This window comes from Lutjanus erythropterus, chromosome 15 (genome assembly GCF_056507025.1).
Source record: "Lutjanus erythropterus isolate fLutEry1 chromosome 15, fLutEry1.hap2, whole genome shotgun sequence".
In the NCBI taxonomy this organism is placed as follows: domain Eukaryota; kingdom Metazoa; phylum Chordata; class Actinopteri; order Lutjaniformes; family Lutjanidae; genus Lutjanus; species Lutjanus erythropterus.
Window position 1 is genome coordinate 29217324 of NC_139331.1, and position 144179 is coordinate 29361502.

At 38.9% G+C, this 144179-nt stretch overlaps 7 protein-coding genes and 1 long non-coding RNA gene across 9 annotated transcripts in view; 4 read left to right on the forward strand and 4 right to left on the reverse strand.

Moving 5' to 3' along the window:
* Positions 1-4893: 4893 nt before the first annotated feature.
* Positions 4894-47252, reverse strand: rps6kc1 (ribosomal protein S6 kinase B1). Its single transcript, XM_084737739.1, has 17 exons — positions 47081-47252; positions 44830-44865; positions 42962-43082; positions 42472-42587; positions 42295-42388; positions 41468-41521; positions 40872-41294; positions 39283-39407; positions 37838-37936; positions 35302-35349; positions 33321-33453; positions 30396-31138; positions 28542-29439; positions 27335-27424; positions 12825-12907; positions 8228-8323; positions 4894-6247 (listed from the first exon to the last, which is right to left on the reverse strand). The coding sequence occupies exons 1-17, from the start codon at positions 47180-47182 to the stop codon at positions 6146-6148; spliced, it is 3363 nt and encodes a 1120-aa protein (XP_084593865.1). The 5' UTR covers positions 47183-47252; the 3' UTR covers positions 4894-6145.
* Positions 47253-50033: 2781 nt separating this feature from the next.
* On the reverse strand, positions 50034-52012 carry LOC146314598 (uncharacterized). The gene is made up of 2 exons (XM_084737677.1): positions 51597-52012; positions 50034-50595 (listed from the first exon to the last, which is right to left on the reverse strand). Exons 1-2 carry the CDS (start codon positions 51918-51920, stop codon positions 50071-50073), a joined length of 849 nt encoding a protein of 282 aa, XP_084593803.1. The 5' UTR covers positions 51921-52012; the 3' UTR covers positions 50034-50070.
* A 7209-nt stretch (positions 52013-59221) lies between these two features.
* Positions 59222-66190, forward strand: LOC146314599 (uncharacterized). Its single transcript, XR_014771944.1, has 3 exons — positions 59222-59432; positions 65333-65439; positions 65929-66190. It is a non-coding gene; the product is annotated as an uncharacterized LOC146314599 (long non-coding RNA).
* Positions 66191-74603: 8413 nt separating this feature from the next.
* Positions 74604-83542, forward strand: LOC146314600 (visual system homeobox 2-like). Its single transcript, XM_084737942.1, has 5 exons — positions 74604-75262; positions 76015-76105; positions 76901-77024; positions 80117-80297; positions 82160-83542. The coding sequence occupies exons 1-5, from the start codon at positions 74812-74814 to the stop codon at positions 82480-82482; spliced, it is 1170 nt and encodes a 389-aa protein (XP_084594068.1). The 5' UTR covers positions 74604-74811; the 3' UTR covers positions 82483-83542.
* A 1579-nt stretch (positions 83543-85121) lies between these two features.
* LOC146314601 (acetyl-coenzyme A synthetase 2-like, mitochondrial) lies at positions 85122-101727 on the forward strand. Its single transcript, XM_084737086.1, has 14 exons — positions 85122-85520; positions 86651-86747; positions 86856-87055; positions 88178-88353; positions 89432-89584; positions 90286-90433; positions 91854-91991; positions 92840-92932; positions 99157-99269; positions 99754-99880; positions 99977-100104; positions 101154-101217; positions 101310-101431; positions 101530-101727. The coding sequence occupies exons 1-14, from the start codon at positions 85205-85207 to the stop codon at positions 101725-101727; spliced, it is 2073 nt and encodes a 690-aa protein (XP_084593212.1). The 5' UTR covers positions 85122-85204.
* Positions 101728-103221: 1494 nt separating this feature from the next.
* On the reverse strand, positions 103222-115082 carry abcd4 (ATP-binding cassette, sub-family D (ALD), member 4). Its single transcript, XM_084737892.1, has 19 exons — positions 114745-115082; positions 113155-113273; positions 112714-112841; positions 111170-111309; positions 110940-111056; positions 109386-109511; positions 108976-109026; positions 108618-108712; positions 108410-108531; positions 107915-108006; positions 107697-107786; positions 106266-106471; positions 106005-106096; positions 105808-105844; positions 104970-105019; positions 104805-104857; positions 104614-104690; positions 104267-104382; positions 103222-103534 (listed from the first exon to the last, which is right to left on the reverse strand). The coding sequence occupies exons 1-19, from the start codon at positions 114783-114785 to the stop codon at positions 103439-103441; spliced, it is 1848 nt and encodes a 615-aa protein (XP_084594018.1). The 5' UTR covers positions 114786-115082; the 3' UTR covers positions 103222-103438.
* A 3489-nt stretch (positions 115083-118571) lies between these two features.
* On the reverse strand, positions 118572-126293 carry LOC146314603 (sphingosine-1-phosphate phosphatase 1-like). The gene is made up of 3 exons (XM_084737891.1): positions 125262-126293; positions 120806-120895; positions 118572-119364 (listed from the first exon to the last, which is right to left on the reverse strand). The coding sequence occupies exons 1-3, from the start codon at positions 125934-125936 to the stop codon at positions 118813-118815; spliced, it is 1317 nt and encodes a 438-aa protein (XP_084594017.1). The 5' UTR covers positions 125937-126293; the 3' UTR covers positions 118572-118812.
* Positions 126294-128339: 2046 nt separating this feature from the next.
* Positions 128340-144179, forward strand: part of LOC146314604 (voltage-gated delayed rectifier potassium channel KCNH5-like) — a 24390-nt gene continuing 8550 nt past the window's right edge. The window contains exons 1-9 of one of the 2 annotated variants that reach the window (XM_084737889.1): positions 128340-128662; positions 130535-130658; positions 133068-133174; positions 133317-133445; positions 136185-136303; positions 136470-136862; positions 137001-137087; positions 138148-138577; positions 143845-144044. In XM_084737889.1, coding sequence (XP_084594015.1) covers positions 128590-128662; positions 130535-130658; positions 133068-133174; positions 133317-133445; positions 136185-136303; positions 136470-136862; positions 137001-137087; positions 138148-138577; positions 143845-144044 — 1662 coding nt within the window. In that variant the 5' untranslated portion in view covers positions 128340-128589. The remainder of the gene's footprint in view (positions 128663-130534; positions 130659-133067; positions 133175-133316; positions 133446-136184; positions 136304-136469; positions 136863-137000; positions 137088-138147; positions 138578-143844; positions 144045-144179) is intronic. The other variant, XM_084737890.1, reaches the window with a different exon arrangement.

A 144179-nucleotide genomic window follows, 5' to 3' on the forward strand; every position in this document is an offset into this window, starting at 1 on the left:
ATGTATGTATGTATGTATGGTCATATGTATGTATGTATGTATGTATGTATGTATGTATGGTCATATGTATGTATGTATGCTCATATGTATGTATGCATAGTCATATGTATGTATGTATGCTCATATGTATGTATGCATGGTCATATGTATGTATGTATTCTCATATGTATGTATGTATGTATGTATGTATGTATGGTCATATGTATGTATGTATATATGCTCATATGTATGTATGCTCATATGTATGTATGTATGGTCACATGTATGTATGTATGCATGGTCATATGTATGTATGTATGTATGCATGTATGCTCATATGTATGTATGTATGTATGTATGTATGTATGTATGCATGGTCATATGTATGACCATATGTATGTATGTATGTGTGTATGTATGTATGGTCATATGAATGTATGCATGGTCATATGTATGTATGCTCATATGTATGTATGTATGTATGTATGCTCATATGTATGTATGTATGTATGTATGTATGTATGGTCATATGTATGTATGTATGTATGCATGGTCATATGTATGTATGGTCATATGTATGTATGTATGTATGTATGGTCATATGTATGTATGTTTGTATGCATGGTCATATGTTTGGCCATATGTATGAATGTATGCTCATATGTATGTATGCTCATATGTATGTACATATGTATGTATGTATGTATGTATGCTCATATGTATATATGTATGTATGTATGCATGTATGGTCATATGTATGTATGTATGTATGCTCATATGTATGTATGTATGTATGTATGTGTATGTATGTATGTACGGTCATATGTATGTATGTATGTATGTATGTATGCTCATATGTATGTATGTATGTATTTATGCTCATATGTATGTATGTATGTATGTATGCTCATATGTATGTATGTATGTATGTATGTATGTATGGTCATATGTATGTATGTATGTATGTATGTATGGTCACATGTATGTATGTTTGTATGCATGGTCATATGTTTGGCCATATGTATGAATGTATGCTCATATGTATGTATGCTCATATGTATGTACATATGTATGTATGTATGTATGTATGCTCATATGTATATATGTATGTATGTATGCATGTATGGTCATATGTATGTATGTATGTATGCTCATATGTATGTATGTATGTATGTATGTATGTATGTATGTATGTATGTATGTGTATGTATGTATGTACGGTCATATGTATGTATGTATGTATGTATGTATGTATGTATGTATGTATGGTCATATCCCTCTATGGTACACATTATGATGCCAGTGAGGGAAATGTGTTTTTATGTCTCAAAATAGACTAAATGAACATAATCTGGAGAAATTTTATTTTTATTTTTATTTTTGGAAGTTTTTGGGGTTCGTTGCCTGTAGGCAACATTGTACCATAATGGTGCATAAGTGAAAAAGAACGTTCCTTTTCCAATTTGAACATTGTTTATTTCATAAACATATGCAAAAATATTCAATGACATCAAGAAGTCACAATTCATTTTAAATTTTAAATTAAAAAGAATTTTAAAAAGAATTTAAAAAGTTTCTTGGCTAAATGTTGCCTGTAGGCAACATTGTACTATTTAGGAACAACCCATTGAAATAAATGTGTAAAGTATAAAACTTTAAACTACTTAAATCAACAAAGATAACCATTACCATAACCATTTGAAAAACAAAAACAACAAATTCCAGTGTTTGATCATCACTGCTTCATTTCAGTGCATGTTTTGTGTCAGTCCCCTGTGTCTTTCCTGACATGTGTTGCCATCACTTGTGGTGTTGCTGCTCAGTGCTTATGGAACTCCATGAAGCAGTTTTTTTCAGGAGTGAAGCACAGGCAGGTGACACATTTTGTGCACTGTGATTTCACTATACCCTTACATCCAGGGTATCTGCATCTGCCCTTTTTCTCCACCCAAAAAGGCCAGTGGTCAGTGTTGTGTTTGCTATAGTGATTCCATAATGGTTCACTGTTGCAGGCAACATTGCAACTTTCCATGATGGCACGTTGTTGCCTCAGGGCAACAGCTGCATTTTAACAAGTATCCACTATTAAATTAGTAAATAAGTTGCATGAAACTATCAAAACTTAAAGTTTACTCACCTATTAGTGTGAAGACATTTTTTTCCAGGTGGAAAAGGGACAAAAAATAACTTTTTGAGAGTCTTTTTTTTGCAGCAAGATAGCAGAGCTGTCTCCTTAGAAAAAGCCCGCCAAGAAGGGTTTCAAAATCGCTTCCTGGAGGTCATGTGACAACTTAAAGCATTGTTAATGGTTCCCTATGGTTTTACCTCTTTTTTAAAGTATCGCATCATTTAAAGGGATGCATTGTGGAGATGTGACAGGGCAAAAATGGGTTTGTTGCCTGAGGGCAACATGGTACCATAGAGGGTTAACACTATATATGTGGTTATAGCTAGCAGTCAATTAGCTTAGCATTTAGACTTGAAACATGGGATACAACTAGCCTGACTCTGTCAAAATCTGTCTACCAGCACCTTTAAAACTCTAAAATTGACCTGACAGCTGTCCCAACTAGTGTGGAGTTGTCAGTTTTACACTTAGCTTTTTGTATGGATTAAACAATCCATAAACAAACAGTATCCCCTCTCTAGAGCCGGTGTGTGCATCGTCTGTTCTGGCCTACTGTAGAAACGTTGCGCGGCAGCATGTGGGGTTTTTCCATTATCACTTTTAGCCGCGCCAAGTCAAACTGTGCCGCACCGATTTGCATCTCCATCACCACTTCTGATGTGCCGAGCTGAGCTGAATTCCATCCAGGATGGACTTTCTTCTCTCAGCACATTTGCATCTTCTAACTGAATCTCTGTGGTTTGAAGATTATTTTTCTCCTGTGTTGCTGCTTTTATTTCATGTTCACTTTCAGTCACATAGGAGTCGTATTAAGTTACTGCTGGCACTGCTACATTTCCTGATTTTGTTGCTTCATAATAAAAGCTTTTGAACAGCAAAATAACACTGGAGTTTTACTGTGAAGAATTATAAGAGGTGAAATATATTTCACAGCCGCTCAACTTGAGCTAAACTCGTCTTAGCTCAAGTCTCAGCCAAAAGATACACCTTCAAGCAGGTAGGCCTGTTGTAGTGGCAATGTAAATCCTTGCCGTGTCAGGCTGACGTCCACATGGAAAACGGGTGATGGCGGCCTCCTCAGAAGAAGATCTGCGCCGTCTGTTGACAGAAACAGCTCATTCTAAGGTAAAGAAAACACAACGATTCTTGTTTCCAGGTGATTATACACTAATGAAATCATACTTATGAATGTTATATTCTGTTTCTGCCATTTTCTGCCAATAAAACCCCATAAATCTTGGACACTGGACCTTTAGTAGACATGAGAGCGATGTTGATCATCTAACTCTCAACAACAAAGTCAATTTCCCAAAACTATTCCTCCTCCATTGGCCACCATTTTGACTAAATTTAATTTTGACTAATTAAAATGCACCTCTTCTCTAAACTGACTAGCTGATCACAGATCTGGTGATACCATAACTGCTGCCCATGTGTGTTTGTGTGTGTGTGTGTGTGTGCTGGCTCACATTACTGTCACAGTGACACTCAGCAGGAGTGACGGTGGCTTTCTAAGTGTCTTCAAGTCCTGCTGGTAAGAGGAGCCGTTGCCTCAGAGGAAACACACTCCTCACTCCTTATACATAACCAGAGGATGTATGGAAGAAGAAGAAGAAAAGACTAGAGGTAATGATCCAGGTATGTTTATTGTTATCCAGAGTGCACTGACTGACAGACGAACAGCACAGACGAGAGTGAGCATTCAATAGAAAACAGAAAAAAAAAATCTCACTGTGATGCTTATGTCTTACAGAAGCTTATTGCATTCACTTAAGGAAAAAAAATGTTTTTCTGAATTAATGAGATAATTTTTTTCATGTCAAAAACAAACATAGGCTCGTTTTTTTCTGAATGTACAAGAACATTTTCCATGTATAAAAATTTCAGCTGTTTTTCTGAATTTTATCAGCTAATTTTAATGTAGGAAAAATACTTTTCTGAATTTTTCATGTAAAATAAAAACCAGCCTTAAAAATGCTCCAGCAGGCCCAGAAATGAAAAATCCTCTCATAGATTCAGAAAAACAGAACCTGTTTCCTTCTTTTCTTTACATGAAAAACATCTAATTAAAAAAAAAAAACTGCTGTTTTTTTACATGAAAAATTATCACCTCAGATTCAGAAAAACAGCCATTTTTTTCATAAAAATTTAAAAAAAAAATCTCCTTAATTCAGAAAAACAGAGACAATTCTTACATGAAACATTATGTCATTAACTCAGATTTATGTTTTTTTTTTTTACAAGAAAGAATATGTAATAAATAAAAAAAAAACATAGCCTTTTTTTTTTTTTTTTTACATGAAAACATTTCATAAATGCAGAACAGAGCCAAAACAGATGATTCTTTTTAATGAAAAGTGATATTTAAAAAACTAATAAAGCCACTTTTTTTCTGTGAAAAGTTATCTTATTTATCAAAAAAAAAAAAAAACAGCTGATTTTTTTACATGAAAAATTATCTCATGAATTCAAAAAAACAAAGCATTTTTTTTTCTCAAGTGAATACAATAAACCTCCATAACATCTGACAGAAGGATTAATATGTGAAATATGTAGCTGGTAATTTCGAGTACCTGTCAGTTAATATGCATTAATCCTCAGTGCAGCAGTAGAATACAACAGAGTGCAGCTTCTACAGTGACGTGATTATCTGTGTGCCGTTAGAGAAATGTATTAAGACGTGTTTGATATATGCTCCAATAATTCTCATTCGATTATACAAGAAGTGATAAATGGCATGTCATGTATCCACGGAAATGTTTACCACGTGACTCAGTCATCATTGATTATTATAAAATCAGCATTAACATCTGTGTGGCGCGTTAGCAAAACAAGCGCAATCAAATGAAGAGGATTTGATTGATGAGGCAGTAAGTGATTGACGTGTTGGTCATGATCAAGGCTTCTGAGACCCGTGTGCGCCTCTCACTCAGCACAACATCCTTTAAAAGGCTTATATTTACAGGACACGTTATTTATTGTTCGATAGAGTCTTCATCGTATTAAATATTTTACATAAATCATATTCTTACATGCAGTGTTTTACAGTGCAGAGAGTTTCCTCTGATATTCATAAAAACAATCTGTAAAAGGGCTGGTTTGAAATGTGTGGTTCAAGCCTCATCCTTCTTTATTCTTTCTTTTTTTTTTTTTTCCAGTGAATGAATGAAACACACTCACCGTCCACAAAGCTCTCTGTTAAACTGGCCCTTTTTTCCAGCTATAATCTATTAAATAATTCGATCTTAATATAACTAAATTCTTCACTAAACAACAAAACCTCCTAACCTCAAAATATTTTGTTCGCTCACCTTGCATAGTGTCCATCTCTGTTACTGTACGTGGGCTGGCTGGCAGTAAAAAGGGGTTGGCAAAAAAAAAAAAAAAAGACAATATTGTGGGGAATGAGATATAATATCTGCCCCTGCATGAAATAAAAAGCTCAACCTGTCTCACTCACAGCTAATCTCAATGGGCTCCGTGAGGAATGATATAAGTGTTACAGGTGAGTGTATTGCACATGGGCCTTTAGAAAAGGTGACTTAAGTCTGCGTCAGTGTGAATAGGAAGCATGCAATACTTTATGAATGCAGTGAAAAGACAGAAATGTCACCTCTCGCTCTCGGGCGTGTCATTTTGGCTTACAGCTAGTGTGTGAGGAGTGTAAAAGCAACAATGTCGTAGTGGATCATCACTCAGTACCAGCACTTACTGTATAAATTATTGCACCACACATTGTTGTTAAGTGTTCCCTGCACCAAAAAGGTTACACAGTAAACCCTCTGTGAGATAAAGACATGAGCAATTTACAAGGAAGGTAATACTGCTTCTTGGCAAATTCCATACAAAAAAAAAAAAAAAAAAAAATCATACAAGTACACAGGGACTGAATGGCAAAATGAGAGACGTGTGCAGAAATGCATTATCTGTATTTACTGTATATGTATTTGTGTGTGCGGTCTGAAAGGAGTTCATTCAGGACAGCCAGTCTCCCAGCATGCAGCTCTGGTTTTTCCGCAGTCCCACAATGCGCAGCGTCTATTTGGGCCAGTCCACTCTGGCAAAGAAAGGGTGGGATTTGATGTCATCCACGCCTCCCGCGCCCGCCCCCAGCCTCTCCATCGGGTTGTACTGGAGCAACTGCACAGGAAGACGAGACACATCTTTAATTCAACAAACAACCAGCTGAAATTATAATAATAACCATCATTAATAAATGGTAAACTGATAGTTAATTAAACCTTAGTAAGTGGTTCTTTTACTGTTAGCAAATCTATACATATGTCTACAGTAGAAAGCCTCTAAAATGACAAAAAAAACAACTTTACAGTTAATACGTCACTGAAATGAAGTCATCGTGCAGGAAAAAATACTGCTTTTTAAAAGGGCGATTTCATCCTCGTTCTTTTCTGGGTTTTCCCAAATGGAAACACCCACTCAGCTGGTAGCAAAAAGCAGCGTTTACAGCGCTTACGCCCTCCTCGCCCTCAACCTAGGGGGTTTACATGTAGCAACGTCATCATGCAGAGAGCTGGGTCAGGTCGTGTGGGAAACCGTTTTAGAGGGGAAAACAGCGTTTTGACACTAAAAAGCAAAGACACTTTGACCAAAATTTTAATGTTTGGATTTGAATATGCGAGGAACACTACAGAGAAGCCACAGAATAATATAAATTACTCGATTTGTGGCAGATTTGTGCCACATTAACCAGAAATAAATCCATGCTAACCAAATGAATGTACATCCAAAGATTTCCAGTGTTATTAAGCACATTTCCACTTTATGTAGGATGCATTTTTGAAAAATCTGTTTTTGTATGCCTCCACGATGTCGACAGCAGTGGCCAGAGGTACTGTTGTCTCTACTACTGTACTAGAATTTCTAACTTTGATGAATTACATTGAAATATATTGATATTTGATATCATTTTCAATACCACAGGGAGGAATTTACTGAATATTGAGGGCATAAAATATTGGATTTTTAGTAAAAGATTAAAATAACAAGGCTGTAACACGACAACGGATATTCAACTGGAGCAAATAAGATATGTGACGAGAGGAAGACAACACTGCGACTGAGTGAGAGGAGGCGAGACTACGTGGGCACTTCAGTGTTGAGTGTGTCAACTCTGTTAGACAGAAGAGAGAATATCCATACTGAGTATTTCAAATATTCACTATCGATATTCATCAATATTTCTGTCAACACTAGGATTGTTTTTTTGGGTTATCCTATCGTTGTGAGGGTGATATCTCAAGAACATCTTGAGGATATTTCTTCTAACGTGACACAAATGACAACTCTGCCTCAAAGATGAACCGATTAGATTTTGGTGGTCACGAGAACTTTGGCACGATATTTCAAGAACGCTTGAAGGGAATTTCTTCAAACTTGATACAAACGTCCACATGGATGAACTGGTTACTTTGGCAACCAAAGGTCAAAGTCACTGTGACATAATTTAAGAATTCATACATAATTATGGCAATTTCACACAAATGCCTAACAGCAGCTGAAGAGTAACTACTTAACTTATAACTAGTGACATGAAATTAAATTACTAAATGAGTGTAATCGTGACCCATTAGAGCTACTGACAAAAGTATTAAATTAAATTACAGTTACAAAATATTGATGATTACATGGCAGCTGCATCTGAATATTCTTTTTCTGCACACGACTGAGTGCACTCTTCTAGTTTATTGTGCATCTTTTTCCCCTGGGAAACAGCTGCCAAAATCTGGGTATTTTAAATATCACAAAAACAGATTTTTAATAAGCTCCGTCTAGGTTGGATTATCGCTGTGTTTACCGACCTGTGAGAGACAGTGGTAACTTTAATTTACATAAAAAGGCAACAGATGAATACTTTAATATTATCATGCAGGATGCAAAATCCCCTCACTCACCAATCCTCATTTTTTTTCACAAAAGGAGTGAATTAGTCATTAGGAATTAGTTATGTTCAAGTTTCTTCCTGTGACTTTTGTAAAGAATAGACAACACGGAATTACAAAAAGTCTTTTCAGTGGTGGGGACAATCTGTTCAATTCTGTGTATGAAATAACTGTTAAAATATCAACAGCACAAGTTACCAGCAGCACAGCAGACTCTCACCTGCTCCAGCAGAGATCTGGCCTCCTCTGAAACAGACTCGGGGATGTTGAGAGCGGTGTGGCGACCGATTCCTGCGGGATGGCACCGCAGCAGAGACTGTGCAGAGGGAAGGAGGTGTGGAAAGAAGAGATAACCATCAGTGAAAACAAAGAAAAAAACCTGACAGAGTGAGAGCTAAAGGTACAGATACACTGACACCCGCAGAGCAAAGTTCAATGCGAGAGCGCCAGGATGGGACAAATAGGAGGAGACCAAAGAGCCCGAGCACCTGAAACAACACTGATCACACCAACTACAACAACGTAATGATTCAACTGCTGTTGCTCTTTCTTGGAACTGCTGTGTCATAGAAAGAATGACATGTTTGTACTTTATACATCGTTTATTCCGAGCAGCTTTACTGGAAGGACCGACAGTCAAGCAGCAGTTTACAGTCGGGCTGCAGCTGTTGATTATTATAATAATCAAGTATTCTGATTATTCCATCAATTAATCGAGTGATCAGATGGGAAATACTTTTGCTTTATTAAAGAACAATAGTAAATATACAAAGGAGAAACTAAGTCAAGTTGCCTGAAATGTTAAGTCAATCAAATCATTTCTATTTTTTATACAGTAAACTACTACAATAACACTAGACTGTATTATACAACAACAGTTCTAAAAAAAAGACAAGATATGAAATGTTCAAACTGATTTACTTAATTGTTTTATTTTGTAAATATAAACTCATTTGGAATTTAAAGACTGCAACATGTTTCAAAAAAGCTGGAGCATATTTACCACTGTGATACATCACCTTTTATTTAAATAACACTCAGTAAGTGTCTGACATTAACTGTTGAAGTTTCTTATGTGAAATTCTTTCTCAAACGAGAATAAACGATATAAGACTTCAGGTGGTCAACAGTCCGGAGTCTCTGTTGTTGTTTTGTGCTTCATAATGCACCACACATTTTCATCAGAGGACAGGTCTGGACTGCAGGCAGGTCAGTCTTGTACCTGAACTCTTTTACTGTGAAACCACCCTGTTGGACCACATGCAGAATGTGTCTTGACATTGTCTCGCTGAAATAAGCAGGGACGCCTCTGAAAAACACATAATTTAAATGGCAGCATATGTTGCTCCAAAATCTGTATGTACCTTTCAGCATTAATGTGATAGTTACCCATGATGCCATGGGCACTAACACACCCCCATATCATAACAGATGCTGGTTTTTTAAGTTAGTGCTGATAACAATCTGGGCCCCGTTTCCCAGAGCCTTCGTAGCGCTACGTGCGTCGTAAGTTGTATTTTAAGGTCTCCCTTAAGGTTGTCCCAACTCTGGGAAACAGCTCGTAACCTTAAAGGAGACCTTAAAATACAACTTACGACACACGTAGCGCTATGAAGGCTCTGGGAAACGGGGCCCTGGACGGTCCTTGTCCTCTTTAGCCTGCAGGACACGACATCCATGATTTCCACACTCTCCCACTTTGCATCAGTCCATCTCAGATGAGTTCAGGCCCAGAGAAATCGTTTCTAGATGTTGTTGATGCTTTAACTTTGTATGGTAGAGTCTTAATTTGCATTTGTAGATGCAGCGACAAACTGTGTTTACTGACAACAGTTTTCTGAGGGGTCAAAGGTCACGGGCATTCTTGCACCTTACATGCAGAGATTTCTCTGGATTCTCTGAATCTTTTCATTATATTATGAATTGTAGATGGTGAAATCTCTAAATGCCTGCAGTTCTGTGTTGAGAAATGTTCTTAAACTGCAGGACTATTTGGACCACTCAGTTTTCCATAAAGTGGTGAACTTCACCCCGTTCTTGCTTATAGATGACTGAGCCTTTGGAGGATGCCCCTTTACTTAAAAAAAAACACAAACAGTGGCAGTAAAACTCTATTTCCCACTATGATGGTTGAATTTACTCTGTTGTGTCGAATCGTGGGTGGTGATCTGCACGGATCATTTATGTTGTGTTGCACCACCATCATTTTTAGTAATTTACTTTCTCAAGAAACCGTTTCAGCCTTGGTAGGGCTGGGCAGTCTATCAGTAATATACCGATATTGTAATATGAGACTCGATATTGTCTTACATTTTGGATTTTGACATATTGTAATATGGCATAAGTGCTGCTTTTTCTGGTTTTAACCGCTGCACGTCGGAAGGGTCATTTTTTGAACCTACCAGACTGTTCTAGCTGTTCTATTATTTGTCTTCATCCACTTAGTCATTATGTACACATTACTGATGATTATCAGAAATCTCATTATGTTAATATTTCATGAAAACAACAATAATCATCCCTATTATATTGTTGTAATGTCGATGGTGAGATACTTGAAAACAGGTTTATCAAGATATATATCATTTATCCTAAATATCCTAAAAATAGAGATTTATATAAGCCATATTGGCAAGCCAGCCCTAATAGAATATCTTGTAATTTGTTTTTAGAGCAAAATCTGACCAGGTTCAACTGTCAATTACCAGGAATTGTTGCACTCACAGAAAAATAAAAAAATTAAAATAATCTCAGAAGTGAGAGAAAGGGAGCACAAGACCCGCAAGTGCTTTTCTAACCACAGAACGTGGCCCTATTGTTAAAATAATTGACAATAATGACCGTAATCACTCTTTCCATGCATCTGCCTCCAACAGAACATGTGCAGCAGTGAGAGAAAGTAAACTGTTTGTGTGTTTGTGTTGGGAGACCCTGTGTGTATTTTTTTCCATCAGTTAGGTCGGTTGCCTCTCTCTCTCTCTCTCCCTCTGTCTGTCTCTCCTGATACGTGCTGCAGGAGTTCTGGCTGGGTTCCTAGCCGTAGTCAAGACTGCTCCAGGCAAGATCTTATCCTGCAAGGATCAAGAGACACTATGTGTGCCTGTGTGTGTGTATCCTTGCCAGGTCTGTACCCAGACATAATCATCAAAGGAGACATCTGTGTGACTGACTTTTTTTTTCCAGGTAAGTGGGTGTGTATTGTTCAACATAATAGCACTAACCTCACACCCCGACTCATGTTTGGGCCATTGAAGGGAACCACTGATCGCTGATATGAAAATATGCCCACTGGCAATCAGTTAGAATTTATTCAAATTTAATAGACAATAAACAATTGAAGGGACGCTCTGCACCTGCACTGGGTGTCGTATGCGTGATACTGCAGAGGTGGCCTAAGTACACACATTCTTCACTCGAGAAGTACAGACACTCAAGTAAAGAAGTTGAATCTGTACTTTTACCAGTCTATTTTACACAAGTAAAAGTGTAAAAGTACAGGCTCTGAAATGTACTCAGAGTATAAAAGTAAAAAGTCGACCTCTGAAGAACATTTCTACCAGCTGTGTCCTCACCTCACCTTTACCCCGCAGTCAAGTCTCCTCTGTTTCATCTTTTATGTCCTATTACTTCATTTATGTCTTGTTAAGTCTTTCATGTCGTTTTTCATCGTTTCACTGTTTTTCGTCTTTTCACATATTTTATTTAATTTTCGTCGTTAAATTTCTTTCATCTTGTTGCATCTTTTGCATTGTTTTCATCTTGTTTTTAGATCCTTTTTCCATCTCATGTCTTTTACGTCCCTGACATTTTCGTCTTTTACATTGGTTTTGTCTTCTGTCTTTCATGTCATTTTTTCATCTTGTTACATCTTTTCCACTGTTTTCATCATGTTACATTATTTATGTCTTGTTACATCTTGTATGCCGTTATCTTCTTGTTACGTCTGTTGTGCGTGTTTTCTGTGCGTTTCATCGATTTAGGTTGAAATCATTCTTGATGATGGGAAGGCGACGCGCACTGATAAATAAAAATAATCAATAATTCCCCTAAAATGCATCAAAACTAAAGTAATGTGCCCATTTTAGAAATGCAAGGAGTAGAAAGTACAGACATTTGTGTTAAAATAGTGGGAGTAAAAGTTAAAAAAAAAATACTCTAATTAAGTACAGACACCTGAAAACTGTACTTAAGGACAGTAACTAAGTATTTGTACTTAGTTACTACCTCTGTGCTACTGTGAGCGCATTTGTCCTTCAAGAGAGGAGCAAGTTATAATTAGCATGTGTACATGTGCAGCATATCTGTTGTCTTCCAAACAAAAAGCCTGTCTTAAAAGACTGTCCCTCAGTCTGTCCCTCAGACCAGCCGAGTTCCAGCACCTTGAGAGCTGCCCCCGGTCTTCACCTTCCACGCCGACCTCAGAGCGGCGTGCTCAAAGCCCAGCGCTGCTCCAGGAGCCAGCAAAGAAGCCCGGGGAGAGCTGACCCCCTGGCCCAGCAGATGGAGCTCAGGCTGGGGGAGAAAGTCACACCGACACCCCTGGCACTCCCCGAGAACCAGAGTAAGAGACGGCAGCCAAGACGCACCTCGCACACACACACACACACACACACACACACACACACACACATGCACACACCGCAAACAACAAACTCCACCTACTCAAACACATACAGACACGCACGCACAACCACACACACAACCTGGCATGACCATAAAGAGTGTGAGAGAGTTGAAAGCCAAGACACCTACAGACATCCCACAACACCTTAGCAACAAAGATAACATTTTTTTTTTTTTTGTACTTTTTGACTCACCGTGCCGGTCAGGAGCTCAAACAGGATGGCGCCCAAACTCCACCAATCGCACGCTGCCGTCTCCTCGCTGATACCTCCCACCTCTGAAACAAGGGCAGAACAGAGGGAAGACACTGAATAAATCAATAAATTAACAAGCGGAAAAATAGCTTATGTGTTCAGGAAGAACATAAGGAAGAATAAATAAAATAGAAAAGCAACGTGCATAATTAAAGGAGAAATCTGTAATATATTTACTGTACTAAATGATCATGATATGTAATCACAGATCAAGGAAACATGCTAAACATGACAACAATAGAGTGGAAGCGCTGCTGCGACTTTCTGTTGGACACATACAGGTGCTCTTTGGATAATTCAAGTATTTTTTGCTTATTCTTCAGGTGAAGGGATCATTGCATGGGTGAAATCAAAACTGCAAGTCTCCTTCAAAAACACTCCAAGGCACACAAAGTTCTCTTGTAAGGTTTGTATAAAATTAAAATGCTTTTATTTTACATGGAAAAAAGAGAGAAAAACTGACATTGCTCTTTTTACAATGTAAAATAAAGGTGTTTTAATTTTATGCAAATATTACCTTGGAGTGTTTTCGAAGGAGACTTGCATTTATGATTTGTTTTACTCAGACTGTTTTGCCCATGTAATGAGCCCTTCACCTCAAGACTGAGAAAACATGCCAACTTGAAATACTCGCTTCTCTTACAACAACGCTACAACCGCAGTGTCTTCCTTTGAAACCTCTCAGTTATTATTTGCTAGTTTCAAGATAATCTGAGTTAAAAGTAATGCCAAATGTTCGCTGAATCAGTTAGTGTCTGTTTATGATTCCTAGGAAATCATCAATAACCTTCTGGAAGGCGTAGACGTTCAGAGAACGCTTAGAGGCAGACTGTCCCTGAACTCAGAGCAGCGGGGTTTTGTTTTCAGGATAATATCTTTTGCTTTACGTTGACAGACAACTGACAGTTATAAACAGCTGATTAACCGTCAGTGTAGGACTTGTTGTCGCTTGTTATCGCTTGTTATCGTCAAATTACAATGTTGTGATTGTCTTGCGCTCTAGCAACCTGCTTGAGTTTCCTTGAGTCTGGGGAAGAGGAGGCAGCAGGAAACAACTCGTTTCACCGTATGTTAAATAGGATTTTAACCTATTAAATCTACAGTGAATGGCTCCAACCCGCTACGTGCAGTTGTATATCGCTCCTTTAAACTTAGCAGCTAAAAGGCCGCTAACATGATTACATCATCCCAGGTACCGTACTTTTAAAGGCTCAACATTAAACACGGTTCCAGATTGACATCTTCTTGGATTACTTAATCTTTCATTGAAATGACACAATCGATTCAAAAATGAGCACAAAAACATGGACACAGTCGCACACAGACACACACACACGCGCACACACAAACAAGTGTGTGTCTCATAAAAGGGTGATTTGCATAATAAAAAAGCAGTTAAATTGAGGAAACCGTCTGCTGCAACTTCACACCATCTGCATGACCTGACCTCAAACACACACACGCTCACTCTCACGCAGCACACACACACACACACACCAAGAAATGTAAAGCAGGAACAACTGAGAACAAATAGTAAGACATTTGTGTTCAGTTTTCTTTGCACACACAATTCTTTTCTATTACTTCCCAAAAACAGCCTTCTTTACTAACAGTGGAAAAAAAAACCTGTTATAGATCTCAACATTACGATTTATATTTATGATTTATGTTATTGATGGCAACATAAAGCTACGACAAGGTGTTTTTAACTGGTTATGAAACGTCTCAAGTTATTACTGATGTTTCTATATGACCTACATAAATTAAGAAGACCAGCCACAAGAAGATCTGCAATTTCTGTGATGGTATTCTTAATGTCGGGTCAGATTCGCCGTGAAATCAGATTAAATGAGCCTCTGTTTGCATTTTCCTTGGCAAAGCTACAGTGAGTAGCAGTTAAGAGGATATTTTTATTTAGATAATTTTATTTTTGACGTTATATTTTGTGGTTACGATAATGAAAACTCTACCGCTTTTATCCACAGGGGCCTCCAAAATCAACACAATATGAAAGTTCTTTGTAGTAGCTTGAAAGTATGGCCGCAACTAATGATTATTTTCATTGTCAATTAATCTGATGATTATTTTCCCGATCAGTCGAATTGGTGTTTGGTCTATAACGTGTCAGAAAATGTCAATCAGTGTTTCCAAAGCCAAAGATGACGTCCTCAAATGTCTTGTTTCATCCAGAACCAAAAGATATTCAGTTTACTGTCACAGATGACTTAAGAAACGGGAAAATATTCACATTTAAGAAGTTGAAATCAGACTTTTGACCTTTTTTTTTTTAAATGACAATCAAAATAGCTGGGGATTAAAGTAATAGCTGACAAGTAATTGATAAATCATTGCAGCTCCTCTTAAAAGCAGACATTTAAATTTTCCCTAGCCATCAGAAAATTTACTTTAACTTCCCTGTTTTCTTCATTCGGTGCATTTCAGTTTCTAAACTCTCTTGCTAAAGATCACTAGATCTTTGCTGTTGAGAAACTGTTTTAAAAGTAATGATATTTTACGGTGGAACAACAAGGACATTTTATTCTCGCAGTAATTCAACAGTTGATTAATAATCGATTAATCTACCAATTAGCAGCTCACTTCACTAAATCTAATGAAAATGCAACTAAATGCAGTAACTCACGAAACAATTTAACTTATTTCTACAATAAAGTAATAGGTAAAAACAATTTAATCTTTTCACATCTTTTCATGTGATGTCTTTATTTAGGTACCAAATTATGCTGAGTGTCAGCAAGTATTGGTATATATAAACAGTATCATTATCAATTTTGGTATGGATAAAATCTTAATGATATCATCCCTATATTCCACAGTCTGCGTTTAAGTAAGACAGAAACCAAGAGTGATGCTCGAAAGTCAAAAGTGTATATATGTCTGTGTGTGTGTGTGTGTGTGTGTGTGTGTGTGTGTGTGTGTGTGTGCTAGCACCACTGGGTACCAGATGGCCTCTTGTGCCGCTCAGCTTCCCTCTGCTCTGCTCTCTCCAGAGGGCCGAGACCCAGGGTCACGGCTGTGGCGTGCCCAGAGACCAGCCTCCTCAGCTGGGGGAGCAGAAGAGACAAAGACCCCTCATCTCCTGGAGGCTGCCGGTAACTCCAGGGGCCGGCGCGGCTCTCTTGCAGTTAAGGTTAGAGCGGGCTATGATACGAGCTGCACGTTTCATACACACACACACACACACACACACACACACACACACACACACAAACACAAACACAACACACTCACTGCCAACTGAGCAACCAGTCTTCAGGGCTCCCCAGGACCACTGTTTTGACAGCCAAGGAGAGAAGATCGTCATTGAACGGACTAGTGATACCTGCGTGGTTATGAGCTGTAGGGGAAATACTGGACACACACACACGCGCGCACACAAGCACACGTCTCAGAGCAAGGTCGATGTCATCACAATGGATTAATGTCTAAGGAGCTGCAGGGAGAGTACAGTGGAGCTGGCTACACTTACCGCTCTGTCAGAGCGAGGCAGGGAGAACGGGAGACAGAGAGGAAGAGGATGGGAAGGGAGAATTAACTGCATCCAGAGGCCATGGGTCACTCAAACCCCACTGTTACACTGCGTGATGATGTGGACGTTTAAAGTCTCAGCAGACATCGTAGGGCTGCACAACATATCGACATTATGTCAATACTGTGATACTAGACTCTATCGTCTTAGATTTTGGATATCATTATAATACTGCAAAAGTGTCTTATCCTGATTTTAAAGGCTACATTTCAGTAAAGTGATGTCATTTTCTGAACTTCTATTATTTGCTCTTACCCACTTAATCATTAAGCCCACGAGTGCCGCTGATGATTATTTATCAAAAAATTTAATTGTGTTAACAGTTTTTGAAAGCATCAAGTCATCCCGACACAGGGTTTATGTAGGTCCCCAAAGTGTCATAAACATGATTTTGACAGGCCTTAAAAATTGAATTATGAAGTTATCGTTACTTTCAAAACATTGGATTTAACTACAGTCTTGCTTTTAAAAGGAACATGTTGCAATTGCGCGTGTACAAATGAGTACAGCAGTCTAAATAGTGAGTTGGAGACATATATTGTGTATTAAATAGGCTAAGATACTGTTTAATTTACAGTCTATGGTTGAAGTACATTTCCCTCCACCCCTCCTCTCCAGACTTCGGTGTAGGACACACAACATCGTAAACTACCAGTAGGTTAACATGAGCGCAAGACGAGCACAACATTGCAATTTGACAATAACAAATAACAACAAGTCCTACACTGTAAGTTTGGACATTTTTCCTCGTTGCATCTTTTTCTACTTGTTACCTCATTTACGTTTTTTTAATCTCTTTTTGTCTTGTTATGTCTTGCTGCGTCTTTTTCATCTTGTTATGTCTTTTGCATGGTTTTGTGTTGTTAAGTCTTTTTGTCTTGGTGTATCCATCGGTGCATATCACGTACGACAGACTTAACAAAAAGAAAAAGATCCAAAAACTAATCTTTTCAGTGTGTTATTGTACATTTCGGTTGAAATCAGTTTTGATGCTGGCAAGGCAGCATGCACCGATGCAAAATAAAAACAATCAACGACTCCCTTCAAATGCATTAAAAGGAAAGAAACAATCGTGTTTTGAAAATGAATTGAGTAGAAAGTATAGAAATCTGTGTTAAAATGTAGGGCGTGACAGTCAGAATCTGTAAGAAAATGAAATACTCAAGTAAAACAAAGATTCCTGAAAACACAGTGAAGTGAAGTGACAAAATATTTGCAATTCATTGCTTCCCACGTCTGAAAATGTCTAAATCAAGATGTATATTGTATATCTCAACAGTAAAAATACTAAGATATTATTTATAAACCATACTGCCCAGCCCTTATACATCCGCTAACCGTCTTTCTTGAACAGCACCATAAAAAAACTTTAGAATAAATCATGAAAGTTCTAAGAAAACAAGAGGATACTGAGCAGTTAAGATACAACAATACAGCGTGTTCACCCCGTGGCCTCTTCTTCTTCCCTTTCCCCTCAACAGAGCAGTTCCCCCCTGCTTTGTATCTTAATCACACTCCATCTCCTCTCTCCTGGGGGCCATAAGGAACTTTCTCTCTTCTCCTCTTAGACCGACTTCCCTAAAAACTCAACCGACTGTCATTGTTGAAAGAGGAAGCAAAGTGTGCGCAGGTAGGAAGTTAAGGAGGGATCGGCGTGTGATGTTCCAAGACTGTGAGAGCATGTGTGCGTGTTTGATGATGTTATATCTTCAAAAACAAACCTAAAACAATCCTATGACTCATCTTCACTGTGAGGAAAAATATTCAAATGTTAAAGCAGAAGTGCTTTCAGGGTGCGATTTCTTATGTGAAAAGCCTTTCCAAACAATGAGATGACAGCTCTGCGTCAAAACGGGAAGTAAACTTTATCTTCCATTAGATCATACTGTGGCTGAGCAGGTAAAAGGAAAACAAAACAAAACAGTGAGTCTGATGGCGGAGTCCTCGGTAACTGACTTGTTACCTCAGAGAGGAAGAAGAATGAATTTCCCTTTTCTTAGACGTTGAAGACAATTGTTTTCGACCTTGCTTCCCTCTCAACAGAACAATAAACAATTCATGTTTCTACTCAAATTAGGTTGTGTCACACTTACAGTCAGCACACAAAACTAACTTTTCAACGAATCACTACCATAAAACACCTGCTTTTATAACAGTGTTGGGTTCAACAGTACCAAAACAGCAAAATAAAATGCCTTAACAACATAAAAAGTGCCAAATGTCTTAAATACATTACCTGAAGATTCAGTAAGGTAGTTGCACAGGTCGGATCTGTCCTCTTTGACAGAGGCAGACTGAAAGGATCCCTATTTCTTTAATTTTTTTTCCTACGTAACAATGCAGACAGTTAATCAGTAAAGACATATCTTAACTGTTCACCTGACTAGCCAGAGGACTGGGACTCCCAATAGTTCAAAAGCAATAAGGTTTTCTTATTTTAGGCGTTCCAACTAGGGATCTGGAAAAACTTGATTAGATGCATTACGATGCAGATATGGAAGCGCCCGGACAGCAAACAGCGCACGCACACTAGAGTTATCCTGAAAGCAAGAAATGTACGCCATCTTCTCAAACGGCAGCGGTCACAATCATATTTCAATTTAGTGTCTAAATAACTGTGTTTGTGAGATGAACGTCAAGTGTATTGTATATGCTTTTGACCATTGCAGTTGAGACGTTAACGGAGCAGAGCAGCGATCGCCTGCAACAAACATGAGGGGCTGAGCGACACACGCTGCAGAGACTGAACAACTTCAACTAACTCTGCGGTGAAGAAAATAACTCTCTGCTCAGTCTGTTTCACCTCAGAAACTCTGCATGTTGGATAGCGATGTCTTTCCTCAGAGCTAACGGCGCAGCAGAGAGGCTGCTCTCCACCGCTGAGACATAACATGAACACAGCGGAGCTCTCTGCCTCCCCCACACTGTGTTATTCTCATACAGGCAGAAGACTGTATGATGCTTTCAAGTTGATTAATTCATTAATTAATGCTGTTAACTTTTCAAAATTAAAATAACCGTTTAATTGCCAGTTATGTTTCATATTGTATATTAGTGGAAGTGAAGGAGCAGACTGAGAATATGTCCCCTTTTCTAAATCAGACCCCTAAATGTGACGTGTATCATGATAACTTCTAAACCAGGCTATTCCTTGAGTTACGGTGAGGAGAGCTGAGTGTGAGCAACTGCAGATCGATACCCGCCAACCAGCAACCCGTGGCTTAAAAACTTAAAATTCTGATGCATGAAGATGCAACAATAATCATTTTATCATCACATCATAGCCCTCTGAACTGGAACTGCATCAAAAGGTACCAAGAGATTCCCACTCCCAGTTTAAACTGGCAAAGACCTCAAATTTGTACTGACCGCCAGAGTTATTGTTTCCACCCAAAAAGGGGCGGGGGCATGACGCAGGAGCAGGACGCGGTGCTCCTCGCATTCATCAGTTTTCAAATCAGTTTCTTGTTTATTTCTAAATGTGTGATCAATAAATGCATCACTGCAAAGAGCGCAAATGCAGACCTGTTTCTGATTGGTATATGGTGATGGATCCATACACACTTTGAACATATCTCACAGTAAATAATTTTATTTTAAACACCGTGTGTAAGCACACACGTGATGTGGTGTTGAGCTCATGCCGGTGTCACCTTACTTTTTTTTTATATTTAAAGACCTCACAATTAAAATGACTAGGACAAAGCGACCCTCTCATTACCCCCGACACTTTTGCCCCTGTACCCCGGCTTCCCCTTGACGCTCTGGCCCCACCCCTTAAAAATATCCTGTACAAATGACACAACGGTGAATTTGGAAGTCATGTGATGAAAGGTGCACGGCACATATCCTAAAAAGCGCATACAACTGTCATATTATGGTGCAGTAATGATAATATTATATATTAAAGTCACAGTGATCGTTTGTCCCCGACATTGTACAAACACGTAAGGTGAAGATAGAAATGTTATTATATTAAGTTGAGGAGTAAAAAACAAACAAAAAGGAAAACTCTCCATATGACACACGCATTATACTCATTCTGAATCAAGGTAAAAGTGTCAAGTCTGTTCTTAAGCTCATTATCCTGATCATGGACAAAGATCTGAGGAACAAAATCTTCTAACCCAGTAACAGTATATATTACAATGCAGTAATGTGCTGTAAATTTAATTAAGAAATGGCTTAAAATAAGCATAATGTACCACATTTTATCACATTTGATTATTTTTGTCTTTCATTTGGAACTTCCATACAAACAGAACAGGGATTATAATGATGAATCGATCGCTAAGAATTTGAACGAATGCTAAGAATCAAGTAAAATTTAATCAATCTGCTATCAAATACAGATCTGAAATATGACAGATTTGTTTTAGAAGCACGCTGCAAAAGTTATGATATTCAAGTACATGTATTTAATATGTAGGCTTTTATATACACAACTTTATGTGTTTCTCAGGTTGTGTAATGCTGTCAGAGAATATGCAACGCATTTGGTATCGTTTGCTGTGACCAAAATTTTTACTTTAACAGTTGCTTACTTGTTTAATAATAATAATAATAATAATAATAATAATGTTACCAATGATCAATTAAGGAAAGTGCATACAATTTGCAATCGTAGAACTGAACTTCTCTGGAGATTTGCTACCACACACAAATCTTTCACATTGTAAAGTAAAATTTAAAACTGTTGAATATTTATTTATAATTACAAATTAGATATAATGATAAATACACAGATAACAAACACCATACATGCAAAGCCCTGCCCCCATAACATTATCTGGGGCAAAGTTGGAGAGGATTGGAGGAATGTGGATTGGTAGGACACACACACACACACACACACACACACACACACACACACACACACACACACACAGCTCTCCATTATATTATATTAGTAGGATATATTTTCCATGACACATAAACATAATTATTTAATTTGTGATGTGTTTCTTTACTGTCCCAGAATTGACCCAGACACAGTCTCTTTATTGTCTCTGGGACATCAGGACATCCTTAATTTCCAGCACTGCTCACACTCATTCAACAGCTTGTTTTTTTTCCTTATTGGAGAACAAAACACGAGCGATCGGATGTTTATGAATGATGACGAAATGGTGAGAAAGTAAATAAGCAGAAGTGCAGAATAAATAGATTAATACCCTGCTGCCGCGGTATTTTCCAAGTCCACTCCCGTGTTATTTGGGTGTGAATGTGTGCGTTTTAAAAACATGTTTCCCTCCTTCTTATACACACACACACACACACACACACACAGAGTCACACACACACATACGGTCACAGCAGGCCCCCTGCTAGCTTTCTGGCAAACAGTCATAAATCTGTCATCAGGAATGAAGCCATCGCTAGAGCTGACCCTGTCTGGATAAACAGCAATACATAACAAGGGCAGGAGAGACACACACTCACTAACCTCTGCGTTAGAGTATGTGTGTGTGTGTGTGTGTGTGTGTCTGCATGTGTGTGTTCAAAGCACATACATCTACACATACATGCATATACCACACGTGGGGTTTGCAGTAAATACAAGTAAGTAGAATAACTGACCAACACTGCTTTATAATAAAACAAATGACATCGATAACAATTGAAGGTGGACATAAGAGACTCACTAGAAAAAGAGGAAAAGTTGTCAGTGGTGGAATAAGACAGTCAGTGGATGTTGAAGTGGTGCTATTGCTCAACAGCAGCATAATACACCCCCTGCTGGCTGCTAATATGTACTACATCCATGGATCCACATGAGCTCAACAGTCGTTTAACAAACAAGACCTTTCACACCTGGGCTGAGGTCACGTCAGTTCCTGACTTTTATCTCCAGCATTTAACATTTCTTTTTTTTTTTTTTTTTCTGGCCATCTATTCTCATAAAACATTTTTTATTACTTGTGTGAGGCGAATGTAAACACCACCCAAATCTCATTTATTGAGCACCGCGCCTCAGGGTTCAACGTAAATGTGGTGGGTCAGAAATCTACTTGACACAAGTCATTCTTTACTTGCTTGGTTGTTTTATTCATTAGTGGTTATCAAATAACAGCAGAGACTAAAGTTAGTTGTAATGTTTAATCTGCAACATCTAGAAAAAGTGAAAGAAGAAAATAGTGTTAAACATTTATCCCAGTGGCTCAAAGTCCTTAAATGTCTTGTTAAGATATTTAGTTTAATATAATAATAAACAAAGACAAGCAGAAAATCTCCACGTTTGAGAGGCTGAACACAAAAGTTTCTGCCATTTTTGCATGAAAAAAAAAATCTATTATCAAAATACTGTAATACTAATAATAATAGGTGGCATGTTTTTTATTGTGTCTGGAGCTACTCTAGAGGTCGTGCAAGTTTTGCATTTATTTGACAAGTTTCTGATTTTACTGTTTCCTCTCATCATCCACAGCCACTGTGTCCAACATTAGTTATAATTTAATGTGTTTAAAGTTTGTCTATAAACCAAACTACATCTAAATTTTTACTGTGCTGAAAAGATTAGTTAATCTTTTTTTTTTAATTATCATTTACATTATTTTACAAGCAAAGAAACCAAAAGCTTCTTAGTTTTTCAAGACTGAATGTGTGCTGATCAAAGCTGCAACTAACAATTATTTTCTTTATCAACAAATGTGATTAATCCATTACAAGTGGCAACTTATTTTCTTTAGATCAATTAATCATTGCAGCTGCCAGTCAAAGATAAACTGAGAAAATTCACCAGCCAAAAATATTTTCTACCAGGCATAAAAATCCATCATGTATTTGACTAAAAATAATTTCTTTGTGTTGTTCAGACGCCACTTCTCACAGAAACACCACCCCCTGTGACTTTTCTCTTCCTGTTTACTTGTTGGTGGGAACATGTTGCCACATCTCTAATAACATGAAGGGCAGATGTTTCTTGTGACAAAACAAAAACAAACATTGTGTAGAAAGCATCAAATAGTAGCAAGCTGCTTTGATTTTCTTTGCTGACATCCTGGTAGCCGGTTCTCATTAAGGATATTAATGATTAATCCTTACTTGATTAATCATCATGAAAAATTTAACCAATTAAAATGATAGTCGAGAAAAACATTTAAATGAAGTAAAAATGTGCATTTTGTATCTAACTAATAATTAAGTGATTGTTAGATTTTTCAACTCAATCTCTTAAGGAAAATGCACAAAATTTGCAACCCTAGTTCACATAAAAGTAAGTAAAAGTAATTTAGTAAAAAAAAAAAACCTCTGATTTCAGCATCTTTGATGTGACTGTTTTCTGGTTTCTTTACTCCTCTATGACAGTAAACTGAATATCTTTTGGTTGTGGGCAAACCAAGACATTTGAGGACGTCATCTTAGGCTCTGAGAATTATTTTTCAGCATTTTCTGACATTTTAAAGCCCAAACAACTAATTAATTAATTGAGGAAAATAATCAACAGATTAATAAACAATGAAAACAATGATTAGTTGCAGCCTTGAACTTTACTTGACTAATGTGACTGAATAGTGCTTTAATACCCTGTACGTCAAGTATACATTTGGTCAAAATCTACCTTTTTAACTAAATTTAATTTGAATACCAGATTCATTTTTAAATAGACAAGACTGTTCAGCATATTACATGCTACCTTTAAAACCAGACATCCACTTCCACTCTTAGACAAGTGCAAAAACCTCTCGCTGCTTAACAAGAAAATTACTGCATTAATTACACAATGACTTAAGTGGCAAACATGTCTCGGTTTAGCACTTAGATTTTCCGCTACATTATGCATAAAGCTCCTTGCGCTGAGCTTCGCTCCTGTGTCTTTAGGTCGTCTACTGCTGGCCACTATATGCCTCCGTGTGCTTCTATTTCCATTAGTAGGCTTTTAAACAAGCTGTTGCTAAGGGAATAAAAATGCACACTTTGGATATTAGATGGAGCATTTGTTGCTTTCAGATTTATTACAACAGTGGCATACTGTATGTTCTCGTCACAAGGAGGATTTAAATCTGAAGTGACCTTCCTGGCTCGAGAGAGAGATGATGAATATGAGTGATAATATAAGTGCGTGGGAGAGTGAATGGGTGCGAGGGTCGCTGTGTACGTCTCGGAGCGCGTCCAGTGTTTTCAGCTAACAGTGCATATTTAAGAAAGATGTAATTAAAGCTACTACAAGGAGTTTTTCACTGCTCAATTGAATACTGATGCCTCTATATGACCCACATAAGCAAACAAGTCCATCAGAGAGATGACTGGCTATTTCTTTAGCTATTAAGAAAGACATTTAAGTTATTCTCAATGACTGCCACGAGGTGAGATTCTCCTTGAAATCAGATGAAACGAGCCTGTCTTTACATTTTCTCACGCAGTGTTAAAGTGTGTAGATTGTTAGCCAGTTAAAAAGAAGCAGGATGAGATTTTTATTCAGATAATTTAAGTTTTAACTGTATATTTTGTGATTATTATGGTGGAAATACTACCACTTTTGTCCAGAGGCTTCCAAAGTCAACAAAATAAGAAAGTTCTTTACAGCGCCTTTAAACACATCACAAATAATCTTTCCAACAGCCCAAGTATGCAGCCAGGTGCATAAAGGAGCAACATACAGGGAAATGCATCCGTGTTTAGATTTCAAATGCATGTATACACATACAACACACCCTACACACACACACACACACACACACACACACACACACACACACACATACACACACAGAAGTGCTAAGTAGGGACATGGTGCTGTAGTCTAGCAGCAGTTTGTTTTAGGCAGCTTGTAAACAGCATGCCAGAGCTGCCACGAGCCTGCTGGGGGCAACACATGGGGTTACCGCACCACTGGCTCACTGCTGCACAACAGCACACTCTACAGGACGACAGCAGAACTACAACAAGATGCAGCTTCTCAAAACCCTTTACTGCAGGAGTTTAAAAAAAACAGATATTTCTGATCTAATCTAACAAAAAAAAATAATTAAAATGATGCAAAATAACACTGCCATCATTCTTACTGTGTGAATGCTTTAGTTTTCTTTAACCACAAAAGAAGAGAAGGGAAAATGCATCTTTGCATATGGATTTTTCAATCTTAAGTGAGTCAAGAAGAATCAACATTCATCTGTTTCTACTGTCGAGAGCGGTTTGTGTACACTTGGATTATTCATGCTTGGCTATGAATGAGGGTTTTGTGACCATGGGAAAGTGGCCTATTTATGGCCCTGCATGCCTGCATAGAATTAGCCCCACATAAACCTCACCACTGACACGCTAACACACACAAAATGAGGCTCCTAATGAATTAAAGGGCTAGTTTGGATTGTTTAAGTGGGGATGTATGAGGTACTTATCGATAGTCATTGTCTCACCTGCAGTAGATGGCGGTCGGCATGTCCCCAGTCTGGAGAAGCTGAGACGAGCATCAGCACGGAAACTAAGCAACGTACTGATGAAGACATTTAGATTTTTTACATTTTTGCTTTCTGTAATTCCAACATTGAGACAGAACATAAAATGTCTTTTTTTTTTTTTACAGTTTAATTCAGACTTTTTGGAAGGCTTTCCAGTAATGGATAATATTTAATAACAAAACTATCCCTATCTATGTGGGAATAATAATTTACTAATTTTAGCAAAGTATTTCATACATTAAGTGTAGCTATATTTGATGCATACCTAAATGACTTAATACTTGATTTAAAAAAAAATATGTGAAATGTTGTAATAACAGAAAAGTCGTATATCTTTATGAATGCAAATGTACATTAATTCCTGATTGAAGACTTGTTTTTGTGTTTTTTCTGCTTGTTTTATTTGTTTGCTCTTTTTTATTTTCCCTTTCATTTTTGCAAAAGTGTAAAGTTTCCTTCTCGTTTTGATGCCCACTCAGTTGTTCTATTGTGATCTGTATTATCAGCGGCAGCAACAAAACATATCTTAGCTACTTACAAAAAAGGTATATTTAGAATATTTTCACCGCTTTACCTTGCTGTCAGGTAGACTTTTCCAACAGAAAACTACCATTATGCAATCCAAATTTCGCTCTCTCCAAACCAACCAAACTCCATGGATAAAATGAGTAATTCTACTTTGCTGAACACAGAGGGTTTGCTGGTTCACAGCAGCCTCGATTTATAAGTTTGTTTTTGTTATTGTATGACTTCAGGGAATCCGAGCATTCCTTTTAAAATACCAAAGTCACACAATAATGCAAACAAACTAACGGATTGAAGCAGCAATAGACCAGCAACTCCCATTTTCTTTGATGCAGAATTAGTGATTCTGCCAGTGGAGTTTGGTTGGTTTTGAGACTGCAATATTAGGCTCATATAATGGCAGTTTCTCATGGGAAGTGGCTGTCTGACAGCAAAGTAAAGCGGTAACCACAGCAGCACAGGACATCACACACCAACTCAACCACCATCTGATCCAAATGCCCTCTGGGTGCAGGTACTGGGCTCACTTTGGAAAAAGCCTTATCTAAGCTGCCTTGTTGAGTGTATTCTGTGGTCTACATATGTTGTTATGGTCTGTTGTTTGTCTGTTGATCGATGTTGTTTGCTTATTGATCAATGTGTACAGTGCTGTGGAAATGAATTCCCCCTTAGAAAAATAAAGTCTAAGTCTGAAAATATTCTAAATACTGCTTACACTTAAATTGATCTTGATTTATTTTTATGTGGGCCTGTTTTCAAGTGGGTAGAATAGATTATTCTGCTGGTCCTGTCCACAGCGGGTCATTGCTTAGTTTTAGTGCTGGTACTGCTTCTCGAAACTGGGGGTATGCCAACCACCATCACAGGCAATAAGTTGACTATGGATAAGTACCTCATACATCCCCACTTCTAATGATCCGGTGCATTAGAGGAATCAGAGCAATAAAGTGCATGAAGCATTTGTATGTGTTTCTCACCTGGTGCACAGTACATATTGGCAATGGCCTCTTTGTCACAGGACTCCTCCACGTCGCTCCAGCTGCAGAAGTAGGTGAGCTGAACATGACCTAAGGAGACAGAAAGAGATGGAAAGTGTTCAGCTCAAAATCTAAGTGTGACACATTCATCTCAACCCCACACAGTCAAGTGTCACTCCGACTTGCTGTTTTTCAAACTGTTTACTCACCTTTGCAGCACCTCCTTCCTCCGTTCCTTTCTGCCTCTCTACATCCCTCCGCGAGCTTTTCAAGCACGCAGCCCCTGCGATTACTCCTGTTTAGCGGCTACCCGTTAACGCTATCATTAGAACTAATGGTGTCATTAGGTAGCCGTGGCCATTAGCCTGGGCTAGCCAGACTGATGCACCACACTACGCCGTTGATGGGCCCTTTAGAACAATAATTACCACCAGGGAGACGAAAACAGCCACTCAGCTAATTAGACGCTTGTTGATAACGAGGTGGAGAGAGATGATTGTAGGACGACAAAAGAAGAAGTTGAGGGGGAATCTGTGACCTCCTGGTAAAACAACACTTTCGCCTTCATTTCAGTAAATAGATTACATCATGGTTGACTGACAGAGACAGTCCCTCAGTCAAATAATATCTGCTCTAAGAAGGAATTAGCAAGATGTTTGTGACATTATACAAGTTTTTCATTTTTTGAGATAAAACAAGAAAAACAACATGTCATCCAAACAGTACAGCAGCTTCAGACTGTTGTGATTTTATTCTTGTTGTGAGACAAATTTGAGCTGAAGTCGAGAGTTTTTCAAGTCCTTCTTGAAGTATTTACGTCCAAAATACCTGTAGTGAAACTTTAAAATAGACCATCTAATAGTTTATAAATGATTTCTCCTGCTGCAGCCTCTGTTCAAAGTGAGAATTTTCTAATTAGGGAAAGACATTTAAATTCCCTGTTTTCTTCATTGGTGCATATCTTTAGTGCATTTCAGTTTCTCAGCTCCTTGTAAAATATGTATTTCCCTTGTTAAACACCTCTCTGGTTTGTTAGCTCCACAATGAAGTGAAGGGAATGATATGTGAGTGTAACAGCCGCCAGATGTTTGCATTCGCTCAGTTCATTCAGCTCCATCTTGCACTTTTTCCTAAACTTTGTGACATTAAACTGTTTTAATATTAGGGCTGGGTATCGTTTAAAAAATTATGATAATGGTGGTCTAACCTTGGTGGTCGAGCAGGATGTTGTTGGGGTTCAGGTCTCGACAGATGATGCCCTCTTGGTGCAGAGAATCCAGGGCTGCCACCATCTCTACGGCCCAGCATCGCACAAACTCCTCCGGGATACGAGCTTGGGATGCAGCCAACGACAGCTCGTCCAGCTCTGCGAACAGCCGCGATACTTCTTTATCAAATTCGCTGCCACCTGTATTACTAATAACTCTTGATGATTCACCATCAAGACCTAATAAACTGGAAACCACTGCACAGGCCTCAGTCCCGTTCGTAGCGGGGACAGAGCCTGTGCTGTTGTCTGTATTTACTCTTGTACTGGCCTCTAGTTTCTCATTAAGCGAGTCAGTAACTGGAAGGTCGTGGGGGAGGTCGTTATTTTGGCATGCAGGGTGAGCCACCATTTTGTCAGAGGCCTCTTGCCCAAACGATAAGCTGCAGTCGTCCCACAGTGAGTTGAAGGGAGAGGAAGATGCGGCACTGGTGTCACAAGTTGCAGAGGCTGTACAGAAAGATGACAGCTCCTGCTCCAGTGGCTGCTCCTCCTCGTCCTCAGGCTGGCTGTGAAGCTGCAAAACATCCGGCTGGATGAATTTCTGAGGCGACGCTGTGGCCTCGAGGCCCAGACACACACCCGAAGTCTCTAATTCCTCCTGTAAAGAGTCTACAGTCCCACCCGTTACGGGCAAGTTGACCAAAAGGTCCGGTGGGTGACCCTCATCCTCGACTACTGCCTCTTTAAAAGAGATGACTGGCACTGATTCATTGGAGCCTTTATCGCTACAGTCCAACCCCCAAAACTCGGAGCTGTGGCCTTTGACCTCCTGAGCCAGCTCTGGAAGATCCTCAGTGAAATCTGAACCAAAGTCAGATGTAGAAAAGACGGGGACCTGTTAGGATACAAAGAACATCCAGACACAATAAGGCAATATAAAGAGTATAATAACAACATTCAGACTAAAAATCTGAGATAAGATAAATAGGAAATTTGTGATGTGCCTAGGGAACATTGAGGGGCCTGTGCAAAGAAGAGACAGACATCTGGTAAAAATTCTGCTTACAGCTGGCAAAAAAAAGCTGTAACAACAAAGAGGAATGAAAATGAACCTCCAGGGAGAGCCCAATGGTTTGAGATTGTCCAGGGTATCTATTCTACGGATGTTCCTGGTGACTAATTTCACAATTTAGACTTGTCAACTAGTCTGAAGGTAAGGAGAGAACAGTTAAAATTGAGTACAATTTGTTAACTGATAGGGTTAAACATTGCCCGCAAACATTCTGTATGTATTAAGTGCCATATAAAGATGTTAATAACATTCAAAAACCAAATTGGATTACTAATACAGCTGAAATGTGTGGCACTTTGCGTCATGCATTATGAGCATTGCACATTATGATAGTGCTAGTTGCAGGAGGTTGTCTTACAACTACAATGCAACAGTTACCCAGCATTGTGCACGTATAAAATATTAATAATTAGATTAGCTGAGTAGTATTTCTGATGCCAACTAGCTGCAGTGGCAACTTATCACACACATCCCTAATTTATTCAATGGAAAAGCTGACATACCAACTAAAGATTGAGGGTGATATTTTTGATAAGAACCGGGGAAATGGATAATTTGCATGAAACCTGAGACCAACAAGTAACTGCATTGTTTAATTAAGGAATAACTGAGAATGATAATGTGTTTGGGGCTTTACTGCCTCTGACAGCTGTTTCTGTTGCATTTTTTCAAAGTTGCATTGTTCATGATGTTGCATTGTGTTGAATCAATGCTCATGATTTTCTGTCTAAAGCTGAAACCTCATTAACAATTAAAGTAACAAAAGAAAAGACAGATACCTGCTTGTGAGAGGGGCGCTGCTCTCCTAAATCGAGACAGGTCACCTCGCTCGCACTGTCTTTGCTGTCTATGCGGAAAAACTCCATTGGCGTGTGCTTGGACTGATCCAAAGACAGAGGCGCAGCGGGGGAGGGCAAAGGACTGAAGACCTCACTGCTGTCCTGTCCCTCGCTGCGGTATTGCTCATTGTCGAGGGTGTGGCCACTTCTGTCGGACGACTCTGTGAAAAAGCCAAGTTCCTGAGAGCTGATAGGCGAAGAGAGGCTGTCGTTGCTAAGAAGCGAGCGGCTCCGCGAGGACGTGGTGGTCGTCGCTATGGGCACTTCCAACGACAGCATTTCCTGTTCGCTCTTCTCCTCCTCCTCTTCTAGTGCATCTGGTTCTACTTTCTCTTGTTCGTACTCATTGCAAAGTGTGAGATAACTGTTGGTGCACTCTTCCTCAGACGTGGCTCCAGAGTCCGAATGGGCCCCAAGTTGTTCCACGAGCCTGGGAGCGAGAGTTTTTTTCTGAGGAGAAGCGATGAGGTTCTCCCCTTCCTTCTGCAGCCCTGAGACAGAATCAGAACAGGGGGCAGCCGGCACAGAACCAGAACTGGCTGAATCTGCGTCCAGCTGTGGTATAGCATGTTGTGGAGAGCGTACAGCCGCTGTGTGGCTCTTCTGGATAAAAGGGATGTCAAAGCTCTCATCTGGGCTGGAATTACGAAGGTACTTCCCGATGTGAGACCACAGCTTCCCACCTAAAGATGAAGGGGGAAAAAAGCATTAAACACAAAGAAAAAAGGAGGGAGTATCTAACACAGTAATGAGCAGAGGTATTAAGAGGACGAAGGAGGGATTAAGAGAAAAAGCTGTGCAGTTTCACATAGTTACAGCACATTTTCACTGCAGAAAGTTTTCCAGGAATGTTTTTGGGAACTCAGCAGCTTCATCCCCAACAGGGGGAACCTTTGTCTAAATTTAGTCTATATAGGCTGTAGTACTCGTGTTCCAAAAGGTTCCTGCTCCGGGGTTAGCAGCAGTGAAAGTTGCTGAGTGGTCAGATAAAGGCTCAAGGCTGCTACAATTTGTGTTCACCATTCATTCACACAACTTCAGGATAGGGACGGTTTATTTATATTTAAATTAAATTAGCAGAATTACTGGGGGCGTAGAATTATGTGGCTGACCTCTTAATCACGCATGAAGATGTTTCAATCCAGCAGAAACATGGACACATTAAAAGGAGCAATGTGTAAGATACGGCCACCTGTTGAAGGTAACTCGAATAGGGGGCAGCATATCACCAGAATAAATGCTAACTGCTCTTCACTATACTTTTTGCTGCAACTATCTTTGGCGGTAGCTACTAGCTGCCTTAGCTCACTTAGCCTATTAGTTGACTCGTGTCTGGCCGGTACTGCAGCTCAGAGCACTGGGGGAGTATCTGTAAATACCATGAGCAACAGAACCAGGCTCAGCTCTCAGTGAACATGGCCGGGTCAGGACCCAAAACCCAAAAAGGCCAGCTTGATGACAGGGAATACTCTACTGACCAGGACAGTGACTGTGGCGATGATGAAGCCAGCAGGTGGGGACAGGAGAAATATGGAACAGGTGCTACAATATTTTCACATCTAACGTAGTGGATTAAGGATCTACTTTCAACTGAACCACATTTGGTGATTTTTGGACGGTGGAAAGACTTTTTATCGCACATTGGCATACACATCATGGCTGTCTCATGTACACTTCATTGGTTTGGAGTGATGATTGTGATAGTCCTCAGAAAATAATGCTACAGGTATGCAAATGTGGTTAAAAAGCAAGTACATCTCTGGTCTTACATAGTGTTTACAAAGGTTCCCAGTGTAGGGATGAAACTTGGTGGCCACAGAGGACAACCTACATGTAATATTCATTGGCCACTGAGTCATTTTTGTGGCCATGGACAACTGGGTTATTGTCAAACCCTGAAAAAGGAATGCACAAAAAGAGACTTTTAGCTCCTGACCTTGGTTTCTGCAGCTCCTTAGTTACTGGGACTATTTAGAAAAAAGGCTCATTAGTTTCCACTTAGAAATGAATAACTAAGGCAAACAAAAACAGTTATTATTGAACCCAATTTGGCTAAATGGGGTTGGGGAGGGTGTGTGTTGTAGGTTGCCTCCGTAATGTTAATATTTTGACTTCTCTATGTCTTACACGCACACGCAGATATACAGATACACACACAGCTGTAGTGTGAGCAATTGGAAGGCAGCATCTGTTGTGTGTGATGAGAATGGATAGGGAGTTCACAGTGATGATAATGATGGCGGGGCAGCTCGATGGCTTAGAAAGTAAAACCATCCACATGTTGTGTTTTGTCCAATGTCACTCAGGTCACTGCCTCCCTCCGCCTGCCTGTCTATCCTGATTCACCCCATCAGCTGCCAACAGCATACTAAAGACACATAAGGAGCAACCCTGGATCTTCTAACTGTAGAGAACCTGCCTTTTCTGCCTTTGATTGGCTTTATTAGATCATGTTGAACAGCCCCATATGATACTCAGTACTGTCCACTAATATTAGCGCAGGGTGGTTATAGAGTGCGCCAGATTGAATAGGTTACAGGGCATTAAAAAATATGGCTGCATTTCATTGTACGCACTCACCCACACACACGAGCTACACACACATCCTAGAGTGAGTGGGATGTAAGGAGGCCCAGGTGTTGGCATAGCTAATGAAGCATGGCGCCACCTGGTATTCAGAATAATGACCTGTGACACACACCCATCTCTATCAAACATCTGTCTGGAACAAGGGCAGAGAAGAGAGGAAGAGGGATCAGGCGAAGGAGGGGAAAAGACAGTTGGAGGTAGAGAAGACAAAAGAGGGAAGATAAAACTGGTGAGCATGGGGGGGTGTGTTTTTGTGTGCGTGTGTGTGTGTGTTACCTTCAGCGTACTGCAGCAAAAGAAAAACTGCGTCTTCAGAGACAACGAACTTCTTCAGCTGCACCATGTGGGGCACAGAGTGAGGCATGACTGTCCTCTTCGTCCACCCACAGTCACTGCTCTTCCTCAGACCCTGCAATGAGACGAGAGAGGAGAAGGAGGTGAGTAAGTAAAGGGATAGTTTGGATTATCTGATGTGGAGTTTTAGGAGGTACTTATCGATAGTCGGTGTATTAACTACAGTAGATGCTGGGCGGTACGTCCCCGATTAGGAGAGGTACAGAGGAGCACCAGCACCAGAACTGTTGTGGACGAGCTCAGCAACAAAAAGTATTTTACTCAATTAAAAAAGGTCTATGCTTACTTTGATTTTCAACACTAGATCTTTAGCTCTTCCCCTTACTTTGAACAAAAAGAAGGTTTAATGGGTCACTTCATTATTAAGTTTTGACTCATCAGGTCTGTCAGACATCACCTTGACCACAACAACTGTAGCTGACAGTCCACAAACGAGTTGTAAAGTCATGCAAATCTTAAGCATGTTTTTGTGTCTGTGTGCACCCCACAACTGTTTGTATAATTGCCCTTCCAGACAATTTCAGTCTGTACAACCATACCCAACAACCTCTGCGATTAGCCTACAGCGTAGCACAGTGAAGTTAGTGTTGAGTACATCAAAGGTCTTGTTTTGTCCATAACCTAAAGATATCCAGTTTATTGTCACAGAGGACTAAAGCCACCAGAAAATATTCACATTTGAGAAGCTCAAATCAGAGAATTTGAGGATTTTTTTCTTAAAAAAAAAAAAGTACTCAAACTGATAAATCGATTGTCAAAATAGTTCGTGATTAATTTAATAATAGGTTAATAATCAATTACTCACAGAAAATAGGACGTTCTGGTCTAGGAAAGCCTAAATCAGATATTTTGTTTGTTATTGTGTGACTTTGAACTATCATTTTAAAACACCACACACCAACACAATAATACGAGCAAAGTCACAGATCAATGCAGCAGTACACCAGCAGCTCCAGTCTTCTGAGAGGTAAAATGACTAATTTTGCCTGTGGATTTTGAGAGCAATATTTGGCTTATATAAAATGGCAGGTTACAGTCAGAAAAGGCTGTCTAACAGCAGGGCAACGCAGTGGAAATATTCTAAATATAACAAACGCTTGCAGTGACACTGATTTGTTTTTAGGTGCATCTTTTTTAAGTGGCTAAAATATCTTTTGTTGCTGAACCTGTCCACAGCAGGTCATTGCTCGATTTCCACACTGGTACTCCTCTCTGCTTCTAGAAACATAGAGTGTGTCAGCTGCCATCTATTTTAGTTAAGCACCATATAAAATCCTACATCATCATCATTAAAAACTCTCCCCTTGAAGGTGGAGTAAGCAAGGAACAAAGAATACGCACTTAAGGACAAGAGGAGAAAAGGAAAATTAGCCCAAATAAGGAGGCCATGAGAGGAGGAGAAAGGTCAGTGTTTTAGTTTGTGTGTAGAATAAGTGTTTAAAAAAAAAAAAAAGCGAGGAGGAGAGTGTGGCAAAGGAGAAACTTCTCATTAAAGAGGTGCCAGCTATGCCCCATGGCAACCCAAAGTCACTGGATTCATCAAGCCACATACAGCGCGTGACTTTAACAGAGCCACACACGAATCTATCAGCGCTACACGTAAAGTTCACATTGGCCACGAGTGTGTGTGTGTGTGTAGGTATGCGTCTATGTGTGTGTGCGCACATGTGTGTAGTCATCTGTGCCTGCGCTGTGCGTTGGCATCTGGCACACGTCTCACACCTGAGAGCAGAGGAGCTGACAGGGACAGGCCCATTAGAATCAATTACACCGGTCACACACAGGGGCTTCTGGCACACCTCACACTGACACTTTACAGTCAGGACGACGAGGATGAGGGGTGCACGCGCGCACACACACACACACACACACACACACACACACACACACACATTACACTTACTTTCAGGATGAACGTCTCCTGTGTTCTCTTGTCCATGACCAGAAGAACCTGTGATGGAAGAGTGCCATTAATTGCCAGGTATGAACAGACATATACACAGTCTAAGATGATGTAGTGGTTGTGTCCTCGAGAGCGGTGTTTTTCAACGGCTGGGTCAGGGCACACATGAGGGTCACCGCAAGATAAATGTAGGTCCTTAAATTATACTAGAAAAACTGGCATTAACATGTTGGATCCTGCTGTGCCGAGTCCCAGCCACATAACAACGACTAAAAGGAATCTACAGATGTCTGCAGTATGAGAGCAAAAGAAGGAGGGAAGCAATACTAGCTGCAAAACGCTCAAAACAAAACTAAGAACAGTGTAAAAATGACAGAATGAACAATTTGACTTTCTATTTTAAGGTCACCATTCAATTAAATTTAAACATTTTTGCAAGCACTAACAGACATTTTTTAAAAAAACAAAAAAAAACAACAGATCAACAGATCATTGGTTTTATATAGAGCTCCAAGTAATGATTTTTGTCACTGTTGATTAATTTGTCCATTATTTTCTTGATTAATCGATTAGTTGTTAGTTAGTTGTTTCCCAAAGACTAAGATGACGTCCTCAAACATCTTGTTTTGTCCTCAACCCAAAAAATATCCAGTTTACTGTCACATGAGTTGGAAAATACCTATGTTTTTTTACTGTTTGGGATTATTTCATAGACCTCGCAAGACAAATAATAATTAAAACGTAATTAATCGTTAATGAAAATAATCAGTTTTCAGTCCTAATATACACAGAAAGGGACATGTAAGTAATCTACCAATCAAATTCACGGTCATTCATGTTTATGTTCATACATCAGATGCACAAATTTCTTTCCTGTGCTGCGAAACGTTCACATTTTGAGGCACCAGATATGAAAGATATGTAACTACAAAGACAAGCAATGCCTCACATTGGACACAGTATCTGCTAGCAGGGGCGTCTCTAAGCTCCAGCTCTCACTACAGTTTCCCTTTACTGCCTCCCTCTGTCTCTTCCTAACATCTTTATTTCCTCCCACCTTCCCTCTGACATGTCCATTGCTCTTCTGCTCCCTCGCCGTCTCAGGGGAGAGCTTGAGCATATGTGTGTGAGCCGGTCTGTGTTTGTGCGTAGCGCGGTGCGTGCGTATGTTCTGTGGGTGCTTTCTCTCCATGTGACCCTGGCGGGGACCAAACAGGTGCAGGCTAAATGGATATGAATGGAGCTGTGAGTAAACAGAGTGGCGGTGCTAGCCAGGGCGCTAATATAATTAAGACACAAACATCAGGGAAGGGGGGAGGTGGAGGAGAGGGGCAGAGAGGAGGGGGGGCAGTAGGGTGAGGAGCTCTCTCCATCTGTCCCCTCTGTCCCCATTAAAAGTGAAAGGAGGAAGGAAGAGGAGGAGAAAGAGGAGAGGAAAGCCAGGGCCATTTCTGCATAGCGTAGTTTCCACTCACGTTTTTTTTTTTGTGTGTGTGTGTGTGTGCTGTGTGTTCGATTTGTTTGTGACATATTGTGGATTTTGCGCGCACCTCTGTAGAGTAACACATGTTGGTATTGTGTCAACATTTTCCTTGGGGTTTTGTGTGTGTGGAGGACGAGCATCATTGATTCAATGTTGTGTGCCGCTCCCTGAGCTGCTTGCCAAGTCATTTCATGGCTGAGTGGTAAAGTTGCTTCGCCGGCAGCTGGTTGAGAGGACCAGCAACCTAAACTGACCTTGTGGTGGTCATAACTGACGCTAAACATACACACACTCAGCCCTTACCATGCCATCCAGTAAATCTATTACGTTTTATTGCCTCAGAAAAAAAAGAGGTGGTCGAAGAAAGGAAAGGACACAAGGAGGAGAAATCTGAAGATGGATACCACCTACATTTATTTGAGCTGCAGCAGTTATTAAAAAATGGGCGTCTGATGGACTTAAATGTAATTATTCTGTTAGGGCAATGATTATTGTTTTGTTTTTATCTTTAGAATTCTCCTTTTCCAGATTTACTACAAAATTCAACAAGAAAATTCTGATTCTGTTCAAATCAAATAAAGTGAAATGTTTATTTCAAACACTGATCAATTTTTGTCTTTTACTCGCTCTCTTGGCTGAAAAAGACAAAATATTTTTGTCAGTTCAAATGAAGTTAGAGCCGAAACAATTCATCAATTATTAATCAATTATTAAATTAATCCCCAACTATTTTGTTAATTTATGAATCATTTTGAGTCACTTTTTAAGAGAAAATGTCAAAAATCTCTTTGATTTCAGCTTCTAAAATGTAAATATTTTCAATTTTTTCAGTCCTCTGTGACAGTAAACTGAATATCTTTGGTCTGTGGACAAAACAAGACATTTGAGGACATAACTGTGGACCTTTGGAACAAGTTATCCATTGACATTTAAGGACCAAATATGACAGATGACAGATCAATCGATAATGAAAATAATCGTTAGTTGCTGCCCTAAATAAAATGACATTAAAGTAAACTCACAAAATGCAAGACTTGTCGATAGTAAACTGACCTTATCAATGACCCCTAACACCCTGTAAGCTCTCAGTTCCTCAGATGGACTCTGCTGTCCTCCTCTGCTGGTGGACGGGCAGCACTGTGCCCCCAAAGCCTTGGACAAAAAAACATAAATCAATAAATAAAAGCAACTTTAATGTTAAAATGTGATCACATTTTTTAGGTATCATGACCTCCTTCAACATGAGATCCAGATAATTTGTTAAAAAGAGCAAAAGTCACTGTCACAGTCAAAATATAAACTCAAGTCTGTCATCAATAAACCTGCAATAACTGGGTTTTTTGGTCACTTGGGGGCAGCAGACACAAGGTGGGGACAAATTGTCATATCATCATCTAAAGTTCAGGCAAACTTCTTGCAAAGGGTGTCACAATATACTGGTACTGACATTAACCATAATAAAGGCACAAACCTATACTGTATACATTTTATTTTATTATCTATTATTGCCATTTCAAAGGCATTATGGGAAATGTGAGCTGTGGCTTGACTCTCCCTTAATGCTACAGGCTCTGATCAAGTTTGAGAGAAGAGAAAAGTTGAGAGGAATAATAAGGAGTCAACAAGAGTGACAAATAGTCTCCTGTGTCAAACCAAGAAATGTGTGAGTCAGCTACTGGTGATAATCAAAGGGTTCTGTGGGATTACAGCAGAGCTGCTCCGTTTCTGTCCAGACAGAGGAGCACATGCGGTCTAGACTGCAAAATGTAGATAAATATATTTGTTCTGTGCCTTTTTATTGGGCATCAATGTGTGCATTGTTGGAAAAAAAATCAACTTAAGCATAAATGACTGTTTCAGGTCTGTGAGACAGACAGCTGAGCTTGCAGAAGCCGGTGCACACAGCTGCACAGATCAAAGCATGAAGTCTGTGTGTTTGTGCTCAGGGAGACAAGCAGCATTATGTTCCATTCCAGATTATTATCTTTATATCATAATACAAATAATATCCATAAAGTTAAAGTTATTTGCCAAAAAAAGAGACAAAGCACTGAACAAAGTTAAAGATGAATTTGACTAACAGCATTTTGTTTCAAGATTTCTATAAATATCACAATAATGTCATTACTGTAAATTAACTGGCAACAATAATCGTTAAGTGAAAAACTGATATCGTGTAAGAGCCCTTCTTCTTACATTATAAAAATCCAATATCTGTTCTCCTAGGCTTATCACCTTTTCACATTGTTTTCTGTCGTCCTTTGATAAATTTTTATGAAAATGTCAATAATTTTGGACCGTCAATGTGCAGTATATAAAGCTGGGGTTAACATTTTTTCAACACAGACTTACTGCAGTGTTTTCATCTGCGACTCGAAAGCACTCTGATACACTGCCTCAAGTGGTTTGAGGACCCTGGTGGATGCATGCATATAAAGCACATTTGCATAATCTAACATAGACAGCACGCGGGCCAATGACATTTCCCTCCCACTCACCACTGTCTGCGTTGACCCCTGACCCATGTTGCTTCTCAGATGCTGACTGGATATCTGTTCTGCACGCATCAGATACTCTGCAGTCTTCTTCTTCACCGCCTCTCGCCGCGTGGGACTGGGCTCGCCTGAAAAGGGGTGAGTGAGATCAATTATTTGTCTTTACGAAGCAGTTTTTAAAGTGCAGGGTTTAAAGTTTCTGTACAAGCATTTTATTTACTGACAAAACAGCAGAGGTGGCAAAAGTACTCACATTCTTTACTCAAGTAAAAAGTGCAAAAGTACTTTTACACTGAAGGACATTTCTACCTGCTATCTCTGTGCAAAGCTAACTAAACCTCAGTTTTTCTCCATCTTGTTATAGTTTTTCCGTCTTTTACATCGTCTTCATCTTGTCACAGAAAGACATTTTTGCTTAAATGTACGAAGTAAAAGCAAAAAGTTTTCAAAAAAATACTAAAGTTTAAGTACAGATACCTGAAAACTTTACGTAAGCACAGTAGCAAAGTATTTGCATTTAGTTACTTCCCAACTCTGCAAAACAGAATGTTATAACTGTGACAAGCTCATAAACCACCAAGTAAAAGTGATATGTTTTGGGTTTGGCTCCTCCACACTGTGGTGCAAGTTCAGGGTCATCAGCACAGATTCTCAACGACCGGCTGCAAAGATGTTATCTGACAAGAACTGATCATCCAATCACTCCCTCCAATCCTGACTGCCTACCTAAATAATGAAGGCCAGATGAACATCAAAGATGATGTGCATAAATACACATCATCGCATCAAAGCTGACTATCCACCCTTTGTCTATCTGCAGTGAAAACTTTACTGCTCCCCCCGATCACATACTTCCATGAAGTGTCCCTGTGCTGTGTCACACTATAAAAGATTATTTTTTTTAAACGTACAGTATACAAGTTGTTCCACTAAAGGTCTTTCTCAAAATAAAACATTAACCAAAAAATTAGTTTGATGGCATCTGAAGTAGAGAAGGATCATTGGAATTGTTTTCGCCATTATTAAACAACCGCTGTTGCAGATGAGAAGTATACAACTCACCAAAATATACAGTATAAGATGTGTAGCATTTTTAAACATTTTAATGCAGAAATGGTACATATTATAGCTTTAGCAGAAAGCCAGCATTACAATTTGAGGACCTAAAGTTTGAAAGATGTGGGTGTTCACCAGACCGAGAGGGTCAAAGGTGAAGATGTTAATGAGTTACATTATGGAACTTTTACAATCCACCACTAGGACTTTTTAATCGTGTCGACTAATCATATCAGTATTAGTTTTGTCAGTAAAATAGTTTGACACTTAACCCTCCTGCCCACGAATTAAACTGCTGCTGAAAGAAACTGCCATGGTCATTATTGATATGTAAGTATCACATGTGAAGTAAAGTAATACAAAAAGCTGACTGTGGATTTGAAAATAGTATTGATGAAGCCTGTATATGATTTTGACAATACTGCATCTGCAGTCTTTACAATAATCAGCTAAATAAAACATTTAAATAACTACTCTAGGTATGTTTTTGTGGTCTTAAACGGTGCTAAAGTTACCCAGCTCTCTCCCAGACTGACCTTGCACTCCTTGCAGCAGCAAGTCCACTCCACTACGATAACAAGAGAAAGCTGCCTGGAAGTCCTGCTCTTTCTCCTTCTGTACGGCCAAAGAGATGAGCTCACTGGCTCTGTCTAAGTAGTCTGACTTCACGTCCTTCTGGTTCCCACCGCTGGCTTTCTTCAGACTGCCGGAGAAGAGCGGCGTTCGGCCTGGCCAGCTGACCTCTGGGTTAGGGGCCGAGGAGGCAGGGACTGGGGCAGGAGACGGGGTTCGGCGATCGTGCAGGGAGGGCAAGCGAGGGCTGCAGCTGCTGCTAATGTTGGTGGCTCCCCCCTGTGGCTGGTTTGGGGAGGTGCGGCCTGAGGCCATGCCATCATCCAGCCCAGCCAGAGAGTCTGTATCCACAGCCAGGGAGGTCAGGTCACTGTCACTGGACGGGCCTGCAGGGAGGGAGCAATGCAAGGGTCAGTTTTTGTTTTTTTTTTACATTTTAAACAGTGTTTTTAGAATTGGGGTTGTACACACTTCATAATAAGTCTATGTAACCAAAAACTACATTCTAAATGAGCTCAAATGTACGTGGGTTTTATTTCAATCCATAAATAAACTTTACCTCCATACTCAGACGTGATAGTCAAATCATCTGCTCCACTGATGTCTCTTTGAACTGAAAAATTTGCACACATCTTTGAGTACACTGGAAACAACAATCATTGTAAATTAAAGGGATAGTTTGGATTATTTGATTTAGGACCTACAAGGTACTTATCCATACTCAGTGTATTACCTACAGTGGATGGCAGTCGGCACATCCCCAGTTTGGAGGAGCAGTTATATCACTTTAAGTGTATATTATATTCTGAATGTTTTCACCACTTTACCTTGTCGTTAGACTTTTCTGACAAAATATCGCTCTCTCCCAAACAACCAAACTTCACTGACGAAATTAGTAATTTTACCTCACAGAACATGGGAGTTGCTCGTCTCTCACTGCCTCTACCGGTTAGTTTGTTTGTGTTATTGTATGACTGACGCAATAACAAACAAGCTAACAATCGAAGCAGTAGTAGACCAGGAAGTCCTGTGTTCTGCAATGTAAAATTATTGTTTTTGCCAATGGGGTCTGGTTGGTTTGGAGAAAGCAATGTGTGGCTTATATAACTGTGGTTTACTGTTGGACAATGTCTGACGGCATTGGTTAAGTGGTGAAAATATTCTAAATATACAGTACACTTAAACTGATATTTTCTTTTATGTTTTGCTGTTGGCCCTTTCCACAGCAGTAGATTGCTTAGCTTCTCTGTGCCTCCAAACTGGGGGGGGCCCAACCAATATCCACTGTAGGTAATACACTGACTATAAATGAGTACCCCATACAACCCCACTTCAAACACTCTGAACTATCCCCTTAAGAGTAGGCGTTATTGTGTGTAATCCTACCGTCAGAGCTGCAGTCGGATAAACTGTCTGCCAGGAAGTCAGAAAAGGGCTCAGCTGGTCCAATGAGCTCTGAGCCGTCGTGGACCTCACCTCCCTTTAAAAGAATTACAAACATTGCAGTCGATCATCTCTCACAGAGGAGTGTGTCTGTGTTTCTGCATGCGTGTGACTGTGTACCTTGAAGAAATCTTGGATGTGCTGACTACTGTAGAGAGCAGGAATATTAGCAGAGAACTGTAGCAGGTCCTCAGAGCACTGTCTTCTCTCCTCAATTACTGAGTCATCAAAACGACCTGCACAACCACAGAAAGATAGAAAGATACACACACATATACAGTGAAATTGCCTTTAAGTGGTCCTGTTAAGTAAGAGTAGTTTTTACTGACTGAGTGATAACACTAAGGCGCCTCAAGGGGGCAGAGTCATCGCTACTTCTCAAGTGGTTCAAAGCTCCAGGATTGACAGCATTGCATTATAAAGTCTGTCACTATAACAGTTTTTATTTGTTCATTTCAGAGAAGATCACTATGTAACAGAACACCAGGAAAAAAAAAAGAAAGAAAAAATAAAACAGGACATATGCATAAATCCTCATAGGTCTCTTTGCCTTTATGTGGAGTTAAACTAGATGTCTAACACACAGAAATCAAAGGGGTTTTTCTCTTACCAAAGACTTTGGCCCGAGCAAATGGAGGAAAGAGCTCCGACTGGCTACATACATTTTTGTGCAGCTGCCAGAGGTTTTGATGAAGCTTCCGGAAATCACTGTATCTCTTCCATACTGTTATCTACAGAGAGAAAGAGAGGAGAAAAGGATGAAGATAGGGAGGAAAAGTTGAGGAATCAATAATTTCAAGTTTAAAGATGTCTGAGGCTTAACAAAAGGGATTATTCAACAGCAATTGTTAACTAAACAATATGTAGTGTTTTGTACTTGTCAGTAAAAGTAAACTCATTTTAAAACATCTTAATCATTCAAATGTTCACTATGTCTTGTTAAAGACAACCAAAACTTTAAAACTTAAACAACAGCACTCCAGAGCTTTAAAGACTGGGACTGAGCCAAACTCTTATGACAAGCTTTAAATTAGATTTCATTCCTAAGATGTTGACAGAGAGTAAAATAGAATATGCAAGTACAAAAACCCAAGTAGCAAAAGTAACGAATGAACTTAATAGCAAGCATTCAGCAGAGATAATTGTCCGCTTACATAAAAAAAAAACTTTTATATTCCATCGATCATTCGATTCTGAAACGCTTGAGTATTTCTACTGTTTTCCAAATTTTCCCCACACACAGTTCAATCAAATGTAATTATTTATAACACAACAAGAGCATATAAGAAGAATAAAATAAGAAAAAAGCACAAATCAAAAACAACCTACACATCATGTCCATTGTTCTTACTTGGCTAGTTTTCGTCTCCAATCATCCATCCAACATTCATCCAGTCATCTTACACAACTCACAGCAGTCAGACACAAACCGGGGTGAAGTAGTTCCCAAACTCAGTGGGATAAAACACCTGGCCTAATGATGAGATGCAAATCCAGTTTGTTAAAATCTTAACCAGTTGGCTGCTGTGAGAAAAACTGGCCTGAGAGCACCGCTCCCAAACAGGAACCCTGCTTAATAATGAAGGCATGTGTTTCTCTTTCTCTGTCTCTTACACATAAGCAGTAATTGACATCATGCTTGCTGCATTAGCTCTGGTTCCAGGCCAGACTGCATTCCTCTGTGTGTGAGAAACAGAAAAGAGTACGCATGTGTGTTTTTAACTGCATGTTCATTGATACTTTACGTGAAAGGGGGATAAATGCTCTGTAAAAGGTTTTAAAATACAAAACAGTTGTTTTGAGCAAATATGTTCCAGGTATTTCTTAATGTTTATCCTGTGGACAATAAATACCACAGTGTCAGTATTCTGACATAGAGACAGTGAGTTTAAAATGTTAAAAAAAAAAATGAATTAATGTGTGCAGAAGAGGAAACTTTTCTGACCAAAAAAGTCAAGCTTTGCTTCATAAATTCTAATGTGTAAGGGGGTGTGCTATGTAAAAGTGCTATTGGTCTTGGAAAGTTTTAACTAACCTGGCTTAAGCCAGTGTTTCTCAAATGGGGGCACTAGTACTTTGGACTACTGCAGGGCACCTGTGAGATTTTTTTTTAAATATATATTTTTTAAGAGAATGTGAAAAACAGAGCCAACAGAATACCATAATTATCAGGAAGATTATGTTTTAATGGATAAACTAGACAAGCTGACACTGATGGCGCATGCAGCAGCACTGTACTGAAAAAAATGTTTTGCACTGCTAAGAGAGTCCTTGGCAAAAACAAAATATTTGAAAGGGGGTACATTAGTGAAAAAGGTTTGAGAGCCATTGGCTTTTACAATATACACAGTAACAGTGCAAACTTGCAGGGAAAATTCCTTCCAAAGCATCCCATCAAACTCCATGCTTCTGCCCATACTTCAAACACGTATGAAGTCACAATACAAAAAAAAAAAAAAAAACAGCTGCATGTCTTACCTCTTGGACATCCTCTGGGTTCTTCCTGGAGATTATCTGTGTGGAAGAGGGAGAAGAGAACTGAATGAATGATTCCCATCTACAAGTAAAAGATGCCAGCGCTGGTCTTGTGAGGCTGGCACAAGTATGAGCAGGGACACAGCTCTGAGTGTGACAATGCGTGCATTATATAGCCAGTGACGGAGGTCTTGAGTGTAGGAACGAGACATCACCGACACTCAAAACAAGCAGGGTGGCAGGCAGGCGGGGAAAAGAAACTCAGCCAGTCTCAACTTACTTATTAAACTGGGAGCGTGCCCACATATAGTAACTGGAGGTCTGACAGAAGTGTGGATGAAGAATGGGATACGTCTATTCATTTTAGGGCTGAACAATTTTGAAAAAATATCGAAAAGCAATTACTTTGACTGTTGATGCACTTGTGATATGATTTTTCAATATTAGAGGTAATGATCATTTTTACAACATTATTATTATTTTGATTGAAAAACATGTTAAAATGACTATGATTTATTTGTAGGAATCTGTGACAAAATTAAGTCTGTAGAATTTGATTAGCAGGACAGGACATCTCTGCCTCATGACATTCATTAATTTTAAAGTTTTTTGAAACACATTTGCCTGATAGCGAGCATTTGAATCAGGTGTGTCTGAGCAGGGAAACATCTAAAACATGCAGGGCAGGGAGCCCTGAGGACCAGGACAGGGAAAACACTGTATTGCATGCAAGCGTCTGATGCCCACATCCATGTAACCGTGTATCACCACCCTAGCCTACAGCTACTACTTCTTGCTGGCATAAGGTGACAAAAATATTCCTCCAACATGCCTCCTGGCCACCCAGAAATGGAGACTAGAAAATCAGGTTGAAATAGCCTGCAGGTCTTCCTTGCATCCATCCAGTGACATTACTAGATGCAGGAAAAACGACATTCAATGCTGACATGTCGACATTTTTAAATACCAACTTATTCAGGCAGGCATTTAGTTAAAGAAGTATATTTTTTTTGCCCTTTCTGCTGTTACTTTTACTATTCGTATTTATTATAGTATCTATGAACGCATTTTTATATTTCTTTTTATCTGTTTTTGTTTGTTCATGTTTTAATTCTTGTATAAAGTTTACATGATTTTTAATGTTCTCTGTCTGGCACTTGTCTGTCTTTAATGTATGTGATTAGATACACACAAAAAAATGAGTAATGCTGATAAAGGCCTATGATGTCAGTCAGAATGACCAATAAAAAACATTTTTTTAAAATTACTTTTATATTCCATTTTTTTCTATTGCGTCTCATTTTTAATGCCATGCTGCTGTTTCGAATTCCATTTTATGAATGAATTGTTCTATGCATTTCTTTTCTGTTTTTTTATGTCATGCTGTTGTTTTTTTAATGCCACAACGAAAAGCAGTTTAAGTTGCGATGTAGAAAAGTTGCTACGTAAATAAAAGTTTATTTTACACTATTAGAACTTAGCTTTCTCCATCAATATTGCACACATTAAGGAATGTATTGCTTCAGTTGACTACATTTGCCATCAAAATTGATTGAGCATCCACATGAAAAATTAAAAAAAAAAAACTTCCCTTTAAGCACCCTGAATTCCACTAATCTGTATAAAAACGTGCTATGTTTGATTGATTGAACTCAGGCTTTGACTTTCCACAGCTCTCCATCCTGGCTTAAATAGCAGGTTGATCATCAGGATCCCCAGCAACGTTAACTAATTGCTTAGCCTACATCAAAGCATTTCTCTGAGAAACTTGCCTCAAAAATACAATGACATTATCAATCAGCTCTTTGGATAATGTTAGAGTCTGGATCGATTTTGTCTTTTGCTTAAAGACGTTTAACGTTGTCTCTTTAATTCTTGTTTATCGTGAGGCTACACACATCACTAATTAAGCTAGCTAGTTAGCTGTGTAGCGGTTAACCTGGCTAATACGGCGTTTAGATAGAATTTTATCAGTCTGGCTAATATTGCTAATGTAAATTAGCAAACAGACAATCACTTGGGGGTTAAAATATCTATATATATTTAATAATAAAAGCAGGTCTGAGTGTGTCTCTTAGCTACGTGTGTGTTGTTTACGAAAGCTGTCATCGTTGCCAGCTAATGCCCAAGAGGTTAAAATAACGTTATTCGTGTTTGCATCATATTAGCTTGGTTAGCACAGCTCAAGCTAGCTACAGCTAACAACACCTAGCATTAGCCTTGCTGTCAGAGTGCTCATCCTCCATTTACTTACCCTGGCGGTGACTTTGTACACAGTGTAGCCTTTCTGGTGCTTTTTAGGATCCGTGACAGTATAAAACCGAGCAAGTTCTCCTCTGTCCCGCTGCGATATCATTCTGATAGTGACAACATTGCCAAAGCTACCAGCCGGCTAGCCGTACACATTCATTCACTGACAGCAGCACAGTGACAGGCTGGCAAAAAAAGTTAGAGCTCCCCCTTGAGGAAAGCCTTCTTCTTCTTCTTCTTCTTTCGTTTTAATGGTGTGTCAACCTGCCTCTACTGTATTCTTCTTCTTCGCATTTTAAACGCACTGTATTTCACAGAACTTATTACATCTAATAAGACGTAACAAGCTGTGAAAACGTAATCTTTAACGATTTATATATGTGAAATATTTGTAATTTATCAATCACAGGATGGCTGGTCTGTTACAAGCTTTCATAGCCGAGAGTTTCATCTTTTAAAACATATTTTCCCACCAGAACTGAAAGGTAAAAATAAATAAATAAATACAGTTTTGTCCCATTTCTCAAGAATGAGTGTTAGACAAACACTTGAAATAATATATTCTTCTTTATCAGTCAGTAAACAAACAAAGCCATACCCTAATTAGATACCATACACTTACACTTTTGCCATCTTTTGAGCCATAAGTAAATGTTCGTGTCCTAGTTCACTTTCTATTCAGTCTTTCATTGGCTCCATGATACTGAAGTGAACTGAGGAAACTGCCATGGACGGACATTACTTATTGGCGTTAGGGAAATAAAACTTGTTTCTTTAATGTCACTTTTTCTGTTTTATTTATTTATTTATTTTATCTTACACCCAAAACCATTTACCCTCCACCACCACCTAACATAGATTTATTTTAAGGCTGTGATAACAACAGTTTTATAGTGGTATTCAGATTCTTTTAAGTTTACTTTCAGACACTTTAGAGTTAAACAGTATTTGCAGCTTGTGTTTCTGGCTGTTTTGACATGACAGTGAACATGTTATGTTTTGGTCAGTAGTATCAATGATGACCCTTCCTTGTAAATGTAATAGCACACTGAGCCCAGCAGAGGTCGACTTCAGCATGATAAATAAGCTCAGGGCCACTCCCTTCAGCTGCTGAGCCAGCTGTCAACAACACTGTGAGTAAACACACTACAGAGAGCAATATTTATATCATATACATTTCTATATATTTTATTAAATGTGTATTACTATATATTCATTCATATACATATATGTACACATGAGCTTTCATGTAAGACATAAAATAGTAGAAATACATTTAAAAATATACATATTTGGTTCATAAGCCTGATATAAAACTTTTCATGGTTCCAGCCTCTCAAACATTTTCTGCTTTTCCTCTCAGCTGTTTCAATCATTTTTATGATTTTCAGGTTTGGACCGTTGGTTGGACTAACCAAAACACTGAGAATGTGTCTCTTCTGGCTCTGGGTAATTCTGACAGCATTTCTCAATTTCAAATTTTCAGGATTTTTATAAACCAAACAGTCAATCAACTTATGAAGAAAATGATCAGTAGATTCGTCCATAATGATCATGAGTTGCAGTCCTAGTTTTAAAAAAAGAGCTCCAACTCAGTCAGCTACGACAGTAAAATTCTGCTTTTCTATCAACGCCCCGAGTCAGAAGCATCTAATGAGATCATCGTAACACTTTTTCTGCATTGAGCAGTTTCACTTTGAATACATTTTAGACATTTTCCCAAACATACTTACACATTTTTACTTAAATAACGTTTTCAATGCAGGACTTGTATCTTATTTGATTATTATCACAGTGTACCATTTTACTTAAGTGTCTCTATACGTCCTCTACTACTAATGAAAAATTCATCATGAATCTGAAGTGCTATCTTTTCCTCTTTGCTCATATGACATTTTATGCCCACCAACTAAGTGAATACGGATGAATACGGATAATAAGGATGTTGGAAAACACCATATTAACAGTTAAAAAAGAAGACTTAGACATGGAATTGGAATTGTAAAAATACAATATTAGGATTTATCATGTCCTTTTAAAGGTGAACATTTGGATGGCTGCTTTTGTTTTAAAAGGAACGTTTGGGATTTGACTGATGGTATTATTAATATAATAATAATAATTATTATTATTATTACAACTCTGCAGAGACTTGTTGGATCAATGAACATACATGAGTGGAAGCTCTCCATGCTTCTGTCTTGTGTTTCCTTCATTTGAACACTTGTTTCTGTTGTGATTGTCATGTTCAAGTGAAACTGAAGCACTGACAAAGGTCAATGGAAATAAGAGTTTATGAGAAATTTCACAGGAAGCTGTCTAATGTTTATAGTTGTACTTTGCCTCCACCTGCAGGACATAATGAGAAGTGATGAGTGTGGCTGATACAGCTGCAGGCTGTTCTCCCAGGTGAAGGTGTATAGAAGCAGCCGACCAGCAGGTTTGTGAAGGATTTTCGTGAGAAGTTGAAGATGAAGGGCTTATGCCTTGAGCGGAAGTTTAAGTTCATTTAAGCCAGGCTTTTTCGCTTGAGCTAACATTTCATTATCAACCATGAGGGAATACCCCCAAGCTGTTTGAATTTGTGATACGCTTTTTTTTTATTAGAAAAAAGCCACAAAGACACAAAAACTGCAAATACAAAAACTTTTATTTACACTATTTTGTGTATCGCTGCAACAAGTAGTCAATTTATTGTTCAAAAGAAAGTTGCCAATTATTTTGACAAGCATTTTTCAAGCAAAAGTATCTGATATTTGCTGGTTCTATCTTCTTATAAGGGAAGATATGCTGCTTTCCTTTGCCTAAGATTGTAAATAAAGAGTATTTCAGACTGCTGGTTGGACACAAGAAGCAATCTGAGGATGCCACTTTGGGCTCTGGAAAACTGTGATGAGTATTTTTGTCATTTTATAGACTAAACAATTAAATATAAAAATAATTGTTAGCTGACGCAAATGCTGTAAATGCAAACATAAAAACAAAGCCGTTTGTTCAAGATTCTCTTGGGAAGTCCTTCTCCGCCTCAAACAGCAGCTGGTAAATTTTAAATTTAACATCTGCTTTATGCACTGGGTTCACATTAGCCAGCATGTCCTTGATTACTTCACAAAACCGAGAGTCCGCATTCTCCTGTTGTGTTGGTTTCTGTCTCTCTTGATCCTGGTGCGCCGCGCAAAGGACACAATCTGTGGTGCGTCTCTCTGCGTCTGTGGTGCAGGGAGGTGTGAAGGGTTTAGGATGGTTAACATGGTGAGGAACAGGGGAGAGCAGGCCTGGATGTATTGACTGGATGGCGGCAGTGGCGAACATATTCAGGGGAGATGGCGAGTCCCTCATTGAGGGCGAAGAGCCGCCAGAGGAGGTCATCTCTGCAGAGGATGATGATGGTTCAGAACGTGATGGTGAGAGGGTTCCTGGCATCACTGAAGATACGGGTGGATCAATTCTTGTGGCATCTAGGGTGCAGTAGTTTAATGGGGTCTCCTGAACGTCATTGCTAAGTCCTGCCCCGTCATCCTTTAATAAAGATAAGTGTAATTATAATGCAGCTGCCTCATAAAACACCACATGATAAACACGGCACACAAAGCACACTGCAGACCAGTTTTATTCTCCTGAGTGGCAGGACACCCTGACTATTCTTATTTATGAGAATAAAAATATGAGGACACAACAATATATTATAATATGTATTCAATATGTTAAGAGAAAACTATTTGTATAGCTAGTATTAGTTAGTTTACTTTGTCTTTGGGCAGAAATGTTTGTGGAACTTTGTACAATGTATGTTATGATACCATATTGTCAAGATGTACCTGGGTCACGGCTGCACCTGTTTCACAAACATGGCGTCTTTTTTGTTTACTTTGTTCCAAAGTTATTTGAACATTTTGTTATATGGTGGTGGTCTATGAGTACAAGTGAGCACATGTGCTATAAACACCTGAAATAAACTACAATCGAGGGTGAGGAAGTAATGAGAATTATGCAAAAAGAGAGATGATATCGTGTCCAGAAGGAAACCTTTGATTTGTGAAACTCTCGCGAGATTTGAAAGCGTTGTTTCATCATTGTGCAAGTTGTGTAAATTAATTCTGTTTGATATTCTTAACGTGTGACTAGGTTTGCTAATAGAAAGGGCTGGGGAAAGACCCTAGTATGGCTTTACATGACGCCTAACATGAAACTTTTCGCGGGTCCGGGGTTCCCTTCTTGAAATAATTACCTTAGTCCTGCGAACAATCTCGCGAGATTTTCCTAAATAGGTTTTTCCCCTAAACCTACCTACTATACGAAGCCTACGCAGATTTACGTTAAACCACGGCTTTATCGCATTAGAAAACATAATTAGTTTGTTCAACGTGCATAATTAAAAAACAACGCGCACAGAACTCGCGTGATTTCAAATCAGATCTCAACTCTAGGGTTCCTTTCTAGACACGACCGAATTAACCTCAACAGGAGTAAACAACACGGATGTAAACATTGCACTTCTGTACTTCACCACTGTCTCTTACCTCCAGGTCTGTATTATTGTCCACGTCTCTGTGTTTAACGTACTGGGACAGCCACTCCAGCTCCAGCAGGATCGGCGGGACCTTCTTATAAACACCTGGGCCACCACCTCTCTTCGCTCTCCGAGTCCTCTTGGCTTTGACGAAGCGGTCCCTCGTGTTCTTCCACACCCTCCGACAGAAAGCCTCTTCTCTCCCCACGGCGGCGGCGATCTCTCTCCATGAGTTTGAGGTAATCGGGTTGTCCCTGTACTCTCGCAGTGAGCGGTCGTACAGGTGTTTGTACAGCCGTACCTGTTCGGACAGTCTAGTCTCGAACGCGTCCATCCTGAACACTGAACAGACTCTACACCGCTTTTTTTTTTTTCTTGGCGCGCGCCAAAAGTGACGTAATCGCGCCGCTTGCGTTTAGCGCGTAGACTGGCTCCGCGGCGGGCTGTCGAGCGTGTGGTCATGCACCCACGCCACGGCGCGCGCTGGACTAATGTGACGCAAACACCCTGGAGGAAATGGTGACATCAGCTCACGTGTTGAGTTGAGTTTTTCCTCATTGTTTCAACTAATTTCTTGAATGAAAATTACTTTTATTTATTTTTTTAACGTTTTTTTCAACTGCTAAGCATAGGTCAATACTGAAACCACTTCTTCATATTATATAGTATTAATACATTGTATTATATTGTAATAATAATACTGTATCCACAGTTCTCATTGCTTCCATTCAGTTCTTAAATGAGAATTACTTTTGTTTCTTTTTTAAAAATATTTTTATTTTCAACTGCTAACAGGCACAGGTCAATACTGAAGTCTCTTTTTCATATTATATAATAATACAGTCTGCATTATTACAATTTTTCTTCTTAGCTTTGGCTCAAACTATAAGTTTACCTACCTCTGTATTTACCACTACACCTCTGCATGTAACACATCGTTGCACAAATACATTTACTATACATGAGTATGAAGGAAGGCTGAAATGTGTGTATTCTTTTTATGTGTGCTACAAATTGAAATTTGAGTTTAAAAACAGTAGCATTCAGCTAAAAAACAAAACAAAAACAACATTCTTTAGTAGCTGTTGTGTAACACAGTTTTTGGACTCAAACAATAAGTAAGCCGTCAGTGTCAACAAAAAACAAAAAAACAAAACAGAGATTTGTATATAAGAAGTATTTCCAGGAATGACTGAATTAATTTTCACATAAATCAATATTTGACTGAAAACACTGTAATTTAATTTTTAGCAAATTAATCCAAAGTTTAACTTCATTTCTGGTTCTTGAATGTAGAATTAAAGTAAACTGAAGGGAAAGTGAAAAAAAAAACATGGATTAAAGCCTTCACATAAAGCTTGGAATATAATTCAAATCAAAACTATCTGCCAACAGTTGGCACCTTTTATTGTTTATCATCTAAAAGGTCAAAGGTCAGCTTCACTGTGACATCATAATGTTCAGCTCACAGTCAGTCCACTGTACTCCTCTGTAAAAAGTTATTAAAGGTTTTAGCTACCGCTGAAGAACATGGCCATGGTGTCAAGTCCAGGCCTGAACACATCTACATGACAATATTCCATCTGAGTCATAGCGCCACCAACTGGCAACAGGAAGTGACATGTTTTAGACTTTGACATACTCTTCCTCACCAATTGACCATTTGTAACGCTGTAATTGTTTGTAACATTTTGTCAAATGGCGTTGCCCTGGCGCCACAACTCAGGAAGTTGTTGTAACTTTGCGCTTCATGGTCAATTACACCGCAAACTTGACATGTTTGATAAGATACCCAGACTAAACACATGTACAGGACAATAGTTAGTCAGTGTTGCAAAATGGCACCATAGCGCCCCCTATAATAGTTTAATGAAGCAGCCCCAGCAGTACGTCTCATCTGCATATACAAAAATTAGTAGGCACATGTATTATGTCCAGGCGTACAAAAAAAGCCCCTTGGAGACTAAACTGAACAGGAAGTCGGCTACTTTGATACTTTGGTCAATTTTGGCGTTTTCCACAAGTTTTATTTCAACAGACTCCTCCTACAGAATTAATCAGGTTGACTTCTAAATTGGTGTGTGGCATCTAGACCAGTTTGAAATCAAAAGTTATTAAAAGACTTAGATATCATTGAAGGGTGTGACCGTGGCATGGCGTTTGAAGTCTCGCCATGAAACACGGAGTTGCTGTAATTTGAGTATAAATGATCCTATTAGCCCTATTTAACAGCCAAAATTATTTTGTTTGTGCCACCTACTGGTAACAGGAAGTTGGCCTCATGTGACACTTATCATCTGATTTATATGAAACTTTCATTGTGTGGTCAATAGATAGATAGATAGAGTGTAATTGCAATGTCTAACCACAAGGTGGCTCCCCATCCTGCTTTATTTAAGGGTATGAACCAGCCCTTCCAGCTCACATCCACTGTGAGCTCTGGTGTGTGTGCCAAGTGTAACGTTGCGTTGAGTGGTTGGATGTGAAAGCTTGGGATGAGGGTCAGTGGGGAGCATGAGAAGGGTTTTGGCACCCCGCTACGGTCTAACAGAGAGAGTGCATTGTTCTCTGACCTAAATTTCTTGACCTGGAACTGCAGGGAAAAAAAAGGTCAGGATGAATGGGACGCAGCAACATGTCTTTACTCTCCACTGCGCCAACACTCGCTGGTCAGACCATGACATCATCCAACTGTCAAACAACATTTTCTGACAATTAGCCCCTCTGAAAGGAGCATAGAGGGCAAGATCTGGTTTCAGTTACCCCCAAACACTCATAATTATTCATGTTATATATTAGTCATCAACATATTAAGAGATTACTGGTAAAACATCCAGACAGAGTGTATTTATATCTGAATCCAGCACTTTCATCCTTGTTTCCTGATCAGATATTAAATTGACTGGGAAGCGCTGGGCTTTTTCTAATTTTAGAAGTTATTTTTCAATGTTCACAAATGGAAAGAAAAGAAATATAAAGAAATATATAAACTTACAGGAGAGGGGCTTTACAGTTTCCAATGGATGATCAAGAAAAGGCCTCCAAACATCCATAACCTTTTCTAAATTATGCTGTTCTACTTAAATAATAAAATACATCTTTTAAAAAACATTTTAAACAAATTTTATGCTTACAAGTGTAGGAGTATATTTTTTTAGCTGCAACCATGAGTAACATCCTGATGGTGCTTATAAACAAAAAATACTTCCTTACAATCAGTCATCTTATCATTCATGTTCTTGTGTCTGTGAATTGTTTTTATTTGTTAAATCAACAAAAATAAGTTTTTAAAAAGTAGAAAATATTCAGTTGTTTGTACACAAAGGAGGAAAAATTGTCTGCATCTGCATAAAAAGTTCTGCATCTTTCTTATTGTGCTGACTTTGGAGCCCCCTGTGGACAAAAGCGGTAGTGTTTCAACCGTAATTTCCTCAAAATATGTTAATAATAAAATTATCTAAATAAAATTCTCCTCCTCCTTCATTGTAACTGGTTAACATAGCACTCGCTGTAACTCTGCATGTGAAAATGTAAACAGATTTGTTTCATCTGATTTCAAGAAGAATCCGACTTGGTGGCGACCATTAGCTAACGTTCGCTAACTGTGTAAATATACGCCTTGATTAGCGTTCTTTGTGCAACTTCAAATTTTGAATGAAGTTGGAAGTTGTTGCGTTTCCATCTTTCAACCCACAAGTTTTACATAATGCATTTAGTTTTTTATTGGCCACTTAATTTTTGTACACAAACAATTATCTTTGTTATAATTTTTTTTTCCAATAATTTGTCTTCATGGCTCTCTCCTTCAGTTTTATTGGATGCCGTTGAATTAGTTCAAACAAAGTGGATCTGGGGAATTAAGTGTCAACATACTGAGAACGAATAGCGTTAATGCTAGTTGAGTCAGAAAAATGAAGGGAAATTAAATTATTCCTTGCAAACTTTTTAACATACTTGGTAAGATATGAAGTATTGTCAAGTCCAAATGAAGTAACGAGTCATTAAAGTCTTTTTTTTTAACCTTATTTAGACGTGACACAGAGACACACTGATGTCACTCTTTGGCTCATCAGCATCTCAAACACATCCAGTGGCATCATCACATTTATGGGCGTGTCTTGGCGAGGTCATTTTTCTGTGCTCGCGAGCTCGTCTTGGTGCGTAGAAGAGGTGGAGGTGGAGGAGGAGGAGGAGGATAAATCTCATTCTCTTTTTCATCACACCGACTTCATTCTTCACAGCCCTTTGATGAGACAGGGGAGCAAACCTGGGTGGAGTCTGGAGATTTACGGCCGACAGAAGCGTGCAGGCCATTAAAGCCCGGCGGCCTGCTAATGAACAGTCGGTGCAATCACAGTGAGAGGAGTACAGTATGTACAGAGCTCATCGATCCACTGTCATCCTTAGGGACACGTACGCTGTAGTCTGACCCTGTCGCATCAAAGGACAACAAGATTCATCTTTATCTTCTAATCAGAACTCATGTTGGATTATATGGTGCTGTATATCTGACCTCAGACTACATGTTATTGTGTTATGGTTTAAATCTGCAACCTTTATGATCAAAAGAGACATTTCTGACCAAAAAAAAATCTGTCTGGAGCTGCAACTATTGAACTATCTTTCTCCATGAAGACTTGTTTTTCCTTTGGCGTCCATAGCTAGCTTATGGAGACTCATTAAGACTAGTCACCGTCAAACTTTAGACTTCAGATATGCAGCACATTTTAGCTGGTCAAGTATTACAACTTTGTCTTCTAAATTTAGTGGTTACATATTTTTACAGTCGGCAAATGTAAGAATCACATCACACCGTAAAAAAAAAATAGCTGAGGCAACGTACTGCAGTAGATTTTTTAATTCTGAGCCAAACTCAAACTCTCAAGTTTTGACATAAAGTTAAAAAAGTTTACCAACCTATAATCTTTAGTTGAGATCTTCTTTTTTTATAAACTTGAATCTTTGAACTTAAAAAAAAACTGTATTTCAAAAATACGTCACAGTGAGCTGTGCAACTGATTTGTAATTATTTTGGTGCCTGAAAATTAAATGGTTTTAAATGAAAATATTAAAAATGTAATTTTTTTCCACTTCACTTGAATTTAACTAACTTAAGAGTTTGAGTTGGGCTCAAAACTCAGAAATCTATTGTTGTATGTTGCCTTGACATGTTGAGTTCTTAATAGATCTACAACCATGATAAATAAAAATTGAGATGTTTAAAAAATAACCAAGGTGTTTTTATAAGTACAGATAATTTAAGTAGCATGGTCACATTGATAAGACAGATGTAGTTCTGGGTCAGACACTTAGCTTTTAGACAAGGGGTGGACATTGACCCGGTCCACTTCAGCAGTATCAAGTTAAAGTTAAAAAGCAAAAAAAAAGTTGCGCTGAAATGGCGAATCTTGTTTACTAAATACTGATCGAAAGTGTGGATAAGTGACTTCTGTTTTAAAAAGAGAGTTCAGATTCACTGAAGTCACACAATAACAGAAACAAGCTAACAGATCGAGGCAGAGGCAGACCAGCAACTCCTGTGTTCTGCGGGGTAAAATCACAGATTTCAGCTGTGGGGTTTGGTTGGTTTGGAGACAGTGATATGGCAGAAAAGGCTGTCAGGTGGAAAAGTAAAGCAGTAGCATGCACACTGCTCCTCTCTGTTTCTCCAAACTGGGGGCGTGTCGATAAGCATCGACTGTAGGTAATACACTGGTTGTGGATAAGCACCTCATACAACCTCACTTCAGAAAATCTGAACTATCCCTTTAAGTTTCACAGGTACTCAGTCAAAGCAGAACTCTAATTCGACGGATTAAACACCGCTGAGTGGCAATTACAGTTTTGGAGTCAGCCGCAAAATAGCAACAAAATTACCCCTTCATGGTGTGAATGAATGCATCGTGCCACCGCCTCCCCCAGCAAACACACACACAACATCATTATTCCTTCTACCCCCCCCTCCTCCCTTTGGGTATTGACGTGCAGCCTGCAGCCCCAGCTGTTGTTGAGCTCCAAACTGTGCAGCGTGTTGTCATCAGAGCGGCGGCGTCTCGTGGGAGAGCAGAGATGAGTGCTGTAATTAGCGGGGAACGAGGCCAGCGGCAAGCCGAGTGTTCCTGCGGGGCCCCCGGAGGCCTCGGGGGACTTTAAAGACGCGTGGCTAACCTGTGGGGCAATACCTGTGGCTTTTAGTGCAGAGTCAAAGCGTGATGTGTAGCAAGTGCTGATTTGTTACATTTGAACCAATGAAAAAAAACAGGTTTACAGACAGTTTGGAGGTGATTATTGCTTGTTATCAAAGCAGGGAGGATAACAATAATCGATAATCAACTTTGGTTCATAAGAGCCGATTCACAATTCATGTCAAGCCCTTGATTTTTCAGCTGAGTAACAATGGATTACATGTAACTAGAAATACATAATCAGATTACAAAAAATAATCAGACCAGATTATTATGTACGTAAAATATGGAAAATTTGAAATTCGGAAACTTTTTTTCACATGTTCTATGAAAAACACGAAGTTAACACAACAATCGCTAGCTAAGCTAATCATCACGACTCAGTCACCAAACACCAACAGCTAACATGGCGCTAGCTAGCGACATGTCCTTTGGCAGCAAAAGAATAAAACTGTGTGTGAAGAGAATTTAGGCAGGAAGAGGCAGGAAAAATGAGAAGACAGGAGAAGCTGAAAAGTATAACTTTGGGTTATGTTACTCAGAAATATTACTTGTGCTGTTTTGTTTTTTTTTAACAAACTTCTCTACAAAACCAAATTGTTGTGGTCGATTTAAATCAATAATTTGATATTTGTGTAGATGGCTCCTAGTACAGAAGGGGGCTAATAACTATACTACTAAACACAGACAGACAGATACTTTATTTTTACTTAAAAAAAAAATAGCTTTGATGTAGTTAAGCTACTTTTGTCATTTTATTGTAGCTTAGCTTGCTACATTTCTCTGGTGGGTAGCTCCAGTGTAGTGAAGCTTCATTTAATGTAGAATAACTTGTAGCTGAGCTCACTACATTTTCCAAGTAACTTGCCCAACACTGCTTTTATCCTTAAACACCACCTAAGATGAATTTATTCATTTTATAGGAGTTAAAATTTAGTGGAGCTAAATGTTGATTAACCAGTTAGATGAATGACAAAATTATTTGGCACCAATTTTGATAACTGATTAATCATTTAACTCATTTATTGAGCAAAAATACCAAACAGCTGCTGGTTCAGGCTTTGTCTTTTGTAACACGTGTAATTTTAAATTAAATATTTTTGCCTTCTGGACCAACAAAACAATGAATTTACAGTATAAAGGTGTTGCTTTGAGCTCTGTGAAATTGCGACAGATATTTTTCATTGTCAGACATTTCATGGACTAAACAACTAATCGATCAATTTAATAACTGATAGATTGAATGAAATTAAGTTGTCAGTTGCAGCTCTGAAGTTGAGACCTTAATTCTACATTCATGTTAAGTGTAGTTATTTTATTTTATCATCATTCCAAATGCAGTTTTCTTGACCCTCAGATAAAATTAATCAAAATAAGTTAGACCCTTACACTGTTAGCATGTGCAATAATAAATGACTTGTGTTTTTGTGTATGTGTGACGCTGATGCAGCCACTGTCTGTCCATGTCTGCGTGCGCTGGTGTGTGCAGGTGTATGACGACTGCCTCTGCTCCATCTGCGTCTGCCGCTGCTGATGAGTAAAGCCATGAAATAGATCCAGCTGGAGATGTGCGGAGGAGACTGAGGCCTCCTGGGAAATCATCCACACCTCTCCACCGGCACCGTGTCAACTTCTTTAGCACCCCAGAGAGCTATCAATAAGTGGGTAATTGAATTTTAAGCACAAACACTGCTGTCAAATGAGCGTCGATGGGTGTGTATGTGTGTGTGTGTGTGATGGGGGATGTTTAGCAGTGTGAACATGGTGAGGCTGTCATGAAACCCTCACGGGGGGGTTTGCACAGGAAGGATGAATGTTTAATCCATTAAATAACAATTACAGGCTGTAATGGTCCAGAGTGGCTGCTGGAGGGAAGGAGGGAGGCAACATGGCTGAAGTGTGCACGTGCCTGTTTGCTTCTTCAGGACACAAAGCATCCTGACATCACCATGTTTGAGTGAACATGTTACTGGGGATGGGACGATACTTGGATGGCGATTCAATATTCCGACTTATTATGATTTCTGTTTGCTTTCTAGAGACTGTATCATATTTTAAAAAACAGTGCAAATCACATGTCAGTCTTTCTGAGTTTTAAAAAAACTGTAAAATAGTAAATAAAACACATTTTTTTAATGTTTTACTGCTCTTCAAGAAAACAATAAACAGCATAAGAGCAGAGAGCCCCTAAAAACTACACACAGGAGAAAGAGTGTTTCAGTTAACAACCTTCTCATAAGAAATTGAACTTTGAAACTGAATTTTAAGTTTGAGTTTTGACCCTCTGAGGTTCCTGTATCTTTGCAGTGTGTAAGAGTAGCAGACTGAATAATGTGAAGTCAGCAGCTCTTACTTAATTTTCCATGGAGCAAAGCCATTGTACGACTCTTAGTATGAAGACAAATGTCATTTTATGTTAAAGGGACAGTTCATCCAAAAATTAATATTCAGTCATTATCTACTCATTGGAAAGCACAGTGTTGGAGAATCTCTGCAGGTTAGTGAATGGTGACTAGTTTTTAAATGTTAAAAAAAAAACTGGGGAAAAAAACCCAAAATGCCTCCTTACTGATTGTCTGGTGTAATCCAAATCTCTTAAAGTCACGGCCTCCCGTTTGCACGCCATCACAACATGCACACGCTCCAAGCTAAGGATCTACAGGGAACATTCAGGCTAAAAACATGCTGTAAATAAAATGTTTTTAGTCAACTTGGCATGTTACGGCTTTAGGAGCCTTGGATTACAGCAGACGAGCAGTATGGAGGCATTTTCTGTTTTATTGTGTTGCTTTTTTCATGCTTGAAAACTGGTCACCATTCGCTTAATTTGTTTGGGAGATTCTGCAACACTGTTTTCCTGTGAAACTCCAGCAGTGTTTTGTGGACTGAAAAACTAAACCTGACCTTCAGTCGGCGTGAGGGCGAGTAGATGTGGAGGTGGGTGTGGTTAACAGTCAGCTGTGTGAGAGAGAGAGGTGTTGGGAGGATGGCTCGTGAGAGCTGTGTCTGGTGAGCTGATTAGTGCAGCTGCTGCTGGTTTCCTAATTACACTCTCCCCTTCTTATGCAGTAGTGTGGTGTCCATCAGATGACTTCTGCTCCCACAACAAGAGGAACCCTGTCTGGGTTTTTGGTTGCTTTTTGAGCTGACCTGTGCTTGACGTGCCGCAGGGCAGCAAGACACAAGTCTTAAATTGTTGAGTTATGTTTAGTCTTGCAAGCAGGAGTCATATTATAAAGTATATTGTCTGAGAGCTGGATCTGTATGTTTGTGCCGGGGTGAACTCACTGAGGTAGCAAGACACCTTCAGCGGACAATTCAGGAATCCTAAAGTTAAGAATCACGATATTTCTCATTATTGGCTGTGCCCAGGTCTTTATTCAATAAAAGGAGCACCAGGTAATCATCACCACTGTTGATTGAATCTTTTTTTTTTTTGATAAATTGTGTCACACTTTATTACTTATTTACTCAGGTGGATCAATTTCATACCGTTTATTCACATTGCTGTTGGTGTTTAAAGGCCTTTAGGCACACTAACTCATTATTTCAAGATACTCAGTCATTATTTTGAGCAGGTTTCTCATTATAATGACTTACAGGACCTTTTTTTTTCATCACAATGGTAGAAATGGGCTTCTATACTTTTAAAAGCAGCTTGTTGTCAGTAAAAAGAAGCTCTTGTCTTGAGAGTCAGAAGTGAACAGATGTTTGGGGAGATTACATTTTCACTCTGACTGTAAATTAAGTATGTGGACTGCATGACAAAATAACTTTCTGAAGCAGCAAGACAGGAAAACACAAGGTGTTAATTCAAGGGAAGTCATAAAAAATCATACAAACTGAAAAATGGAATCAAATGTTCATTCATAAAATAAGAAAATGATCATTTTGCATTGAGTGGTCAGTCTAGCATAAAGTGTGTGACTTCACCCTCCCTTACACTCTGGACAGACACACACACACACACACACACACACACACAGGCCCCTGAACACAGTGTGTCAGTGTGATTGTTAAGTTGCACTCCTGATCCAAAACGAGTTTGCTAGCTGTGTTTTTCTCATGCTGCTCACACAATGGCCTGTATATGGGAGCTGCCTGGTGGCATTGCTTAATTAGGCGAAGAGTTGATTCATTTGCACTAATTGACAGCTAATTAAAGGAGTGAGGGCACATTGAATTGACGTTCCTCTGAGCAGAGAGGCTTTGACTGCAGGGGAGGCTAGAGAGAGCGAATTATGAAATATTGAGTTTTCTGGGCGCCACCTGCCATTAGAAGTGGCCTCAAACATATGGACCTGTGTGTGTGTGTGTGTGTGTGTGTGTGTGTGTGTGTGTGTGTGTGTGTTTGGTTAAACAAACTCATCCGACAGTGATGATATGCAGCCTGTAGAGCTCAGCTGCTTGTGGTTCAAAGTTTTCTTTAACTACAAGACAAAAGCTGAATGTGAAGCTCAGATAATAATAAATAACTACCAAAGTCAATAAGTTTATGTTTTCTGTGCTGTTTGTTTGTCTTATGAAAAAACTACTGGACCATTTTCTTTATAAAAGACTGGCTTTGGCGAAATACACTTCTTAAAGGAGAAATCTGTAATATATTTACAGATGCCGCGTCCTTTGAAATGTCTATTCTGGGCCGTAACTTGTGTTTTTGTTTGTTAATTAGAGTTCAAATCAATGCTGAATGTTCACCAAATTAGTAAGTGTCTGTTTATGAGTCTTAACAAATCATTAATAATATTTTAGAAAGAGTAGATGGTTATAACAGTTAATCTGAACAATATGGTAATGGAGTCTGGCAGGCAGTCGCTGAACTCAAACTCCAGAGTGTGTATTTTCAGAGCAGTGGGCTTTAAAAAAAAATCAGTATCGGCTTAAGTGTATGCAGTTTTTAGAATATCAGATCAATATTGGAAGAAAACTTGTTCTGCAGTTTTGGTTCACATTCCGTTTCAGGGTTTTTATTCAATTTTCACTTTTAAAGGAGCAATATGTAGGACTTGAGAACTTGCGAGTTGGCAACGTAGATAGCCTATTAATTAGGTTGAAATCCTATTCAACAGACTCAGAAGGTAATATAAAGATATTTTTGATGCACCTCGTGGCTCTCTGTAAAGAGACATGGCTGCTCCTGATTCCTGCGTCTGTTTTCCACACGTTGGCAGCTGCTGCAGGTTTGGGACGCCGTCACAGGAGGTTAACACGAGTTGTCTGCGGTGCGAAGGCCCGGCAGCGAAGGTCCTGAGTGAGTCAGCTCAAATTCGCTCTCTGCAGGAGACCAAGAATAGGCAGTCTTCATGTCTGGTGCTGCCCATGTGAATCAAAAAAAAGACAATTAGGGGCTTATTAGGGTCTCGGGGAGTCCGCTCGCCTGCTCAGCCCCAGCTCTGAGCCGCTGCCATGGCTCAAAACAGGCAGGGGCATTGTCTCACCTAATTACGCTGAAACCAAAGGCCCCTTTTTGTGTTGCTGCTGCCATGCCTGTCCGATTCCCTTCTCCTGCCTAACTACTAGTCCGCTGTGGAAGTGTGCTAATTAGACAAGAAATGGGCCCAAGTAATTATGTCAGTTCTCGTTAGGAGTAACCACAATGAGGTATATTATTTTGTCAAGAAAGTTTTGGAGTTGGGGGCCCTCTCTCCCACGTTCCCCAAAGTATTTTGCTCATTACGGCAATAACACATCTGCACATGGGACGGGGGAATGCGGCACACTCGGCAAGTCAGAGTCCCCGACGAACTTCAGAGCACAAATAGATGCACTCATACAGAAATGGAGACTATAGAACGGCAGTGGCATGAAGTTATTGCCCTAATTAATGCTTTGTGCCTGCAGAGCAAACTGTTGAATCACCAGTGGCACATTGTTCGGATTGTGAGAGCCTTTTGTTTCTTCTACTTAATAGGATGTTTTGATCAACGGCTGCTTGGTGACCTGGCTCTTCTTCTTAAACGCCGAGCTCTGGGAAACGGCAATTAGCTAGATTAGAGGAGCCATTTCTGGAGCCTCGAACAAAGACAAAGATGGATCAGACAGTCAGACATGGTTCAGAAACTCATCACTGACCAGGACTCTTATTTATTTTATTTATTGAGATAAGATAACAATCATGCATCATTTAATACTTTTGATAGAAACTATAATACTGGATTACTTATCTCTATAAAGTTAGTGGTCCTGTTTGTACAGTTTCTCCTTCAAGATCTTGAATCGTGTTATTTACCAACATTAAAATTGCTCAGTATATAAAATTAGATCTCAAAATCATGAAAAAAATAAGCAGTTTTCTTTGCTCTGAAATGCTGGGGGCGTCTCCGCTCAACCTGAAACATGGACGATCTGTCTAGCAACTTTATTGGACATGTCCAGAGGTGTCTGAGCCACCAGAGCCAGAGGATGGTGACAGGATGTTTTTTGTTTCTTTATGTGTTGGGATGTTGGAGCTGAAGGGCGCTGAAGTGAACTGCTGGGCTGATTTGGACTGAGAGAGTTGCTGGGATACGTTCGTAACTGACAGTTAGGGAGGGCGAAGGAAGAGGGAGGCGGAGTTGTTCATGTTGGGAGACCACGGCTCCGGCACGTCACCGAGCCACGTTTCAGGTCCGCCCAAAAGATCCTGAACACAGAAAACAGTTTAACAGTCTAACTCCAAAGTACAGTACTGCAGTTAATCAGAAAGCAATCATTGCAAGTTATAATATAGCCTTGCTTGCTGTATGATGGTCTTTGTGTGTGTGTGTGAGAGAGAGAGAGAGTGAAAGACAGTTACTTTGCTTTAAAGCTAAGCTGTAATCTTGGTTTTTGTGTTTGTTCCCTGCCTGTCCCACCACTGTTACCGTGACATGGTCAGACATGACCTATTTCGAACTGGTGTTAACGTCTAAAATATTTGTCCGTGAATGTTCTCATTCATCCAGGTCATTTTAATCTCAAGAAAAGATTAAATCGAAGGCAACTGAACTTGTTTATGTGTCTCTGAAGACATTTCGCCCCTCATCCAAGAAGCTTCATCAGCTCATGCATGTCGGACTAGTCTGAGCTAGTCACACTGTCAGACTAGCTCAGACTCAGACTGAGAGGCGAGATGTTGTCAAAGACATATAAACAAGTCCAGTTGCCTTTGACTTAATCTTTTCTTGAGACGTCCAAAATATTATTTACACTGTCAGATAACTTAGGCTGATCCTGCTTTTGATTAATTAATGTTTTGTTAAATTTGTACCAAGAAACACACACAGGTTTGAATGACTGTGAGTGTGTGTAAAGTACCATTTGTTTATATACATAATATAGAAATTCACTGACACTTATTACTTTAACTCTAGAAACAGGTTTGTTAAGGCATGATGATGATTGTCAGAGAGTTGAGATGTGAATGTTTTCTAGGTGTTTATTGTGATATAAATTGCACACTTTTCCCATTAAAGAAATCCTTAAATTACCAGCAAAGTAAATGATGCTGCACCACTTTCATCTTTCATCTGGTGTTCCTTAACTAGGTGAGAAATTAGAATAAATAAATTTGACAGACATGAAGTTTTCTGCCTCTGTCCAGTCAGATAGCGTTTACAAAAGGACAGATGCAGCCTCTGCTGGGACCCACAACTGCCTTATGAAGTGCTGTAATGCATTGTGGGATTGTTCATGCCTTCAGTCTTGCAGGTAACACATTTTTCCTCTTCTCACACACATCCAAAATTTTCAATTTTAATGTTCATTATTGTACTCAATGTACATTAAATGTAAATAGTGCATTAGTAACTAAGTAATGATTTAAATTATCTGAATTTGTTTTTCACAAAGTCTAAATCAGGTATATAGATCACATTAATATCGCAAACCCAAATTCATATATTGTCTTTTTCAGCCATTGTCTTATGTTCAACAAATGGTTTCACTTTTACTATCATGGGTCCCTTTGAATTTTTTCTAAAGATAGTTGCTATGGACGTCCCAGCAGCACATATGGGAACACTTTAGTGGATATGAGGAAATACATAGAGATGAAAGAGTTTTTCCTCACAACATTCAAAGGTCATGGTGATTTTATGCAGCTAATTTTCCCCCCCGATTTTCCTAAATTTAACTGCTTTTATGCAACCAAACAGGTCCCCACAGCAGCAGAATTATTTGTTTTTATTTAAAATTCAGACTTGATGTCACTGTGACTCATCTGGTGAAGTGAAAATACTCATTGATTCGGGATACGGATGAGGTTCAACAATTTTGGCAATGTAAGTACAACTGTTGTATCCTCTGAACTTGCTTTTGTTAATATCTGAATGTTTTTCAGAGATAAACAAAGTATCTGATTGATTATCAGATTTCAGTGTGTTATTATTGGTCTTAAAGTATTTTATATTTGCTCAGACCCTGTTTTCAGTCCATTCAGTTTTGGCCTCGAAATTATACTTTTTTTTCCCCGTTACTTGGAAAATTGCGATTTAGAAAGGATGAAACAATGTATCAAATATCACAATGAAATTACATATATATATTTATATTTAGATATATTTTTGTATTATCATACCATGCCTACAATTTAGTGTTTAGTGCGTTCTGTAAGGTCAAAATTTCTGTTCTGTTGAGAATTTAATCAGTTTAGTACCCTGAAACGGTTGTGAAAACAGTCAAATCACTAGTGAAATACAGTATCATTATTTGAACTTCACTGTGAAATGGCTCTTTTGAGACAGGCGAGACCGGATGTCTACAGCAGTCAGACCAGGATCCTGGACGTCCAGAGGGCTGAGATGGAGGCTCTAATCCGTCAGTCAGAGCGGCTGTGTGCAGCACAGAAAGCACGCACCAACGCTGTGCTGAAGAGACTCAGGATCTCCGTCCAGCAGGACCCCCACCCTCCACCTCGGCCCCCAGCAGGTTCCAGACAAAGACCTGAGTCATCTGTTCAAGGATGGAGACTCAGACCTGTTGGGCATGTACCTCCTTGTGATGCGGTGGTGGTCATCTCAGTGGATACTCATCCTCCCAATGAGCTGAGGGACATCTCACCTATCGGAAGTCCCACTGAGGTGCTACCTGCTGCTCCACCTAATTCTTCAGAAGAGGAAGACGGATACACACTGCAGCTGACTAACATGCTCCAGTTGGCTAAAGATCTGGTGAGGGAAATCCAGAAACGCAGAAAGAACTTTGATCATGACTGCGAAACAGCAGGAGATGACGTACCCTCACCGTACCCTGAGCTAGAGGAAGAGTGGAGGAGGAGAGTCCGAGACAAGAAGATGAGACAGACGGCCAAAGAGGAGAGAGAGAGGCTAGATGAAGAAGAGAGGTGGAACCTGTTGCCTGGAGGAGGGTACACAAAAGCTGAATCACGTTACAATATGTACATCCCCCTGGGCGACCTGCCCCCCTTGCCCAAACCCTATGGAGGCCAGCCCCCCTTCAGACCCTACAAGCCACCAGCCAACATGAGACACATCCGCAAACCAACGCTCAAACCCGTAGTGCTATAGAAAACAACACATTGGCGTTGGTTTGGTGTACGTGAGCGTCCTTCAGAAACATTTGATTTCCATCTCTGCAGCCCGGGAACTGTTTTTATTTTGGGGTGAACTGTCCCTTTAGACTGACAATCGACACAACACACAGTAAGAAATCACCTGGAAAGCTCTCACTGTGCTTAACATCATTTAGAACAGGGTTTCTGCAGGATTCAACCACTTAAATTTACTGCATTACTTTAATGATTAGTGAGGCTGCTTTCAGTTTCTTTTCCGTGTGTGCAGTAATGTCACTGCAGACAATACTGGGGGACGTTCAAGCAGCAAATCAAAAAAACTTGATAAAAAATAAAATACCAAAATTCACATATTTTGTGGTGTTGTTTTGTTTGTTTTGAGGTATCTGACAGGAAGATGCTTCGGTGATATTGCATTAAACAAAACTAAAATGTTACATAACCACAATGAGACCTAAAACAAAAACATAAGTGGGACAATAAACATTAAGTGAAGACTCTACAGCAGGGATCAGTAACCTGTGGCTCCAGAGCCACATGCAGCTCTTTTGCCTCATGTGACTTTGACAAAAAAAAAAAAAAAAAAAAAAAAGAATAATGATTCTTACATTTTCTGATTGTAAAAAATACGTAGCCAACAAAATGAAATGTACGGTACATCTACGACTCTGCTGTGTCTTTTTCTCTAAATTTTACTTGAGTCTCCTATTGATGCTTAATCCAAAAAAAGTCTCAGGGGATTTCAGGGGGTCTCAAAATTCTTTTCTGGCCAAAAATGGGCCTTTTGAGAGTAAAGACAGTTCTACACCACATATACATGCATGTGCATGTATGTATCCGTATGTGAAAAGTAGAGTGATCAGTAAAGAGTAGCTCTTTGCTCCACCAGGAGTGTACTCAAATATTTTAAGCAATATTTTACTAGAGGTCAACTTTAAAGAACTTGATAATTTGTCTGTGTCTGAAACTAAAATTACCTCCTAGTTGCCTTCGCCAACCGGTGAAGTTGCAGTTTACATCCATGTCTGTCCAGGCTCATACAATATATGTTGTGAAGATTTCATGGGAATTAATAAAAGGTGTATTTTTATTTATTTTTATTTTATTTTTGGCAAAACAGAAGTTCTTGCCAATTTCCAGTGAGAAACATGCTGTCTTCATTAAGAGACTATTTTTTACAGAGGACTGATAGAGAGCTGAACATTATGATGTCACAGGGAAGTTGACCTTTGACCTTTTGGATATAAAATATCATTTCATCCTGTGTCATTACTAGAAATCTTGAATTATGTGTTTGGCGCAGACTTCCTTGCAACAGGTACAGTCTATCAAGGGCAGAACTCTAATTTATTAATGTGCAAACAAATTAAATAGGTTTTCAAACAAGATTTATAAATGGATTTTTAAAAAAGCTGATAAATAATTCCCGTTAAAATATTTACAGCCATTCTTATGCAGGCAATAGCTACAGTAGGTAAATATTCATGTTTTTGTGAATCTGTGGATCGTTTTGTTTGTGCTCAGTGTTTTGTAGTTTTCTGAACCGTTTGTTAATGATTCAGTGATGAACATTGAACTGAGATGATTTGTGTTCAGACACGGCGAGATGTGATGCTTATTGTGATGCAAAAACGTGTTTCTGGCCGCGTCCTCCTGATCTGAGTGGAAGGATGTGATTCATGGACGGCGCCGTCACGCGCGCGTAATGTAGAAACCTCATTAGCATATCTATTGGTGTGGCATTGATCTCTTCATTCACCTCTGATGAAACGTCTCTCTAATAGCTTCTCATGAGATGCTGAAGGTAATTTAAGTCGCTTCAATCCTCTCCCTGTCACTCTCTCAAGTTCTTTAACATCTGGACCATTTGATATTTGATTATCTTACATTTTTATTTCCTTCTTTTGTTTTCTTTTTAATTTTCCAAGACTCAATTTTAATCAGGTAATATAACCTTAATCATTCACTAAAGCAATGTCTTACCCCTTAAATGGGGAAGAGCATAAATATTAGGGAAAATTAATGAATTGCTGTTTTCTAATGTATCAAGGCTAAAATGAAGAACATCGTGTTTTCTTAATAAGACTTTTATCTTCCAGTTTATACTCTGTATGTCCTGAATACATCACCTGTTTATAAACTTAACATTTTCCTTTGAAAAGTTGGCTCACAAACACTTAATTAGCTACTTTCTTCATGTTACATACAAAGTTTAAAAAAGTGAAAAAACTGAACAACAGTACATGGTACATGTTTTGAATGCTGGAAACAAATCAAATTTTTTGCATAAACAAACAAACAAAACATCTTATGTTATCTGTTTTTATATCTTCCCTGTGATGCCCCTACAAGCAATATCCGATCAGGTAGCAAAACTAGACTTCACCTCTCTCTTTCTTGAACTGCTGTTCACACAAATTCCAAGAAAAAGTCTGTGGGTTATTTTGAGTAACTGGGTCATGATTTTCTGGAATGAAACATTGCTGTTGAGTTTTTAAATTGTATTTTTGGTGCTCTGAGCGCCACAAGCTGAGTGCCATTTAGTCTCATTATACAGGAGAGAAAGCAGATATCTCTACGACTAATATCTCAAAAATTCTGCGACTAACACCAAAATAATATCAGATCAGTGTTTGCCAAACTTTTTTCCTGGGGACTCGCTTTTTAAAAATGACAAGCCATCATGATCCGATTCACAACAGGCCTCATCAATAAATCCTGGGAAGAGTTAATTTGTGTATAAATTAATGTTCCTTGCTGCCTTTTCTGCATCGCCTTCTTTTATCTTTACTCTTGTTGTTGAAATTATACTGTATACACTTATTAAATACTTCATACATGAGAAATAAGTGAATTTAGGCTGAATTAACAGGCCCTCTCATTTTTATTTTCTCTCATTGGGAAAGCAGTTTAGGACATTTTAGCTTTCTTCATAAATGAGACCAGATTTCTCTAAAATTACAGTAACATGAGAATAAAGAAATTTATTACACAGCTTTGTTAAATACTTGATTCTGATTGGTCATTGACATCTATGGTCTGTTATTTCTGTATAACAGACTGTTGCTGTGGACACAGATCTGATCATTGACTCTACAGGAATAATAAAATCATTTAAAATTAAAATTTTGTGACAAATGATTGATATTTTGTTGACACATAACCATGTAACACAGGATAATGTACAGTGAGCAGGTCGCTATTGCAAAATAAAGCCATAAGATTATTTTAAAATTAATATTTTGTCACATAAATGTGTGCCAATTTTTATTTTATTTTTTTTTGTAACTAACCATGTTTTAAATGGGATAATGTGCAGTGAGCAGGTCGTTATTGTGGAAAAAAAAAAAAAAACCCAGACAGGATGATGCAGGACCCCGACGCAGGTCTCGAATCATCCTGCTCACTGTAAACTATAACTTACATATCATTAAATGTAGTAAATATGTGTGAAATAAAAAGTATGTGTATAAACAACTGTGCCTCAATAGAAGTAACATAAGTAAATAAGTCTGCTCAAATAAACTAAAATAGAAAAGCGCCAGTGACATTAAAAGGCATATTGGTAATTCATTTGGTAATGAAAAAACAGTATTGCACAAAACTTAAAAAAAAAAATGTTACCATTGTCCCCGGTCTCCCCTATTTTACCCCCCTTAAACTGAGGCCTGTGGTGTTTTTCCTGCAGGGAAATAAAGCTCAGTGCTGCGCAGCGGAGTGATGCCACATCTCTCGATCACATCTCAGATTACAGACCAGCAGCAGTAGGTCGGTGGTGAGCGTCACTGACGGCCTGACGCGCTGCTGCCAAACCCTCCCTGCGGACCCACCTACCTATTTATTTATTCATCACCACATGTCCCACTGATAACGCCGCTATCTGCGCTTCCATCGTGCGCGTCCGCTCATCTCCATAAACTCTTCTAGCGCGCGCAATTGTCCGTCCAGATGTCCGAAAGCGTGCCGCAAATTATCTCCGAACGATTGAAAACCGCGCAATAATTGAATAATAGCTGATTAGGGAGGATTGGGTTTGTGGAAACGGAGGGAATATGAGAGCATTTTCACTTCATTTCACAATTCAGCGCGCTCGAATTTGAGCTGCGGGTTTATTATTGCAGCCTACTGTGATGAATGAGTGTGAAGAGAAGCTGCGGATGATTTCCCCTGACACACATCCCAAATGTCTTCGCTCTCACTTTCAAAATCCGATTTATGCGCTCGAACATTCACAGCTTTTTTGTGTTTGATATCAGATCTCAGACAAAAAAAAAAAAAGACCCTCAGGAGATAAATAAATCTGTTTGCTCCTCTTGTTTGTTCTCACATTTAATTGCCACCCTGTTGTGCCCTAAATACCCCGAACTGGGATGTTGTTTTCTTTCTCACGTGACCCGTCAAAGAATAATAATTTAAAAAAAAACGCTTAATAACCGATCAACAGATGAGCAGAAAGACAAAACGTTTAAACCTAATTACAATATGCAAATGACAGTGTGGGTAATGTGGGACGTTAGAGCTGCAGTCCGCTAACGGATCAATCAGCTTGTTGTCTCCTAATCAGAAGCTGAATTGATTAATTAACTGATGGAGAAATTGGCTTTATGGGAGTTTATCAGTGTTTCCTTTAATTTGACCACTGAAAATCTTTTTCCGTAGCTCCTGTTCCAACGTGACTGTGTCTAGTGCATTGAGAGTTATTTTTTTTAATGATTATCCTTTAATATATTTATTTTAATATGTTAAAATACAGAACGATGAGTTAATACCACTAAGGTGTAATAATCAGATTACTCATCTTTTTAATTGCACTTAAACAAGAGACTTGCTGGACCATCTTAAAGAAAAAATAATGTGCAACACACGGGTGAATTCAGTTTTTCATATATCAGTCATGTTAATCTAACATCAATAACTGATCTGATCTGAAAAACGTGATTGATTGATTTGAGTGTCACCAATTAAAGTATTCTTGCAAAGTTCAACAAACATTTTTCACTGGAAAAAGAGAATTGCTCTCAAATGTGTTGCATGTTTCTCAAATCAAGTTAACAATTTAAATAAACGCTTTTAAAATTATTTGAAACAACTTGATTTATTATTTTGTTTTATTATTATTTAGCTGTTTGTTTGTTTGTTTGTTTTAGTGACTAAACACTTTTCAGTGTGGTTGTATACCGAAAAGTCCCCCAAAGTCAAGAAGTTAAATTTACACAATTGCATTGAAAATTATTTGAAACAATATGAATATATTTGTTTTACTAAGTGAAGTCATTTTTTCTAAGTTGGTCTCACTGCATATTGTCTGTCATTATAGATGCATTTTGGTGCTTTTCTAAGGACAGAAATTATAAGTGAGACTACTGAAATAAGACATCTTATTTCATGAAAATAAATTGTGTTTTAGGAGCTTTTTACTTCTGTCTATCGGCTGAAATAAAACATTAACCTACAGGACTAATAATAAAGTGGTTTAGTTGATCCAACAATGGATCAAATACAATAGTGAAAAGTCAGATTTAGTTTGAGTTATGTTGAGTTTTTCAAGTTTTTGAGTATTTTTGGTTCCTTACAACAAATTTTAAACGAATGAGAAGAAACGTGCAGCAAATCAAGCTGATTTTCTTCGACTTGACGGGTTTATCCGACTGATTGTATCTATCTGATGAAGCTGGAATCGATTAATTTAAGTTTTTATGTTCTCAGAAAATTACTCAACTCAATTATTTGATTATCAAAATAGTTTGCAGTTTAATAGCTGACAACTGTTGCAGCTCTGGCTCTTAGTGTTTCTAGTTTTGATGCGCTGAACTGTGACTTAACCTTCGAGGCACCCTTAAAAAAAACCATACACCTTTTTCCCTTGGGTCCCAAAATGGTCCCTCTCATAAAAGTGTAATAAAAATGTAATATATAATTTTTTTTCACTTTCACTGCATCAGATCTTTTCAACAACTTCAAGCCTTACCATAGATAAAAAGTTTTTAATTCTTTTTTTGTTTTATATTTTTTGCTTTTATGCCCTTTCTGTCATAAGAACCCCCTGATTCATGTGAACATCAGAACTGGACCACAGAGCAATGGAAGAAGATGACCTGGTCTGATGCACCAGGATGCACTATGGGAAGAAGGCGAGCCGGTGGAGGCAGTGTGATGCTTTGGACAATGTTCTGCTGGGAAACCTCGGGTCCTGCCGCCCATGTGGATGTTACTTTGACACGTACCACCTTCCTAAGCATTGTTGCAGACCAATGTACACCCTTTCATGGAAACGGTATTCCCTGTCTGTCATGTGGTAGACACATGGGCCACCTGCGTGTCTGCTGATGGCAGAGTAGGTGCCACAAACCTGCAAAAGAAGGCCTTGAGGTCAAGATAGAAGGGAGAAAGATCAGCAGGGCCTCTTCATGTATGGGAGACCACAGGATTTCCCCATTTCTTGATCTTCATGGAGAGGCGTCGTCCTCCATTGCCTCTTCCTCTTTTTCCTCCTCCTTCTCCTCCTCCTCCGACGAGCTGCTGGGCCCCTCTGTGCCTGGCAGGAATCCCTCCCCAATCCCTCCTGGCTCTCAGATGAATCCTCACTGCTTGTAACATCCTCCTCAGTAACATGCTGCTCACTCTCCCCAGAGGACTGCAAGACTGCAGCAAGAGCCTCCTCTAGTTTCAGGCTTCTCTTCATGGCTGTCTGCTGGAGAAATGACCGGCCAGACATGGTCATACATTCTCAAAAACATTCACACCACTCGTCTAAATCAATTCCAACACACCAAGACCATTTTTATGGTGTTCAGAGTTTTTTTTATTTTTATTACCATGCATTTTGCAAGGTAAAAGAACCAGGCCTCCATTGAAACTCTATGTGAAGAAGCTCTGCTGCCCCTGGTAGTTTGGGGGGGGGGGGTTGTATCACACCTAAAACTTGATTTCCCTGTATTTTGAATATAGAGGCTTAAATTTATTAGGTATTTATGGGAAAAGCATTATAATATGTCAGGATTACAGTATATGAAAAATATGTGGTTATAATGGGATTCAATGGGACCAAATTGGTCCTGAGGGTAAAGAATGTAGGTATATATGCATATCTCCTATTATATACACCTTGCAATAGAGTTGATCGTGGAATTTTGAAAATAATAATAAAAAACGAACCTTGGCCAAGTTTCATACAATTAGCCTTTAAACTGACAGAAATATTGAGATAAAAAAACGAAAAAAAAAAACCCAAAAAACTTTACGATATCAAAGTGAAGCTTTTTCTACAAAACTGATGGTGATTCCAGTTTTAATTATTTGTCACAATCCATCCACATGTTCTTGGCAAATTAATCGCCATAAATTGTGTAATCTGCTTTAATGAAGCTTCACGGAGCTGATGCAAAGTTCAGTGTGGAGTCTGTGCCCTCCTGTGATTGGCTGCCGCCTGTTGCCTGTCGGATAAAAAGCGCAGCGGAGAGGAGAGGCGTGCAGGCAGGAGATACAGACGGAGCATCACTGACGGAGCTCTTTGCACCAGGAACTAAAACATAAAGTGGAAGCACACCATCATGACGGGGAAGGAGGGAGCTGTGCTTTCAGACACTGAGAATAAACAGAAACCAGCCTCACAGACCAGCGTGACCCACGGCGGGTCCCACCAGCACCACCAGAACCAGCACCAGCCTCCGGTCTGGAAGATGGCCCCCACGGTGCACCGGCGCACCGGCTTCGGGATCCAGGAGCTGCTCGGCCTCAACAAGGAGCCGCAGGTGGCGGCGCCGCGGCGGCCGCTGGAGGCTCTGCCGCACAGGGCGCACGTCCTGGCCGCCAGGTCGGCGCTCGGACACGGGGGCCTCGGGGTCGGGATGGGTTTGCTGGGACCGGAGGGAATACACTCGTTTTACAGCCAGCCGGCGTTTCTGGAGGTGCTGTCGGAGGCGCAAAATGTGCACCTGCAGCCGCTGCACAGAGCCACGCACATGGACGCACAGCATGACGCACAGCTCTCCGCCAGCTCCGGTCAGTGCCTTACGAAACTAGAAGGCCTGTTAAATCTGGAAACATGTTTTAGATTAAACTTTTACCACATTAGTACACATTTATGTAGGTTTATATTTTATCCCGTTCCACTGTGAATTTAGTTTATGTTTCAGCCTAGTTTGTGTTTGAGCAGGACGGAAGTACAACTCTAACTGAACACAGATTTCGTTGTACAACCGTGTGAAATGATAATAAATGACCTGGAATCCTTCAGTTTATCTTTCATGTATTTTTTTCTGAACGAACGAGATTCAATGGAAAGACGGAATTTCTTGCACAAAATGACTAAGAGGTCAACAAAAAAGTCCAAGTGTCAAAGGCTTCGAGCCTATCATCAAATGATGATAATTTTAGTTAAAATAATTTAGAAATAATGATGTTAGATTTTTTTTTTTTCTTTTTAAATGCGACTTTAGAAAGCTTTTTTTTCAAAATGGGGAAATGATTGCCTTGCCAGGCCTTGCTGAAATTAATTCTTAAAACTTAATTTAGTTCGTTTTAGAATTTCTAATATAAAGGGTTTTTTTTAAGTGTTTTTCTATCATTTGGGACAAACTCGCGCTGAAGACTCGATATACATGCATCGATACCCATTTTACATCAAGAAATCAGACTTTTGTTAAAAACAAAAAAAAAAAAAAACAGCACTACAGTTCTCTATTATTAGTAGTATATTCATTTGTAATTTTTATTATTTATTTCCGGTTATTCATTGATGTGTCTCCTCACAGATTCTGATGATGTCAGTCTTTCCTCCGGTGATCAAAAGTTCTCAAAATCCTCCCTGAGTCAGAGCAAGAAACGAAAGAAAAGACGACACAGGTAAAAAAAAAAAAAAAAAAAAAAATCAAACAAATGGAAAATAAGATAAGGCCTATCGAAAATATTATGTATTTGTTTGTCTGTCTTTGTTTTATTTTTTTAGGCAGATGTTCCAGTGTGGCATATATTGAGCCTTTATATATCAGTGTGCTTTCGTTTGGTATTATCAGTGATAAAACCCCAAAGCAAAAAAAAAAAAACATTTAATTGCTGGAATAACGTTTGTGTGTATGTGGAATAATATTTATTTAGTCTAAAATTCCTCATAGAAATTAACACCCTACATAAAATCACTGTGATCTCCTCTGTACTGTTTTTAAATACAGTATTTCTGTATTTTTCATTAAGAATAATAATGAATATGTGTGAGGAACAAAGTGAAATAGCTTACTTTGTTTCTTTTTTTTTCTGTATACCTTAGGGTTGCAAAATGCAATTTCCTTTATTAAGCAACATATTGCATATTTTCTGAGAGCATTACAAGCCTGTGAAACATATAAAGATAATGACCGATTAATCAATAATTGGCTCACTGTTATCATCCCCTGGTAATTGTCCTTTTATTTCTTATTTCATTGCTTCATTGTTGTGTCAAATAAATACTTGAGTATTTCTCATTTTACAAGATTTGATTTCAAAGTCAGTGCTGGAACATTTTTATTTGTTTCTAATTTTTTTTTTTCAGTTGCAGCTTGATTCAAATTACAAATGTGAAAATATGAAATTAGTTTGTGAAGAAATCCAAATTATGAATGTGTATTTATTTTCATGTTTTGTCTTTTATTTGGTCTGCAGAACCATTTTCACCTCCTATCAGCTGGAGGAGCTGGAGAAAGCTTTTAATGAAGCTCACTATCCAGACGTTTACGCCCGAGAGATGCTCTCCATGAAGACTGAGCTGCCAGAGGACAGAATACAGGTGTGTGTGTGTGTGTGTGTGTGTGTGTGTGTGTGTGTGCGTGTGCGTGTGCGTGTGCGTGTGTGTGTGCGCATGCGCGCGCGCGCGCGCGTATGTGTGTAATCTATCAATTATTTTCCCTTTTAATCGATTAGTTGTTTGTTCTATAAAATGTTGGAAAATGGTGAAAAATGATGATCAGAAAACTGAGAAACCAGAAAATTGTCACATTTTAGAAACTGAAATTAGAGAATTTGTCATGTTTTTTCTTTAAAAAAAAAAAAGTCCCCAAAATGCTAACACTATTATCAAAACAGTTGACAATCTAATAGCTAAACGATTAATCAACTAATTGTTGCAGCTCTAGATCAGTGTTTCCCAAAGTCCAAGGGGACGTCCTTAAATGTCTTGTTTTGTCCAAAACCCAAATATATTCAGTTTACAGTCAGAGTAAATAAATCAGTTTGTATTAACAAGTTTTTATTTTCACATTTTTTTATAAGAATTTTGACTTTTTTCCCCATTAAACTACTCAGACCTATATCAAAATAACTGGTGATTCATTTTGATGATTGATTCAAGCTAAATAATGTAGTAACAGATGAACACTAATACTGTTATTATCTTAAATTTCAAATCCTGAAGATACTTAAAAATAGTTGTTTTAAAATGGAAAATAAACACTTTTAATGAAGTGTGAATTAATTTAGTCAAATAATTAAGATACATTAACTTGCAGTCAGTGCAGAGCAGAAATGAAGGTGATAAACATGAATTCTGGATTTTGTCGAGCTGCAATGATTCATCGATTGTTAATTAGGGATGGCTTGTACCAGTTTTTCATGTCTGATACCAATATTGATACTGTAATCTTAAGTATCTGATACAGATACCAATCTGATGCTGTTTTTTCTGTCTCTTAAATTGTTGTTAACATCACATTTGTACAGATGCACTTTACATCATGTTCAAACTGTGAAACAAATATTCTGCACTACTGCCGCTTCATTTTATTTAAACTTTCTCAGAAGTTTTAACAGCATCTTTGTTTGGTCAACACCATCAAACATTTAACATTAAAATAAATTTAACCTGTGTTGTGACACTTTTCTCTGCTATCAGTTTACCTAAGCAATTTATGTGATAGTTTACATTTAAAGAATCACATGGGATTATTTGGCCATTTTAACTATTATTAATTAATTATTAAATTAATCACCAACTACTTTGATAATTGATTGACTGGTGTGAGTAATTTCCCAAGAAAAAAAAGTCAAAAATGCTCTGATTTCAGCTTCTTAAATGTGACTATTTTCTGGTTTCTTTACTCCTCTCTGACAGTAAACTGAATATATTTGGGTTGTAGACAGAACAAGACATTTGAAGACTTCATCTTGAGCTTTGCAAAGCACTGATCAACTCAGTTAATCAAGAAAATGATCAACAGATAAAATAATGGTTGGCTGCCCCACACTTATTGACATTTTTTCACATTTTCTGACATTTTAAAGAACAAACAACTTGTCGATTAATCATGAAAGTAATGATTAGTTGCAGCCATAATATTCAGACTCCATCGTCATCCTCACTCCTGCTTTCATATTAGCAGCCAATTCACCCTCTCAGTGTAATTAGTTAATTGAGGAGAACTTATCGTCTCTCCTCCTGTGAGAGACGGGCCGCAGCCCTGAGATGAAATGATAACTACATAGAAATTAATTAGCGCAGGTCAGCGGCTGAGCGCAGGCCTCCGCCTGGCTGCTGCTGCTATGAGCATTTTAATTTCCCGTGATATTTGACCGCCTGTCTCCCATCGATCGGGCCTGGAAATTAACTTATTTTTCAATCAGCCTCTTCGCCCCCGGGGTCACCTCTCTCTTCACACACACTTCACACACACATAAGTGAAGACACACACACACACACACACACACACAGAGTCATGCACACTCACACTGTCGCTGTCAAAAAGCATGATTGCTCATCTGAGGCCCATCTTTTTATGAGATGGAGGTTATCATCAGATCTACCTGAATAGCTTTCTGGGCTCGGCTTTGATCGTTTTTAATTCCAGGTCTGCAAAACACACACACACACACACACACACACACACACACACACACACACACACACACACACACACACACACACACACGCGCGCGCTCCACACCATTCCCCACAATCTCATCCCGCCTCCTCGGCCATTTTAGGATGCTCATTTTTTCCCTGTTTTGCTCATCCATATTCACAAGCTCTCTGAGGCTATTACAAGGCCCGGCTTGGTGGAAATCAATTTAGGCACTTGAGGACCCAGAAGGAGAATAATGCACATGCACACACACACACACACACACACACACACACACACACACACACACACACACACACACACACACATGCAACTGACAGAAGACAACATATGAAGCAATGAGGAAAAAATAAAATTAAACACAGAGGTTCAGGACTATTTTGCACAGCACACTTACATTTTGAGTCTATAATGGACCTGTTAGCAGGGCTGGATGATTCAAAATCAAATATCACAGTATTTTTGACCAAATACCTCGATGCTGCTTTTTATCATTATTAGTGCTCACTGATAAATCTACTATTTATAATTATTTTGGATTCAGGAGAGACGACATGTTACAAACACAGGTACTGTGACTTCAACTCACGTTTGAGACTGCGGTGCTCATTTTTGGACACACAGCTGTTACATATGGCTCCTTTAAATTAGCAAAATAAAATGACAACATGAAAAAGACACCGCCAAAGAAACGAATCAGCCATTCGCTGAGAGCTGATATGTTTCTCCAATCATCCATCCCTACATGTTTGGAAGGGGAGGATTAGGTGAGTTGCTTGCAGTTTGCAAGCACATCACTAGATGGCACTAAATCCAGCAAACTTGTCCTGTAAAGATGATTCTGATGGAAACACTTCTTAAAGTCAGATTTAAAGTGAGCACAAAGACACTCGAAAACTCTGCAGAGTCACGCACATTCATCATTCTGCACAGTGAAGCTCAAACATCCATATTTTTGTTTGAGTGAATGGTTTGGTGCAGAGTTCAAGTAAACTTAAATCTAATCTGACCTTCTTCCCTGCAGGTGTGGTTTCAGAACCGCCGGGCCAAGTGGAGGAAGAGGGAAAAGTGCTGGGGTCGCAGCAGCGTGATGGCGGAGTACGGCCTGTACGGAGCCATGGTCCGTCACTCCATCCCGCTGCCCGAGTCCATCCTCAAGTCGGCCAAGGAGGGCGTCACAGACTCTTACGCTCCGTGGTTACTAGGTAAACTGTTGCACAAGTATGTTCATTACATGTCAAGTGGGAGAAGTTTAGAGAAGACGATGGCCTTTGTTTTACAGAAGACATGTTGACATGAGGTTTAAATAATAAAATTATTGTTAGTAGTGACCCCTGTGTTCATCAGACCATAACAAATCAAATCGTCTGCAGTGTAAAAGGACTGTTGTGTAAATTATGACCTTTTATTGATCTTGAATCATATAGCAGCCTGTCGGACAAGGAGGCCAAAGTGATGTTTTTCAACTCTAGTCCAAAACCAAAAGACAAGAAAAGCAGCAAATTCTCGTAGTCAAAAAGCTGAAAACATCAAATGTCTGACATGTTTGTTTGACAGTGACTGAAATGATTAACTGATTATCAAAATATTTGGTGACTAATTTTCTTTCGATCAAACAATCAGTTTATTAACTTACTGTTGCAGCTGTAATATTAACGCTCACTCAGCTTTGTAAAGTTTCTCTGCCTCATCCTTAATGCCTTTAATACAGATAAAAATCTGTTTTGATTGATTCTTGTGTCACTGTTAGACCAAATTTTTGTTACTGCAATATAGGTTCAAAGAAGCTCTGCTTTTGCTGACAAAATGATATTTTTTCCCTCCCAGTTTGTCTCATTGTGTTTGAAAATGAGGGATTAAGATGAATTCTAATAACAGGAGGTGGGAGTTAAGCCCCGCTCATGTTAGGAGCCAATAAAAGTGTCAGCATGTCAATAAAAGGTAGCAGTCAATGCAGTGATAATCCCACTTAATCAGGACAGATTAGACCGAATATCCTCTCTCGCCTCATGTCAATTGATTAGTTTAAATCAATTAGGTGACTAATTGAATAAGAGGTCCCATCCATCTATTTTTGTGTCCTCCTTCTCCTTTACGCTTTATTTCAGTGTTAGACACCTCAGTACACACAAAATGCCAGGCTTGTGAGGAAAAACTGGTGCACAAATGCATCAATACCTCAAACTACACCAGTAACCAAGATGAGAATAATTGTAAGACATCTTTTAAAGGGTTAGTTTGGATTTTTTTTTAAACGGAGAAGCAGTAAGAGTATCAGTTTTAGAAGCTAAGCAATGAACCGCCTTGGACAGGGTCAGCAGCAAAATGTGTTTTAGCCACTTAAAAGAAGTCCCACTTTAAAAAATCCATATCAATTTAAGTGAACGCTATATTTAGGACATTTTCACTACTTTGCCTTGCTGTCAGACAGCCTTTTCTGACAGAAAACAGCTGTTATATAAGTGAAATATCGCCCTCTCCAAAGCAACCAAACTCCACTGGCAAAAACAGTAATTTTACCTCACAGTTGCTGGTCAATCAGTGCCTTGATCTGTTAGCTTGTTTGTGTTATTGTGTGACTTTGGTGTTTTAAAAGGATAGTTTGGATTCACAGAAGTCACAATAACACAAACAAACTAACAGATTGAGGCAGCGATAGACCAGCAACTCCCCGTTTTCTGTGAAGTTAAATTACTGTTTTTGCTAATGGAGTTTGGTTGGTTTGGAGAGATGGCGATATTTCGTCAGAAAAGGCTGTCTGACAGCAAGATAACATGGCGAAATTATTCTAAATATAGCGTACACTTAAACTGATTTTATTTTTTTAGGTGGACCTTTTTTTATAAGTGGCTAAAATACATTTAGTTATTGACTGCGTCCACAGCAGCACACTGCATAGCTTCCAAAGTGGAGGTGTGTTGACCGCCATCTGCTGTAGGTAATACACTGACTATGAGTAACTACGTCATACAACCTACTTCAGAAAATCCAAACTATCCATTTGAAGTCCTCCTCTAACCCTCCTCTGCAAGCCCTAACTTGGATTTATCATCCTTTCCCATTCAAGGTATGCACAAGAAGTCCGTTGAAACCTCAAACTCCTCTCCTGGAAAGCCCAGCAGCCTGACACCGCCCCCGATAAAGGACAAACCAGAGGATAAAGTGATGGAGGAGGAGGAGGAGAAACACACGAAAGACACTAATACACCAATTTCTAAAGAGGAACTGAGGGAGAACAGTATTGCTGCGCTGAGAGCGAAGGCGCAGGAGCACAGCGCCAAAATGCTTGGGACAGTTTCCGACAAAACAAACAACCACGTGACGCATAAAGAGGAAGCCGAGGACAAGGTGATGGAGCGGGAAACGGCAGAGATGGAGAAGAGTAACTGAAAAAAAAATGCTGCAGGATACAGACTGATGGAGAAACACCTGCAGGGTGGAGCTCGCAAATATTTCACAGAGGCAGAGGTCGTGTTTCATTGGTTGAATTGAACCTTTGGTGCATACGGAGCCACCGCTGATCAAACCTGCAGATCAAACATCATAATCATAGATAAACACGTGAGAAATAATTGTTTACCTTCCTTCAACCAATAAGATGATTTCTTAAATATTTGTACAGCTAACTCCAAACTTAAACCTTTACATGTCACCTTCTGTTGGAGAATGAAAGAGGCTTGTTTCCCTCACATTTATGGCAGATATTTTGCCGCATTAACAATATATTTATTTTCATTAACACTACAGTTCTGTGACATGGCAGCTACCTTATGCACAGGCTTGTGGAGTAACGGATTACATGTAATGGGTTATGTAATTAGGATGCATACTGTAACTGCATTCCAAAACAGTGTCAGGAAAAAAATATGTAATCAGATTACAGTTGCATTTAGAAATAATGGGGATTATTAGCAGGATTAAAATGTCAGAATCCAGAATGATATACTATAGTGCACATTAGCTACACACACCAACTGCCAACGTTAGCTACACAGGCCAACTGCTAATGTTAGCTTCACAGATAAACTGCCAATAGTAGCTACACAGATCAGCTGCCAATGTTAGCTACACAGATCAACCACTATCATTAACTACACAGATAAAGTGCTAACATTACCTGCACAGACCAACTACTGACATTAACAAGACAGACCAACAGCTAACGGTAGCTACACAGATAAAGTGCTAACATTAGCTGCACACACCAACTGCCAGTGTTAGCTACACAGACCGACTGCTAATGTTAGCTTCACAGACAAACTGCCAGTATTAGCTACACCGATCAGCCGCTAATGTTAGCTACACAGACCAACCGCTATCGTTAACTACACAGATAAAGTGCTAACATTAGCTGCGCAGACCAACTGCTGACATTAGGTACACAGGTCAACTGCTAATGTTAGCTTCACAGAAGTCCAGCTAACGTATCAATACTACTATTACTACTGCTACTGCTACGACTGAAAAATGTTTTGGGACTATAGGTGGTGATGTTGGTAAAAACAGAAACCTCAGACCAGAATAAAGAAGGAATATCTGAACAAACAATTAGGCTAAACAATACAACCCTATTTGCTACTGAGGTAATCTAAAAGTAAAGGAAAGTAACTATGTTCCTTTAATATTGTGATTCTTGAACGAGGTTACTCACTACATTTTTTAACAGTAATGCAACAGTTTGGATAAAGATGGTTTTGGAAACAAGCCTCTTTTTAAAAATGTACTCCACCCAGCTGCTCCAGAGGTGCTAATAATGAGATGACTGTGACCTCTGACCTCCCTGTGATGACTCATTTCATTGGGTCAAAGAATACAGATTGTGTAACAAGCCTCAGTCTTTTTCTTTCTGCTACTCCAACATTTGTGATGTACATACTGAAAATAATGTCCAATGGATAACATGGTCCTATCATGTACAGTTAATATCTGTGTTTGTCTCTGTATAAATGTATCTGTAGCATATAATTAAAATTTACTGATATCTAAAACCCCCCTTCCACTCAAAAATGTGTTTTGCTTCTTGTTACTTGGAGTTTTACTGTGCAGTTTGACACCAGAAGACTGTTTTCATATCAAATGCTAAAGGGGTCAAGTCTCTTTAAATGAGGGGAAACAGTTTTGTGGTAATTTGAAGAATGTTTGACCAGGTGCAGGGGCGCATCTGGAAAGGAGGCAGGGGGCAGCAGCTGCCACCCCTAAAAGATGCCTTGCCCACCCCAGCTGCCATCCCAGTTTTGGATAGCTCTAGTTAAAAATATATGTATATAGGTAAAAGCTGTGGCTGGTGGAAAATTTATTGAAACTCTGAAGTCTGAGTGCAAGTGAATGCAGCAAAAATGATGCTCTTTTGCAGGGGTTTGCAACCTTTGCAATTAAAAGAGCCATTTTTGGCTAAAAAACTGTATGGAAGAGAAGTTTTTGAATTCTCTATTTTATTGTCTTTCTATAGACTTCTCTTTTTTTAAAAAAAACTGGCATCCCTATCTAGCCTAAACTCGAGACTAAGCCACTGGTAAAATTTAGAGGTCAAAAAGACATGTATTTGGAAAAATACAGAAACAGTTAATTGATTTCTAACTGCCAGCTGTAGGTATTGCTATTTAATGCTTTACTTTTGGAGTTAAAATATCTTAATTTGGGGGCTTTTCTCAGCAAATATTGATACATGTGATTGTTTGCCACCCTCTCACCACACCATGAATATTTCTCTAGATCCGCCCCTGACAAGGTGATTACATTTTTTTTATAATATAAAACATATCAGGCACAAGCTATTATTCAAAACTGTGTCCTTTCATGTCTTGTGACATGTCTCGAGAGGACCTTTAAATACTAAAATTCTGCATGTTGCACAAAAAGAAAGTTTTCTTTTGCAACAGATGTTGAAATCCCGCTGCAGCCGACTACTTAATACTTTCCAAGAAATAAAGTGTTGGCACATGGGTTTTTTTGTACCGCCCTTAAAAGCATCACTCCTCCAGCCCTTCCTCCCTGGACTTTCCAAGTTTTCCCTTTCACTTTACATCTTCCAAAGTTTCTTAAACGCAGTGTTATCTGAGAAGGAAATGCGTTGCAAACATCATTTCTTATAGCGCGGATTACTTTAACTCTCATGATGTGGCGGCCCCGCGGATGCGCCTCAAAGTGCGTCGTTACGGTCCTCAGTCGTCGGGTCTGCAGCTCTTATTTCCATGTGTTGGGACGGAGCAGATGCAGCGTAACGGCCTTCATGCCGGAGGCTGCGGGGTTTGAAGCGGTGTCGGACCGCTCGGCTCTGCGGGAGTTTTCCGTCTCCCGCGGTGAGAGCTTCTGGGCCGCTGCGGCGCGTCAGAGACTGAGCTGGATCAGTCCCTTCAGCACGGTGCAGGACTGTGATCTGAGCCGGGGCAGGGTCAAGTGGTTTGAGGGAGGAAAACTGAATGTGTCCGGTAAGATTACATCCACATTTAATCGGAATGTTGAGACCAGTAATTAGATTCAAGTTCAATTGCAGCCATATTTTCTCCTGAAGGGTAACTGTTTTGCAACTTAAAAAAATGACAAAAGTAAAAGTAGCGGAGACTGGGGCCTATTATAACATTTTGTACATTTTCCTTCATAACTCACAGACTTTACAAAATGCACTATAATCTTTTGATTTTAGAAACACTTACACACATATATATGTGCACTAATTGATAATAGAATTTATGTATTTTCACTAATAAGAACAAGACTGTAATATTAAATTTAGTGCAAGAAGTCATTGTTATAGTTGACCTGTTTGTGGAGACAGTTGTAACATTGAAAAACATCATATTAACTCACTGAATCACAAATAAAAGCACACCACAAAGTAATCACATTACTGCTATAGTAACTAACAATCTCACTTAAAGATATAATATTTAACATTTCTTTTTAAAAGAAATGCTTGACATATGTTGTATATTTTGTTAAGTAATATCCTAAATATTTCCAACAGTGTTTTAATGCAGCAAAATCCATAATTTGTTAAAGGTAACGGTGCATAAAGTCCATGAAAAAACAGAGTGCAGAGCGAAACACAAGCTAACTAGCTAGCTCACAGTAAATGTAGCCTAGATTAGCTAGCTAGCTAGCTGATGTTTTGCTAACATTTGCTAACTTAATATGGGACTATATGCCTTTCACAGGTGCCCTGTTGGTATGGTGGGTTGAATATTAAATCCAAAGCCCAAGATAATGCCCTTAAATGTCTTAACTTGTCTACAAACCAAAGATATTCAAATTATTGTAGAGTAAATACATCAGAAAATATTCCCTTTTAAGAAGGTGGAATCAGAGAATTTAATTTAAAGAAATTCATCAAATCACACTCTGAGGCAGCAGACTGTGATTTAACTTCCTCCTGACAGACACAGTTTTCCATGCTGCTTTTTGAGGAACACTTCTAAATAGAAGACGTCCAGTAACGGTGAAGTCATCACCGTGCAAACCAGTCACGATCAGCGCACCTTTGCAAAGAGTACCCTGAACGCACCGTGCTGATGTGTTGATGAGTGAAGCAGCTAATTTGACTTCTGTGTGTGTCATGCAGTGAACTGTCTGGACCGCCATGTGCACACCAGTCCTGAGAGGACGGCTCTGATCTGGGAGAGAGATGAGCCGGGGTCAGAGGTCAAGGTCACCTACAGGTCAGCAGGTTGGATTTAGTGTATGTGCGTGTGTGTGTGTGTGTGTGTGTGTGTTCCTCCATGTATCTCCTCATGTAGTGCAGTATGGTCCATTTATGTCTCTTGCAGGCAATTACTGGAGATGACTTGTCGCTTGGGCAACCTGTTAAGGCGGCATGGCGTGAAGCGGGGGGACTGCGTCACCATCTACATGCCTCCTTGTCCTCTGGCTGTGGCGTCCATGTTGGCGTGTGCCCGTATCGGTGCAGCCCACAACGTGGTGTTTGCAGGGTTCAGTGCCGAGGCCCTCGCAGAGCGAATCAGAGACGGTGAGACAGATGAGATGACGTTTAAGTGATGGAATGAGTCTGGAAACAGATTTTCACCAGCTGCACGTATCGATAGACAACCCACAGAGAATAAACACCCCCGACTCTTTAGTTCCTCTTAGCTCTGTGGGATATTTTATTGTCTTTCAGCTCATTGTTTTGGTTTTATAGCCCACAACTTTACTGCTTTGGTTCAGTCTTTCATCAGTGTTGTTCCCAAACGCTTAAAAACCAGCTGTGCCCTGCCTGCCTCATACCAAACAAAGTTAGCACTAAGTTGGTGAACATAGTGGATCATTTACCAGCTAAAGAAACAGGAGTGTGTTCAATGTGTCTAAATAAACGTTTTGTCAGGGCTGAACGCAGGTATTTCTCACAAATAATTGGAGACCAGTGTAATGGGGAAGTAGAGCCATGGCGTCCATCTTTAGGGCTCAACCCCAAACTGGCCCCTACGCTCTGCACCTACCCACTCTCACTCTGTTTGCGTTGAGGGTCCACCACATTGAGTGTCGTCCCAAACCAGTCAGCCTGAAGTGCGAGTGGGTTATAAAACCCCTCAACAATCGACGCAGGCTCACAAACCAACACACTCCTCTCACGTGCAGCACCTCTGTTGTGTTTGTGTTGTATTTTGATAGACATTTTTGGGCACACATGACAGACTGACATAATGAAATAATGTTCAACGAAGTCACACTCATGGAGTCAGAGTGTGTAGGAGCCGGTTTGAGGAAGTGGAGCCATCCATCAGTGGTGGAGACTAAAAAAAACACAGAGCTAAAAGTAGTGAATATCGGACGTAACAACTTTATAAGGTGATTGAAGGAGCCATTTTATTTCATACATTTGATGAGTAAATATTTGTAATTTGTAACAAAATACTTTTCATTTCATACTCCTCACTTTTCACCTTGTACTATTATAAATTATTCCTTGGCTTTTCCTTTATCACCCTCAGTGTGTGTTTTCTGATAAATCCCAACACAGTTAGGTTCAGTTTTGCTGTTTAACAGGGTTTATTGTTTTTTTTAACCTCCAGTACGTCCTGAGCCGCAGTATCGCAGTATTTGTTGTGATAACAGTGCAGTTGAACTGATCTCATAAACATCACGTTTACAGCTCAATCCAGCACCGTCATCACAGTGAACCAGGGCGTCAGAGGGGGTAAGGTCGCCGAGCTGAAGAAGACGGTGGATTCGGCTGTTGAGAGCTGCCCGACGGTACAGCAGGTGTTTGTTGCTATGAGAACAGAGAATCCGGTCGCCATGACAGCCAGGGACGTCGCCATGGAGGAGGTGAGAGAGCAGAGCTCGATTAAGATATTAATGTCGACCGCAGAGGACCGCGGCTGCACCGTGTCACTTTTCAGTGGACCAATTAAGATTTTTTAAAATGTTTATTAAGCAAAAAATGCAGAGAAAATTAACAATTTAACCAACATTTCTGATATTTAATTTAGCATTAATGGACTAAGTAAATAAAAAATTATCTTTGAGGTTGAAATCTCATTCTGGATGTTGAAAACAGCAGCTGACAGACTTATTACCAGGTCCATTAGTAGCTGTTTTGGAGTTGGATCAGTTTTTTTCTTAGCAGAGGAAAAAAGACAATGACAACTGTGCAAACATCCCAACATTAAAGCTCTCAATGTTTTTCAAAATGGTCATTATCATGGTTTGATTCATATTTAAAGGGTCACAAACAGTGTGTGGTGATAAATAACATACAGGAATTCCCCAAGGAACTCTCTCTGGTCATTTTCAGTTTGTACATTAATGACCTTCCAGATACTTACCCTGATACAGGTCTTCAGATGTATGCTGACGACACAGTTGTCCATGTATCCGGCAAATCCTGTGATGCTGTTGCAGAAAAGCAAACAAACAAAAAGAAAAAGTATCATCTTGTGCTTTTTGCGGATGATCAAATAAGAATAACTGCTTAAATGACAACAGGTGCAAACACAGTGGAGACAGCAGTATTTAAATGAGGGTTTCACGTGTTTTTTACAGGTGTCTGCTGTGGGGAGTTTGGACAGAAAGCAGAATGACAGCAAGCGCAAAATGAATTCCGATCTCATGGCATTAGAAATGTTAGACGAAGAGGCAAATAAACAGCTAAATGAAAATATTTGCATTTTCTCATCCCAGTATTTTACAAATTCGGGTAGATTGTGCCTCGCTGTTTCTAAATTCAGTGATATTCACACATCTGTCGGATGGTTTGACTACGCTGTTTCTCTTCTTGCATGTATTGCACACGATATCAGTCAACAAGAGATGATGTTGCAACTAGGAAAAACAATAAAGTTTGTTCTGTTACTATGCTGTGTTTATAAAATGCGATTTCCTTCCAATTCACCATGTTGTGCAGGAGATGATGAAGGAGGACGTGGTGTGTGAGCCGGCTGCCATGGACAGTGAAGATGTCTTGTTCTTGCTTTATACATCAGGCAGCACAGGGAAGCCCAAAGGAGTCGTCCACACTCAGGCTGGATACCTGCTGTATGCCGCACTCACACACCGGGTATTTATCTTTTTTTTTTTATCACACAGTGTAAAGCCGCAGTCTGCCAAGATCCATAATCCAGTGTTTGACCATCTGCAGAGGAAATCTCAGCCTGATCACAGCAGGTTACAGAGGAGTTTCACAAAAATGTTGCTCTACAGTAGTTTTAGGATTGTGTATTTATGGACAAACCCAACTCCTAAAAAGTTGGGATGCTGTTTAAACTGTTAAAAAAAAAGCAGAATGCAATGATTTGCAAAAACTTTTTGGCCTACATGTGATTAAAGACCCTACAAAGACACGATATTTGTGGCTCAAACTTATTAACTTTACTGTTTTTTGCAGGCAGGCAGGTCAGTCTAGTACCTGAACTCTTTTACTACGAAGCCACGCTCTTGTAACATCTGCAGAATGAGCGATGACATTGTTTTACTGAAATAAGCAGGGACATCGCTGAAAAAGACGTCATTTGGATGGCAGTATATGTGGCTCCAAAACCTGAATGTACCTTAGAACTTAAAGGAATAGTTTGGATTATTCGACATGGGGTTGTATGAGGTAGTTATCCAGAGAGGAGCGACCGCCATCTACTGTAGGTAATACACTGACCATGGATGGGTGCCACATACAAGCCCACTCCAAATAATCTGAACTATCCCTTTAAATGGGTTACTTAGGAGTACAAAAGGAATCACATTAATCCTCCCTCTCGTCCTCAGTACGTCTTCAGCTACCATGACGGAGACGTGTTCGGCTGTGTGGCAGATATTGGCTGGATAACTGGACACAGTTACAGTGTCTACGGGCCCCTGGCCAACGGGGGGACCACTGTCCTGTTTGAGAGCACTCCTGTTTACCCCGACCCAGGTACGGACGTGAGCAAATGTACGAATCTATCAGACTGATCAGCAAATTCATAACAAATACAGAACAAAAAAAAAAAATCTAAACTGCTTCAGTAGCAGTAAATCCTCCAGTTTGTTTTAGCTTTAAGTCATTTTTATTTGCTCTAATGCTCATTATTATGACATTTTTACTGTCATGTTAATATAAAATGTTATGTTCTGTGTAAGTGTGTTGGCAAACTCTTTATAAGTATTCCTGTTGTTTCCCAAGAGCTCTGCATGCTTGTGTCTCTGCTATGAATAACTGTTTACAGTGGAACTTGAACTCAACACTAAAATTAGTACTTCTGTATACACAGGAGTCAGGACACAGTCATTATATGTGTCAGCACACACACACACACACCGTGTTATTGTCAAGGAGAAACGGTTCTCAATGACAGTACCTCAACTTTATATTTATTTATGCATCTTAATCTGTTTTACTAGCTGGCACATCTTTTTATTTTATGTCTTTCTGACGTTTCCTTACTTATGTCAGCGTTTCCTCAGTTCCTGTATTTAATGAGTGCTGTTCTTATCTTAGTGCTTTATCAAATACAGTCATTGCTGTAGGTGGGAGGGGTGGGGATATTCTTTTATTCTGTTAAGCACTTTGTGTTGCATTCTGTTTGTATGAAAAGTGCTTCATAAATTAAGTCTAACTGATTGATTCGGTTCTCCGGCTACAGCTTCAGTCAAACCTCCAGTTTCTGATTCTGATTTGATTGATATATCAGAGCACTTTTCATACAAACAAAATGCAATAAAATTGATGAAATGTGTGCTCTCTCTCTGGTCCTCGTCAACATGTGCATCTGAGTTTTGTTGGAACTGTAGTTTTTCTTAGGGAGACCAGAATGTAGAGCATTACAGCAGTCAAAATGACATTTTTCACTTTTTGACAGGAGTTTAGCACCAGTTCTTGCAGTTGCAGAGTTTCATAGCCAATAACTAAGACTTCAGTTCTGTCCAGACTGAGCTAAAGAAAATTCTCCTCCATCCATGACTTGATATTTAAAATACAGTTAAAATGCATCAGTTGGACCTGAGTCATCAGGAGACACTGCAGTGGACAGCTGTGTATCATCAGCGTAACTGTGGACATGTAGTCTGTGCCTCCTGATGACGTTTCAGAGTAGCAGCATGTAAAGTTTAAAAAGTGTCGGACCTAAAATTGAGCTTTGAGGAACACCACAATCCATTTTATAGCTTTCTGATGAACATGCTCACATAAAATAAATCTCTATCGGTATGATACTATTTAAACCAGTTAAAAACAACTGTAGAGGCCAATCAGATTGTGAAGTCTACCTAAAAGAGATCAAGTGATAGACTGCATCAGAGGCTGCACTAACTTGTCAGCCATCTCTTTGGACTTATACGTGTTTTGTTGTCCACAGGAAGGTACTGGGAGATGGTTCAGAGACTTAAGATAAACCAGTTTTACGGGGCTCCCACGGCGATCCGCCTGCTGCTCAAGTACGGAGACAAGTGGGTGCACAAATACGACCGCTCCACCCTCAAGACTCTCGGCTCTGGTACGCACAACATGATGCTTAGAAATACTATTATTTTGGGCGCCCCTATAGCTCAGTTGGTAGGGCGTGCGCACCATGTATTGAGGCTGTTAGTCCTCTGCAGCGGCCACCGGTTGGAATCCCGCCTGTGGCTCATTTGCTGCATGTCATCCCCTCTATCTTCACCCTCCTTTCCTGTCATACCTTCAGCTTTCGCTATCAATAAAGGCAAAAAGCCCAAAAAAAATATCTTTAAGAAATACTATTATTTTGTGCACAAGAGCTCACTATTAGAGGGAGGTTTTTTTTGCAACTTGGTTCTCATTCATGTAGTAATGGTCACCTCTCCTTTTTGCAACAAGTAACACTACTTGGTACTTCTCACGTGTAAAAACTTCACTCTGATTGTCGACAGTGTTTGTTTCATGTTCTGCAGAGTTACCAGATAAATTCCTTTCCTCAAAGCTCACACACGTGTTACATACTTTAAGCATATTGAAAGTCAAGCCAGACTGGTATGTCAACATGCCTCAGTGATCTGCAGTGTCCACAGCAAAGTCCAGCATGCCAGCATATCAAACACACACACACACACACACACACACACACACACACACACACACACACACACACCAGCACCTGTTCCACTGAAACATGAAGCTTATAGGTTAAAACACAAAGCTTAACATAAAGAATGTAAATCCTCCTCTGAAACAACACAGATGTATTCATTCTTTGTTTTACAGAAATATTTTTCTCTTGTTTCACTGTTTTCTTGCATCATCAGTTCACAGTTTGTTTTGCAGAGCACATAAAAATATACCTAATGACTACATTATATGAGTTTAGCTGCTCTTGTCTGTGTGCAGTGGGCGAGCCCATCAACACTGAGGCGTGGGAGTGGTACCACAGAGTGGTTGGGGACGGACGCTGTCCTGTGGTGGACACCTGGTGGCAAACAGGTAACCATGACACACTGAAATGTGTTTCTTTTTGCTTTTGTATCAAAAGAGCTATCAAATATTGTTTTTAATACTAATAATGTGTGTAAGTTTAAAGGGGACCTCCAACATTTTGCAGACCATTTTGGGATTGTTGTGGTCCAAAATGCTTGATTTCATGGCAGTTTTTAAAGAATTGTATTCATGTTGCAATGCTTTTAGGCATTTTTTGCAATGAAATTCTTGGACCAAGAGAAAATTGCAAAGGCAACTTGTTCCAGGGAGAATAAAGCTGTACTCTCTGTTCTCAGTGTTCTAATTAACCTTTCCAAAAAGGCTCAGGAATACAGAAATAATAAAAATCTGCTTTATTTGTAAATGAAGAAGTGCATCTGGACATGGATTTGTTGAATTTGCATGAATTTAATTTTGGGTCTTCATATTAAACATGGTCCAAGTGTCAAATAATTAGGTAAACAGAAGGTGGGAATAATGCTCAGGTTTCAGACTGCCCTAAAGGCAACGTTCTCAGTGATTGTTTTCTACTTTGCACAACAGCTGACGTTGGCACATGATGTATTTCTTTATATGGTCATCTGCTCCAGGCACAACACAGCCTGCACAGCACGGACACCCACTCATCCTCATTCGACCACTCTGCTCAGGATCATGTGTGTGTTCAGTTTGTCTGCTTTTTCAGTTGTGAAGGAGTTTCATATTTTCTGTTTTTACCTCTGATGTCCTGCTGCTGCTCAACTGTCTGTGATTTACAAAGTTTCTGATGTACAGGTAGATTTACTTGTTGCTAAGGTAACTACTGCTGCTAGGTAGCAGGTAAAGTAGCTAATCACTGACAAAAGTAAATCTTTGTCCATCAGGGAACTCGCTAAGTTACCGAAGATTGGGGCAGAGCAGCCAGATGACATCAGAGAGAGGGAAAAAAAACTGAAAATATTTCACCCATAAAATATGATCCAGTTTCAACCAATCAATTCCAGTGAATACAGTTATGAAGTTGTGTGCTTGTGTACAATAATCAGTCATCAGAAACAATCTATCGTTGCTGTCTCTATCGTTTTTCCAACCTAATTCTTATCTCATTTGTGGTCTTACAAACAGTAAATTAATCACAATCATTGCCTCATATTGCTATTTTCCATGCTAAGATGGTGCTCAGAGGGCCTGGGTGCTGTAATCTTGCACAGCCTGACCGATCTCTGAGCTAACTAGCCAACTAGTGGCTAAAGTAGCCGTTAACAACATGTAAATCTGTCTGACAATAAGAAAACTCTATAGCGTAAATCGCCTTGAGTCGAGGCAGAGCAGCAGGAGCACATCACAGGGAAAATTTAATCCAGTTTCACGAAAATCAGTGGATAAAGTTGTGTGTTGATGCTGTGCTCATACGGCTCATCAGCAGTTGGCCCATCAGAAGAAAGTGGGCTTTGAGGGAGGGGGGACGTTAAACTACTCTGGTGGATTCCCAGAATGAAAATGTCGAGCTGGAAATAATAAAGCATTATTAAATCTCTTTCATATTTTGACACTGGGACAACTCAGCACAGTGGTGCTTCGTGCTAAGTGCTAATGTCAGCATGCTAACATGAGGCAGATGGGAATGTCATTAATTTTGTAGGTATTAAGTCATGAACCAAAGTATCCGACAAATTAAAATTTAAACCTGATTGTGGCACTATAGACGACGAGTTAAGAGATCAACAAAGTGTTTAAAATTCACTGTTAGGGGGACATGAATGTCTTAACAAGATTTAAAGGCAATCCAAACTATAGTTGTTGAGATATTGATTAGATTTTCATGTTTGAAAACTGTAGGTCTACAGTGTCCTGAATTGGAAGACAATACTGCAACCTACCAAGACAAAAAGAAAATTCCAGCTGTTTAAAACAAAAGAGAAAGTTTCAGGCTTGCATCAGATGTGCTAATCAGATGTGTTGTGCTCAAACTGAACTTGGTTTAGTTTCTCATGCTGTGAGTCTCTACAGTAGCATTTTATCAAGATTACATTCCCCCCACAAAGGGCATTTAAGTTCACAAACTCTTCCTCAAACAGCCACGTCCGCAGGCAGTGAAACGGTCCATCAGTCAGTCTTAAAGGGGAGAACAGTCTGCACCGTCCTCCCAACAATAACACTATTACGTAACATCACAACTGTGGTCATTTGTGCGTACACATACACAACATTACAATGCTTGAGCGTGCGCGTGTGTGGTTCAAACGCAGCCTCGCACAGGCAGAAAGCGAGGGAAAGTTTTTGTCCCCTTGGGACTCCCGAATCAAGCCAGATGTTTTTCTCCTGGAGGAGAACATCTGATTTTAGAAGCAGAGCAGGAAACTAGAGGCATGAACTGAATCTTTTTTGTTTCTTAAAGGGATAGTTTGGGTTATTTGAAGTGGGGTTATATGAGGTGTCATGGTAAGTGTTTTACCTACAGTGGATGGCAGCTGACACATCCCCAGTTTGGAGAAGCAGAGGGAAGTACAGGCATGGAAGCTAAGCAATGTACAGCTGTGAAGGGTCAGCATCAAAATGTATTTCAGCCACTTAAAAAGGGTGTACACTATATTTTACACTATGTATTTTTTCACCACTTTACTTTGCCGTTAGACAACCTTGTCCGACGGGAAGCTGTTGTTATATAAGCCAAATATCGCTCTCTCTCCAAACCAACCAAACTCCATAGGCAAAATCTGTAATTTTACATTGTAGAACAGAGAAGTTGCTGGACCACTTCTGCATAGGTCTTACATTTTGTTTGTATTATTGTGTGACTTTGGTGAATCTGAACTAACCTTTGAAAACTCCAAAGTTACACAATTACACAAACACACAAACAAACTGAGGCAGCAGTGGACCACCAACTTCGGGGTTCTGCACGGTAAAATTGCTGATTTTGCCTACCGGGTTTGGTTGGGTTGAGGAGTGCGACGTTTGACTTATATAATCACAGTTTCCCATCAGAAAAGGTATCTGACAGCAAAGCAAAGTGATGGATCAAAGTCATCATCTCAGATCTGTCTATGCACTTTCCAGTATAAGGTGAGTCCTGATTGAGTTTGACCTCTGACCTCTTCTCAAAACCATGGAAAACGTAAATGTGGTCTTCAGTTTGCATGAATATGTAGCGAGAGAGAAATAGAAAATAGAACTGTTTTAAAAATGACAAGTTTTTAATAACTTTAAGAGTTAAATAGTATATACTGTATACTGTAAACTTTTATGACTGTGTAAATTGTGGCAGAGTACATTGCCGCAACAAACTTGCAGTAAAACTGTCCTTCACCCACAGATAACCTCTGATGTTGCTGCTAAATAACTGCTCTTCCTCCTCCCTAAAGTAGCTTATGATGACACATAATGACAACATGTTTAAAATCAGCTGATTTCGCTAATAAAATCAATTTTGTGGATGAACACAGGACCTGACTGACACTATGCGTTTCATCCTCGGTCCATTCAAATTAGATTAAGTAATGACCAAATGGAGCAACGCTGCGTTAATTACCATACAAATGGCAAAAATCTATAATTAATTGACGATAATTAAACATCAGAGCATCATGAGCTTGAGAATTACAGACACAGATATGACCCAAATACCCTACTTCAGCAAAAAGGATTATATTATCATGTTATTTTCCTGGACCAGTGTTTCCAATTAGGACTAAGTGGCATTATTCATAAAATGCCATTTGGTTGATCTGAGAGCAAGTAGCCTGTTTAGAGAGAAAATTAGATTTTGATCCGCTGTTGGCATACGGCCTCCATGTTGGATCATACGGGAATGGAGAGGTGAGAGGATGCAGGAGGACAGAAAGTGGAAAAAATATTAACATACTGTAATATCTCCATGTCTTACTTTTACACATTTACTTAAAGGAATAGTTTGACATTTTGGGAAATATAAATACACTTATTTTAATTTGTTGCCAAGAGTTAAATGTGCTGTGCTGAGGATATTTGATAAAGTTAGGGTTCCTCGGTAGACATATAAAAAAAATAAAAATCACTAGAATATTTTTGGAGGAGCCTTTTTGCTTGAGGTTTGAGGAAACGCCGTCATGGATTATAATCAAGTGACGGAGTTCCTCAGGAAACCATCTTGGATCCCCTGTTGTTTTCCATCTGAAGAACCCCTTTAACTTTTTTTGTGGGGACCCGCTCTACTAGTCGAAATGTCGAGAATAAAGTTGAAACATTGAGAATAAAATTGTTCAGAATAAGGTCCAAGTGTTGAAAATAAGATCTAAGGGTTGAGAATAAAGTTGAAAAGTTGAGAATAAAGTTGAAATGTTGAGAACAAAGTTGAAGTGTTGAAAAATAGAGTCAAATGTTGAGAATAAAGTCGAAGGGTTGAGAATAGAGTTGAAAAATTGAGAGTAAGGTCAAAATATTGAGAATAATGTCAAAATGTCTAGAATTAAGTTGAATACCAGTTTGACTTTATTCTTGAAATGCCAACTTTAAATAAATCTTTGTCCTGTTATTTTCCATAGAAAGAGGCTGAACTGAACAGCGTTGATGATTTTTTTTGGAGGGGATTTTAGTCCAGAAGTCTCACGGTTACAGTTGATTTGAACAGGATGCCAGTTGCTAATGCTATTGTGGGATCATCTGTTGTGTCCTACTTTATAACGAGTCCCCTCTGCCGTCTCTGACACTGGTGCCACCAACACCACCAGGCAGATTACCAGGGTGCCTGAGGTCCAGGCAAACCTAATTGCATTTAATTTACTTAGTATGGCTGTAATTCCACAATCTACATCTGCAGCAATGAGAGGGGCTTATGCCAGATTTACAAACTGTTAGTTGGCTCTGTCATTTATATTCTGCTAGTCTTTCCTCTGTCCCTTTCACTTTTCGTTTTACTTTCTCCACTACATGATTTGCAGTTATGTTTTTCCGTTCAGGTCGTAATACACTTGTTCACTGACTTTCTGGTGGGTGTTATACTGCACTATTTATCTGGGGCCATATGACAGAAAATTCCTAACATACAGCTATTAACTATTTGGTAATCATGTGAATTAGGATCAGGACCTGGTTTTGGAAAAAAGGTGTTAGCGATGAACGACTCCTGAGTCAGTGTTTCTATCCTAACTGAAATAGAAGATGTATGGCCTATTACACAAGCATCCTAACTCCCCACAATCTTAATAACTGTTAAACTGTTCCAACTTTCACTTTTCTACCTAACTTACTTACTAGCTAACGGTAATGTTAGCTAAGAGTACCAGTAGTGTTCCCTAACACTAGCTAATGGTAGTGCTTAATAACAGTAACTAACAGTTGTGTTCCCTAATAACAGCTAATGGTTCTTTTTACTAACAGTAGCTAATGGTAGTGTTTGCTGACAGTAGCTAACGGTAGTGTCCGCTAACAATAACCAACAGTAGTATTCACTATGAGTAGCTAGTGGTTGTGTTTTCTAACAGTAGCTAAGAGTAGTGTTCGCTAACAGTTGTGCTAATGAACAATAATAATAGTGTTCGCTAACAATAACTAACAGTTGTATTCCCTAACAATAGCTAATTGTTCTTTTTGCTAACAGTAGCTAATGGTAGAGTCTGCTAGCAGTAACTATAACAACTGCTAACAGTAGTTTTCACTAAGAGTAGTTAATGGTAGCATTTTCTAACAGTAGCTAAGAGTAGTGTTCGCTAACAGTAGTGCTCACGAAGAGTAGCGTTCACAAAAAATAACTTTGGTTGTATCCGCTAACAACAACAATGGTTCTGTTTGCTAACAGTAGCGCCCACTAACAATAACTTATGATAGTGTTAGCTGACTTGTTTAATCTGTAACTGCCTGCTCTTTTATTAATTTGACGCAATGGATGCCAGATACAGCAGACCGTCTGCTACCTTAGTCCACTCAGTTGGCATTGTTTAAAATTTCCCAAAATTAACATCTTTGGATTTTTCTACAGATGCTACTTGTCACTACCTTGAGCTCATCACTTTGATCTCATCACATTGTACAGAGAATATTCTATATTTGATTTGTCATTATTAAGTAATATTTATTTAAAAAAAACTGCAATGCCCAGCTGTTTATTATTTAACAAAAAACCAACACCAAAACAAAATGCTATATCTGTGACCTGTTTTTAATGGGCTGAGCAAAACAGACTGGGTTTGGACTTTTTTAAAGGATTTGTTGACAATAACAAAAATATAAATTAATATGTTTATAATCTGCCTTGTTTTGCTCTGTGTTCTCAGAAACAGGTGGCATCTGCATCGCCCCGCGGCCATCAGACCCAGACGCAGAGATTGTCCCAGGGATGGCTATGAGACCTTTCTTTGGCATTAAGCCCGTGCTCATGGACACTGAGGTGTGGTGCTCAACCCCACTTGTGTGACTGTGTGTGAATGCGTGTGTGTGTGTGTGTGTAGCGTGCCATCCCTGCAAATGGTGGATGGCTGGGAACGGCCGTCAGGGAGGGTCAGATTAGGATTATAAAACAGTCACCAGCTGTGTCACTTTTGATACCCACCCTGCTCCCAGCCGTCAGCCCTGCTCCCTGCGTGCCAAACTCCATATTAAAAATCTGTCATTCTACTTTGTGGCTATTGCAGTTGCACAGATTGTGCAGACAGTTGGAGTGGTGTCTCTGAGCTGATCTCTCGTCCCCCTCTCTCAACAAAAACGCACACAAACACCCACACGCAATATTTCCAGAGCTGCAATATTCACGGGGTTTAATGTGGCACTCTTGATTGTTTTCTGTCATTTTGAGAGGAATATATTTGAAGTTTTGTATCTGACTGACCAAACAATGCACTGAATAGTACTTCACTGTATTTTAAATATTTCAGGGGAAAGTGCTGACTTCAAACGACACATCTGGAGCTCTGTGTATAGCTCAGCCTTGGCCTGGTATGGCTCGAACCATTCATAACGACCACCAGAGATTCGTTGAGACCTACTGTCAGCCTTATCCTGGTACGGTACGACGTGTTCAAGAACAAAAATTCAAACGTCACTGTTTTGTTTCTCAAAGTTCACAGCCTCTAAATCCCTTAATCTTTGTGCCAACAGGTTACTTCTTCACTGGTGACGGTGCCTATCGCTCTAAGGACGGGTATTACCAGATCACTGGTCGCCTTGACGATGTCATCAACGTGAGCGGTCACAGGATTGGGACAGCAGAGATCGAGGATGTGGTGGTACGGTCAAGTGTTGCTTACTACTTTCATGTAATGGTAACATGCTAATGTTTGTCTAGAGGATCATGCTAACTTTAGCTTATTAGCCTGCTATGAAAGCTTTCATCTCTGACGGGGATTTTACTGGGATCTTTGTTGGACAAGTGAAATAACGTGTTCTTAATTAAAGCGGCCACAGTGCTCGCTCCTGGCGGGAACTATTGGATGTCTGTAAATAATATTATAAAAAATAGAGTCTAGACCTGCTCTATATGAAAAATTCCTTTGAGATAACTTCTGTCATGATTTGTTGATTTGATCAAATTGAATTAAATAAGCGGAAATTTAGACATTTCGGTGGCGCTAAATTGGTATTTCATCTTAACTCCAAACATTCCAATTTTATTCTCAACTTTTCAACTTTATTCTTCACTTTATTCTTTTCATGTCGACATATCAACTGTTCTCAACATCTTGATTTTATTCTTGACATTTTGATTTTAATCTAGACATCTCAACCTTATTCTTGACTTTTCAACTTTAATCTCAACTTTTTTGTCTTTATTTTTAGCATTTCAATTTTCTTCTTGACTTTTCGACTTTATTTTCAACATTTCAACTTTCTTCTCGAAATTTCACCTTTATTAACATTTCTACTTTTATTCTTGACCTTTCAACTTTATTCTGTTTTTTCTTTATTCTTAACATTTCAACTTTATTCTTGACTTTTCAACGTAATTCCCGACATTTCAACTTTATTCTCAACATTTCGACTTTATTGCGATGGATTCTTGCAAATGCCATTACGAGGACGCCACTTGGAGGTTGAGGAAACAGATTTTGTCACATATTTTTTGTCTCATGTCCTCCTGTCAGAATATAGTGACAGTTTCAGCAAATATAATAAAGTTATCTTTATAAAAGTTTCTTACTGAACCTTCGAATTTGCCTTTTAGGTCATTTTCCCAAATGTTTAACCAAAGAGACATTTAAGTTAGTTTTTTTTTTTACGATTTTTTCTCCGCAGCTCAAGCTGTTAAATCTTTTCCTGACTGTGATTTCTGTTACAGAATCAGTGCTCTGCAGTGGCTGAGTCAGCTGTCATAGGATACTCACATGACATCAAAGGAGAAGGTGAGCCAGAAATCGTTTCCCGTGAAATTCAGTCCCAAGTCTTTCAGTTCACAGGGGTGGATGTCTATCATAGTAGTTTTTCTTTATTTTAGGTGTGTATGCCTTTGCGGTGCTAAAAAAAGGTGTGGACGTCCAAGAGGTGGACTTGTCCCGGCAGCTAAACGACATGGTGTCTAAAAAGATCGCCAAGTACGCCTGTCCAGACTGCATCCAGGTAATTCTGTCTCACTGACTTTAAATTAAAAACTATTTATTATTTAAGACTCACTTTTACTTAACCAGTTGGTCTTTTCTTTTTCTTAACTTTCACAGTTCGTCCAGCGTCTGCCAAAGACACGCTCAGGTAAGATAATGCGCCGGGTGCTGCGGAAAGTGGTGGAGCGAGACTTGAGAGGGTTGGGTGACCTCAGCACGCTGGATGATCCTGCAGTAGTTCAAGAGATCATCCAAGGTCACCGTAATCTCTGTGGTAAACAACAACAACAACAACAACAACAACAACCACGATGATGGGTTTTGGTTGGTTTCATCGAGATGGGCGACACCAGATTTTTAACTTGACATGATACGATACTTTTTATCACAATTTTACTGTAGCAAACGCCGATCATGGAAAATCACATGACACATACCGGCGGTTAATAACAAATTTATTACAATAGCGAATGTACGGAATCCCTGAGGCAAGTGAAAAAAAAAGAAAATCTGGTGATTTATTTTTTGTAAATCTGATTTAAATAGTTTTCTCTCCTGACTTACAGAACAGGTGACAAAAAGGTTATCCAGAGTTACTTGATTTGTTTTTTCATCTTTAAACAGGTATTTTTTTTGCAAGTGGGAAAAATAATTTAGCTTTTTTTAAAATGATTTTTTTTTTTTTTTTTTCTTGCAGGTGGATCTTTTTTGTCAGGATATATATTTTAAGTTGCTTTTTATCATCTATGAAAACAGGTGGGGAAAAAAATTGCAATTTTTTTTTGGCTTGTGAATTAAAAAAACAACTCTTTTTAGTTTAGTTAGAAAAAAAAATCCACCCAATTTAAAAAAAAAATCTGTTTCAAAGAAAGAAAAAAAAGAAAAATAAAGGAACTTCGAAAGATTACCCTGGGAAAACTTTTTTCTCCATCTGTTCTTAAGTCATAAACACAGAAGAGGAAACTACGTGGATCAAACTTTTTGTGCTCATAAGTGAAAAAAATAGCCTGGACATTTTACAGAAATACTACGACAAAATGATAATAAAATGCATAATTATCATCTTGTTTTTGTTCGGCCCCCTCATAACTTTCAGGGTGTGTTTTTAAATGTTTGAAAAGTTAACTGGTGCTGCCGCTTCGTGGCACAAACGGTCCATTTTGCTACACTACATTTACTTTCCACAGTCAGCTAAATATGTATTTTCAGTGCTGTTTATTGGGGAAAAAATTTACACAAACAGTACTGAAACCATTTGGAAGTGATGCAGCCACTCACACTTTTTACTTATATAATGTTATTGTTGATAGTTTTTTTTTTTTAAAGGAATCAAAACAAAATGAGTAGTAGTATCAATCCTGCAGAATCCATCCACTCATTACTCTTGAATTAAAAAGACTGACGCCCAATAGTTTGTTTTTATTGTACATACATTAAAATTTTTATGAAATCATGTAAACAACTCAACTTTAAAATGGTGTGTATATTCCACAGATGTACCTGCTGCTCTTGATAGAAGTTAAAGAGCTGAGAACATTGTGTGTTTTTATTACAAAATGGGAATTCATATGTACTGACTGTAAACATAATACAATAAACAAATTTAAACTCGTATAAAAGCACACAAGATTTCCTGAGTCTAAAGTGTTCCTTTCTGTTGATTTATTGTCGTGGTAGGTGAATTTATTCTGACATTTCGTATCCATCCAAAATGTTGTTTGGTAAAGTCTTTGGGTTTTAAACAGTCATCCAAACCATCATCTTGTTCGGAAAAATGTTGCACTCCCGCCCATTTCCTTCACCTCGTATGAAAATATTATCCTCTTAACATACCGATAGACCTAAACACACACAAACCGTACGTGTACAGTGAGTCACCTCCGCTGAAGGAGCTGGGTTTTAAAGCACCTCGCTGTGAAGAGCACTTGAATGTTAGTAACTGAAGAATTCAGGAGTGTTTTTCTGTTCTCGACTCCCACGCCGATGCTTCATGCATGTCCATGGTTTCAAAGACGTGACTCCGTGGTCACGTGTCCTCTTCACTGAGACTCCCGCCGCCTCCTTTTAACTTAGTCAGCTCCCACCGGCCTCCTCCGCACAGTTTCAACTGGACGTCATGGTACTGAGAGAAGCACAAAGACACAGTTAATATCCTTTAGACAGATGTGAGAACAAAACAAGAGAAGGTGTTACATAATGAACACTTGCATAATGAAATAAAATGATCATGGACTGACAAAATAGCACAAGATCAACTTTATTCATTTCAGAGGAGATTCAGAGACTCTGATAAAATAGTTTCCCTTGTGGACTAAACAATGTGGATCAGAATTTTACTAGCAGTTACCAGAGTTGGGTCTATAGTGAACACAGCTAGGAGAAACTTAAATAAATATCATTATAAAGACACGAAAGTTCATAAATTTAATAAAGCTATTTTCTCATCACTTCCACCAACATTAATTTGAACTCAGATTTTTTGTAATATCCAGATTTTCATTTTAATTCTTTTCATTTCTGGATCTTTTAGTGCAAAATGGTCCTGGATGTACTTTGGAATACTGCAGGAGGTACATGAATTTTTTTTAAGATGTTAATTTAAACATTTGAACATTTTAATTTAGCATTTAAGCATTTTTCAGTCACAAGGTTTTTATAATAAATCAGACATTGATGGTGCAGCGCTGTATTGTATCTCTTCATAAAGGCTTTTTTCCAAAGAAAAAATGTTTTTGCACTGGTCAGGGCGGACTAGGCTGAAAAAATATTTAAAAGGGGGCGCATGATTGAAAAACTACTGGCCTAAATAATCCTTTTAATTTCAAGCTGGCTGATGAATGTGTGTTCAGTCTACCTTCTCCAGGCTGCTACGGTGTCCCAGACTGACCAAAGTCATGCCGAGCTGTTTACAGGTTCGGTACAGTTGTGCTTCTGCCTCCTCCGTCAAAGCGCTGGTGGCCTCATCCAACACTGCAAAGAAAGAATTATAAAAAAAATATGTAAAATAAATGAAGTTTAAGAGAGCTTTGGTCTGGGCCATGTCTAACAAAGATGACGGGACGAAATGCTAAATTTAGGTGTTAAATCAAAGACAGTGGGTGAGTCCAGCTCCCCTGAAACTGCAGCTGTGTCAGACTCACTAAAAGTCTCGATTTGTCCGGTGATGTCATGAATACGTAACAGAGATCCAGAAGAACGCACCTGCATATTTGGGCTGCAGGTAGAAGAGTCGAGCAAAGCTGAGACGCTGCATTTCACCTGGAGACAGAACGTCATACCTGCAGACAAAAACTAGTTCAGAGTCGGCATCACTTTGTGGGACATTTGAAGACGCGTCACAGCGACCGCTGCACAGTCACGCGTTGTTTTTGTTTTTGTTTTATTTCTCTCACCAGCTCCAGTCCACCGTTTCATCCAGTCCGCCCGTCCGCTTCAGGAGACTCGACTGAAGCACAGAATGAGGATAAATTAAGGATCAGTTTATATTCAAATTCAAAATTTATCATTAAAATATAACTTCAGTTTAAATGAATATGCTGTAGGATTAAGTCACTCACCACTCCAGCTAGTTCCAGGAACTGAATAATTCTGTCGTCGTCCACTGACCCTGAAAAAAAAGGACACTTACAATCCAAACAGCAGTAATTTAAACTTCAATTAATGCAGCATCAACATTAAGTTACACGTGAAAATGAAATTTAGTTTGATATAAATATAAATGTTGCACCGATATACATTTATTTTCTTACAACACTGATCTACTGTATTATGACTGTAGGATTAAATTAGCTGCTTTAATCAAACACCAAATCAAGTCTTAAAATGTTCGATGAAAATGTTCTATGAGTCCAAAAGATGACATACAGCATGTTTACATGTTCTGTGGTTTTATTTGAGATTCATTATGTTTGTAGGTATTTCTTTCCCAGAACAACAAACAGTGATTTAAGGGATAGTTCAGATTTTGGTGGGGCTGTATAAGGTACTAATAGACATTTAGTGTATCAACTTACTCTCTGTTCCTTAACCAGACTCCCTTTACAAAAACAGTAATTTTACCTTGAGTTTCTGATCTACTGCTGTCTCTACCTCTGTTTCTGTTATTGTGTGACTTTGGTGTTTTTAAAAGATTAGTTCAGATTAACCAGCAACTCCCATGTTTTCCGAGGTAAAATTACTGATTTTGCCAATGGAGCGTTGTTGGTTTGGAGGGAGTGATAGTGAGCTGTCAAAATATTCTAAATACAGCATACACTTGAAGAACTGATACTGATTTTTTTAGGTGGCTAAAACACACTGACCAGCATGTGTGCTGGCTATGGATAATAATGATGTCATACAACCCCACTTCAGATAATCTGAACTATTCCTTTAAATGAATGCAAAATGTGATACCTGATTCAGGGTAAATATCCTTCAGCGGGTAAATCACCTGTTGGAAAAGAGAGTTCCAGTTAATCCACATTCAATCTAATACTTTTTTTGAAACTTGCAACAAGCATAACATCTACACTCATACAGCACAGTTATTATTTGACAGGTCTTATAGAGAAACTACACTCGAGGAAAAACATTAAAGAGGAGACGGTGACCTGTTCACGCAGCGTGCCATCAGTCAGGTAAGGTTTCTGAGGCAGGAAGAGGGTTCCTCTGGGCCCAAAACACGTGGTCATCTGGACAAAACCTGAGGAGACAAACAGTCTTCCAGTCCTCATGGTCTTCCAAAAGTATTCCAATCAGGGCTCAGTTATTATTGCAGCCCAGACTGGTCAGCAGCCACCACAGATTTTCATTAATCCCTTCCCGTCACAAAAATGAATCAAACTTCAGCCTCGGTGTCGCTGCTCTCTCACCGCTGTCCGCCTCCCAGAGTCGGTTGAGGACCCGCAGCAGCGACGTCTTGCCGGTGCCTGTGTTGCCGACCACCAGCAGATGAGTTCCCTGGCTGATCTTCAGACTCAGGTCCTCCACCAGCAGCTGGTCTGCATACGGAGACTTGTATGAGAGATGGTCCAGGATGAAGGCGGTGTCCACGGGGCCGGCGTGGACGTTGAAGTCACTGTATGGGAAAATGAAAAAGAAAAAAAAAAAAAAAGATAAAGAGTTGTTGAGTTAGGGGAAACTAAAATAATACGTCATCAGAGATCCAGGAAACATGTTAAGTTGGAACACTTGTTTTTCTGATATCAATGCTACAGCTGCAGTGTCCTCTTTTGAAATTTCTATTCCAGGCTGGAATAACTGCTTTAGTTTGTTCATTGAACTTTAATTGGAGTTCAAATTAGTGCTGAATCTTTGCCGGATGAGTAAGTGGCTGTTTATGAGTTGAAACAAATCATGAATGATCTTTTGGAAGGAGTAAATGTTTATCACATTTAAACTGGTAGTGACAGGTAGTGTGTATTTTCAGAAGCCTTCAACACACAACTGACAATAATACACAGCTGATCAACTTACAGTGTAAGACTTGTTGTCGCTTGTTATTGTCAAACTACAATGCTGCACTCGTCACGTGCCTCGAGTCTGGGGCGGAGGGAAAACAACTCAACCATAGACTGTATATTAAGTAGGACTTTAACCTATTTAATACACAGTCTGTGGCTCAAACTCACTATTTAGACTGCAGTATTCATTTTTGGATGTGCATTCGCTACATGCTGCTTCTTTAAATTATTTCTCTCTTTGTATAAAGATATCGAGTCCGTCTCGGGGTTGTGCACTAACACCATGTAGACTACTACTCTGTCTATATAAATCATGCCTCGTTAACAGCTGATCAGCTTCACAGACGAGTGCAGAGCACACTGTCACACATACAGTTGGCTTTCTTTCATTTTTTCTTTCTTACATATTCATTTCCTTCACGTATTGCTTTCATTTTCTTCTGTTCAATAATGCATCTTTTAGTGCTTTACCGGCACAGAATAGATGCATAATCAGTAACTACAGGCACGTCTTTCAGCTTTATAGCTTTCTCCATCTCTAAAATTTGAACAACCTGTATTTTATATTAGTTAAAAGCAAATATCTGTATCAAGCTTGTGTTGCGTATGGTTAGCGTTTACACCTACCTAAGATCAGAACACAATGTGAGACAAACTACCTCCAGATCATATTCTGACCGTGATGTATTTACACTTTACATCAACATGCATTTTTACTTTTCTGGATAACATGTCCAGATACGGATCGCATTTTAATACCCAGTGTAAATAGGGCCGCAGTCTCAACATGCAATCTGTTGCTTAAATCTCTTTGACTGAACTTTTTCGCGGCAGACAAACCTGTCAAAGTCATAGCTTTCCCCTGATGCCGGGTCATAGTCACACTGCTTGCGTAGGATGTCATCCATCACCTCCCTCAGCTCCCCAATTCTGACCACGACACACACACACACACACACACACACACAGATTAGTTGATGGAAAGCTGGATGGCATGCACAAACGCTGCTGTCATCATCTGTCCTCCAGGAGGTGATCTTAAGTATGCGGTGTGATACCTGTGGGTGTATCCAGCCACATCTGACAGAGTGGTTGACAGGTCTATTAGCTGCGTGAAACCATTTATCAAGTAGATGCAGACAAAGGCGTTCTGAATATGAACAAGGAGAGGGAGAACCAGAGCGGAGAGTAAATAAGAGACGAGATTATTGAAATAAGAGTGTGAGAACACAGAACAAAGGCAGCAACAACAGGAGATACTGGACAACAGCATGAAAGAGAGGCCACCATAATTATTCTTTCAACATTTCTTAGATCTTTGTCTAACAACAGACATTTGAATGCAGCATGAATGATGCTTGTATCCATGAGAGGGAGAGAGAGAAAGGTTTTGCTGACACCTAGTGGTTGAATTAGCAACAAGCTCACATTAAGCCATTTATTCTGTGATGGCAAACCTTTCATACTTTCCAGAACATACCAGTTTAACATCTGGCTGAGGGACAACAGTTGAAAATGAGTCTTTTGGCTGTTGAAAGTGATGTTGGCCTTACCTTACTGATGAGAGCACTGAGCTCACCGGGAGTGAGATCAGCATAGATACCAGTGAAGATGGGAATGGAGATTATGATGTAGCTGAGGAAACCTCCGAGGTAGTCGAACGTGTTTACCCCGACTGAGAGACAAGAGGTCAGAAGTTCAGTGAAAAGCAGCTGATGGCAGATAAGAGTCTGCGAGTGTAAGTGTATAAGATGTTCTTACTATAAAGCCAGAGCTCTTTGTTTATTAGAGTCTTTTGAGTTTGTAACAGAGCCTGCAGTCTTCGGTCAGTCCTCATGTGCTCCACCTTACCGGCTCTAAAAAACACAGACAAGAGCTTTGTTTGTTTTTTTCAGTAATCCCATAATTGGTGTGTCTGAATCATCCAGATAGTGCCAGATAGTGCAAGTCTTTTTTAGCACAGGAAATCACACTGATTACAGTTTCTGTGCAAGTTCTACAGTTGCAGATGTTTATCTTTTAGTATTTGCATTTCAGCTAATTTTGCATGTGTGATTTGTGCAGAAGACACAGAGAAATAAATGAGTAAAGGTTGACCCTGGTATATGATGAGCCTCACCTGTAAAAAGCTGCGGACTCTGCGTTGACACGGATCTGCATGTGCTTGAATCTGGAGAAAATGAAAATTATGATTGAACACATTTTTTATTCAGCTGTTCTCCCACAAAGCCAAACTGTTTTAACTTGTGACAGATTAATTTGAAATTCCTCTTTCGAAGCTGACACATCCTGTGTTATTTCCTGAGACGCAAAGGGCCCTGGGCCAAGGTCTACAGAAACTTCCTCTTCACAAAGCATTGACTTCCTTGATAATAAACACTGAAAGCGTTTACACCAAATAAAGCTGGAAAAACACCCAACCGCTCTGTTAAAGTTCAGGGAAAACACCCTGCTCCGCTCGTCTGTCAGCACGCATTCTTACTTTGTGTTCGCGGGTTGGTACATCGTGACCTTACATACTGAACATACCTGAAGTCTCCCTCCAGTTTTTCTTGCTCAAACAGAGTCGACACAATCGGCCCCATGAGGATTTTATTGGCAATGGTTCCAACCACAAAGTAACCAAAGATACTCACAGGACCGATCCAACCGGTGCTGCAAAAACACAAAACCATTCAGAGCGATTTAACAGGGCTTTAAAACGGCACGACAAAGACAACAAGAGGGAAAGCACATTTCACAGACTACATTTAAATCAAACTCTCAGCTCTGTTTTGTGATTCTCAAAAACCCTGTATGTTGATGTTGTGATACATGCAATGATTCATGGGATTGGTTCATTTGTGTTGTGTTTAATACCCCAACCACTAGATAGCAGTGTTGTTATCTATCTTCACTGTTCTGTTTGCATTAAGGAACTTTTTAAACTCAGATTTTGTGCATATGGTAGTGTGGTCTTTATACTATGACAGTTTTACTAAACTTACATTAAAAAATATATGACCTTGCACTATAAAATATAATTGTAACCTGTGTATCGTGATAAACATTGAATATTGCTGATACACAGCCCTATAGTCAAAACTGTGTGGATTTTGGCTCCGTTCATCTTTTTAAACACTTGTCTGAACAACTTGTTTCAGGTCTTTTGACCATTGAAGTGTTCTTTTCCGCAAATTTGAGATCATACATGTACGTCTCAATGATCCCAGTCAACGGTTTGTTTTATTATTCACAAGTTTTTTGCATTTATATTTTTTATTTTGTCATAGGTGCTGAAAAGAGTTTTGTCATTTATTTACTGACATTTATCAATGCTCTATGCACTTCTTCATCTACAAATAAAGCACATTTTGTTAGCATTTTTGTGCTTGTGCAAGTTTTTCGTGTGCAGTTTTGATCTCCCTGGAACTAGCCGCCCTTTATTGTAAAGATAAAATAGCAGCTTTCTTTTGCAATTTTACTTGCTCCATCAATTTAATTGCAAAAAAAGCCAAAAAACATTGCAACACACACTGCAATTTTTGAGAGAAGCTGCCGTGAAATCAGGCATTTTAGGTCGCAACAATCCCAAAAACAGCCAGCAAACTCTTGAAGGGATTGTGTCATCAAAGATTTACACCATCACTCTCAAACCGGCTGAAAATTCCTTCCAACCAAACCGGTCTCTTTCGGCTGAAGCTGTAACATGAGGCATTTTCATTCTGACTGAACTATTATTCTGACTATTTGTATAATATTAGGTTTCATGTCTACACAGCTACTAACAACAGGTGGACCTTCCTGTCTCTTAAACTAAAGACAAGGAGCACATAGGGTGGCTAAAAATTATATAGAAAAGTGAAGTCTTTATTTTTTAACAACTTTCAAATTTTCCCCTCAGTCTTCTTTGATGGAATCATGTCTTTCTCAGCCCCAAATGTCGGCCAATATGGCTGTAATATCATGATCCCTTAACAGAGCACAACGTGTATGTCTCAGATGACGCTTCAACTTCAACTTCAACTTGGTTTTAAACATAATATGTGATATATATATAAAACAGTGAATCAGTGCATCTGCCTCAGTACTCTTCAAACTCACCTAAGAAAGCAGTGGTAGGTGTAGTAAGCCAGCGTGAACGGAGACACAATCAAACGACTCGCCATGGTGCTCATCTGCTTACACAACCTCTCTGCATCCTGACTGATTCTCTGGTCTCTGCAAGTCACACAGAAAGAACAAAGAAAAAAAACATAAAACAAATTATTCCACTTCATGATGATGTTTAATATTGTTAACAAACTGATAACAGGAAAAGCATTAAAGCTTACGGGTTGTCTACATCCTCTCTGAGTACGTTGAGTGTATAATAGACTCGGCCCTGGAAGTAGGCCGTATGGAGGCTCTCAGTTAGCGTCTTCCTCCAGCTGACATACATCTGATTGCAAATGTACTGATCGACACTTTTCAACTGGAAAAGGAGCGCAGAGAAAGAGAGAGAAATTAAGAGGAAAAAAGTAACACAGAGACAACAAACGGTAACTACACGATGACATCTATGTTGAGCAAAAATAATTAGTTCACAGGTAAAATAAACTGTATGTAGAATGTAGAGTAAACTCAATGTTGTGGGAGGCGTTTGCACGTCTCCCCCACATCTCAGGTTCAAAATCCAAGTTCAGCGCCAAGGCCAAATGTGCGTAGGCTGTAAAATCAACAGGTCAAGTTGACCTGATCTTGTAAAATGGCAACTGTTCATGATACCAGCAATCTAAAATCAAACATGATGTCTTCCAATAAAACATAGGAAAGACTATACCTGACTTTGAAGGGGATCATGTGATCACCTGCACGTGTGCAACATCAGTTACTACTCATAACATGTACTACACACACAAACAGAAAAAAATCCAACAAGCACCTTCAGTGAATTGAGATTTTTCAAGATAACATGAAAAGCACAAACATTTTAATCAATAATGTATGTGGAGTTATTTAATGTTTTGTGTCATACGGAGACAGAACGCAATGTGTCATCCTCTGAAAATCACGACCACCGGAGGGGAAAATAAACGGCGCCACAAACGCTGGCTAAAAATTTTAGATTTCTGCACGCAGAAGGATTATTTTAGTACCTCGTGTCTACCAGAGAGGAAAAGTTGTATTGAAAAACTCTCTTGTAACTATCAAAGTCTTTCACCTCTGGCCATTCAGTGGGGAAAAAAAAGTAAAACTATTTGATCAAATCACCAGGGACGTATCATTTAACCTAACGAAGATCAAAACCCGGCCTTGCACAGCTTAGTTAGCTTCGACCTCTACAGGCGGTCAGGCCAAATGTAATGCAACTGTAACATCCACTTAGACGGTCAGGATCACACAGTTTATCATTCTTCCTGCTGATGCCTCATGTCTTATCACCTGTATCCACTTCTGTCTTCTTAAAGACTCAGCTTTTCCCCCTCCAGTGTGGGAAGGACTGTTTAACTCATCCTCAGCACTCCTCCATGTAAAATGGTTTGTTTAATTTTTATCTTTTCAACCAATCTATTGTATACAATTTAAATGTTTTTATGAGTAGCAAAGAGGGAACTACAGTAAGTCTTGTTATACAACCCTGTTAATAATAATAGCGACAAATAAATTGATCTTGTATCTTGACTTAATTGTGCTCTGTCTCAATATATGCGTCATGATGCATTAAAGCTTGTTTCACATGAAGAAAAATCCTGTATTTTTTAAAATGATATTTTGACCACTGTTTAACATGAAGGTTAAAGGAGAAATCTGTAATATATTCACTATAATAATCTTCTCTGGGGGATGAACTATTTTGCTACTTTTGGTATTTCTTTCCGCAGCTCCTTCAACTTACTGTGGAGTTGAGCAGGATGAGCACCATAGCTTTGCCCACCAGACTCTTGAAGCCGGAGTAATCTTTGTCTGCCAGCACATTGTAGAAGTGGCTGGGGAGGATACCCACTTGGTAAATGATCAGCTGCTCTGATGGGAGAAAAAAAAGATGCGTTAGCGCATTGCTGTTTAAACAGAGCCTCGTAAAACACGACATAGGGAAATTAGGCAACACTGTGAGCGAAAGGTCAGCAGAAAAAAAAAACATAGTACGCAGTCTGGTGCTATCCGAAGTGCGGTTTTACAATGCCACAAAGGGCACGTTCAAACAGTGAATGTGTCTCATGATGAGGCAAGGTTAGATTTCATTCATCGTCATTTGCAGTTTCCAGTTAACTCAATCTGATTGTGACCATCAGACTTCTCCTCCTACACTAACAGCTTTCACAGCTCCAGCAGTTACCTGTCAGAGTGACAGCCAGCAGCGTCCCAAACATCAGAGCACTCTGACTGTTCCATGACGGGAACAGGACCTTCTGGATGCCGCAGAACCTCTGAACAAACCTCCAGTCTAATTTAGGTCTGAAGTGATGCACACAGAGGGACAAAAAAAAGAGCATTAGGAAATTGCAGCATCTGAATCTTATGCGCTTATATCCTGTGTTCACATGCATGTCAGTAAGGTTTGAGTTTGCATCAGTCGGGTAAACATTTTCTCCTCATACTGCAGAACCAACACTTAAAACTGATGGTTGAAACCTGCAAATACAGTGTTTCAGTTACTGTCTGGAATATACAATCACTTACAAAAGGTTTTACAGTGAGATGATGTAATTAGGGCTAAATGAAATATTATCCTATCAAAATCACAGTATGGCCAAGTTCAATATCCAGATCGCAGGAGCTGCAATTTTTTTGATCAAAGTAAAATGAGTCATAACATACTGTTATAAATGAAGCACAGTGGTACCACAGAGATGCCACAGCCTACAAATCATATTGCTAACAATCAGTCAGCAAATCAGTCTTTCTCTTTTTTTTTTTCAAATTTTAACTTGAAGTTTGAGTTTCCTTATTCCACAAATGTTTCAGTCAGATAAAACAATGTCACATGAGGCACGATTACAAGTTTCATGATTAGTTTAAGTACATTCTTAAAGCTGATGAATTAATCAATGATTAATCATTAACATCCCTAATGGGTAACAATACCTCCACTACATCTAAGTACATTTACTCAAGTGCTGTTTTTAAATATAATTTTGAGGTACTTGTTATTACCATATTATTCTACTTTATACTTAAACTGGAAATGTTGTAGGGCTGCAACTAACAATTATCTTCATAGTTGATTAATGGATTAATAGCTGTTTGTGGTAAAAAGTACAAAAAAAAGGTGAAAAATATCAACTGACATTAGCCAAAGCCCAAGATGAAGTCCTCAAATATCTTGTTTTACTCACAACCCAAACATTTTTTCTTTAAAAAAAAAATAAATAACTCAAACCGATTAATCGATTATCAAAATAGGTGTTGATTAATTGAACAATCAATCAATCATCGCAGTTATAAAATACTGTACTTTTTACACCACAGCATTTTTTATATGATTAGTTATTTTACAGATTCTGATTTTATGAAGAAAACGTGACCAGTTAAATATTAGGACTTGTTATAAATTAAACTACTGGCAATACAGACATTAATTAAAATTAGCTTCACCTTGACAAACTATAATGGTAACAATACTACTGACACAATCCAATAATATGATACATTATAATATAACACTTTAAGTGAAGGGGCCATTTTTCTGCATTTGGAGTACTTTAATACTTTAAGTACATTTGCTAATAATATTTTCAATAAGTTTTTGAATGCAGAATTTTTACTTGTAACGCAATATTTTTCATCTGCAGTAATTTAACGTTACTTGTCTTAATTAGCTCTATGTTAGCTAAATGATCTGAATACTTCCTCCAGTCCTGCTCCTCACACACTTCTGTAACATCAACATCAGTTTCCTCAGACGTCATTAAATCTCCAGTCTTACCTTTTTGTCCCTCGACCACTGGACTTTTCCAGACGAGGCATCTGCACTGACGACAGGGGAAGAATATTCCCCCCAGATAAAACTTCACATAAATTTAATCTGACTCGATGTGATCGATTATTAACCTCTGATATGACCCAGCAGGTCGTGCTAACTCCTGACCAACCAACGGCTACGGCAGCCGAACAGAAAAGGCTAACAGCTAAGGTTAGCGAGGGGAATGACGGAGAAATTTATTCGAAATTATTCAAAATGACTGCACTCTTTAATGATTTCACGGCTTAAATGTTGCTTAACTGTAGCATCGTCTGTTACTTTGCTGTCTTACTCCACCGCTCGCTAAAGTTAAATGTTTTGGTTTGTAAAAGTAAAAGCCCGGACATCCGGTTTAATGTACTCCAGTCTTTCAAAATAAAAGTTCAGTAGCTTTTCACACCCGGTATCCGGTTCAGTTTTACAAGAAAAAAAAAAATATATATATATGTGCGGCGTTAAACAGGGCAGTTCACCCCAAGATCAATAATACATATTTTCCCCTGACTTATAGTGCGTTTTCTCTACATAGAGCCTAGATTCTTAAAGGGATAGTTCACCCAAAAATGAAAGTTCAGTCATTACCTACTCACCCTCGTGCTGATTAAAATATAGTTTATAGTATAGTTTTTTAGTCCACAGGAAAGCTGTACTGCAGAATCTCCCAAACACTGCAAATGAATGGTGACCAGTTTTTAAATGTTAAAAAACAACAACAATGTGAAAAAGTGCCCTCTATTGTGCCCTTCTAGTGGACAAAACAAGAAAAAGTACCCTCTACTGTGCCCTTCAAGTGGACAAAACTCAATAAAGTGCCCACGACTGTATCCTTGTAGTGCACAAAACATGAAGTACTCTCTAGTGTGCCCTTCTAGTAGGCAAAACGTGAAAAAGTGTTCTCTAGTGTGCTCCTCTAGTGGAAAAAATGTGGAAAAACTACCCCCTGGGCTGCCCTACTTGTGGATAAAACATGAAAAAAAATCCCTCTGGGGTGCCCTAGTTATAAATAAAATGTGAAAAAGTGCCCTCTAGTGGACAAAACATGAAAAGTGCCATCTTGTGGACAAAATGTGAAAAAACTTCCATCCTGGGTGACCTTCTGGTGGTGAGAACAAAGTGCTCTCTAGTTAATAGTCCTCTGTGTGTTTTTAAGAGGTGTAGTAGTTGCACTTTAAGTCACATTGTAAAACAATTTTAACCTAAACCAGGACTGTTTCACCATAAATGCATTAAGACTTTCAGCTGGTGCCCTTTTATATTTTTTTTGTCACCCCTGCCCCTCAGACAGGCAGACAGAATCCACCACTGAGCTATTTAAGTAATTGTTTTGCACAACCACAGTGTTAAAAACCAGGAAGACGTGGGCACGGACATAAACAAAAGGAGGCTATTAATGGACGTGGTTACTTGGGAGTGGCTCACTTTGGGGAAAAGCTTGAATAATACCTCATTATGAAACAAGTGCTGTCAAAAAAGAAAATGTTTCCACTATGGGAAAATGAATTCTTATCACTCACGCTTTTTCTGTTGAGTATTACTGCTCAAAATACTGACTTTAAAGGGCTTAAATCTTTCATTAGCTGATAAATGTATGATGGTAAAAGAGAGCTAAAGGAGGGTCGGGCCATTTGCTGACCTGACCTCTGTGAATTCTTTAGATTTAGATGCTAAAAACAGTCATCACCCAAAGTTCAATTTATGAGGACAGCCGGCGATTAGGCTCAACGTACACGTGGGTTACACTTAGATAAAGACCTAAAACATTGTTCAAAGGTTAAGCATGAACCCAATGTGCTATTTGGGCACACAGACACATGACCCAGTTGTCAAAGGAGGAACCGAGATTACATGGAAACCATGTTCCACAGCACTCGTCAGCAAAACACAACATGAGTCTAAAGTCCCACATGGGCTGATCTTATGATATTTCCTTGCAAGAAAAATACAGGTACAGCAATTCTGAAAACAAAATGCATTCAAAATGTTTTTTTTTTCTTTTTTGGAATACTTTAATTTCCATATGTTTACCAAAGGACACAGTCCCGGCAATACAGAAAAAAGATGAGTGAATAGATGATAATGGTTAATTAATATTCTGACCTGGTTACTGGAACATTGCAACAGCTAATAAACAATTAAAACATTTTGACAAATGCTAGAGTCCGTGTTTTTATACTGTAGATTAAGGAAGGGTAGCAGAGATGTCTCCCGAATATAATTGTAAAGAAAAATCAAGTATGAATCATATTGCTTAAAATTAATTTTCTAGAGAAACAGTTCAGTTTAAGTTAGTTAAGATGGCAAAATATTTTATCAAAAATATGTCATTTTAATTTTATGCTTTCAAATGATTATTCAGAGAGTAGATAACTTACACAGGGACCAAAGTTACAGTTTGGGAAACAGGCACAAAAATGCAAAAAAAAGGAAGGGATTAAATAATGCTGACTATGGTAATGTAGAAAAACTGTAATGACGCATCAGACATCAGACAAAAGCCTTCCACATTTAAAAAGAGATTGCCTAACTACCCCAAAACCTTTGAGCTTTAATACTTACAGTATTTTGTCGCTTTCAGGCTGCTTTGATTTAAACACAGAAACAAATGAGAAGTGAGGTGACTTCACACATCACCGATTCATGGTTTGGTTTATTCTTAGAGAGCATGGAATTCTCCAGTAACATGTTATTATATATGTCGATCAAATGATGGAAAAGCACAACAGATTCCTCATTAATGAATGCAAGCATCATTACAGTACATCTGATAGGTTTTGTATTTTCAGTTAACACTTATATGTGTTGACCACAGGTGGAACTTAAAGGATGAGGCTGGTGATGTTCTATATTGTTGTTATTGTCAAAAAGTCTCAAGAAACGACCAAAACCAACACTGCTTTAGTCCGTCTCTCTAATACTGTTCGGCTTTAGAGCTGCAACAATTAGTCATTTATTCAACTATTTAATTAATCGCCAACTATTTGATAATCGATTACAATTTGGAGTAATTTTTATGAAAAAAAAAAGTGCATATTGTCTGATTTCAGCTTCGGAAATATGAATATTTTCTGGTTTCTTCACTCCTCTATGAGAGTAAACTGAATATCTTTGGGTTGTGGACAAAACAAGACGTCACCTTGGGCTTTGTGGAAACTAATCAACTTTTTCACCATTTTCTGACATTGATTAACAAAGAAAATGACTGACAGATTAACTGATAAGGAAAATAATCTCTAGTTAAAGCCCTATCTGACATCCTCCAGTCTGCGGCCTTTGGGCACCAAGGTTGTTGGTAAAACTTTAAAATTAAGTCATAAATAAATATATATATTATATATAATTTGCTTAAAAAAGGCTAAATTATTCCCTAGAAGAGCAACTATTAAATTAGTCAACTACTATTTTGATAAAATATTCATTGCTCGGGTCATCTTTAAGAAGAAAATTACCAAATTTTCTGATTTCAGCTTCATGAATGTAATACGTTGTGGTTTCTTTACTCGTTATCTTTGGGTTGTGGGCCAAACAAGACATTTGAGGTTATAATACAATATATATATGTCCATTGTTAAAAAGGCAAAATTATTCCCTGAAACGACTGGGCACTGTATTTTAGCTGTAGTTTACATTTTAGATACTCAAATGGTAGAAATTACTGAATTTGTAGGGGCTATTTTCAGCTGTGTATTTATACACATTCGGTGTATTTACAGCTTGATAATGATGTATGTGGGATAAACTCAAAATAAATGACAGTGCCCATTAATGAAGGAACACCTTAGCCTGTGCAAAAGTGCAGCTCACTGATGCGATTTAATAGTTTTGGGGCGACAATTAAGCTCTATGGCACAGAGGTAATATTTTCTGACAACACAAAAAATGTAGAATATCACCACATTTACCCTTTAAATCAGTTTCTGCCATGCAGAAACAGACTTTATCTTGTGTCAAGACAAGCAGCATGTTTCCAAGTGCTGTTTGCCTTTACCATGTAGGTGAACATGTCAGCAGTAAATGACAGTTTGCACACAACACTCAGGCAAGGTTTAAGATCTTAAAGAGGAGAGGCACCACACAGACACAACTAAAACCAACAACACTGTAGACGATGTAGCGGTACGGCAGCTCTACTTTCATTTGCTGCCTCGCCTGTCTTACATCATCTGAGGACAGCCCGAACAGTCGACATAAGAATGGGATAGTCATTGCTTTCATAACCATTCTCGTGACGAGGATGACGGCAACTCCGATGACGAAGCGCAGCAGGGAGAGAGCCACCAAGCCGACAGTGATTGGTGGTAAGGTTAGAGGAAGTGAGGACAGCGGTGGATCCAGCATTAGCCCCAGCTGATAGTTCATATACGTAGCCAGAGCAACTCCGGCCCCGGTGCCCAGAGCCTGAGCTGTATCGCCCCGAGAGGTGCTCCAGGAATCCAGAGAGAAGGCTACAAGTCCGAAGCCCACGTGTGACACGATAATCACAAGTGGAGCATAGTGGCCCATCATGTAGAAGCTGTCGATCTTGTCCAGCATTGGCTGTAAGAATGCTAGAATAAGAAGGGTGTACAGGAAGCCAGTGATTACCTCCTGCAACACAAGGACACACGTTATTGTCAACCAGAAGTACCTGCTTATTTCAGCAAGACAATGCCAAGATACATTCTGCACGTTACCACAGTGTGGCTTTGTAATAAAAAGGTTCAGGTGCTAAACTGGCCTGCCTACAGTTCAGACCTGTCTCACAATGTGTGCTGAATTATGGAGCAAAAAACAGGACAAAAGTGATCCCAGGCTGTTGAGCAACTGAAGTCATATATCAAGCAAGGATGGGAAAGAATTTTAATTTCAAAACCTGAACAATTTTTGTGTCCTCAGTCCCCAAACATGTTAAAAGACAAGCTGATGTATCAAAGAGGTAAATATGCCCCTCTCCCAGCTTTTTCGGAACGTGATGCAAGCATCAAATTCAGATTGACTGCATATTTTCAAAAAACAATAAAGTTTATCAGTTTGAATATCTGAACACCTGAATATAAGTCATAAAGTTGGGACAATGTGTATGTTTTACACATCGTCCCAACTTTTTTGGAACCGCAGTTGTATTAGCACTCAATAAATTATTTGCTTCTAAACCCACAGTCTTAAGTTCTAATTAGTTTCTCTGTCATCAGATTTTTGCTGCTTCCTGTCCTGTGGGTGGCGATATGCAACCCAGACAAAGACATTATACAGCTTTCCCCACAGTCATAAAATGACGTGATCTGTAGGTGTTACTAACAATATTTACTAACATCATTTACCTGGCTACTGCTTCTAATCTAAACATATCTGATGGCTTTGATTTTTTATTGGCTCTATATAAAGATAATCTTCCATTAATCATAAAGTTTAAGCTCCTGTGTAGGTTATAAACTTAAAAATGGGGCATGACTACATGATATGCACACTGATATAATGTATATATGTTTTAAAAAAATGTGTCCACAGAAATGTAAAACATGAACAGGTGATTTTTCAAAGACACATATGTAAATATGGTGCCAACATTGTTGTCCTCAATCATATATCAATGAAAGAAATGCAGTATCAGGTACATCGTTCGTGTCGCGTGTAACGGGAGCTGACGACATCTTTACCTTACTGCTGCCACTTTATCTGCACTTTCACTTTTAACCATGTTTTCTATTTTGAATACTTTTTATATATTTCCTCGTACATTTTGTTTAATTTTGAGATAAACTGCTAGATTTTTATCTGTTATTTAGCCCTTATGATTATATCCAGTATATTCATAAGTTTATAATTGCCAGGGAGTTTGATGCATCAACATTTTGCTCTACATGCTTGTATTTATATTTGACTAATTAATCTCTTCAATTAAAATAATATTAGATCAGGAACACCAGAAGTTGAAGACAGCAGTGATTTGCATTTTGTTCTTTACTACAGAACATTTCTGACCAACCTGAGGTAGACCTCATTAGTGAGGAAATATCTATTTGATATATTAATTATTTAATATACTTACCAGAATAGAATGCATCCCCATGTAGACTCTGCTCACACAGACCAGGACACTCCAGCTGAGAGCCACACAAAAGCCAAAGAGGAAGGTGTACTAAGAGAGAGAAAGAGAGCATAAAGACATGACGTTAAAAAATTAACATAGATATTAGGAGGGTGGCTAAAGATAAGCCTTCAAAAATTACTAAAATTGCCTAATAATTTTCTGAAAAGAGCTTTTTCACTGGATGCATTTTGCACAACTATATTTTTCTTTACATCCTGTTGACTATGACCAGAATTTTGGGAACAAGCAGCTACAGTACAACTGTGTCTATCATGGCATGTTAATGACAATATACTCAGTTTATAAAATCAGTGGAAATGCCGGCTTTCCAAACAGTGCATGGCGTGTTAAGAAAACATCTAGCTGATATCTTTGAAAGAATTCATACAAAGGTCACTGTGTGAAAACAAAAGTCAACAGTCATGTAAGCAGCTGAACTTAAACACAGCTGTGCTTTGAGCTGAATGCTAATGTCAGCACGATAACATGCTGATGTTTGTGTAATGTTGGCTTGGTCTTAGTTTAGCATCTTAATGTGTGGATAAACACACAGAACTGCTGAGGCTGGTGGGAGTGTCCTTAGTTTTGCAGAGATTCAAAAAAGAAAGTATTGGACAAATTAAAAATCTGACCCGGTGATGGCACTAGGTTGCCTGATATCAAGCAGATTGTCAACTCATTACACTCCAGTTCCATCTTAAGTCTCACACTGCCTCCAGTCAAACCAATTTTTGTGGGGTACAGGGATCAACTTTCCCTCACCCAGTGGTTCCCAAACTGGGGGTTGGACGTGGATGACCAGGGGAGGAATATACAGTGACAATTAATATGAATTATATAGGAGAAATAAAGAGGAGTTTGATTCTACTGACATGCTTACATTTATTTCACTAAAATTCAACTTGAATCCTGTTGGGGGTGCGTGATATTTTTTTTGTTGTTATATTTGTAGCTGTTGATATGTCTGAATCCGGCGACCTTCCCTAGAGCCACACCACACTAGCACAGCTAAGAAGCAGGTCTAACACTATTTATCTAACACTTTGATTCTTCCTCCTGCCCTGGAGGCTGTTTATGGTCTAACTGCATCTTATCTTTTGTACCCTTTCTAACCTTTTTCTCTGAAATGTTTCAGGTCCACAGCCTTTGAAATCAGTGAACTTGTTGACACCAAGAGAGTTCAGGCAGTACAGACTGTGTTCAGCTAAAAAGTTGAAAAGAGATGAAAGTTGCATCTCTTTTTTTTTAACATTAAACATACAGCACACAAGATGCAGGGCCAAGCTGATTCAGAGATTACTTAGGAATTTTGAAAGACCAGATGTACATGTACACTAACCAAGGACAAGGATCCACTACGTGCCATAAAGCAAAACTTGTTCAACGGCATAGAGGCTGCTAAAGATTTTGATATGTTGCTATTAGGGCTGGGTTTGGCCCATTTTTATATTATCTGAATTAACTGTTGAATCTGTTAACTGAACTTTATTTAATTATTGAGTATAGAAATGCAATTAGTAAACTGAATATCCTTTGGTTGTGGACAAAATAAGACATTTGAGGACATCATCACAGGCTTTGGGAAACATTGACCAACATTTTTCACCATTCTGTGACATTTTATAGACCAAACAACCAATGATTAATAGAGAAAATAACTGACAGATTAACTGACCATAAAAATTGCAGCCTTAATTGAATCTGCTCATAAGATCTGAACCCATTCAAAATCCCTTAGTGAATCCATTTCGGCATAGCAGTTAACTTTTGAACTTTTGTTTTATTACTTCTCTCCGACAGTAAACTGAATATCTTTGAATGCAGCCTGCCTCAATCATAGAGGGCGACACCACTGTACTATTTACACATTAAATCTGAGTACATGTCACTCATCACTAAGCAATTTCAGACTTAAAGTGCCACAACACTAAAGTCATTTAAATATAATATCGTTCTCATTTACGTTCAGTAAGTGATGCAGGCTGTAGATCTGCAGCTGTCCTACTCTGTTTATCTCTTCCCACAGCCATGGTGGTGGAAAATCCATACTGTAACGGTCCTATCACTGGGTGAACAGGTTTCATTGCTTTGAGCTCTCTGACCTGGCAGATACTTCACCACACTCTTATCTTTTAACTCCCCAGCAGTCGAGTAATCCTGCCGACCACCTTTCTTCCATCTTTACAAGAGAAGACACAGTCATCAGCACAGGAAGTTTTTTGTTCGGACTCTCTCTACTTTGATCATTTGCATTGCTGTCCATTATGCTTCGGATCAAAAATTCAAACTTGATTTACTTTCTTCTCCTCTTTGTGCACCAGACCCATATCTCTCTGTGATAACGTAGGACAGTGAGTCCCAGTTTATCTAAAAAACACAGCTGCCCCTCATGCCTGACCTGTACTTCTCTGACACACCCTGTCACGTCTTCACAGTCTGCTTAAACAGAGGAATGCTTGTTGTCTTCACACAGGACTGTGCAACAAGTATTAATAGTGATTTAAAGCCAAGCCTGTGCATTTTCATTCCTTTGACCAGACTAACCCACTGACCCTCTCTAGCACTGAGAGGCTGTGGAGAAAAATGTCATGTGGGCTTTTCATTTCTTAGTCAATCAGGTGCCCTGGGTGTTTCTTGGAACTTGGGTCTTTTTTTCACTGAGACTGTACCTGAATAAACACATGTGCTGAAAGATGTTGCAAAGCTCTCAACAGTTGAAACTCTTGGGGCCCTTTGTTGCATCTGGCCACCTTCCCTGTGGGTTATCAAAACATGTTCATATCCTGTAGACGAAGGCTAGACCACTGAATTCTAATGCAACATGAAGACGGAGAATGACGCTGGCTGCCTGGCTTGTGATATTTGTTGATTTAGATGTAGCAGGTTGACCCAGAAATCTTTAATAACACATTTCTAGTTGCACACTGTGTTGTCTCAGAGCTGGATTAACCCTGTAGGGGGCCCTGGGGATAAAAATGAGCTGCAGGCACCATGGAACACCCCGTTTCCTCCCACTCTTTGTTTATGTATCCTGTTGTGAATGTGTATGTATCCTGTTGCCTTTAAGTATTAGTTAGGTCAGCAGGAACACTCTCCTGGTGTGAGGTGTGGTTGTGTAATGTAACACAAATATGCACCATGTAAGCATAATATCAACTTTAAAAAATATATTAAAAAACTTATTAACGCTACATTTTGAAACAAGGACATACAAGACAAGACAAGAGGTTCAGGTTTTCAGAGGTTGCTCTAGTACAATAAAGATGAATAATTTTAGGAGATAAAAACACCTGACCTTCAGCCTTATTTTATGAGTGTATTATTGTTTATTATTATTATTATTATTATTATTATTGCTATTAACAAATTTAATAGATGAGATGAATGAGGATCTAGGTGGTTTACCACCACAGCTGAACAATTTACTGATGGAAACTCTATAGTTTATATTGTGCTTCAGTGCCGCAGGATTACCAGGCAAACTATGACTGCAATTTATGATTATTTTATGATCAATTTATCTCTTAACAACAGAGATGTTAGATATGGATTTTTTTTTTAGCATATATCAATGCCCGATAATGACCTCCCTCTCTTGGTCAATACTGATAAGATAACCAATAATGTCACATCATTGTATTTTAAAAAGAAGTTCATATAACCTGTAATTTATGCAAACCTGAGGGTAATAAAGGTTAAGATGTAGTAAGCTAAGCTTAATGATTTAATATTTCATAACCACATCTAACTGACATCACTACGACAATAAAAACAAAAACAAAAACAGTTCTGACTCTTCAAATGTTCATTAAGTCTTCTTATAAAGTTTAATAATAAAAAAAAACCTACACAAACATGCTTTGGCTTTTATAGAGCATTTTGCCTAAGAATTTAAATTAAATGTTTCAAGAAAGTTTCTCCAAATTTTGAGATACTAGATACTTGTCATTATTTAGATTAATTCTAAATAATTACCTATTCTGATAAAGAAGAAATTATTTTGAGATACTAAATCATTATTTTAAGATGAGAAAATTTTTCATTATTTTGAGATCCTAAGTCATTATTTTAGGTTCTCATTATTCTGAGATAGTAAGTCATTAGTATTAAAACGTTAGTCATTATTTTGAGAAACGAAGTCCCAATTTTCGATAAAGTTGCTAATTATTTTGAGATACTAAGTCATTATTTTGAGAAAATAAGTTAGTAATTTTTGAAAAGTTTGTCATTATTTTGAGAAACTAAGTCTCAATTTTGATAAAGTCTCTTATTACTTTTTAATAAGTCAAGAATTCATCTTCTAAATCATTATTTTGAGCTAAGAGAACTTCTCATTATTTTGGGTGTTTGCAGCACTTAGTCTTCACCTGTGTTTGACACTTGTTTGACGCTGCGTGTGTAAACAGGTGCTCACCTGCCACCGTCCGTAGGTGAGCATGAAGAGACAGAAGGGGATGGCTGTCCCCGTCATGGCGTGTGTGGACGGCATGCTGTACTCGGAGTTGTAGAAGACCTCCACCTTCACCACAGGGGGGGACGCCGGCCGGGACCAGCGGACCATGTCCTTGGTGGACTGTCCCACGAACAGGTTCCAGGCCCAGACGATGATGAGTCTCCGGCTGACCAGGGCGTCGATGTTCCAGAAGAGGAAGGGGAAGAAGATGATGAAGAACATCTCGTTGCCCAGCTCGGTCCCAAACGTGAACAGGTAGAAGAGAAACTTGTTGTGGATGAGGAACTCTTGACCCACGTCTCCGGTCAGGGAGTTCCTCCGGAGGGGTTTGGCTCTGGCGGTGTCCGGGTCTGCCGATGCGCTGCCATCAGGCCCCCCGTCACCCTGCTGCATCCCGTTAACCTGCGGGGCGGCCGCCGCATCCCCGGTCGCTCCGTTCCCCACGCTGACCTCCGAGTTCTGTCCCCTCTTCCTCAGCCCGGGACAGTCCGTCTCCGTCTGTCCACCGTCCGGCTTGGCGGCTTTAACCTGAAATGTCCCTTTGACGCCGCAGAGTTGCTGAAACCTCGCTACATGGCAGGGGTCCTGCAGATAATTACACATCTGCACAAAACTCTTCACGAAGTCGTTCGCCATGACGTCAGATAACCGTTAGTTTAAAACACGCAGCAGCACTGTTCCGTCGTTAAAATGGAGTTCATGATCAACGGCTCGGCTTAAGGAGAAGTTGAGCTCGGCGGCCGCTGCATTCCTCTTAATAACCAAACGAACCGTGATTTAACGATAACGGCGCGGGGCAGTCCGCAACCCGGTGACCGCATTCAAAACACAGACCTTGTACACCGGCGTGGAGGTTCTGGACGACAGCATCCAAAGTCCGTGACAGTTAACCATTACTTCACGGTATATATCCTAATTCATACAGCCAGTCAAATAACTGCGTCAGGCCGTTATATCCTGGTTTCACGCTCCTTCCGCTTCTTCTACGGTTAGAATTCTTCTTCGTTTGACTTAATGTTAGTCGGCTCAATGCTCAACTACCACCCCTGCTGGAGCTGAATTAAATTACACAAGTTAAAAAAAAAGATCAGTAATATTCAGAACATGGCAATATTCTGAATTTGATTAAGTTAATGTAAACAGCATATTCTGGTTGGGTGTTATGAATTAAGCTTTATTCTGAAGGGAGCATGTTCTGATTAAGACATGCAGGATAAACTGGGATTATTCTGTTTAGGAGCATTCTTTGGACATGTAAACACCAAATTCAGATTATCTCATTTTTACAGCGGCTTGTGACACATAACCTCTTGCGCTCTGTGTTGCAAACAAAGCAAATACCCAACAGTTTGCAGGACTGGGGTGGAGGTAAGTCGTGATCAGAGGGAGAAACACACCCTCTTTCAAACATTCTGCACAAATATTACAATTGCTAACCTGTTCAAGAAGGTGTTTAAATGAATGAAAGAGGGAGGCTGAGTTTGGACTGAGACAACTCTGCCACCAGTGGAAAACTCTAAAAAAAAGTACAATTTTGAGATTAAAAAGCATCCATAATCAGAGTACGCACAGCTGCATGTAAACAGGAATATTAAAGGAATATTCATTTTAATTCAGCATGTAAACAGCTTAGTAGGAAAACTGAAAAGAAAAAACTGAAAACTGAATTTTCTTCATAGAAATGAATGAAATGCTGAGATAATAAACCAACTTTATATTTTTTTTAAATACATAGTTCTCTCACACTCCTCAAAAACAAGAAGGCCTTGCAGCCCTGAAACTTTGGCGACCCCTACTGGGGGTTGCAACACCCAGGTTGGGAACCATGGCCTGATACAACGTTATCCTTCACAATCAAGCTACATAATTACTGTTACTCCAATAAACAGAACAGGGGTTGTGGGACCACATGACATTATATAGGCTGTGTAATACACACGTATCTTCAAATTGTGACCCATATTAAGAGCAAACACAAAATTTAAGTTTATATAAAAATAAAAAAGAGATTAAAAAAAAAAAAAAAAAAAAAGGAAAACAACAGAGAAATGTCAAGCCAGTTAATGTACATAGGTCTAAGAAAACAGAGGCAATAATACTAGAGCACCGGAAATGCAGCTGTGTTTTCCTTCAAAATAAAAGTATCAAATTTATTGTTTGTTTTTTATTGTAGTCTTATATGATTTGTGTAATGTTTATACAAGATATATCTGAAAACTGATATTCATTTAGCGAGTAAAGTCACTTCTTCTAAAGTAGTTAAAAATAAACTTAGGCCTTAAAATGCAACAAACTCATAAGGGATGTTAATGATAAATGATTAATCAATTAATCTGCATTAAGAAATTAATTTATTTAAAATGTATTGCTTCATTAGGCATTGTTTTGTCCAGCTGATACATTTGTTGAATGAGGAAACTTAAACTTAGAAGGCGAAAAAACAAGAAAGAAAAAAAATGTGTATTTTGTATCTTAATTATTAATGATATTATAATTGATTGTTAGCATTTTGGTTAAGGAAAATACTCACAATTTACAACCCCAATACACATTAAAACACCACATATAAAACACTGGCAGTGACCATTCTGTGGAATAAGCACTTCTACTTTTGAAACTTTGAGCACATTTTGCTGATAATATTTTCATACTTTTATTATTTTTGATTGCAGGAGTTTTACTTGTAGGGGTGTATTTTCACAGGTGGTTTTACTACTTTAACTTAATGTTCTCCTCCACTCAAAAATACACTTTTGTTCTTGATCTTGATTTTTTCTTCTTTTTTGAAAAAATTCAATAGATTCAAAAAAGATTGATTATGAATTTGACTTGATCAACTTCCAAATTAATTCTTGAAATCATATGTCACCCATTGTCAAGCAGTTCAACTTATTATTTAATATTTATAGATACTGTTTTTTAATGAGGGCGAAGGAGTAGATGTAATTTCAAAACTTTTAACAATTGAACTTTTTTGTGGAAATAACATATCAGATACACGTCACTGTTTGAAGCAGAGCAATTTATATACATGCCTGGATGAGATGTTTAAGTAAAGGATCTGAATACTTATTTCATTACCGTCATTTACACAAATAAAAGGCCACGTTTGGCAGTGAAGCTTTTATTTTTTTTAAAAAATCTCTGCCCGGAAGTACCTTTCCTCATTCTGGTGAACTTGACTCTGGTGGTTCGCGCTCAGATCGGACAGGCAGTCCTGGATGAGGGGGGTCAGTTATCATCAGTACGGGCACCGAGCAGCTCAGAGTCTCTGTCCTGAACCCTCATAATGCATGGGGGCAAGAGAGGGCTGGTGGCTCCGCAGAACACTTTCCTGGAAAATATTGTCCGGCGCTCCAGCGGTGAGTTTTACTCTGAAAGGGAAACTAGAATTAATGGATGTTGATTTGGCAAGTCAGTAAAGGCACCATGCAGGGCTATAAATCTACAGTAAAATTATATTTATATGGCATCTACAGGTAGACAGCATCAATTATTATTATTATTATTTTTTAATTTCCACTTCTTTTTACAACTATCTAACAAATTAATATATACATACTGATGAATTATACAATATGGCTAAATTAATAAATATGAATGAGCTAAAATCAGTATACAAATATTCTGTTCTTACAGTATGATACCCCATGTTTTCCTTGTACTTTACAATTAGCTACAGAAACACTGGTCTCCCTGAGGTGAAACGCCTTTTTTCTTCTGTGATATGAAAATATGTATTTATAATTTCTGACAAGCTCTTCTGGATGGATTATTGTAAGAAACCTGAGATATTTTTATTTAGGAAGGAAACCTTTTTTGTGTGGCTCATTTTTTGCCGTCTTATGACCACTTGACAGTAAACAGAATATTTCTGGCTTGTGCGCACTTGTATGCGCATGACACAAGAAATAAAAAATAAATAAAAATACAGTAATAATACAGCAGATGTTGCAGAGATGCCGGTCAGAGTCAGACAATCTTTATTTCTTTTACCTGAAAGCTCTGAAGTGCTCATGATGTGCAAGAGATTTTGCATTACTGATTATTTGAAATTTCACCACTCATATGAACATAAACAATGCAACAGTAAAAATGACAAAAAATCTAATTGGATTATGGATTTGCAGCCATTTCTTTGCAGTGAGAATTAAACTTTCTTTTAGGTGATTTATCATGTGTTAATGCTGACTTTAATTGCATTTTATGGTGTTTATTTATTGCAGTGCTTGTGTTCCATTGAATAGTGTATTGTTTTGAAGTAATATGTGTTAGTATTTGTTGTTCATATTTCAGAAAGGTAATACTGTCATTAAAAATTCATTTTTAGATTGACAGTGCATAACAGACAGTAGACAGTGAGGCTCAGAGTGTGTGAGATTGAAGGCTCTCGTTACAATTGCAGATGAAAGTGCGTAAAACCAGACAAACTGTAGCATAAAGAAAGATATTGCAACACAAACTAAATGCCCGGGAGCTCACTGCTCACCTCTGAAGTATATTTAAGGCAAATTCAGTCTGTGACAGTAACCTTAAATTTGGTTATTCTTCTCAGATTCTCTCATACGTTGAGCCTGCGGAGTAGATTCATTCATAACAACATAATCTCACCTGGTGTTCAGGCATGAAATTAAAGACAAACATGCAGATGGTTTAAGTTTGACTGCTTCAGTGGTGACTGTTCGAGTCTTCAGTCTTTTCTCTGGAGACTGCAGCTCCCTCCAAAGCTGGAGAATTTTGCAGCTCCTCATTAAAATTTCATTAACATTAAGGGTGGAACATAAACATTTCATCAACAACTATTTCTGGCCAGCGACTTGTCTGATTACCACAGTTTACTGCTGCTTTAAATATTTAAATATTCATGGTCTGGTTTCCATTATGGTTATTGTGGTTATTATGTGGTTATTGCTTTATATAATACAGAATATTTGAGGTACAAATTTACATATATGATGAGATTTTCTTTTTAATTCATGACTCTACAGGATTTATTGATGGCTGTAAATAGAAAAATATCAAAATATCAGGTTAAACCAAATATTTTCTTTATGGAATGGACAATACAATTGGCAAAAATATCAATAGTCCAAATTAATTGAACTCCAGCTGCGATGATTGTAATGATGCCCTGACTTTCACTGACAGAGAACCCAAAGTCCCTACAGGTGCAGCAGTCCGCAGGTGTGTTGTTGTAACAGACTAGTGTTTTTGTTTGTCATGTTTCATTGCAGAAACCAGTTTCTTGTTGGGAAATGCACAGATCGTTGACTGGCCGGTCGTCTACAGCAACGATGGATTCTGCAAGCTGTCTGGATACCACAGAGCTGAAGTCATGCACAGGAGCAGCAGCTGCAAGTAAGATGCTTTTTGTGTTATAATGGAATACATGTTTTTCATCAGATCGGAGTGTGCAGATGATTTTTCTTTATGTTGATCCTCGGCTCCAGCTCCTCCAGTTAGCCTCTATTTGCAGAGCAGTGATTTATTTATCATGCAAGTTTATTTGACAGTGCTCATTGATCAGTAGAGGGGAAAAAACTGTGAATGAGACAGATATAGCCACAAAGGCTAATTCTCTAATTGTTAAAAAAAAAAAGGCGCCCTTAAATCATATCCTAATATATCTTAATGCTGGTACAATCTGTCAAACAGAGGACCAGAAATGAAATACAACTTCATCCTGCTGTTGTTATCTCTTGAAAATGTGACAAATGATTTGCAGCAACTACAATGTGGATTAAAAGAAGTTAAGTATTCAGTCCACTTTGGTTATTTAGTTTAGCATCTTTAATCCTCTGCCTTGCTTTCTTCAAGATTAGCTAACAGGAATGCTCCCTGTATTTCTGGGTATTCTTTTTATTGACATACCAATAAATCAGTAGATTGATTGTTACGATATCTGGCAATTTGAGATAATCAGCTTTAGCTGACGAGGCCGCTAAGCAAGAAATCAAATCTCTGCAGACAGCCTTGTCAATGTGACTTCTCTGGATCGATGTTGTAAAAGGTTAGTCCTGTATTCTCATGCATCCTGATGTGAATGTTTGCCTAATTTCCCTTAATCATCACCCTTTTTTCTAAATGTGAACACATTTTTCTCATCCTAAATGACAGCAAATCTAATCTAATTCCATAACTGGCTTGTGTTACACAGCGTTACAAGTAGCGGCGTTACTAGTTTAACTACATTTCTCACTAACGTGGTCGTAACGTCGCTGTTTTCTTCATCAAATAGCTTTTCAGTAGTGAAGCTACTTCAGTGATCAAATAACGCGGTAGCGTCCACGGAAGGTAAATTTCCCCACGCATTTCTAAACCTTAAATGCGTCTCGTCCATGTGACGTCACGTACCTGCCCTCCTGCTGATGGCCGCCATAGACTGTGTAGAAAAAAATGCCCGCGAATTGTCGCAACGGGGTAAGATGGAGCGCGCGCAGCAGGAGAGGAGGCAGAGACGTTTACATGTCGTGAATCTTCATGGACAAACCTTAACAAGTTGATGTTACTTATCGAGTCTTCACAAAAAACTTACACGTTCTGGTGTTCACTTTGTAACCCTAAAAGGAAGCTCCTGTCAACATCGAAGACGTTCAACAAATTTATGGAGACGCATTCAGGTATTTCCCGAAGTTAACACAACAATCGCTAGCTAAGCTAATCATCACGACTCAGTCACCAAACACCAACAGCTAACATGGCGCTAGCTAGCAACATGTCCTTTGGCAGCAAAAGAATAAAACTGTGTGCGCGCGCGTGCGTGTGCATGTGTGTGAAGAGAATTTAGGCAGGAAGAGGTGGGAAAAATGAGAAGACAGGAGAAGCTGAAACGTATAACTTTGGATTATGTTACTCAGAAATATTACTTGTGCTGTTTTTCTTAACAAACTTCTCTACAAAACCAAATTGTTGTGGTTGATTTAAATAAATAATTTGATATTTGTGTAGATGGCTCCTAGTACAGAAGGGGGCTAATAAATATACTACTAAACACAGACAGACAGATACTTTATTTTTACTTTAAAAATAGCTTTGAAGTAGTTAAGCTACTTTTGTTATTTTATTGTAGCTTAGCTTGCTACATTTCTCTGGTGGGTAGCTTCAGTGTAGTGAAGCTTCATTTAATGTAGAATAACTTGTAGCTGAGCTCACTACATTTTCCAAGTAACTTACCCAACACTGGTGTTACATATAAATTATGTTCTAATATGTAGACTAATGCAGTTGAATGATGGTGCTTCTGACATTCTTTTTATACTCAGCATAATACATGATATGATCACAAAATATAATTTTGTCTTGCATTAGACGTAACCTTCTTTATGAGTCACCAAGAGAAAATTGCAGGAGAAAAATCTGGAGACGACGTGGGCGTCATGGTGTCAGATCAACACTACTTAGAGAAACCTAACTGATACGCTTTTACAGAAATGAGAACAATAATAAAAAGAGTACAATGCTAACAATGTTAGAAAGTGCTTTACAAAAGAAAATAAAAGCAGAGAAGCCAGATAAAATGGAAACAAAAGCCAACGAACAGGAGGGAGTAAAATCAATAAAACAAGGTTGTTCAATTAATTATAATAAAAAAGGATAAATAAAAACGCATATCAAACACTTCTGAAAGCTTCCACAAAGAGAAAAGGTTTAAAAAGAGACTTACATTACTGAAATGCTCTTTTTACAGTGTATGCTGGCTTACATTGGCATAAACCACTTAAAAACCCGTATTGGTTGATCACTAATTCATTCTCCCTCATTTTTCAGTTTCATGTATGGTGACCTGACGGATAAGAAGACTATAGACAAAATCAGAAGAACCTTTGATAACTATGAGTCCCAGTTCTATGAGGTGCTGCTCTATACAAAGAATAGTGAGTATCACTATTGAGTCCTGTTTAAATTCACATAAATGCATGATTTAAAGTGAATTGTTTACAGTAACATTTCCTTTGTTTAAGTACCATTTTTACATGTGTTTTCTCTCACAGCTGTCATTGTAATTGTCTCCTACAGGAACACCAATATGGCTTTACATGCAGGTCGCTCCGATCAGAAATGAAAATGACAAGGTGGTGCTTTTCCTCTGCACCTTCAGAGATATTACACTCTTCAAACAGCCGATTGAAGATGAAACAACCCGAGGTGAGACAGTCCCTAGTCTTATATCTTGACTAGGGATGTCATCATATACCAGAATTAACGATTGTGTCACTGTGAAATTCAAAAAATGAAATATTGATATATTAATAATCCACATATGTTGATGACATATTAATAATGCAGCTCTGACAACAGACAAGAAGTAAAGATAAAGTACAACAGAGGAAACACAGTACAAAGGTGGCTCCTGACACCCCAGGACTGAGTCAGCTAACTTAGCTGCATGGCTAACAGAGCTAACTGCAGGTAGCAGTTAGCTACTTCAGCAACAAGTAAGACTTGTCTTTCCTTGTCTTTAAGCTAAATCTTTCCATCAGAAAACTCCGTAAATGATATTGGTACTGTATTTGTGGTGGCTGTGTTTAGTCCGGGTCCAGCTATGTTCACAGGGAGGCTGCTGGGCCCCGATTTGTTGTCAGCTAACGGCAGCTAAGTTAGCAGAAACTCTGTTGAGCAGCCGAAGGATATCGCAGGGAGAACCAGACAGCATTTTCTCAGTAAAATTTGATCCAGTTTCATCCAGATCAGTGATTACATTGTGTTTTTTTTTACCATGCTATGCTTCTGTACAGTTACATTAATCACTGGGTGGCCTCTAGCCAGCTGTGTGCTCCATTCATCAGATTTATACAGTGGCCATTTTCTTTTGACATCACACTCAGGAATGTAACCTCAAAGGTTGTACTACCATGTTACTGACTACAAGTCATAAACATACAAATCGTTGTCATTCAACTGCTTCCCAACTGACCAGTACACAAGCCTGGAGGGACATCAAGCCATATTTCAAACTAAAACAACATATTTGATAATCCATTAGCTAAGTTAGACAACAAATATGTGCGTTAGCTGTTGGTCTGCACTGCTGAAAGTGGTGTCATGATATGATTGGTTGGACATGGTCAATTCTAGTGTATGTAAGCACTTATCATATTTTATTTTACAGAACGAAAACATGATTGGATTTTCCATGATTTTGATATAAAAATACAAAGAAATGGAAGATATTGTTAAATTGCTGTATATTATGAATGGGGACGTGATCTAAAAGGGTTTAAAATACATTTTCACCTCATCTTTACTTTAAATAATTCTTATTTCTTCTCACCTTGCCTCCCTCCACCAATCGTCCCCAACACACACCTTTAAGTGTAATTGCCACCTCCCTACACTTGTCTTTTGTGTATAATTCCATTGACAAAAACAGACACAAGACAAAATCAAAGACGAATTTGACTGAAAGCTTTAATATTATCTGTCTTAAAATTTTCTGATGATATCACTGATATCACTGACCTAATCTAGACCAAATATTTTCAGCCTGACTGCATGCAGTGTTCCACATATTAAAGTGTTAGAAAATACATTTAGATCAAGTGAATGTCTCCTTAAGGTCCAGATCAAAGCTGAATTTTACCCCACAAGACTATGCGGGGTGCGGGACAGCCAGAAGTCTCGAGCGCACACACGAGCGGCTGTGACTTGACAGACGTTTGTTTCCTGGTATGTAACATACAACTGTCCAGGTGTTGTGTGTGCGGGTCAGTGCACACATGGTCTCTGTGGGTCGAAGTGGTGCCATGTCCTGGGGGATTAAGTGTGCCACTAAGACGTCTACATACATCAAGCAGAAACAAAAGACGCTGGGGCCACACGGAGATGAGAAATGTATGAAAACACTGATTATACACAGAGGGAATAAAGGAATATCAGTCCCTTTTAATGCAGATGAAGATTTGAACACCATGTGTCATCACAGTGTCATTATCTTTGGGTTACTGAAACATTGTATTGTTGATTTTAAAGAGGGTTTACTCTATGTGTCATGCAGATCTCTTTGGGTGAACAGTGCTATAAAGAATACAGTATTCTCACCTTTTACACAAATAGCCTACATTTACTAATTTATAGTGCTGCAACTAACGATTATTTTCATTGCTGATTAATCTGTCGATCAATTTCTCAATTAATTGATTAGCTGTTTGGTCTTTAAATTGTCAGAAAATGGTGAAAAATGTTGATCAGCGTATCGCACAGCCTAAGACAGTGTCCTCAAATGTCAGCAAGTAATCAGTTAACCAATTTTCATCGAGATCATTTCATCAATTGTCCCTTTGTAAGGCCCACCCCCCGTTGGTCTGTGCACAAATAACAGTTAAGAAATTTGGTACCTTGCTATCAAATGTAAATAGCTAGCTAACTTTTGATGTAGATTAACTAGCTAGTTAGCTAGCATTTTGGCAACATAAGCTGTCAGATGTAATGAGCTAGCTAATGATGAACATTAGCTAGCTTTTTGTGTTTGTTTCCTTGAGCATCTAAATGCAGGAAATACAACATATATATTATATATGTTGGCAAAATGATAGCTGACTAGCCAGCTAATGATTTATGGAGATTAGCTAGGTTCTTAGCCAGTGTTTTGCTATCATTCGCTAACTTAAGATGCGAAAATGTTGTGAATATGTCCCCCACCTGCATCTTTTAAACATCTTCAAAATTTGTTTTTCTTTTCAACAGAGATGAGCTGAGCACATAACATATCTAAGTACAGGAAACAGGAAAGGAGAAAGTTGTACCAAGCTAGCTCAACTGTTATTGGAGCGCAGAATGAATAGAAGCTAAGGATGCTAAGGATGATGTCTTAAAATGTAGGACATTTGGTATGAAATTTTGTTTTACGCCTGCATAATACGTATGTTCTGTCTTTATGTCTCTAAGCAGGATGGACGAAGTTTGCCAGGCTGACACGGGCACTGACCAACAATCGCAACCTGGTGCAGCAGTTAGCGCCACTGAGCAAGACTGAGGTCACCCACAAACCCTCCAGACTGGCCGAGGTGAGCAGTGTCTAAAAGAGGAAGATCTAAAAGAAGTTTGTTATGTATCGACTGAAAAAGAGTATTTTGGTAACATTTTCTATGAAGGTAAAGTTTATCATGGGTTAATGATAGATTTACGTGTGATTCTGTACTCATGATGGTAAATGTTCCCTCTCAATGAAAGGCTCTCCAGCTGGGATCAGACATCCTCCCTCAGTACAAACAGGAGGCCCCTAAGACCCCCCCTCACATCATCCTCCACTACTGCACCTTCAAGACCACGTGGGACTGGGTCATCCTCATCCTCACCTTCTACACCGCCATCATGGTGCCCTACAACGTCTCCTTTAAGACGAAGCAGAACAACCTGGCTTGGCTGGTGCTGGACAGCGTCGTCGACGTCATCTTCCTGATTGATATCGTGCTCAACTTCCACACCACCTTCGTGGGTCCCGCCGGGGAGGTCATTTCAGACGCCAAGCTGATACGAATGAATTACCTGAAGACGTGGTTCGTCATCGACCTGCTGTCCTGTCTGCCCTACGATATCATCAATGCCTTTGAGAACGTGGATGAGGTGAGTGAATTTCAAACCTGTTCCTAGAACGGAGGATGATTTTTTGACAGTTCTTTTCATTTAGGATCGATTTGTTGCTCAGGTGGCGTAACGCTACATATAAATAACAAACATTTCTGATTGATTTTCTCTGTGAAGGATGTCATCACATCTGCGTCTTCAAGTCATCTCCGTGACACACATTTCCACAGGAATACCACGCGGACAGAAGACTCGGTACTCCCAGTAAGGAAATACTTTTTTTTTTAATTTTAAAGCTGCTGTAATCAATAGATTTATATTGACAGTGAATCAAATGACCACATGACATATTAAAGGAGATGCCACAAAGATTTATCACCCGACTCTGCAGTTCCTCTCATGTCTACGCAGTGATTTAGCATCTTTTGGCTCATTGTTTTGATTTTACAACCCTCAAATTTAAAGTTTTGGTTCGTTTTCACTGCTCTGGTCAGTGTTTTTTTTTTTTTTTTTTTTTAAGCAGCAGGCATCTGTCAAAAAATTGATAAACCCCCTACCCAGCACCAAACAGCAGACAGCCAAAGTTAGCGACTAGCTGGTAATCTTAGCAGAGCAATTAACAGTAAAAAAGCCAGATATTTCCCTCAGGAGCTGGTGGAGAACAAAACAGCTAAAAGAAAGTTAATATTGAACCTTTTCAGGTGACCGGCAGTATTTGGATGGTTATTTATAAAATGTAATAGGTTACAGATTATTGGGTACTCTGTTAAAAATGTAATAAGTGAGGTAACTCCTTTAATTACTTCATCAAAGTAACTTATTATTATTAAGTCCTAAAAACATAAATTTAAACCAGCACTCTTTTGCAGTTACTTAACCTTACCTGTAAGTGCATCCAAGCTTTAGACTGTGCAGCGATGTTAGAGCTTTTTCCTGATTTCATAAGGAAAATATTGTTGAATTTGAAGACTCAGGTTGCCAAGAGCAATGCGAATTGATTTGATTGGCAGACAAATGTCAGTGCAAATTCAAACAAGACTTTTGCTGGCTGGAGCGCTCTAGTTCAGTGCTGGACCAGACACTAAAACATGGGAAAATAGGGTCCAGGTTGAAAAACGCAGAAGTTACTCTCTAAGTTGTCATATTTAAATTACTTGTTTTCTCCAGGCAATAGTATAAAACACAAAGATATTCATATTAATATCATGGAAGACAAAGAAAACCTACAAATATTCACATTTGAAAAGAAAAAAATATTTGCTGATCATTTCACTTCACAGTACTGTATGTCTGACCCTCATCTTCCACCTGTCTGTGATTGTAGGGTCTCAGCAGCCTGTTCAGCTCCCTCAAGGTGATCCGTCTGCTCCGGCTGGGCAGAGTTGCCCGGAAGTTGGACCACTACCTGGAGTACGGAGCAGCCGTCCTCGTCCTGCTGGTGTGCGTCTTCGGCCTGGTGGCGCACTGGCTGGCCTGCATCTGGTACAGCATCGGGGACTACGAGGTCATCGATGAGACCACCAACACCATTAAGACGGACAGCTGGCTCTACCAGCTGGCCCTGAGTATCGGGACTCCTTACCGCTACAACGCCAGTGGGACGGGACAGTGGGAAGGAGGTCCCAACAAGGACACGCTGTACATCTCCTCTCTGTACTTCACCATGACGAGTCTCACCACCATCGGGTTTGGCAACATCGCTCCGGCCACAGATGGAGAGAAGATTTTTTCCGTGGCGATGATGATGGTGGGCTGTAAGTACTCGATCACTTTCCAACATTAAAGGCACAGTTCGGATTGTTTGAAGTGGGGTTGTAGAGAAGCTTTTGTAACTGCTGTATCTTTAACCGTTGTGCCACGTCATTATTTGAGTTTGGTGAAACGATGAAGTCACACAATAACACAAGCAAACTAACAGATCGAGGCAGCAGTAGACCAGCAACTCCTGTTTTCTGCAAGGTAAAATGTTTTTGTTGAGTTGCCCATTTAGGACCACACTGACTATGGCTAGTATAACCCCACTTCAAAAAATACAAACTATCCCTTTAAGCACTGTGTTTACTATTCATTTCATTTCATTTATTTATTTCAACATTTGCTAACATTTTTTGATTCAGCAGTGTGCTTTCTTCTGATTGCAAAACGTTCATCTTTTCTAAATCACATATGAGAAAACAACAAGTCTGCGAGGTCTGATGTTACATAACAAATAGAATCATTCTGTCAGTGCTGATCCTGGTGTGAGTGGTGGTTAATGGAGCAGTAAATGGATTATATTATAACGACAATGAAGTCACACAGCCGTCTAATATAAATCCACACAAGCTCTCTGCTTAGAGACAATTAACACCGATCTTTCCTGTTTTCTTCCAGACCTCCAACAAACAGAACAAACTCTAAATTTATCAATTGCCACAGTGGACAGTTTGTCAAGTGAAATCCAAGTGAAGCTTTTCAAAACGGCTTAAATCAAAGTGACCACTGTTTTTCTTCTTCAATGGACATACAGTACAACCTTGACACTCCAAATAAATCTGAGTAGAGGACAAAAGAACAGCAGCTCTCCACTGGTGTTTCGGTGGTGTTACAGTACGAAGGCAATATTTCATCATCATCATTGTTTTTTTTTTTTTTTAAATCCTCGGAAAACACATTAAGGAAGAACCCTCATTCACAGTGGTGCCATGTAAAGACATACAATAAGAGAAACTCATCAAAGAAAGCTATGAGGGAACATGGTCAAAAACAATTAACAATACTAAAAGATATGAATGACGAGACAAACAAATGAATAAATAAACAATATGAGGAATTACAAAATTAAAGGCAATAACAATTACGATTTGTTGAAACATTTCATGAAATTAAAAAAAAAACAAAGATTGCATCTAATGCCACACTATAAAAAAGACTAATGTAATAGAAATGTAAAATAGAATTGAACAATTGTAAAGGTAGAATCAGTAGGATTTAGGACACCAGGACTTCAAATACTGATATTTTGGGTTGCTTAAGCGTCCTGAGCGCAGCAAAATGACGAGAGAAATAAAGAAATCCAGGCAGAGTCTCTGCAGATACAGTCACCAACAAATTATGTTGCACATTATGCCTTTAAGGTTTTGTCAATCAAATTATAATGTGGCTAATATTTAGCCAAGGCTAGGCCAGCTAGCTAGCTTCTTCTGAGTGATGAGCGTAGCAGTGACCGCTGCCTGTAAGGAGACGTTTTCTGCCACTTGTTATGGAGACATAAGCTACCAGCAGCTCGCTAGCAGCTGCAGGTGGGATGGTCATTCATATCTGCCATTTGCCAGCAGAAGAACAGCTGTATAGAGACAGCCATTTGTCAGTCTCCCCATCACACTACAGAGAATTATACATTCATCCTTTGATGCTATTTTCATCTCATTCATGCACTCAGCCATTCTTAACATGTGAGTAGAAACTTGCAGGAGCCGAAACAATCTGGATGCATTTACTTGCATGTTAGACACGCTAATGTGCTCCACAGACCGGCTGCTGGCTATCTGACAGCTGCCAGTAAAGAAACATATGGTGTGTAGATGTTGTACAGGTTCAGAGGAATCTGCACAGACGCAGAGAAGAATTCACGCTCAGAATGACGAACACATGGCAGGAGATGCATGCAGTTTTTGTTGTGGCAGGAAACTTGCCTGTCGGGACATCAGAGACCATCAGCAGCTTTTTCCTTTTGACTTTACAGCTCCAGTCTGGATCACCACGTGAATCCATGTTAATGATATCAATAAAGAAGCATCTGTTTACATCATAAAGTATTTAGGGCAGAGGCTGAATTCATCGGGATGTAAACTCATATTTACTTTATTTATTCATCAGGGAAAATGCACATAAATCAACATCATGATACAGATGTTCCAGATTTAGCTGGATGGTTAGTTTTCATCTGTTGTCTCAGCAGGATGAGTCGAATAAGCAGGATGTTTGTGATGAATCCAAAAAGAATAGAAGAATCCTGAACAATGCAATGCTGAACTGCCATTTTTTAAAAATTTATTGTTATCGCCTTTTATAACAAATATTTTTGATCATATGATAGTTTCCTTTACAGAGGGTTGAAATATTTATAATAGGTTTGTATCCAAACAACTCAACATGAAAATAAATCAAAACAAACTGAAATAATAGTAATAAAAACACAGAAAATAACACGTATATCAAAATCAAACTAAATATTAGTTATGTGTAAATTCTCCATCTGAGCTGCCATTTTAAATTTTGTAAACATAAATAATTCTTTACACCGAACAGTATTCAGTCATTCACAGGCTCGCCTCCTGTAATTCACATTTAGCTGCAGCCTCTGTGTTCGAATCACTGGGGAGAGTTTAGGTCTCGGCTCTGTCGATAATAAAAAGTGACATGTTCAGCGCCCATCACAGGCTGCTCTACGAGGGTCTGTCTGAGGGCTGGTCATCATCACAAAAGTGTTGTCTGTGTCTTAATTCACTCATACTGAAACTATTCAGTCTTATTATTTCCTGCGAAATAGTAGCGATGCAAAGCTATTTTCACTCTCTACTGAAAGGTGACATAAAATGTGTTATCTCAACATCCTGTAGATTTTATGGTTTTAATTTCCAGCTGTAAACTAGATTAGATTCTGTAGATTCTTGTGCAACTGAACTCACCAGTGTAGTGCAGTGTTAGAGACCAGTGTATGTTATATAATACAGTCTATACTGCCTTAAAGGGATAGTTCAGATTATTTTAAGATCCACAGTCAGTGTATTACTTACAAGAGATGGTGGTTGACACGCCTCCAGTTGGGAGAAGCAGCAGGAGAACTGGTGTAGGTAGCGAAGCAATGTACTGCTGTGGAGGGGGTCAGTGGTGAAAAAAAATCATTATCAGTTAAGTGTATGCTATATTTTGAATATTTTCACTGCTTTACCTTGCTGTCAGGCCCCCTTTTCCACTGTTATAGGAGCCAAATATTGCCATCTCCACAGCCACCAGACTCCATTGGGGAAAAAAAGTCATTTTACTTTGCAGAACACAGGAGTTGCTGGTTGACCGCTGCCTCAATCAGTTAATTTGTTTGTGTTGTTGTGTGACTTTGGCATTAGTTTGGATTCACCAAACTCACACAATAACACAAACAAATTAACCAATCAAAGCAGCGATAGCCCAGGAACTCTTGTGCTCTGTGAGGTAAAATTACTGATTTTTACAATAGAGTTTGGTTGGTTTGAAGTGAGTGACATTTGACTTGTGTAAAGGCGGTTTCCCGTCAGAAATGGCTGTCTGACAGTAAAGTAAAGCTATTCTAAATATAATGTACACCTAAATTATTTATTTATTTATTTTTAAGGTGGGCCTATTTAAAGTTTTTTTTAAACTGCTATTACTGTTTTAACATTTTGTCATTATTTTTACATGCTGTGTCCATTTTTATTTATTTATTTATTTATTATTTCTTCATTGTGGATACTATGAAGTGTCATGCAAGGATAGAGAGGTGGTGAGGTGGGTTGAGGAATATGAAGGACACAAGTGATTGTAATGTCCATGTTTTTGGTATTGCTATGGAGTTGTCCCATAACTGCTTAAAATAACAGAAAGTTTATTTTTTTTAAAAAAGGAGGAAAAAGAAAATGGTGCCTCTAGATACTTAAGTTCAAATAATCTATCCCTTTTAAGTCACCTAATCTCCCCTTCCTCTGATGTTTCATTCACAAAAATGAGCCTGTTCACCTGAAAAAAAGTGATTCATGTGAAATATCTACAGCAGGAAGTCAACCTGCATTACTTTGAACCTGTTTATAAAAATAGAAATCTATTTTCGTGCCAGTCTGTCTGTATTACGTTTATATTATTTTCTTCACTCACTGCAGTTACAGTAATAGCTTCACCTTCAGTGTCACTGCCTCCACTCTCAGCCCTTCCTTACAGTTCCTCCGTCACGATCGGCCCACTCCTCTAAAACCGCACGTAAAGTGATGCAATAAAACCGGTGAGGGGAACCCAAAGTGACAGCCGCGCTCCAAGGTTTGAACTTCCCGAAAAGTAAACACCCAGTACTCTGGTGGTGTTTCGATCACGAGGATCACTCAGTCACACTGAAGCGTCGGCTTCAATTACGGCCCATAAATCTCCTGCTACAGATACAGTAATTATGCGAGAGGAAGAGGAGAAAGGGAGAGTTTGCCTGCAGGCTCGGCTGTAGTAAAAAAGACAATGAGCCATCACGTTAGATATGTATCCTAACCTCTGTGATCCCGCTGCGGCGACTGGAGACGGCTCTTTCCTCTTGAGTGGGTAAAACCTCACGATAAGAGATACCGACTGACTCTTTGAGGTCACTGCAGCACAGTTATCTCACTGAGGAAATGTGCATTATGATTTACATTATAAATGCTCATTCCACCAATCATTATATGTGTGTGTTTGTCAGCCGTACAGTATGATAGTATTATCCTGGGATTGTAGAATACGTGTACAGTAAGTTTATTATTGAACAAAATCACATTATTCACACTAAAATGTGCAGAAGTGAAGGTGAAGCAAAATTGTTCACATTATAGCAGTGTTTATCCGACATCATATCACACTTTTCCAATGGTAATTCCCTTTCATGAAGGCCCTAAAGGGATAGTTCACCCAAAAAATGAAAATTCAGTCATTACCTACTCACTCTCATGCCGCTTTAGGGTTGGGTTAAGTTTTTTAGTCCAGTTAGTTTCACAGGAAATCCTTTAACCATTCCATTCATTATTTCCATTTTTGTTTTTCCCCTGAATTTGCACCTTACTTGGAAAAAGAATGCTTAAATATGTGTTCATAAATAATAATAATAATAATTATTATTATAATACCCAAATACCCAATAGAAATATTATAAAAATCATATATTTTTTGACCTGAAAACATTTCAGACTTTAATGTGAAAAATGAAATTCTGTTGATCCTGACTGTTGCTCTCTCTCTCTCTCTCTCTCTCTCTCTCTCTCTCTCCCTCCCCCTCTGTCTCTCGTTTTAGCGCTGCTGTACGCAACCATCTTCGGAAACGTCACCACCATCTTCCAGCAGATGTACACCAACACAAACCGCTACCACGAGATGCTCAACAACGTGCGCGACTTCCTGAAGCTCTATCAGGTTCCCAAGGGTCTGAGCGAGAGGGTCATGGACTTCATCGTGTCCACCTGGGCCATGTCCAAGGGCATTGACACAGATAAGGTATTATTACAGATCCAAAATAAATGTCAGTTACCACGGCAACACCTTATAGTCATTATGAACCTAATGTATACTGTAGTTTAAGATATATTAAGTGGAAGTGGTATATTCTTGCAGAGATATCACAATGTATTG

Excerpts from the sequence above, each read along its gene's own strand:
- rps6kc1 (XM_084737739.1), bottom strand. The coding sequence starts at position 47,182 with ATGATATCGCAGCGGGACAGAGGAGAACTTGCTCGGTTTTATACTGTC. Across the intron at positions 42,389-42,471 it reads ACATCCAAGATTTCTTCAAG|GGAGGTGAGGTCCACGACGG; the intron begins GTACACAGTCAC and ends ATTCTTTTAAAG. Across the intron at positions 29,440-30,395 it reads AGCGCCCCTCTCACAAGCAG|GTCCCCGTCTTTTCTACATC; the intron begins GTATCTGTCTTT and ends GTATCCTAACAG.
- LOC146314598 (XM_084737677.1), bottom strand. The coding sequence starts at position 51,920 with ATGGACGCGTTCGAGACTAGACTGTCCGAACAGGTACGGCTGTACAAA. Across the intron at positions 50,596-51,596 it reads ACAATAATACAGACCTGGAG|GATGACGGGGCAGGACTTAG; the intron begins GTAAGAGACAGT and ends TCTTTATTAAAG.
- LOC146314600 (XM_084737942.1), top strand. The coding sequence starts at position 74,812 with ATGACGGGGAAGGAGGGAGCTGTGCTTTCAGACACTGAGAATAAACAG. Across the intron at positions 75,263-76,014 it reads ACAGCTCTCCGCCAGCTCCG|ATTCTGATGATGTCAGTCTT; the intron begins GTCAGTGCCTTA and ends GTCTCCTCACAG. Across the intron at positions 77,025-80,116 it reads TGCCAGAGGACAGAATACAG|GTGTGGTTTCAGAACCGCCG; the intron begins GTGTGTGTGTGT and ends TCTTCCCTGCAG.
- LOC146314601 (XM_084737086.1), top strand. The coding sequence starts at position 85,205 with ATGATGTGGCGGCCCCGCGGATGCGCCTCAAAGTGCGTCGTTACGGTC. Across the intron at positions 87,056-88,177 it reads CGCAGAGCGAATCAGAGACG|CTCAATCCAGCACCGTCATC; the intron begins GTGAGACAGATG and ends TCACGTTTACAG. Across the intron at positions 90,434-91,853 it reads TCCTGTTTACCCCGACCCAG|GAAGGTACTGGGAGATGGTT; the intron begins GTACGGACGTGA and ends TGTTGTCCACAG.
- abcd4 (XM_084737892.1), bottom strand. The coding sequence starts at position 114,785 with ATGCCTCGTCTGGAAAAGTCCAGTGGTCGAGGGACAAAAAG. Across the intron at positions 109,027-109,385 it reads AAACTGGAGGGAGACTTCAG|ATTCAAGCACATGCAGATCC; the intron begins GTATGTTCAGTA and ends CATTTTCTCCAG. Across the intron at positions 108,532-108,617 it reads CAAAGAGCTCTGGCTTTATA|TCGGGGTAAACACGTTCGAC; the intron begins GTAAGAACATCT and ends CTTGTCTCTCAG.
- LOC146314603 (XM_084737891.1), bottom strand. The coding sequence starts at position 125,936 with ATGGCGAACGACTTCGTGAAGAGTTTTGTGCAGATGTGTAATTATCTG. Across the intron at positions 120,896-125,261 it reads TCACCTACGGACGGTGGCAG|TACACCTTCCTCTTTGGCTT; the intron begins GTGAGCACCTGT and ends TCTCTCTCTTAG. Across the intron at positions 119,365-120,805 it reads TGGGGATGCATTCTATTCTG|GAGGTAATCACTGGCTTCCT; the intron begins GTAAGTATATTA and ends CTTGTGTTGCAG.